Genomic DNA, 141609 nt, shown 5'->3' on the forward strand with positions numbered 1-141609 from the left:
TGGAAATTCACGTGAAAAAAAAGGAAAGTCACCAAAAGGTTATATAAAAATCCACCCTGTCATGGTGTTACTCAATTTTGCACAGTGACTCTTTCCCTGTTAAGGTCAAAGCTGGGATTTTGTGAAATTACGGCTGACCTACACAGCATTGGTTGAAATGTAAAGAAACTAATATAAATCTCAGTTTAAAGAATAAGAGAAAAGAGATAATTCTCCACAACAACACTGCCCATAAGAACCCTATCATATATACAGTATAGCTTTCTAAAATACGTATATCATTGTAGACACTGAATAATTCATTCAAACATAAGTACCTATTGTATTTAGAGCATTTTTTCCTGGATTTCCCTGTACAAAAATATAGCCTTACTGGTATGACTTCTTTTTTATTTTTGAACTTTTGACAAATAATAAAACTAATTAAGGCTTAAAATATTAATATATCATTCATAAGGGCAATGCTGTCTGTTTGATATAATAAACATTGATTTTATAGCTTCAGGAAAGTACAATAAAGGATATAAATCAATACATACATCAAATGGTACTATATGAATGTCCATGGCATGTATCTATTGATAAGTCAAAAGGTAAATAATTAAATAAGGTATTTGTATTGATTAGCACAAGTTGGCATAATGTGATCCAAAGACTGAACATCTCTTATATTACTAAGGCTGACTCACTTAAAATGAAAAAAACTTTTGTATTTAAACTGAATGACCTTCTGGATTAATTTGGTGGAGCGTGCAATCTGTGGAAGTCACCCTATTCAGTCTATTTGGCTAAGTTCTCAGTGATGGATTCTTTTTACTGAAGTGTGTCCAATCTATAGTACACCAGTATCTTAGAGGAGCTCATATAATCCTATTCAAATCCTAATGAAAAACTAGCAGTGGTAGAAACAGGAGTAAAACGAGAGGACCAGTACTGTAAGTTAATTTTCTTCATTTATATACCACAAATAAATTGTTTTTGCAGAACAAACATGAAATGTTAAATGTCATACAAGTGTCACTGTTTGGTTTGCGTAACCCATAAACATCGGTGACTTGTCTTGGTAAGAATGAAACAGGTAGGAGAAGTTGAATTCACTGAGCTTCAGCATGTTTCACTGGGAAAAATAAAATAAAAACAGATGCCGTGCGACAAAGGGAGAATGGTTTTTGGGCCTTAATTAAAATCTTTGTGTATGGCTGTCTCTATTAATAATGCAGGAACAGTTTGTAAATTAGCTGGCCCACCATAAACCAGCAGAGGCAATTATTGATCACCTCTGCGTCTTCATATAAGAGGTCTTTGGAAACAAATCACCAACAAATTGCTTTGAAAAGCAGTGACACCTCAGGACCAGCAAAGCTCTGGAAAGCTAGCAATGTGCATAAAAAAGCAGACAGCGTAATAATCAGGATTAGTGTTTTTTTTACTTAGTCAAACCTGGGATCTGTTTGTCTTTGGGATTAGGTCTGATACTATGTTAAAAAAAATGACAGGAACAGCCTTACGTGTATGTTTCCATTGGTTGCTCATCTTAAATTAAAATATTGTTCTTCAAATGCTTTGTTGAATGTGTTGACTTCTTTATTCTCAAAAACAGCCTATACGGATTGTTAGCACAGGCTAAAAAGATGTAACAGACAAACCTTCCTTAACAGAGCAGGAGCAGCACTGCAGACTTCCTTCATTCTTTCAGGAAAGAAAATACAGAAATACAGCATAAATATGTGAAAGATAACTCTCCTGTCTTTCCAAGATCAGTCATCAGAGCTCCTGTCTCTTTCAGTCTCTGATTCTGCAATGCAATGCAGTGCTATGTCTGGAAGAGAGGGCTTCTGGATTAATTCTAGGATATTATTTGATAGTTGCACCATATACACAAGTCACACTTCTTCTGAATATGCCAAACAGCTTTGAATGACATAGACCAATTCATCCTCATGCCCGGCTGCCTTACTTTCACACTTCGTTCCAGACACACACACGGCCACACACTCACACACAGAGCCCTGAGGTGGCGGTGACACAAGGCCTAGCTTGTCAGCTCAGGCGCTGTCTCTCTCTTTTTGTTTTGTTACACTCGACTGGAATTTTCAGCTCACTTATTCTTTTGTACTCTCAAAAAAAAACAGAAAACAAAAAGATCTGAACAATGCCGTTATCTCCCTTGCATCCTCTTTCTGAGTATCGTTCTGTCTGTCCTTGAAACCTTGTGTTTCTTGCACTCACACTCATATCCTCTCTTCCCACTGTTAGTACCCCCCTACCCCCACTCAGAAAAACCCTTTTAAACTTTGCATTCAAGAAATACTTCATCATATTATTCAGGTTTTGCTAAAGCCCTACCAGTCATGTAAAGAAGGATAAAATGCATATAATGAATGCATAACAGGTTTCCATATTAGGATGTTATGTAAAAGTTAGGAAGATATGTAAAACTCCCCCAGAAAGCAGAGGGAAAACTTTTTCACAGAAAAACAAGACTTTGTCCTGCTGCATTTTTCAATACCTTGAGAACATTTGTATCATGTAGAAAAAGGAATAAGAAAGATTATCTGCATATAACTAAACACATTCATTTTGTAACCTTTTACACTTGATAAATACAATATTCAGACATCTGTAAAAAGCTAAAGTATTTGTTAATATTTGTGTACAGTGATGATTATTATTATGAACTGCATCATTAAAATTAATGATAAAGAGAGACTTCACTCATCTCTGTCTTAATTGGGTGCTCTCTCTGATTACAGCCTCATCACTTTCTCTCATCTTCTCAATATCCCTGTTTCTGGCCATGCATTTAAATGCCAGAGACGTATTGATCTGTTGACCGTAATTGCTTTTGTGAGGCTCTGGCATGTTCTAAGCTGGTCTCCTGAAATTCAGATCACCACTCACCTCTAGAGCGTACAGTATCTGCAGCACTCCCCTGAATAAGGGACTGTTTCACGCCCAGTTACAGTGCTGCTCTGACCTCTAGGCAGACTGGGGTACTCAGGGAGAGACCCAGGATAGCAAATCTGGAAAGTATAGTTTTAATTGAAATGTATTTTCTTTGATGAAAGCAATTTGTTATATGTTGTCTGGAAAAAGCACTTAAAACTCACTCTTTCACAAGTTGCTTAAAGCTCAGTATACAGTATGCCAGAAAAAAGATTAAAAGCTGTATATGGAAGACAAGACAAAGCAAGGTAAAGTACACTAAAACACTCATATATTGATAAATGGGCAGTAGACATACTGTACAGTATAGAGGGAAAAAAAGATGTTATGTGTAAGCAAACTTCAGGAAAACACACACACGAAGCATCGAGGTGTTAAGGAGAAGGCTTTCAGGATGTGCTTGTGTTGTTTTTTTAGCTGTGGTGGGTAACCTGTGGAAAAGTAGAAAATCTAGCAGAAATTCTCTTTAAATCCTGCCTTAAGTCAAAGCAAAGAGTTAACCTTGCCTAAGGCCCTCTGGCACTGATATAAAGCTCATCACACACCCTGTGCAGTGAATCTGTCCTTTAAATTAAACTGGCTGAGAGGGAAGGAGAGCTAAGGAATAACAATGTTTGTTACTCTCAATTACAGCTTTAAATTAGAATCAATAGAGCAGGAATAACAACAACTGCTCTCTGTGCTATCTGGGGGAGGATAATGGAGTGAACATGAGGGTTAAATTAAAGCCAGGTTGTTCCTTAAGAAAAATAATAACACAGAGAAATAAACTCACAGGAACTTCAATAATAGAGTCATGAGATATTCTATTTTTTTTCCTCTTTAACAAGACCTCAAGCCAATACCTCCCCCCCACCCCCCCATCCATACTCCCCGCCCCTTACTGGTTGCTTAGATACCGCCCATGAGTTTCGCCATGGCAACATCTGGAATAAAGGTGGATGGGCACTGTGCCAGCGCTGGCCTAAACTTTAGCTGTAGCCATAAAACTAACAAAAATAAATCTTTCTCTACTGCTCTTCTCTGCACGGCTTAGTCCCCCAACTGATTCTTTAACCCTCAAGTTCTAGTTCATTTTAATTCATCTGTTCATGAGAAATTAGCTCTTTATTAAAAAGCACTACAACAAAATGAAAGCCCCTTTTATATAGTGCCTGTTCCTAATCTGTGTCCCTTTAAATATGTTCTAGTGAATTCAAGTAATTTGCCAGTAGAACGTACAGCAGATCTTAAGAGTCAGTTTATTTGTTAGCCTGTTGGCCTTTATAAATTAGATGATTGCAACTGTAAGTGGAGGCCTAAGTGCAGTCTTTTATGTTGTTTAACCTCTAGCACAGGTCTTACAGACTGAGTAAAACGCAGTTGTAATGTTACCATGATTTTATTTGATGTGATAACTTATGGTTCCCATTCCAAGACTGCCAGGGTGAAAAAATGCAAAGCACTAGTATCATCAAAACAAAACTGGATGGAAATATAGGGCAAGTGAGTAAATTAAAATGCATCCCAAGAGACTTGTTTTCTCCTTCTTTGTATTCATTCTTTGCTGGCCTGTTTAAGCATCTAAAGCATCCAAACACCCTTTCAGGATCTAAAACAAGGTGCTTGAGAGTGAATATCAGACTTTGTCAGAAACCTTCTTTGCCTTTTTTTTTTACATAGGATGTCCAGATTCAAACTCAGACCCAGGCATTCCACAAGATGGTTTTGACGCACACTGATTAGCTGTCAGAACTCCTTAGGAGTTGGAATGGAGTCTGGAATGAACTAACTGCACTTGAAAGCTTTGTGCGTCAGATAGGAAAGATGCCTTCTCCATCAGCATACTGTATATGTTCCTTGTATTTTCTCTTTCATGCACAGACTGATTTCATAATCGGCTATTAATTACGAATTTCTTTTAGCTTGATATGATCAACGCGGGTTTTCCAATTTTATCTGGCGGCCATATCCTCTCTTCACCAAGTGGGCTGAGTCAGTTTGTATTGCCGAGAAACTAATCCCAGATGTAAAAGTTTAATTTCAGGCCACATCTGGCCCCATCAGAGACGTGCTTGGTAAGGGGTACCTGGGAAGCAGCAGAGGGGAATGAACGGCAGCTAATTGTCACACTTCTCATCCACGGGGCTCAAGCCAAGATGGCTAAGTCACACTGACCTGGACTTAAAAACGTTTGATCTCCTCGCAGCAAGAATCATGGTGCACTCCATTACATTTGCTGTAAAATCCCCTGAATTTATAGCACACAATATACGTGTACATTGATGGGTGAAACGTTTAGGAAGCCCGACCGAAAAATGAGCATGGCCACTGCGAGTTGTAGGAACAGCTTGAGTGTGGCAGGTATTCCAGAAGGACTCAAAATATTTGCAGCCCAGTCTCTTCCTATTTTCTTTGAAGGATTGCCTTCATCCTGATCTGTAATAAAGGTAATGGGGTGTGGGATTTAGCTGCACGTCCCACCAACTTTAACATTAAGTAGGTAGAGACTGCGGGATCATTCTGGGAAGGGAAGGCAATGGAATTCTTCCAATGCACTTCAAGTCTGTCAGCCATTGCCTGATTTTGTTTATTACATCGGTGATCCTAATATTCTGGCCAGTGTACGAAATCTACGATTAAGTTCCTCTTTTTATATTACAGTCCTATTGGTATGGTAGCGATTGGGTGGAATTCACAAAAACAGCTCCTCTGTATGATATGAAATGGTTATGTAACAAAAAACTTGTTTTTTTTTTTCTGAGGAAGTGGTTCAGGATACTGGGAAAGCCAGCACAGAGTGCCTCTCTGAAACAAGTGACACAATGGACAGTGACTAAACTTTTAAAACTGCCTCCATGTACAAACATGTTTAAGAGAAAACAGTTTATGCATAGAAACAGGCTTTAAAAAGCAACAATATTTGTTTTTTCACTACATGAAAATTCCAAATTCGTACAAATGTGCAAAATTATATTAAAGAAGACCTTTCATGGAGATATGTTAGGGAAAAGAAATTGACTTCTCTTTGACTGTGAAATACACTCACCTCTTATCCATGTATATGGCTTTTTATGTCTGGATAAAAGAAAGAATGAGAATGTAGAGAATTGCTTTTCATTTAATATACACACTGTTCACATTTCAGATGCTACAGGCTGTATCTCAGAGCTCATGCATTCAGGGGTTTGCAAAAATACTATTTTTTTTCATGATACATGTATTCTCATTTAATTTAAATCGAATGATCTTAAGTTACAATGTTTTTTTAATGAAGTGAAAATTAGTGTATATTTCAAACCTACAGTAAGTGAAAATTCGTTTATACAATAGCTGGGACCAAGCTTTAAAAATATAGCAAATAGTGTGCTTTTTTCCTGGATTTCAGACAAAAAGGCAGGCAGTGCAGAGGCAAAGGGAGGGGATTTTCTAAGAGTGTGACTTTCAGGCACTCTGAGTCTGGCAAACAATGTTCTCTCCCTGCTTCCCTGTGTGTCTGTGCATTAGAAAGCACACAGGAATCCCCCAGAGAGAGCAGTTTTGTGTGTAATTAATTTTTAAGGTGTATGTAAAAATAAACACTGCACATCGTGGGCTAGTTCAGCTTTATTTCTCATGACAGGTATCTCAGGTTTGCTAAAGCACAGGCTTTGGGTTGGGTGTGTCCATTGCCTTCACAGAAAACTAAAACGATTATACATTCTGCACTTTTCTATGTCTCCTTGCCTGAGAATGCAGTGTGTTACAATTGAAAAAAATCGCTTTGCCCAAAATATTGATCAATGTGTATGAAGAGAAATTCTGGATTGACATTTTACAACTCAGACTGCATATTTAAACAGTATATCCACAATGAATCAATATGAAAATATTATAGGAATTACTCTCGCAAGAAATACCATCCTACAGGACCTTACAGACAATTTTGTTTCAATTACCAGAATATATGAAAATGTATAGAGGTGTGTCTTTAGCAAAATGTCGCCTGGAAAACATATTTTAGCTGTATGAAACTATGCAAAAATGTAGAGCAAAGGGTTGATTTACATCTTTTACAAGTTTGTACCTCTGTACTGAGGCTATTCATGCCAAAGGATAGACAGTCTGTCACACCTTTTCTTGACATTTAGGCAATTGGAAAGGTTATTAAGGACCTTCAGTACTGAAAAAGCTGTACTGGTTGTCTACCAGAGATCTTGCCCGTCCATTAACTTCCCCTGAGGTTACATAACCTGGCCCCAACTCTATATCCCCTCCCTGCTCTTCAGGAAAGAGTCAATTATTTATCAGGCAACTTGCATTCTTTCATCTCTACTTTAATTGCTCTGGTGGACTTCGCACTGGGACCAAAGTGCTCCCTTATAGTTTGTAGCCTATTATTAACCATCTGTAATCAGGTGATTTCTTCACCGGCAGATATCTTTAGCCATGGAGGAACTTTTGTCACACCACTTACGAAACTCGTCTGAAATAGAGTACCTGCTCTTTCGAATGTGGATTATTTCTCAGGGGGTTCCTCTTATTTGAAGAGGTAGATACATTTGAAAAACAGAGAGAATTCCAAATGATCTCAATATGAGTTTACTATCAATGCTGATTAACTCTTTTCCGAGGCAGATAAATGTTTAGCTGCAAGAAAAGGCATGTCTGCTGAAGTAGCACCGAGCATTCCCTATTTGTAGCAGTTCAGAGTTAAGGCTGTCAAGGGTTAAGTACAGTTCTGTAAAGATCACTGTCCTCTAGCTCAATGGCCTGAAACGTAACCAGACTTTGGCAAACAGAGTAGAACACCCATAAGTGACAGTACAGTCCTACAATTACAGCACACAGAGTACTGCCCTTATTTACACAACCGTGCTGTTCATGTAGTAAAGGTGTAGGTACAGTGAACATTTTAAATGTATATTAGAATTAACACATTTTAGATTTTTTATATACTATAAATAGAAAATTTGTGTTTAAGCCAAAGTAAGCTTGTTTGAAAGGATATCCATCTATGCAGTCTCTAACTGCTTTATCCAGTACAAGGCCACAGTGAACCAGAGCCTATCCCAGCAAACAACGGGTGCAAAGCAGGATACATCCTGGACGGGACACCAGTCCATCACAGGCGACACACAGACACAAACACACACACACTCACACGAGGGCCAATTTCGCATTGGCCAATTAACCTGCCAGTATGTCTTTGAACTGTGGGAGGTAACCAAAGTCCCCAGTGGAAACCCACTCGAGGGGAACTCACAAACTCCATGCAGATAGCCCCAGGTCAAGAATTCAACCCAACACCCCAGCGCTGCGAGGCAGCAATGTTACCTGCTGTGCCACCATGCACCCAGGAGAATATACTGTGTTTAGAAACATTACAAATGAGGGGGAGGGGTATGTAGCACATTATGCTCATTTGCTTGTTAGAAACCTATTGATTGAGGATCATTTGGTTGTTTCTTGAAGGATCTCAAGGGATCTGCTCAAACAATGGTTTGATTCCAGACACCCACAATCCTCCAAGTAAAGAAATGTAACCCCTTCATTTCTAGCATACAGTAAAAAATACCACAAGCACAGGAACTGCACATCAATTCATGTATCTTTGTGTATATCAAAGGTGTATATTAATACAGTAGTTCGAGTAGGTATACAGTAGTATGCAGTTTGAGTATACAGTAAATACAGGATGCTACAAATTCACCTGTCACTCTGTCACTCAAAAGTTTGTTGTTTGTTAGATCCTTGTCCATTTTTAAATCTCTGTTGTGAAATATAGGATAAAGTAAAGACATTGCATTTAAAGGGTTTTAAATGACAGATTATTCAGAATTTATTAACGGAATCTACAACATCTGGTTTTGAAGTGCTGCAAAGGAAATGTTTACTTTTGAATATTCCTAAACAGCAACCATTGTGGCATTATGGTGTTGTTTTTACACTTTGATGACATGAATGGACAGAAATCCCTTAAGTGAAAGCCAAATCCAAACAGCCACAGATGTGAAGAAATCATTCAGGCTATTGTGCTCATCTGGTTCAATTTTGCAGCAGTCCCATGGCCCAGCACTGACTGTATTGGGCAGGTCTCCCCAAGTACGAAATTCCCTAGAAAAGGAAGGGGTGAATTCATAGCAGTCAATCAAGCCTCAAATATATTTGGGAAATGTACAGTATACGGGAAGAACATGCAGACAAGCACCCCAAAATGGAATCAAACACAGGAAACTATGAGGCAAAGGTGCTGATCACCATATATCCTTCGAAAGGAAATACATTAGAATACAAAGCTGCATTTACAAGGCCCAAAAGCACCACAAAACAAATAATAAGAATATTGGCAATGAATGCAACAATATAGTTGAAGCACACAACACCTTTATTCTGTAAACTGCATGTTTCTAGTAGCAGTGGAGAACAGGAGGCACAAGGGACATTCCCAGGGTTGTCTGGGATGGAGCTGTTGCCTAGGGTGAAGTGAAGAGGGATTTACAGTACATTCCTCAAATTCTTCTGGTCTGAAAGCTGAGCCTAGGGCTCCAAAGCCATCGAGCTTGCCAAGAGATTTTAGAATGGGTAATTACCATTGCAGCAGTCCACAAAGAAACTGTCGGAACAGCCAAAATCTATCACCTGCTAGATGTCACGTGGAATCTTATCATCTGGTTCAGGACAAGAGTTAGAGTTAGTGCTTCAGAATGTTCTAGCATTTTAACAATGTCAACAATGGTTCGCACCAAGTTTTTGGCAGCACCTCAGCAGGGGTTTTGCCGTCATAACTAATATATTTGCATTGTCACGCTGAAGAAAATAACAAAGGAAACAGTGTGAGGTGTGTAACCTGGGGGAACAGTACATATCTATAGTATATATTATATATAGCATATGGATGTGTGTTTTGCATAAGGACAGTACTGCAGTATTTCTTAACCCCAATTTTTTCATTTGCCCTCCCTTATCATTACTATAACAGTTCTTATTTTGTCCCAGTGAAAACAAAATGCCCTCCTGGTTTTGTTTTGCTATAATCCCCTGGGCTTATCCCCAAGTATTTTACTGTAATGTAGAATGAGGAAGGCATATACAGTAGTAATATCTTCATTGATTCATTGAGCTCAATATTCAAATCCTGGAAAGTAAATGGTGTGAGTCTAGCAGAAGAAAGTACAGTTCTTTGCCTCTAGAACAAATCAAATGTTTATTTTCTGTGCACATGAGGATTGGTGGAAGAATTGTGATGGATCATATACAGTACGTTGTCTTAACTCTAATGCTGGGGTACCCATACCCTGTCCAGTAGAGATCTCAAAATCCTGCAGTCCTGGTGCTGGGAACCCCTGCCCTCAGGATATTGAAATTCATATGGTCAGAAATTATTTGCCAACATTATTATTCTTCTTCAAAAAGAAATTTGCTTTGTTTGGGCTGCACTATCATTCACCTTTAATGGGGCTCTGGGAGGCTTTTCATCCAGTGAGTGGCTCTCCTCTCCCATGAGGGCTTAAATCACACCGACATCACTGTGATAACCCAGAAACACAGAAGACGACAGTTTTGTCTTTTAGTTTTAATGGAGAAGAAGAGATGGACAACACAAAGATAAAAGGGAGCAATTGATAATGCGCAGGGAACAGAGAGAACGAGGGAAGGAAAGGCTAGAGAGAGACTGAGGGAACCCAGATAAAAATCTATCATGTGCTGCCTGACAACCACTTTAGCCCTGAAACAGCAGATTCTGACTGTGCCCACCGACAAATCTTTTCTATACATCATCTCGCAGGAAACAGTACATGATAAATTCTTAACACAATACATTTTGTCCAAAAGATTTAACATCTAATTCAGGCCTGACAGGTCCGTCCATCTCCTTCCTCAGCCCTGCACCATTGATCTCTCCAGCTTTGTTCGGCCTTGGACCCAACAACCAGCTGAAAACTAAAAATACGGGGAGAGAGAAAAGACATACGACAGAAATGGGTGATATATCGAACCATCATAAAGCAGACGGAAAAGGGCTGCACACTGTCAGCGGGACTCCTGGCTACTGGGACGAAACATGAGGCTTTGATAACTTCACACCTGTAGGGACAGATCTCTGAGGCCGAGATGAGCTTGAGCATCTCGCAAACAACAACAAAATGACTGTATTCTTCCTTTTCAGATAGGATACCAGGGATCACATGGCCAAAACTGAAATATTTCCTTATATATCAAAGAGTTTTATTTCTATACAGCAGATGTGATTTTCCTGTCAGCTGTTTGATTCTGAAGACAATTATACACAGCACCCATGTCAGAATTTATACAGAGTATAAACACTATCGTATTCTGTTGTTGTAATGGCGCAACCGAGACGGGATTTGGAATGCGATCCAGGAGTGCTTAAGAAGGCACTTGCTGGATGAAAAGGTGATTGGGGAGCCTGCACACAGCACATGCCCAGAGCTGAGCCTTACTGAGGGGAAAGCACACTCTGAGAACAGGGAGCAAGCTCCTTGCAGACCAGAGACAGGCAGGCATGGTGCACACACACCTAGGTAGGGGACTAGGCGTGTGGTGTGGGCAAACACATGCCAGTGTCAAAAGCCACAAGAGACAAGGGCTGTAATCAGGGAGCCACTAACAAAGCCCAAGGGGAAGTCCAGGTGATAGGTCAAGATACAGTCCGAGTTCAGAGCCAGGGTCAAACCCCGAGCGACGCACAGTTAACCAAGAAGAGGGGTGATCCAGGAGCACGGCTGGGAGACAAAGCAAAAGGATCAGAGTACAAACAAAGCTAAAAAGCCATCCTGGTCACAGCCATGAGACATATCACCCTGCAACTCACAATTGGCAGCCCACTGAAGCTCAGCAGGTTTGAGCATGGTCAGCACCTGATGGGAGACCTCCTGGGAAAATTAAGTTTGCTGCTGGAAGAGCTTAGAGGGGCCAGTAGGGGCCCTCACCCTGCAGTCTATGTGGGTCCTAATGCCCTAATATAATGATGGGGACACTATACCGTAATAAGCCGCCATCCTTCAAATGAGACCAAGGACCTGACTCCCTGTGGTCATTAAATATCCCTTTACTAATCATGGCCTCCTAATAATCCCATCCTATGAATTGGCTTCATCACTTTTCTCCTCCCCACTTACAGCTGATGTGTGGTGAGTATACTTGCAAACTATAGCAGCTGTCTTCATTGCTTTGTGGAATTTCAAAAAACTTAAAAAAAAAAGTACAATGGTATTATTCCAAATTGCATTTGATGTATATGTTATATTGCAGTCCTGTATGAAGGCATCAGCCAAAAAAGAGTGTTAATAATATTTGTAATTACCAGTTCCTAATAATGATGAAATGCGTGAGTGTCAATCAAAGTAATATTGCTCTCATAAAAGCTATATTAATGGACTATTCAGTGTTCCAGACTTTATGTATTTCTAAATACATAAATACATGCTATTTGGAGCTCCTAAATTAAAGTGTCAATGGTATTCTTACCATTTTTGTTGTTTTATGGACATAGCATAAGTAGAAGCTAAGTAATATTAACACAAAATTATTGCAAAAGATTGCAACTGTGCACACAAGCGTGAGTGCCGATTAATCTGTATGATTTTCTGATAACAGCTGAATGACATTCTTTGGTCAATAAACTGTAGCATCTCCGTGAGCAAGATGAACTCATTGATTACCTTAACCTTTCTTAACATTTTCAAAAAAACACATTGGTTTTGGCTGCCTATAACATTTCTCAAACGTAATCAAAATGTATAAAACAGGCTTACTATTTCAAAGAAAATTGGCAAAGCTAGCATACTGAATTTAATGCTTGATAATCAAGTTGATTAGAGGAAATTTCCTAGTATTTTTTTTAACAAAAGAAAAGTTTGGCTACAGCATTGACCAATGGCTTCTCACCTCTTCACTCTTTTTATGCAGAGGTCACACTTAATGTTTGGTTTCTATGGTGATGAGGGATTTGAGTAGCGTCACTGGTAGCAAAGGGCAGGAGACTGGCACAGTTCCAGGACCACGGGGGTGAGAGTAGATCCACAAGGAGAGGCAGTGGAAGTTGAAAGGCTAGATTAAAGGACTTGGGGGACAAGGATCGAATGGGAGGAGAGCAGAGGCCTCCAAGTCTACCTATCCAGTGTGGTCTTAACAGTGAAAGGGTAAGAGGGGAAAAGTAGATTAGTACTACTTACACTACACAGAAACCCAAACACAGTATTTAACAACAATGACTGGTAACATCATTGCAATGCGTCACATCACTTACAAGATGATGAAGCCCGACTCCAAGCATGATGAAATAGTTAGGATCACCAAATCAAGCACAAGAACCAGATGTTGATCAGAACAGTTTAATGTGTCCAAATGGAGCTATTTCTGCTAGAGATCATGTACTGTACAGACGGCAATCTTATCATTAGACTCTTCACTTTTAATGGTAAGGTGTTATTCCAGAGTGGATTGTTTCAATATATGTCCCTTTTCAGGTCTGTGGTTGATAAGATGCATCTAATTTATTCAACAAATGCTTTTAGAAAAGCAGTTCCAAAGTTAAAAAAATAAATAAAGGGGAATCAAGTACTGAACAGATTTAGTCTGAAACTCTGCAAAAGCTGCAAGAAGGAGCTGCTCAAAAACATGAAATCATTAGAAAGGAAAGGGTTAGCCTTTTCTGCACAGCACTGTGCTTCTTCAAGCTAATGGATTGCAATTCCTTAGATTATATCTTGGCCGTGTTCCCAACATACAAGCAAATTGAAAGAATTACTAGGAGGACACAAGTCTCAACATTTGGAACTGTTAGATGAGGATTCAGATCCCCCTGCCAAGCATTATTTGGCACAGAAGAGCATGTAAAAATCACTGGAATAATTAACTGTTAACTACACTTTAGAAAAAGGCAGTGATTTTTGTGCTTTCACTGGGGATTTGAATAAGTTCTCTGTGAGTAATGTAACAATGCTCAGTCATGTTTAGAGTGTGGTCTGCTTTATGTCCTGTGTTTGTGCTTTTTCTACACACTTCATTTCACATCAAATTCAAAAAGGGGAACCTGACAGAAGCAGCTAGGAACAGTACCTTGTAAAAGACATTTTACTTCATTATTTCCATTTTCACCCATTTTTTTTTCTTTCAGTATATTTAAATATGTCAAGGTTCAGGAGTGTGTGGTAGGTTTTAACCAGCTTAGTTGGTGCAGCTATAAAGCCTCAAGGAAAAAGGAAACAATAAAAGTACACAAAACATTCACATACTGTATATATACAATGTTTACATACTGTATATGCAGGATGTTACAGTATATTGTATGTACATACACTGAATTATGAGTATAAATACAAATTAGTTCTTCATTCAATCACAATAAGATTAACTTTATAATTGTCCTTTAAGTTATCATTCCACTTTATGTGCATATAAAATCAAAGTGTCAAAGTTAGCAGCTAATCAGTGTGACTTTGACTAGTAGCACAGATGTATTTATTCTTAGAATTAATGCCCTTCAAGGTTAAGGTGAGATAAAAGAGTAACAATTATGGGTGGGAATATTAATTAGCTCTTCATTCAATCACAACACGTATATACATTTCCTATACATTCTGTCTTATGTAAATACACCACTGTGTTATTGATCAGTTTTTGATCAATGTGAACTAAGGACTGTTAAATGAAAAACAATTGGTTTCTTCTCACTCAGACAGCTGGATCCCACTTTAGGGATACACTAGGTAAACCTTCACTTTTCAAGAGAAATGCGTATGGTATTAAACTTTCAATTCATGCCAAAAATTGTACAACAATGTATTTCTATCAAGCAATATTCTGTAAACATGCTAAAATTTCAAGAATATAAAGAGTTCACACTATGCCCATAATACGTTTTTTCTTGTGAAAGTCTATAGACTATTTTCTTTTGTCCCTTTCAAAGTCAGGACATCTTGGTTCATTTGGGAGAAGTTGAAGAAAATGTGCAGTGTACACTGCTTTCAAGAAGCCACTCTTTCTCTTTAACTTTTAGCAGTTTATGAGTACTTGTTAGTTTATGCTGAAGCTGATTATATTTGGATACTATTGATTACTGGAACTGATGACACATCTATAGATACAATGCATGTATTATCTCTTAATTATATGCAGAGAGATTGTCTTCCTAAGTAAGATAAATTCAGTATTCTCCATACAACTGACCTACAGAAGTATTTTACTTTTTCCTTTTAATGCAGAAGTGTAGTGTTCAAAGAAAGTGCATCTTAACTTTAAATTCTTTTTTTAATGAAATTTAAAAAGGAGAAAAAATTAAAAGGACACGTACTGTATAGTATATGCCCCCTATTCATCCTGCCACGGTGAGGTCAGTGCCAGATGAAATGGTGCCCAAGGCAAATGCTTGTACTTAAAAAGAAGGAAAATAAATCACCATCACTGACTTAAAGCAAAACAAAAACACAGAAAAAGTTGTTAGGGTGTAAGTATGTACACTGTATACAATTCTAAGAGACGGGAAGAGGGCAGATTGACTACTATTGTTACTACCACTGTTACTGTATATTATTAGTCAGAAACTGTTCTTGCCTCCCCTCAGAAATGATCTTCAATGAGGCATGAAGAAACACAGGACAGTGTTAAGATGTCTGGCAAGGGTTAACCCTACCTCCCGCCCAACCCAGAAACAGCTATTAGCATGAAAACAGAAACACATGGTAGAGGCAGATAGGCTATCATTACCCTGCGCAAGATGTTCCAAGCATTTCAATTATCCAAAGTTTGCAAATCCGTTCTGTTGAAATTGAGAGCGGCAGTGTGCAGTAATGCAATCCAAAACGATTAAAGTGGTTCTGAATGAAAAGAAAATGGCTCTATCTTTGGTGCTAATTAATTTAATGACTTGCTGCCTTAGGCTCAGCCCAAGTGCTGAAATTTGTTTGTGAGAATGCATCCTTTTTCTCGGGACACCAAATGTGTTAGGAGTAATACCACCATGGAGTTTTCTGACACAACAGCTGTGGGAAGGATGACTTTTTATATGGCCTTCTGATAGGGGAGGATACATTTAGAGCTTTTTTATTTATCAAGCCATATTCATGCCAGATTCTTACTAAGACACCACATTAAAAAGAGCCTTGCAATTCCTTGCCATTGTGCCAAGACTCCAGTGTGTGTTTCTGTGCATTCCCTCATCGTGTTAATATTAAATGTTACGTGTTAATAGTAAAAGCATGGGCTCACATTAAAGAGTAGGGTAAAAGCCAAATCTGATGTCTCCAGTTTAATCCATATCAGATATCTTTAAAACACGGAGGATTTATTGTTCCTGAACAGTTTAAATGTACAATCCTATTATTCAAACAGACGTGCATTTGGCGAAGTTCATGGGATTCTGAAAAGATTTTTAAAATGTTACTGTACTATAATTTTAATTAAAAATATTTTATACTTTGCAGGAGATGGATATACAGTAACGGCATCTACATCTTTTTGAAAGACCACAACAGGCACTTTTAAACTAAAGAATTTGTGAAAATCTGTTCTTACGTCAGGTGCAGCATGCATACAGAATAGCAAACCCCAGGGTCTATCCCTGATTGTGCACAAAAATGCACCTGTGCAGGTGGCAATAAGACTAAAAGCTGCTTTATATTGAAAGCTGAGAAGGAGAGCAATGTTGAACACAGTGATGTATGCTTTTTGAAACATGACCGGAGAGGTAATAAACCAAAGCAGTGGATAAAATGCTGAATTATGCAATGCTGGCAAAAAAAATCTTCTGGGAGAATTTTGCTTATCTTCCTCAAGGAACATAAACAACTTATGCATCAAGCACACTTACAAATCATGCCACTGGGATAATGTGAAATTCTTATAAAAGGTAATCAAATACAGATGCTTAGGTGTAATTATTAGAACACAAAAACCTTAGGATTTGTAATGGGTTCCATTAAAAACGTGTCTGTCAAAGTAAAATACAGTATAGACACGAAGGCATTCTGTAGTGTTAACAAGTTAAACTATTAAGCATGCTTGTCATCATTAATTTGAAGTATGTGTTTTTGATACTGTTTAAAAATACCTAGACACCAATCATTGTAAGAAATACAACCCATTCCATTGCAGAATATTACGAAACAAAAGTACCATCCTGTTCTTCAGGTTTAGTCCAATTGCTTCTTTGTCTGTCACGAATAGATGAGTCTGCCTGTCTGTGTACAATCTGGAGAAACTGAACCAGTGTAACAATAAGGCTCTTTGATCTAAAGAGTAGGCCAAAGCAAAGCTATCAACCTCAGATAATGTACTCATTACTGAGGTGGGTGCAGCACCACTGGTGAATGAAGTGGGTCTCCTTCTATTTAGAAGAAGAAAAATGCAACACAGATCTAAAAAGATAAATTCGGGGCAGTTTGCCTTCTAGGTATGTCCCTTCTGATAAAACAATAATTGGGTGTATTCATCTTTTTAGGTTTCTCCAAGTACTCCAAGTTTTTTACAGAATTCTGATGCAATTACATTAAATATTCGTTTTGAGGTCATAATAAAGAGAAAATGATTACTGGTGGCTCAAGGGAAAAAGGACACAAGTCAGTGTAAATATTGGGCCTTGTAGGCCAGAGATTATTGGTTCCAGTATACTGTAGGGTGCTGTTACTTATCTGTGTGATAATGCGGAATTGATAGAGCACCATTGGTTGCTAAGCGGCTAAAAAGTCAACCTCCCTGCTACCAGGTACATGTGGCTTGCAATATTAGGTACATTTACAAGAGCCAAATTGACCAAGAACTGACCACTGCAACATGGGTGACATTTTAACATGTTTTTAAAAATGCATGTGTCAGTGAGGCATTGTATCATTTCAGAAGGATCTCATTGCTGGGGGTGATCGTGGGATTGCTACATTTTGGGAATTCTTTGTACCATTTTGCTCCTCCCTTTATCTGCACTGTCATCACCATGTTCTCCAATGAAACACGTCCCCCCCCCTCCCCCAGCCTAGTGAAGTACTGTACCTCCTCGCCCCTCCCTCTGGCTCAGGCAGCTCCTGTGTTGGGGGCACACAGGGCCTGCTACACATGTGGAAGCATTTTGGAGGTGATACATGCCTATAAATCTGCACGCAGACTCTGGGGACGTTTAGGATTATTATTCTTTACACCTCAAATTTAATTCAACCAGATCAACCCTCCCTCCCCAAGAAAAACACAACAGATGTTTAACAATTTCCATTCCAAGTGTGTGATCCGTTTATGTGGCTCGAGCTATACAGTATACAGTATTTACCTGTAACACTGACCTGCCCCTACCCTCACCTCAACCCTTCTGCCCCAGAATAAATGCAAAGACCGTCCCATCCAGCTACCAGAGATGCTTTGTTAGCTTTGTAAGTTTCTGCAGCTGATTAAACCTATTAAGCAAGGGGTCAAATCCAGGCAGCTCCTTTTGGCAGATGCAGCTTAATTCATGTGTTATTAAAAAAGAACAAGTAGTCACAGTCTGTGGGTTACAAGGGAATGAGATGGTGGCACACTGTATAAACCCTCCCCCAATTTTTCCCTCTTTCTCACTGAAGTTCCCTACAAGTTTTTTCATGTGGAAAAGACAACTGGAATTACTCTGTACTACCAGCGTCATCCAATGTGCTCAACGATGCTCCAATAAAGCGTGGTAAAGCTTCCTCCACATGTATCACATACTCAGAGTAACTGTAAAGCTGCTGTAGAAAAAGGTTATAAACCTCGAGTCTCTGTCTCTGTAAAATGCGGCAGTCAATTAACTCGCAGCCAGAGAATTTTTTATCATTCCCAATCCTGTGACGTTTAGCAATGACAGAAAAACATGCACACACCCTGCAAGAGCTACAAAGGCACTCAAATGCATCACAGTTGCAATACATCGCTTGTTCTATATTTTAAAACAGATGGTACTGACAGTTGATAGCTAAGCAGCAGAACCTGATATCAGCAAACAATGTTCTTGTTGTTTTATAGAACACCTTTTGAGAAAGAATCATGCAGATCTTTTTTTCGAATTCAAGGATATGCTAGTTAAGGGATTTAGGCTTTGTCCACAAACAACAACAAAAAATGCTTGTATTCTCTTCATGAAGACTGGAGTCAAAATATTTTCCCCCTCTGCTTGCCTGTGTAGACCGTCAGACTGGCCAGAGTGTTGTAGTGTGTACTGTCACAGAATTTCTGCTACTGTACTAGTGCTAGTAACAACAATAATCATACACATGAATTTATTTATCACATCACTCTTTTAAACAATGCAAACAATATTTTTCAAAAGAGACATATTAAGACGCACTGCTTCCATGTATTGTTCTCAAAGACATCCCTTCAAAATTTCATTCCTAAAGTGTAGTCTGCAAAGAGTGCAAGATCCAATCACAGAAATATATCACAGTCTAAACACTATTGAAATCCATTAATATGATATTAAATCACAAGAAGCATGCCAGATGTGAATTGAACAGAAGTGGAAGAACTAATGAAAAAACAAAGATATACTGCAAAGATACAAAAAAGCAAAGTTTACTAACTATTTTAATGTTTAACTTAAAACTGATTTGCCACTTGTCATAACAAATGTATTTTCCACACTGCATTTACAAAGCTACACGATGCTACCAGTTACAGTCTACTCTTAAAGCATGTCTGGGCTTCGCTCCAGTCCAGGATGACAGGTCTAAACATATTAGATTTAGGCTTGGACTTCAACAAGCTCCACAAAGTCAGCCCAATTTGTCTCTCTAATAGAGACCAGGTTATTCCAATATGCCCTTGAGCTGAATTCAAGATACAAAAAAAAAACAGGGTGTGTGGACATGCCATTAAAACAGAGGTTACCTTGAGGTCTAAACATGTTGCTGTTTTTTTACAACCTGTCAGTGGTCTTAAAATATACCTTCATAAAATGAACATAGTCTGCCTGTTTTGCTTTAAAGAAGATTCTTGTTTCAAGACATGGTCAATATTGCCATCAGAGACAACAAACAACAGTCCTCAGACATCTGACAACAATAGCTTGCACCCAAGAAGCTGTTGTGACCTATGTTCATTGCTCTTTGGAAGCCACTATTGACCAGGTCAATGCAAATATGACTCTTTCTTAGCTCTGTTAGGAATGAAAGTCTGCTTAGGAGAGACAGAGGTCCACAGCAACTTAATAAACGCATATAAAGTGAAAACTAGTTGTTTAAAATTCAAACAAGGACACCCTCTCCCTTTTCCTTCCCTGTGGGCAGGTAAGTTTAAAGAAAAGCTGTCGTATTTGAAGAGGATCTTTGTGGCTGCAAGCAAGAGCTACATCTGTTGTGAACCAGAGAGGTAGTACAAACAAATGTGAGTTTTGTCTTTAATCAGGGTTTGTAAAAAGGCAGATTGCTCCCTGTCATTTCTGAATGTTGGCTGAAGTTATCGATCCAGTCCTGTTAATATTCATAAAGGCTATTTCAGCAGCTTTAGACTTTAACACTGCAGCCCACCATTCTAAATCAATTCCCATCGATCCAGATCGGCTTTTCCTCCACACATTGATCTCTTGTAAACTCACGCTCAAGGTCTTTTCAAACATATTTACTTTAAAATGAAGTCGAGGGTGGCTGTGATTGTTTTTTTTTTAGTTATTGCACTTCTGTATTATTCAAATGTACAATAATAAAAGTGAATGTTGAAAACCTGTCCAGAACTCAGGATATACAGTATATAGAACCAACTTCTGGTTGACAGCCATACTAAGCTTTTAAAACCAGGTACAGTAAGTTTATATTTTTCCATACAGTTCTCTCCTGATTTATTCATACCCCCAACATAATTATTAACAACAAAAAGATCATTTAACAGAAATAATTACAGATTGCATAAATGTGCCTCTCTTAGCCCAAAATAAAAAATTCTCATAATGCTACAGAATACTGTCATTATTATATCATAATGCTATACTGTCATCATCAAAGACACTATTCTCAAAAATATTTAATTAAATGGCAAGAAAACAAGGGGGGATATGTTGATTCAAATATTTCCTGACAGCTCTAAGTGTTCATTTAAATAAAATTTAACATAAACAAATTTACACGAACAGTTCTGGCTCTTGGGAAGTATAGTGGAAACCTCAGGAAGTTTGGTTTCCATTGAGGCCAATGGAGCAACAAAGAGAAGACATTCAGTTGAAGCACGGACCATGAAGGTCGAGGTCAGAGGGCTCTTTGAAGTCTGAAGGCAAATAGTTATTGACCTCCACGATTTGGGAGATGGCTACAAACAGATCTGTAGTGTAAAAACTGTATCTACCATGTTCCACTATAGCATCCATCATTAAGATATTTAAGGCTAGGAAGCCAGGAAGAGGATGCAAGTACTATATATCTTTCCAACAAAAACCTGTAATCCAAGTGGTTTGGGAGGCTACGTTAGGAGATAATAGATAATAAACACCCAAGCTGCGTTTGGTCAGATGAAGAGAAAATTGGGCTGTTTGCAAATGATCATCAGCACAATGCTTGCTATAAAAAATATGAAGTTTATGTTGAGAAAATACCAGGGCTCGCTGTAAATTACTGCGGGGGGTCTCATTTCTTTAGGTGTTGTGTATCTGCAGGCCTTGGAACGTGATTGTCGAGAGGAAATCAAGAATCCCAACGAGGACCAGGACATTTCGGCCAAACACCTGGTTCTTTCTCCCTAGAATCTCAAGCTTGGCTGAAAATGGACATTCTAACATGACAATGAACCAAAGCATACAACCATACCAACAAAGAAATGGTTAACTGCACACAGCATACAGTCAATGTACTGTAATCAACTGACCATCTTAATCTCCAGACCCCAGGTCACAAACAGAAACTGTAGGGTCTGAAGGACCCTGGCTTCTTTCAAGAAACAGCTGGATGAGATTTCCAAATCAATTAGCTATGATCATACATGGGCCGTTCTCATTAGATTATTCTCAGTTGTAATCATGTTTCTTTTGTTCTCAGAGTGTAAGGCCGTATATTTAAAAAAACAATTCCCCCTCCAACTGCCCCCATAACCATTTGCTGCATTGAAATGGTGCTTTATTTTAGTGCTTTTATTGTCTGAGGCAAAAGATCACACAAAAAACCAGGAGCTCGAAGTGTTTTCTAATGGCACAGAATTTTTTACAAGAAATTCAAAAGAATAAAAAGATGGCAAAGAAGAGAAAGAAACTGCACCTTCAAGTAGAAGACAACATCATACACTAAAATTTAAAAAAGGAAAAATAAAAATAGAACAAAATAATTTTGGAACTCCTTCTGGCTTTATAGGGGCTAGCAGTAACATTCTCAGACACAGGAAATACCGTAAAAAAGGCATTTTTTATAGGGTTTGTTAGCTGCCTACAGGTTGTGTTCAGGATAGTTAACTGCCCTCTTGTGCTAATTACCTATCCCAACTCTTGAATTTAGTTGCCTAAGTGAAAATATGTTTTTAACAGTCTGCTGTGTTGCTAGTGGGTATTGTTTGCCAAAGATTTCTTTTAATTTCAAACAATTAATATTCCTCTATTTAGGCTGATTGCCATTATTCAATTTGTAGCTTGCAGGCATTTTATCTGTGTGAAAAGTCCCTTCTCTGGTTCTCCAGCTTCGTTCCCAGCCCCTCTAAGACTCCCATACTTCATATTCAAGCTACGTTGTCTGAATATTAATGTTCCCTTCTGTCAAATCTCTGGGCCTTTTGTCCTACAACCAAAACAATGAAAGTCTCCGTTCTCAGCTTTCCAGCACTAAAATCTCACAAATGAATAGCACAGCCAGTATATTGCTACCTTATTTATAAACAATGAAAGACTGATTTCAGTTCTCGGCCACCAGCAGCCTGCTTAATCAGTAGTAAAACTCTATTCTATCTGTACATGTAGCCTGGCACTTTAGTAATGGGCAAAGAAAACCTTCCTTTATTAAAGCATTGTAGCTGTGGACCACTATAATGAATCTTGATTCATTCCATTCCTGACACTCCAGTTCTTTATCCTAAAAATAAGCAGCAAAATCTGTCTGTTTCTACTCCAGCATTGTAACAGGCACCATAACTAGAAAATCTAAAGCACTATTTTGTCCACTATATGTCTTCCACGACAGTATTCCAATTTGATTAGAATTAAAGCCTCAAATGTTGAACCCCAGTGCATCAGCACATGCAGTCACTAAACCACTGTCCTGCTAAATAAAACCCGCTATCCCCCAAATCTAGGCTTTGATTTCAGGAGACAAACAAACTTAACTAAATGATTTATTGAAAAAAATGCACCTATAATCAACAAGGACAAATTCTTCAGAAACCTCTAAAGTGCAGGAAATATGAAAAATTTAATAATTCCAGAGAATAAAAATTCATAAGAAAATGTACAAAATCAATATTTTATGCTACTTACTGTACCTATTCTTTATTACAAACCTATTCAGAAACAAGCATTAAAAATTAAAGGGCTAGTGAGGGGAGGGGAAGATAGAGTGGGGGATGTCTGTGGAGCAGCGCTGCAAGTTCAAAAGCAGAACTATTTCATTCATGTTTAAAGGGCCTTTTTTGTGTCTCTAAGAGCCACTAAAGCAGTTTTTAAAACAAAAAGAAGTCTTTGATAGATTGAGCGTTCCAAGGTGCCAAGTAGCTGTCAACATAAATAGCAATAAAAAGTCGAGAAAATGTTTTAAACCTGAGTTTTCAAGGTTATGGCCCACAGCGATGATTTGAAGGAGCTGCTTTTCTGAAGCTAGTTACGCAAGTGTGTGTATGTCTTCTATATGGGTGTATATCTGTGTGCAGGGGAGAGTGTGTGTGACTACAGCTTTTAGCATATGGAATGAGAATCTAGAATTAGTCCAGGAATTCAAGATTACTCAAAATAGAGCTCCATTATTTACCTGACCCCCCTTCACACTCCTTTTATCTTTCCTCCTGTGCTAGCCAGGCTAAAAAAGCCAGGCTATTCTTAAGCACGTAGGAAGACTTGCACAACTCTTTTTTTTTCTGGTGTCTGTGGGAGTGCATGTTAGGATTTTACTCTATTCCCGCAGATTCTTATTAGATTTCATCGAGCCAAGCTCTGCTTTCCTTTGCCATTGAAATGCTTTAGGTTCACTATTTATTGCAATATACTATATGTTAGCATTTCATAAGTGAAGTGAGAAGAGACACATTAATAATTATTGTCAAGACATGCCTGAATGGTAAGGTGATGCATATTCAAAAATGAACATGGTAGGACAGATAGTGCAGTATAAGATAAACAAAAAACTTTTAGAATTTATTTTTTTCCATAATGTTTTTCTTCTATTGCAAGTGTGACATCTGTGATTGCTTAAAACCTACGTTATAATTAGCATTTTCACCCATTTAGGACTACTCCCCAAGAGGTATTTCTTTGTATAGCACATAAGCTGAAACAAGTTTAGATTTCTTTTCTTTTTCATTTCACAGTGCTGTAACTAAAATGATTGCCAATTAATGCTGTTCTTAATTGTTTTTAGTCTTAATCTATTGTATGTGGTGATGTATTGTATGAAAGCAGTGCTCCACAGTATCATGTTTAAGGAGTGATTTGCAGATGAGGTTGAAGGGGTATACTGTTTTGATGATAAAAGAGGCTGGTCTATAGCACTATCTCATGCACAAGCTGTTCTGATCATGATGAGCTGATGTGTACCCAAGAGGAATAGAAATATCATAAATTCAATAAAAATAAAGTTAAAGTTTGGTACGTTTAACCAAATGAGTCTGATCCCATCACATTACTAGCAGGTATTAACAACAGCAGGAGTCAGTATAACCAACAGCAATGTGTCACACAGAGAATGGATCACCATCCATCCATCCATTTTCAGTCTGTGTATTCTGGTGAGGGTCACAGCAGCTATCATACAGTCATGATTATAACTGGTGTATTATTCAGCCTGTCATAAGTCCTTATGCCTGTACTGATCTAAGGGTTCCAGAGACATGCACAGTGCCTGACTAACTTTGAGGTTGAAATAATTGTGATGAATCTGGTTTACATCTCCACCACCAACTGGTGAGATAAGAGAAGCCTTACTTTTTTTCACAGAAGTTAAGAGCTATTTTCTTGTGTGCCTGTAAAAAAGCCCAAGACAAATGTAAAGACAGCAGTTCTGGTCTTCTTTGGGATTTTCAACCATAAACAAGAAGGAGCTGTGAAGCTTACTCATATCAATGCTCATAAAGGGAAGCTGCCGTGATGAGTGCTGGGGTCAGTCTAGGTTCTTCCTTAATGGCACCTTCTTCTTCACCTTGTAGGCTCACTCAAAAGAACACACATAGCGTGACTCAGGCCATGGATCAGATTAGTAGATTAACCTAGGCCTGTTCAGGTTGTACTTGGGCCATTTCAGCAAGCTCTGATTTCAGGGAGTTATTCTCAATACCCACAGAGAAGCAAAATCACCGATACAAACCAGAGATCCTAAGGTTTAAGGGGCTTCCATGAATTCCAGGAGAGTCACAGTAGGAGGCCTCTGGATGCTTTACATCAATGCTATGCCACTTAATCATTTTAAACTGGCATTCTTGCAATTGTTCAGAAACTGTTATGGATCATAAAGTACACTGCACTAACTGGCCATGACGACACTAAAATCGCTGAGGTAGCATCTCCTTTGCTGTATTTTACAGAGGCAATGCAAAATCAGTGTCTCTTTCCTTGTGGTTGTATGTCCTCTGAGACTAATAGTTTAAGTGCAAGTGAGTGACATTTGTTAAGTCACTTTGGCTTTTGCACATAAAAAAGCAATTTGAACAGATACGCTATTAAACACCACCACTATCTGATTTCAGACAAGTGCCGCAAGGAAACCTGGCTTTTACCACTATTTCCTTGTCAAACCACTACTCTGACACACTCCCTACCTCCCAGCATGGGGAGACTCATGTCCAGCTACAGAATGAGTGCTATTTGTCTGCCGGTGCTTGCTACAGCATGATAGTTTTACAAGTATGAGTGTTGCTAGAACAAGAGCACTGCTAGACAGATATCTGCCCTCAATGGGCATGGTAATGGAAGAAAGATGTTTGAATTCACCAGAGCTCTCTGTGACTGATAGGTCCCATTCTGCTTTCACGTGCAGCTCATTTTTTTGTTTTTATTCAAACAGGCTTACACATCAGTTACTTGAATTGAAACTTTAATTCTAAATAGCCTACTGACTTTGAAGTGAAGCCAAGAGATAAAAACTATGGGATGTCTTACTCATCTTCTCCATTTGCCTCGTGCCTCATTAATGCCATGAGAGACAGGTTAGTTGGTTTTACCTTATGGGTCTTGCTTTCCTAAACTGGTAGCAGCTTGCCTTGTGTCATGAGTAAGGACATCAAAGTTAAAGTGAAAGTCTAAAGTGTCAAGTCAGTCAGGACTTAGAAGCCTTGAAAGGAATGAAATGCTTACTTATGGTTTGCCTTTAAAGAAAGGTGGGATTGTATACAGATGATCTTAATCTGAAAAACTGGTGTTACTCATTACTGAAACTTTTACCAGCTTTTGAAAAACGGGAATTTATATGATACAATCCCAATCTATAGTATTTCCTAGCACAACTCGACAAACATGTCATCCTCACAAACGCATGTACTGTATCTGACTGTATGGATTCACTGGAAGGCACAAATGCAGCCTGAAAGACAAACCAAGCAACCTCTCTCTGTATCGCACAAAGATTTAACAAATTTACTTTTGCTGCTCACGGTTGTAGAATAAATAAGCTCCTCCCCTCTCCTTTGTCTGTAATTCCTCATGGAAGTGTTTAATATCGGCCTGAACTTTAATTGCTTGTGAATTGAGTGTTTTCATGGGGTGTTAGTCAGGCCCTCCCTTGGATTAGCATGCTTGCTCGGGGGGAGAAGAAGCTGATTTGAGCTGACAGCCGCCGTGATGGAGAAAGGCAGGCTAACCTGCCGGATTCACGCCCCACCAGAGCTGCCTCTTACTTACGCCGAGTGGAGACATATGGTGGGAATCATGCGCTCTCTCTGCCTTGTAATTAAAACATCTGGGAAGAGGCCCGGAGCTCATTGAATTAAACAGGAGCTGCCAGGCCAGGAAAGGAATGTTTCAAAACAGCCACCGTCTGCCTGGGCTCAGGTACCCCGGGATGCCCCAGAAACAACTCACAGGTCCTGTTGTTCTGGTCTTTTTTTTCCCCAAAGTTTCATATGTATTTGGCTACTAGCTCTATGGTCAGTGCAATAAGATTATCATCACTCTTAGCAAATGAAAATAAAGATCCGTAACCCTCAGGTTCACCCCATATTCACAAAGTGAATACCTGTGAAGTATTTATGATTGAGTTTGTATTATTGTTTTGGAAGCTAGGAGTGAGGCCTCCTCAAATTCTACTACAGTATGTAAAAGCGCCTTATTTCTAGCAATCTTCAAGTAAATGGCAGAAAGTCAACGAAGATGTCCTAAATTAGATTGGTAGACCGTATTGTCATGAGGTAGTGCTACAGGAATAAAATGTTTGTTGTACCCCCAGTCCCACTGCACAGGAGTCCAATTAACATCTGTCTGGCTTTAAGAAGTTGTTGACACACTGTAGGATCTTAGGAGAACCGTCCCAGATGTCATGAATTATGCCAGGGTTCCTTGACAATTGCTGTCACAAGAGCTCCAGGGATCATGGCTAAAAGGTGGACATTTTTAACACCATATGGTTTCCCGAGTCCGTGGGGTCTGTCGTTAAAAAACTGTGGGGTACAGGACAGAAACACCAGAGTGCTCACACCACGCACAAGCAGAAATACCAGCATTATATCATTCTCATGCCTCCATCCATGGCCCTAACTCATCATCTTAATCTACATTTAAGCTTAATGTTTTAACTCCCCATTGTCAAATGCATGTCTTTAAACCAGTAAATCAGCTCCCAAAACCAAGATGTCTCACACACAACCTCCTTTCTTACCTCATAAGTAGTTTTATGCTAATTATCCAATTATTTGACCAAAATCTAGGTAAGAGCATGAGAAAAGCCATAAGGCTTCAATGGAAAATTATTTTTTGACAGCATTTCTTTCAGTATGTTCCCTGGCAGGATAAGAAACAAACATCATGCTAGCATTTTTACACATAATCAAGTATCTAGTCACATGCAGCCATTAAGACATCCATGTCTGAACACTAAGTTCTTAAAAATAAAGGACAGTTTGCTGTACACGTATAGCTCTGGAATTTCAGACGGAACAAACCATTGTCACGGCAAGTGACAGGACACCTCTGACCTTTGACCCTCCAGCATGTGGGTCTTAACTGCTCCACAATCTGCCCCTTTCCCATAGCGATACCTGTACTGATTTCTCCATGGTAAATCTGGTTCAATCTTGTAAATTTTCCCTGGGAACAAAAAAATGATGATGCAGTGTGTAAAACCACTGTTTTTTTTTTCTCAGGGAAATATGATGGCAAATTACGTTTGAAATCTGCCTTTTATGGTCCTTTTTTGAGAAGTCCCGCATGGAATCAAAGCATTATCAGAACCATCGGGCTGAGAGTGCGAAAATGTGAGTGACACCTGAAACTCAGTAGTTTCGTTAAGCACCTGAAAAACAGAACAGTGAATCAGAGTTGGAAAATAAGCATGGACAGTAGCTTTCGTCATCTTCAAAGAATCCACTCTAACGGGATGTAAGATCTGACACTGAAAGGGAATTCTAGCTTTTGGTAAGTGAAGAGTGTAGAGTGTTTTAAAGCAATCAATGTTTCTAAACAGCTCTGCACTGCTTTTAGTATAGAATTCTCTATTTTACTCTTAAGTAAAAAAGATTTCAGTTTCTGGACAAAAGAACATTTTTTAACCATTTTAAAATCCCAGATGTACAACACAAGCACATACTAATTGAAACAAAATGCAGCCACGCATTCTGAAGCTACAGGATGTTGTCCTGTTACTCGTGTGCCAGCAGCACTGGTCGAGAGAGAAAGGGAAAGGAAAGGATTTAGTCTCTTTACTGCCACACCGCGGCACCCAGCACTGTCAGATTTCATTACAGGAAGAGAAGTGGCTGGAGATAAGGCTGTGAGATTCTTTGGAGCTGAAGTGTGGCGTGTTGCCAGGAACTTTATTGTACATGCTAACCCTACAGCTACACACTCCGAGACCAAAGGCTGCCAACAATTATTTGGGAACGTGGAATTTTAGGTTTGTCCTCCACTCTCCCTGTATTTCCTTATTTGTTTTCAGAAAGCAATTGTCAAAACCAAAAGGAGCCTGTGCAGTGTTGTCAGTATTGGTTTTGTCTGATTTCAATTTGCCATGCAGATGCTGATATCTAGCATTACAGAATTTGGATGGGTCATGCACTAGGAAGCTAGACATAACAGATTTAAGCAATTGGAGTAAAACCTTTTCATTTTGGATCTATTTAATTTAGGTGTTTTTTATTTCAAAGTTGTATACCTTTACTAAGCCTGCAAATAGGTTGTTTGAAAACATTGATTGATTGATTGATTATCATCATGTGATTGGACTGACAATGCATGTGCTGTTCGCTTCGTGCAACTACTACCAATTGTTTTTTATTGTTGTTAAGCTTCAGCAAGTGTAATGATCTAGGACAGACTTTCAACGCCTGTTAGAAAAAGCAATGCCAAGAACCTGCTTCTTTTTGTCTCACTAGCCTGTAACATGCGTACCACTTCAGACAATACATCTTTAAGAAAGTACAGAGCGCACACAGAGACACTAAACAGTTACCGGAAGAGCAGCCAACAGGCTCTCGGCAGAGAGGGGAAAGCCAACAGTTTAAAGATTTCAATTGGAGGACTTGGCCAGGGCTGGCCTCAACGTGCTGTACAACATGTTTCTCTGAGCCAAGAGACGCTTGCTGCCTTGAGTGGGGTTGGAAGGGAACGAGGAGACGTATAATTTCTAGCAATGGGAGCACTGCTGTGCCAGCAACCACAGGGCTTGAGCAGGCTTAGCGATCCTGCATCCTATCCACCCTGTACGGCTTTTCATAAGCCAGAGTCAAGCAGGGAGGGGGGTTGTAGATGTGGGGAGGAGCGTGAAGCTGAAGTACCCAAGGATTCTTGTTGGCTCCAGAAAATAACCAGATCCCCGTCGTCACTGCTGTAATTACAGGCTGCTCTACAAACTTCTTCAGTCTTTTCCATTTCTTTGTTTTGATTCCATCTTTCCAATTTTTTTTCTCTGTTACCTTTCTCAAGCCCCCTAATCTGCCCCTCCCCGTCTCAGTTATTATGCTGAATTAGCCAGCGTTGAAAGGCCCTTCTGATGGAAAGCTCTCATGGAGAAAACATGCATGTGACTTCATAAGGCTTTTTCTGGTTTTTCCTAAAATGTTTTCACTCATAGCATCGAGCTGTTGCGTTAGGAAAATGGCTGCAATTCGTTTATTGCAGAGCTTCTGTGTTCCGTGTACTTATGTGTAGGGCGAGACTAAGCATCACATTGAGGATTAGAATCTACTGAAATCCCAGTCTTTAGAATGTGCATGAAACTGAAGCCAGACTCTCAAGTGCTACATTGGCATTTGACATTATTGATGAGCATAGAGCTCACATAATTTAGGGACATGTATTAATCTAGATGATTAGTTAATATCCTAGAATTCCTTAATATATGGCTAAGTCAATTGAATATTTAATTCATTTGAAGGCACTTGATGGCACCCTCATAAACATAAATTGATTCAAATGGGACACTACTCGACCTCTTTGGTTTTACTGGCAAAGATCAAGGTCAGAGTTCAGCTCCTCTACCAGTCAAAGGTCACATGGTCATGGAAATCTCCAAACCTAAATCCACTTTGCTCTAAAGCAATCTTCCAATTCAGTATTGTTTAGAGATGTACAGTACTGTGTTTTAGATAATTTTCTTTGATCCTAATTACAGTTATGAAATTGACTGAAGAACACTCATTTTCAACACCTCTGCTCTCCTTCCATTTCTTTCTGTCACACTCCTAGAAGTACACATTCTCTCATTCTGCATGTCTCTTCTCCATAAACATTTAGTTATATTGAATCCATTTCCACCGTGTGCTTCAATGGCCTTTCATGACAATTCATTCTGTGTGTTTCTACCCAGGTGAAATATTGATGGATTTTTTATGAATAGCTATGAAAAATTTATTCACATTCAGACATGAAAGAACGTAAACATGCAGCAATCTGCCTATTTTCATTTATTGTTTTCCAGGAAAATAAAGTTTGCTAGTGCTTTCCAGCTGTAAGTCTAAGCACTTAATTTGTCCTGCTTTCTCATCAATTAAAAATCTGTCAGAGACACGCAAATGGGTAGATAGATAGATCAAGCAATCAATAAAGTAATAAATCAATTACTGAATGGAACTGTTGATATAGAAAAAGAAAAGGATTCAAGCCAAATGTGGATTCTGTAAATTGGATTCTACCAGCAGAGATGCTTCTTGAAGTGTATACAGTATATTCTAGATGGGAATTATAAACATTGTATGCTATAGTGAATGATCTCCTTATTACACAGTTGTGAAAGTCTTAATCTTTTGTTTGAGTCTTTGACTGAATATTTTTTCCTTTTGTATGCAGAAACAATTCTGGGGACCATCTTCTGACATTTAAGCCATTTTCAAACTAACGGTTAATCCTGATAGCTCTGCATTTCATAGAACCAAAAGTATCCTTTTAGCTTTATAACTGCGCAGAGGAGAACAAATGATGTTAATGACGAAGAAAACCTGACAATGAGTCAATGAGCTATGATTATAAATGTGATAGATGTACTAACACAACACATATTGGCTGCTCAAGTATTGTATATCTTGAATTGTTAATCAGGTTGTTAATTGTGAATGGTGCTGAGGTTTTTTTTAAAGATTCTTTCATTTCAAGATTGTTTTCTTTTCACCCAAACTAAGTTTTGTAAACAGTCATTTATGTGTTGATTATCTATATTATGCAGAATACATTTACTGTACATACATGTACTGTGCGTTATAAGCACAAATAATAAGAGTAAATAGTTGGTGCTCATACAGTAACATATATTGTAACTTCTGATTGTGTCTAATATGTGTAAGGCTTCTCCACTTTTTCAGAAGCAACAATTTAAGGCAATTGTTAACTGTACGCTCTTCAAGCATCTTATACTACCTTCTTCTTCTTCTTCTTCTTTTTCACAGCCTTAGTCCCAGACTGTCCTGGGGGCGGCTGCTTTGGTTGCTCTTCTCCACTTGTCTCTGTCGAGAACATCTTCCTCACTCACTTCACATACCTCCATATCTTTTCTCACACAATCTATCCATCTCTTTTTAGGCCTACCTCTTCCTCTGTTACCTTCCACCTCAAATTCCATTACCCTCTTTGTTACTTCCTCAACGTCCCTCCTCATGATATGTCCATAACACCGTAATCTCGCCTCTTGCATCTTCTCAACCACATCCACCACCCTACATCGTCTACGGATCTTATACTACCATGAAGAAATAATATAAGATTTGTGATTTTTTACCAAGGGTGGCACTGTGGTGCAGTGGTTAGCACTGCTGCCTCAGGATGCTATCCATGTAGAGTTTGTATGTTCTCCCCGTGTTTGTGTGCGTTTCTGGACATGCTGATAGGTTAATTGGCTTCTCCAAAAGCAGGCTCTGGTGTGAGTGTGTGTCTGTGGGTCTGCTCTAAAATTTAGCATCCCAAATACGGCATACCATGTCTCGTGCCCATTGCTTGCAGGGATATGCTCTGGATCCCCTGTGACCCTGTATTGGATAAAGCTTTTAAGAGCTGAATTAATATTTACCAACCACACTTTGTGCACTATTAAACTAAAAAAGACAGACAGCATTCTCTCATGTTGTTGAGTTCAATGTTTCAGTATTTAATATTCAACATTTCAATATTCAATATCTCTTCTAAGAGCACCCAAAATTCATACATTATGAATCACAAACTCCACTTATTATATATAACTCCACTTATTTATATTTGAGGTTTAACATGAGATTTCTAGAGAACAGTTAAGAATTGCACTGGAAGGCAGTCAGCCTATAGTTACTGTGTCAGATCCAAAGAGAAAATATAAGATATCACATCTTGTTATGATCAGTTATCACATTTTGGCATACTGCTTACTGTACATTACTATGTGCACTAACAGGAATGAGAGCTACACCTGAACTAAGCAGAAATGCAACTTCAGTTATAATCCCAACTATTTTCTTTATGCTTTTGAGAGCGCTGTTTGATTTGTTCTTAATCAAACTGACGACATGCACCTGGCAATCTGATTTCAAACCAGGCTGCTCTGTGAAAAGCAGACGCCAATGATTTTCTGATGTCACAACAGACCATCTGAAGTCTTAGATCTGATACAAATTCAAGCTCCTAAAATACCACTCACAAAAAAAATTAAAAAACATTGCACCAGGGTATTACTTTATAATTGACAAATGGAGAAATCATAACTTCCCAATATGACCTCATCAAAGCATTTCTGCTCAAAGTGGTAAATCAATGACAATTTCTTGCCTTATTGGAAAATATTGAGAGACTATGCGGACTCATGCAACCTCACTCTTCATATTAACCCTGGCATTTGAACTTAGAGAAAGGCTCATTGGCTCTGGTATGTAAGAAAGATAAGCACTTATGGTACAAAACCACATATTTCTTTCCTAAACTCTAAAACCAAAATTCTCCCATTTCTAGGAAAGACAAAAGTATTTGTAAAAATCTACATTTAAAAATCAAAGATATTTTTGGGACTTCATTTTGAGCTTTCCTTTCAAGGATCTCTTCATTGACAAAATACAGTGGATCAAAAATGCAACTAAAAACACCAACATCTATCAATCAACAAATCAATTTTATTCTTATATAGTGCCTTTTGATCCAGAGCACTAACAGTTCTTTCCAAAAAGTGAACCAAAAAGACTAAGCAAATGAAATGATCCTGTTATTAAATGCCATGAAAAATTTAGGCTAAACTGTAAACATATTCTTCTTGTTGTTATTCTTGTTATGCCTTTTGTTTGCAAATCAATGAGGCTGGAGGGATTGTTTCAGGAAAACAGGGTCTCTCCTGAAAGCCGTGACATGACATGGCCTGTCAGCAGAAGGCAGGCAAACTGGCAAAGTGCAGAGAAGCAGGAGGAGCAGGAGGAGGAACAATATAAACTGACTTCTCTCAGACTTCATTAGTCTAATCCATCCACCGATACTAACAAGGTTATGGGAAGAAGTGTGCATTGATAAATGAGATAAACAGTTATTAGATCATCAGATACCCCCTTCAGTAGGGCCGCTTTCTCACAGCCAAATTAGCCCCGGCAGTCACTTAAAGACACCTGGGAAAAGGGAACTGTGTGTGCCGCGTCGTTCCTAATCTGGTTTTTAGTGCCGTAATCATGTCAACGTCACTTTCAATCAGCACAGAGCAAAGAGGAGCAAATAACTCCAAAAGCTCAAGGGGAGGTGGGTTCCATAGAGAGTGGGGCACAGTGAGTCTTTAAAATCACCTGCAGCTTGAGAACATAAAGACTACCTCCAGTACCCTGCATTAAACTCCTACACACAGCTTTTAATACAAAGTGAGGCTTTCTTCTTAAATTGCAAGAGTTAAAATGTATGACAAAAAGAAGTATATAAGTAACACCAATTGTGGACAAGCAAATATTCTCAGGTTAATTTGACCTTTTTATGTCTGAGCATTGGATTCCTTTCTCCTTGTTCAGGATGTTTGTGTGCATTTATGCTTTGAGGGATGTGTTGTCAGCATTGTCTCTCTCAGGTGCTGTGATTATCCTCTGCCTACATTCTTCTCTTGGGCACGTTCATACAGACTATGCTGCTCCCTATGGAGGAGCAGAATTTACACAACTGATGTAAACAAGAGTTTAAAAGAAGCTGAATTTGAAAGAAGACTCTTTGCAAACCCAATAAATAAGTAGCAATAATAGGAGTTTAAGAAAGCATGAAGTTTCGAATCTCTTGGATCTGCCACCTCTCACCAGCTCAGAAAATCAGAAACAGAAAGCAACAGAGCAGACTAAAATAATCATCTCAGAAGGGATGGCTGCTATTAAAAGCTCTTCCGTGGTTTTGGCGGCAGCTCGATTGCACCAGATGAGGCAGCACTAGTCTGGGAAAGCAGGTGGCCTTGAGGACTGATGGTTACTCAGACAGGGTTCTCGAACTTCTTGGGAGGAAAACTATACTTATTGGAGAATGGCATGACTAATTTATTTAATGTCTGGTTAACTGTGATCAATTGACTGAGAACATGGAGGTCTTAGCATATACTGTCCTACTAAAAAAATTAGTAAGCACATCTAACAGTGTGTTGGTTCCCCATCAGCAGTGATTAGAGCTGCAAAATGACTCTACATCAATTCCACTTAATGGTCACAGATGTCTGTGAAGATATGTGACCGCTTAGCCAAAAACAGTTTATGCAGGTATGCATGAGATATGAGTAGCAGTGTGTGTTTGAAGTGGCATTACAGCATAAACCCACATGTTCTTTGCCTGCATTAGCACTTGTAGCCCCTTGAGGATGTCTGAATTGACACATGAGCCCAGTCTGCTGTTGTCTTCCCTGATGCACCACAGGCAAGTGCGCCAACAACGATACTTCCTGTGAAGTCATTTACACCAGCCGTCTTAGAGGAAAAAGCCTGTTTTGCTACAGCACTTCTTTATGGTTCCCAGAAATCATGATACAGTACAGTTTGGGCCTTTCCCATGGTTTTTGGACAAGGTAAGTCCCTCCAGTGGAACATACTGTGCATTTTATAATATTTGGGTAGGGAAGCATCTGTAATACATTTTAAAAAATGTATTATCTTAAATTAGGAAGTGCTTTTCCAAGGGTTGTCACCTCTTTAGACTTTTTTGTAAACATGTTTTGTTAATGTTAAGTAATCAGCTACAGAAGAAAAATGGGAATGAAGGAACATTCCTGCCATCCACAGGATCTCTCTCCTCCCCTGATCTGTAGTTGGCTCTGCGTGTCGGTAATTGATAGAGATGTTCCAGTGATCATGACGAATACCCCTGTCTACTCACGTGGATCTGGCCATGCAGGGAACAGACTGTGTATTAAGAGTGAAGCTGTATTAAGAACAGCTGTCAGTGCTGCAATCGGACCGAATGACGGGGAGCTACAAAGAAAAGCCCCAGGCCAGCCTCATCTGCTTTGTACCTAAGCATCGAATTTCACCAATAATAGGTCCAACAGCAATCATGACTTATTATTCCTCAAAATGACATCTTCACGGGGCTCCTTCCAAGATCCTTAGTGGTTCAGAACTTACAAGTCGCAGTCTGAAATTACTGCAGTATCACCAGGGCAGTGGCTTTCTATTGCCCACACACTTATGGAAAGACCCAGATGAGTCATCCAGCGCAGGCAATGGTGTTATGCAGAATAACTTTGCAGAGTGGCGGCAGAAGGATGCATGCATGGAACGCTGCCTTTAAAGCAGCTATTTTAAAAAGCAAAGATATTGCTCGTCAGGGTGTACACAAGCATGCAGCCGTCAATTCAAGCAAATCACTCTGAATTTCTACAATCTGTTCGTGTGTTGCACGGACGAAAGTGTTCTGCTAATCAAATGATGGGTTTTCATCAAATATACATAAACCCACTGTAAGATCTTAAAAAGGGAGTCTTTAGAAGTTATAAAGTTGGGCTCCGTAAGATTTTAAAGCTCCAAGACAAACATTTATATGTAAATACAATTGTAAATATACTGTATACATACAGTAATATACAGCAAACTGTTTGCAGTATTTTTGCAGTATTGCAACAGATGCATTCAAAGTACAGTTTTACAGATTTTTTTTTAGATGACTGCTACACTGTCAGGTGTATAAACACCGCAGTCTCCCAATAGCAGAAGTCCTGACGATTTTCATATGAGGCAAAAACAAGAAAATCAATGTAAAGAAAGCCACAGGCCACAGACCAAGCTTCGCGAGTGTGTTTGTGGGGGATTTCTCAAACGCCAATACTAACTCTCTCAGCATCTTTTTTCACCACAACAATCCGGTAAATTTAGGTGGCTTTTGCCGACTTGCTTGAATCGGCAGATTCAGTTCCGCAAAGTTCCGTGTCCCCTGGAGTTACTTAAAAGCAAGATGGGAGACTTCACTGCCTCACATCCATGCACTGACCCACATGATAAACTGAAGGCCATGCATATTGCCAAACTATTAAACCTGTCAGAAATAATAGCAAAATAATCATTTAAAAAAAATGAGAAGTTCCAAATTAAACAAAAATCTGTTTTTGCTGTATGGTGATTTGGAGGTATTAACAGTTGTGAGACAATTTTATTTCCTAGTAAAATTCTACTTTATCAGTGCCAGGCATACACAAATACTGTTGAATTTCCTGTAAAGATTTGGATCACAAGCCCATGACGCATACAGCACGTACCAAAAATTTAGTTAGTACTTGAAATATGAGTATCCACACAATCTTATTATTACAGGCATAATGCAATAGTAAAACACTGTATGTAATACATGAGGGTATATACTACAGTATACTTCGTTATTGTATGTACTTCTATCTAAAACAAATTCTGTGACTGTTTAATTATTTTAATTGAATTTTAAGGGTCTATGTAAATGCTCGCTTTAATTCATCACCATTTTTAATTGAATCAAATTCAGGAATACTTAATGCAGCTCTATCACATATTTCAGACATAAGTAAACTGCCTATGCTTGAAAGTCTACCCATTTTATTCCTGATGCTTTGTGTCACTAAATGCATGAAAAGCAATCATTCTGCAGTGAGTCAAAATGAAAAAAAATATATTTCATCTCTGTTCATGGTCCCTAACTCTCTCATAGCATTGTGTTTAAGTACAGTATATGATAATCTGACTGTCATGATATTAAAGCACAAGTTGTCTTTGATCTCCTTCCAGACATTTCATTTCACCTAGTGGCCTTCTTATTACCTATGCACTTTTCACTTTACTATTTCCGTCTGTTCTGTTAGGATAGCTCTTCTGTGGAAGGCCACTTAATGGAGCATTCGTCTGCCTTTTTTCTTTTCATAGTTATTTTTTAAGGCTTAGTGCACAGTTCTAACTCCTTCCACCAGAAGCAGCAGCAATATAGGAACCACTAAAAATGTAATAGTTCCTCAACACATGCTAGAAGAGACCTAAAGAAATACAGAAGTTTAGAAGCTAAATGTGTATAGAGGTCTTTATGCAAAAACACGTCTCGGGGAGACTATTTAATTCTCACTTAACCTTTTCTGCTTTCTTTTATTACTTTTAATATATGGAAAATGGATGGCATCTAAAAACAAAATATTAACAAAAGCTGATCAAGACCACAAGTGAAAATATCCCTAAATGTATTGGGTTAGGATTTGCCCATTACACTGGGCAGTGTAGTGGCTTTCTGCTGTGTAATTACTGAAATATGCACATCTAACTACAGAGTAGAAGCAGAAAGCACTGTTTGTATACCAGATACAAATATCTTAGTCCTTGGACATGTGGAAGTTGCCCCATCAACCCCACAATGTGAACAATAAAAGAAAACCCCCCATCATTTCTGATAAATGTTGTAGATCTGGGATTTTCAACAATGAGACTGGGGAACCCCTGGGGTTCCCTCAAGAAATTCCAGGAAGTCCCAAGTGACAAACGTAACATTTTGACCCCAATAGCGATCTTACTCCACTCGGGGTCTACTAAATCTGTAGTTCTGTTTTTAAAACATAAAAGCTTTTTTATAATAATTATAGACTTCAGTTCAATGGCGGGCCCTTATTGAGAGGATTTTTTGCAAAGTGGGCCTCCATCCAGAACAGGTGAACACCACTGTAGTAGAATAAACACTTGCAATTAATCTTGATATTTTTTAGAAAAATGCATTATGCCTGCTTTTGGCTTAATAGCCCACAATATTAATTATGTTTGGCTTTCTTACAAGCTTGGTCGGTCCATTGAACCTTACAGAGCACACATTTAAATTCATACACTCATTTAATGTACAAAGGACCTCACAGAGCTATAAATCAGGACAAAGCAAGACGCTTATGGATCTGAGAGCTGTAGGAAAGATTTTCAGGAATCTCCATTTTGTGCACAAATGCTATGAGGAAGGTGAAATCTTATGCCATCAGAAACATTTTCTGGGTTCTACAGCTCAAAGGATGTGCAGATAAAGACTTTCTAAACAAGTCAAAGAATGAGCTCACCTGATTTTTTTAGATTAATCACCCTGCTCCTCCTTAATCAGTCTGATCTGGTCTAACTGCCACCTCCTGTGGTGAGGCCCAGGCAGGAGAGATGGGAGGGACAAGAGACTGACAGGCAGAGAGAGAGGTGTGCTGCAGGAAACAGGTACACTGTAGATAAAGAGAGTTAAGCATCTCATCGACTCCTAACGGCTGTCTCCGCACAGCCCCGCAAAGCTGTGGTGACTGCTGTTTCATCCAGGCATTCTACATTTCATATGCTGCTTTGTGAGACTCTGTGCATTTCTATTCAACTTTAAAGAAATCGTTACAAAAAATTGAAAAATCCTTCAGAGAGCTTTAACAGAAAATAAAACATTTCCCTATGCCAAAATCTTGTTTGCCATCATTCTGAGTTGCTGCTCTTCCAAAAAATTCAGTTAGCCTTTAATTTACAGTTCTATTTTTTAATATAATTATGTATAAATGCTCAATGCTTCACAGTTAGTACAAAACAAGAAACCATGATTTGACTTGCATCTCTGGAGTCTTTGCAAGACTGTACTGTCAGTTGCTTAAAGGGATGAAGAGGGGATTAAAATGAAAAATGAGAGAATAACAGTTGAAATTGGTCATGTATTCATGTCCAATGTCTCCCCAGGATTTGGACTGCGTTTGTCTGAGCAAAACACAATGAAGGCTTAATACATTCTAATTAATTTAAGCAACTATGGTCCAGATCTATTTTTACAGGGTACAGTTATGTGTTTCTGTAACAGTGAAACCCTAGGTTGTGGCTCTGATATACAATATTTAGTTGGAGGCAACCAAGCCTGATGTCCATTCAAGCACACTTAAACCATCATGCAGCCCCAGACACTTGTCTCATTTGCTCTGCACAGCACTAAGCAGCAGCTGCTTTCAAAAAGAGCCCACAAATGCAAATGTGTTTAGCAATATTCCCACCTGATAGTGGAAGTCTGCAACAGAAGCCACACTGACCATAAGCTTCTAGCCACTGCTTTTTTTAACTCGTTCATAGGAAAGGTGCAGAGGAACAGCTTATGGTTTTGTTATTCACAAGCACTCTATACCCTCTCCTGTCGGCTTGTTCCTCTGTCGTGTTAGCGTCTCAGCCAGTATTCCACAACAAACATTTTCAAGCATGCAATGTGAAAAGGTGACAATTCTGGAGGAGAGAAAATACACCAAAAGAATTGAGAGATTGTGCTTGAGTGAGGTATCGGTGAGTGCAAGCAGCAAATGAAAAATGAGAGTTTAATTCCACACTGAAAAGTAGAAAAAGAAAGAAAAACATCTGAATTAACCTGTACCTGTTCTTTAATATTTATGTATACAGCTAGAATCATGCACACCTTTAAAAAAACAGCCCCAAAGCTAACAATGCAGTGCAGATTAAAGCTCACATAATGTCCACTTTGCACAACTAAATATTTAATGCTTCAGACTGACATATGCTCAGTTAAAGAGTGAGATTCGCAAATACGAAAAACGTGTACGTGTGTTGTATTTAATTTGTTTAGGTTTTATCCAAGAATTAGGAAGACTGGAATACTTGGAGTGCTTGTCTCAGCTAGAATGTTTCCGCTCCACAAACAATGTCTCAAAATGCACCATCTCTGCAGGTGGGATTTCTGGGATGTACTGTATATCTCCACTGGCCTATACCAAAAACAAAACATGGTCTTCCAGTCGATATGCAAATCAGCCTGAGTCAAAGTACGTCTTCAAAGTGGGGATGTAAACTGATTCTTATTTACAGACCGTACTGAGGGAGCTTCTCATTTTCATCTCCCATGGGAGTGCACACAGTCATAACATCAAACACCCCACCACAATAGACAATAATACAAAAAATAACACAACAAATGAATAAAACATAGTTCCAGTAAATCAGCTTACAAATATAGCCCTTTAATTTGAAAAATGCCAGCGGGATTCCTTGAAGTAACCAAGCAACTGCTTCTTTTTTTTTTTACGAATTAAAGAGAAAAATGGTATTCCTTCCATTTGGAGTAAAGCAGACAAAAGAAAGTCTAATTTCAATCATTGTAATACGCCAAACAAATCAAACAGAGAGAAAGCATCCTTCTAAGAGCTACATCTTCCAGAGCAACTGTTATTCCTAATGGGTTGTACTAGGTAGAGTACATTTTACCGTGATGAAAATGCAGGAAATCCAGAGGTCACTCCAAATATCTGTTTTGTAATACGACCTGTGTACAGTTAGTGTAATGGCTCTACAAGATAGCTGGTGTTTTCATAATTGTTTCATAAGAACTGCATTTTTACTGTGGTATCTGCTTCCTGGGGCTACCCAGCAATTGAACTTTCTTCTTTTTCATTTCAAACCTCCCTTCATGTCCCGACTGTAAATCAAATGCTGCCCCAGCTAATGCATGGATCCATACAGCCCTGAGTGAATTAACGTTAGTAATAAGATATCATGCACCTGATTGATTCCCACCAGCAACACTATAAACTGGCTCAATCCAAGACCCGACAAGGCCATTATTTTCAAACATTGATCCCAGTGTACACCAAGGGTGGGGGTCTATGAGCTTGAAAGACCCTTTTCTGGTGCTTCACTGGTAACTAGTAATAGAGAGACACTGCTCAATGGTCCTTTTTTGCTGAATTTAATAACAATGGTTCTGTTGCCATCCACATTTAAATTGTCTGACTTTTCCTGTTTGGTGTTTAACAAAATATGGGAGGGAACAAAGTGAGCTCTGTTTTGAAAAAAATGTGCTTTAATGTCTTTATTAAAAAAGTTATGTTTCTTACTCCTGTTACAGATATAATAGACATGTGAAACAGTGTTTAAATAGCCAGACAATATTATTTGAAGGAAACAATTGCACCCTTTAAGTATCTATCTCTTCTCACCTTGCGTGGTCATAATATGCTCTGAAAGCTGAGTGTATAAGAGAACAGCATCATCCAAAATGACTGAATGATGAGCCACAACAACAAGAACAATGACCACTTTTCTTATATTTTCCACTTTTCTTGTTGTCTCGATAAGAACTTGTTTACAATTATCTACGCATTAAGTAAGACTTTCTCATTTATGTCACTGTTGTTTGTATACTAAAGTTTGTGCCTTTACAGTTCAAATGTAGCTAAGAATTATTAGTCAATCTAATCTTCTACTAGTTACTATAACATAGTTATGGTACTGAATCTGGCCAGAAATATTTATAGTCACACATACTGTAGGAGAGGAAACCATGAGTTGACATTTGAGACAGATGATCTGTTATTTTGTCGTCCTTTATGCTTATCTGTAAAGGGTCAAGCTAAGTCTGTCGGTGAACTTTTACTATGAATTCAATCTTCTGTACCTTTATGCTTAGTAATAAAGAAAATATGTCTGTTAGTCTTTAAATAGTGCTAACAACACGCAGATCTTCAACAACATGTAACTCAATCATAGGAACCATCTGTTAATAAAAACCAATTTGGTTCACATTACATACATTCACTCAATGAACTTTATTCCTGGAAGATCAAATGAGAATTATTACACTCACTCTTATTTAGAAAAGGGGGAGGAATCCCCAAAGGATTCTCTCAAGCCAACTTATTTTTGTGAATGCTATTGATTTTTCTCCTAATTGATATTCACAATGCTAATCTCAAGTCACAAATCTAGGCAGCTATTGATCAGGAAGAATGTAATAAACTTTTTCAATGAACAAAATAAGCGTTATTGCAATGTTAGGAAAACATCATTTAATACCAATATTGTACTCGTAATTATATTAACGCAATCGAACCGCAGGCAACGTGACGCATAATCAAAGTTATAACTACAGCTGATAGCATTACAGCATCCCCAGAGAGCCACTGACAGAGAGCTCTGGAAATGAAATGGCTCTGCGCCCAAGAGAAATGGCACTTACGAGGGCAGGGATCTCAGCTCTAAAACCCTGACTTTTAAAGCATAGGCCAGAGACATCAAAAGCCACTTAACATGAGCTGATATTGCAGTGTAGAATGGCGGTAACAGATTTATATTGGAGGTACTGTGTTGCTACATCAGAAGAATAATGTCCTCTTTAAGGTATTTTTTCCAAGCTTTGTTTGAGGAATCCCATGTCCATACTATAGGTACACTGATACTGGATAAACCAGAAGCCCAATTTGTTGTGTTTGTTCTAAATTTACTGCTTTTATACAAAAAAGAGAGCACTCAAGGTGACTGTTATACAGTGCTGTCTGTAATTATTGGGACAGTGAAAGTGCTTTTTTTCTTGCTCAAGCAAATTGGATTTGAGATAAAAAGATCTGAGGTGAAAGTTTGCAAAAGTACTGAATGTCAAATTTTTTCTGGGTATTCTGGTTCTAATATGTTGTATGGTTTTACAATAATAGCCCTTTTTGTGTTCAATCCCCCCAGTGAGCATTAGTATTGAGACAGTTGGCTGTCAGGTATTTCTTATTGGTCAGGTGTTTCCTGATTGTGCACACATAAAAGAGCTTAGAATGTACAGTGTTGAATTTAGCCTTTGCTCTTTCGTTTGGTGTTAGCAGTTCCAAACCCACATGAAGACTAGAGAACTGTCTGTGAAAAAAAGCAAGAAATTTGGAAGGTGAAAAGAAAAGAAAATTCTATTAGAACCATAGCACAGAAATGGGGCTACCAAAATCAACAATTTGGAATACCTTGAAAATGAAAGAAACCACTGGTGTACTTCAAATTTGACAACAACCATGTCAGCCAAGGAAAACAACTGCAGTTGATGATAGAAAAATCTATATTGCTATGAAGAAAAACTGTAAAACACCTGAAATCGCCAACAACCTCCACAGTGCAGGAGTGAAGGTACTGTATCTACTGTTCACAGAAGACATCAATAGTGGATTATAAAAACTACAGTACATTGCAAGATGCAAACCTATCATCAACACCAAAAATAGAAGGGCCAGATTACAATCTGCTAAAAAGTACAGAGATGAGCCAGTAGACTTCTGGAACAAAATGTTATGGACAGATAAGACAAAGATAAACATCTATCAAAGTAATGGCAAGGTGAAAGTATGGAGAAAGAAATAATCTGCTGACAATCCAAAGCATATCAGTTCATCTGTGAAACATGGTGGAGGTAGAATCACGGTATGGGCACACATGGCCACCTCTGGAACTGGCTCACTCATCTTTATTGATGATATAACTAATGACTGTAAAAGCAGAATGATTCTAGACGTAAACAGAAACATCTTTTCTGGTTGTGTACAAGAATGTGCCTCCAGACTCATTGGCCAGCATTCATTGTGCAGCAAGACGATGACCCAAATCACACTGCCAAAGCAACCAAGGAGGTCATCAGGGGAAAAAAGTGGAAAGTCTTAGATGAGCCGAGTCAATCTCCTGATCTAAATCCAGTCGAGCATGCATTTCACTTGCTGAAAAGGAGACTGAAGCCTGAAATGCCCCCAAAACAAACAGCAACTGAAAATGGCTGCAACAAAGGCTTGAAAGCCTCGCATCTCAAAAGAGCAAACTAAGAGTCTGGATCTCAGGATTGATGCAGTTATTGGATGCAAAGAATTTGCAAACAAATAATAAATTATATTCTATTTTAATTCACTTAATTTGTCCCAATATGTATCCGCACCTAAAATGGGGGAATGGAGTGGCATTATTCTTAAAAGTTCAAGCATACATGTACAGAAATACATGAAATGAAAATGCCTCACATTCATCATTTTTTCTAAAATCCAGATTGTTTGAGTTTACAGCAAAATAGCAAATTGACTTCACTGTCTCAATGCATATGGAGGGCAATCTATGCTGTACTGTACATCAAAATGTACAGTAACAGCATTATGCATATACAATATCCACCAGAGCAGGATAACCGAAAGCAATAATAATAGGAGAATGTCCTCTATAGAGATGGGATGGAGAATAAGATGCTATATTGAACCTGCACCCTTTTGCTTCCATTGGCTTGACATCGAGGGGGCAGAGAAATCGAATCATTGTCAGGATTGTTTCAGTACATTGGGGATCCCAACAGAGATTGGGGTGGAGAAATGAGGTGGAACAAACTGCTTCATCCTGGCCCAAGGAAGGCATGAATATTTAATTCAACTGTGGATTAGGAGACTTGAATCCCTCCCTCCAGGTGGAGAGGGGAGGGAGAGAAAGATTTCTCCAAGAATTCAAATTAAGTGTCTAGATTTACTTAGTGCTGGAACAACAATTTTGACCTGTCCACAAGCCAATTATGAGAGATTATTAGTGGCCATTACAAAGTAGGCAATAAAACACCTTAGAATAATATTACTTAGGAAAAGAAATAATGCAGACACAGCGTCTTATTGTACTTCCCACATTGCTATGCAATAAGAATTCTACAGCAACAGAAAAAATAAATCAGCAATTTACCTTTGTTTTCTGTTGTTTTTTGCCAAAGTCAGTGATCCAGAAATAACTTTAGATATTGTAGAATCTTCAGAAACACGATTTTTCAGATGTTCAAGATGTAGAAGTGGCAAAGGTTGAGTTAAGAGTCATGAAGGCCTGGTGGTGTTCATAAAAGTCGCAGTCTGTGGAAATGGACACGCTAGTCATGACAATGAGTTCAATGTAGCCATAAAAGGTTTTACAAATGCCACTTGCTCTATGGGAAACATGTCATAACAGGCCTCCGAAATACATCTTTTTAGAACATATGGCATAAACACTCAACCCAGGTCATTAAGCCTGGAACTGAAATAATATATATATACTGTATGTATGTTGTGGAGACTTTCAGTCTCTTACTGACAAAAGAACAGGCTACACTGGGACTTGAACAGACCTCAGGAAAAGCCATAAATATAAGCAAAAGGTTGGAAAGGTGTTCCAAAAAGCTACAGGGAGCTCCTGTAAACACAACTCTGTCCTTAAAAAATGGTTTGGTTAAATGAATCATAAGACAGCAGAGCAAAAGAAAAAAAAAACAGACTCAAATTAAAATAATGGAGAAGAAAAAAATTGTTTTTTCTAAGCCTCAAAACGAATGTAGAAATGAAGAAGGCGATGAAGAATGCGAGTGGTGGCTGTAGTTCAGGTAGAGCAGAACCTCATTACCCAGAGAATATGAAAGGGGGCTTGGTTCCCAGTTGTAGGCATGTATTTTCCATGAGCAGTGTTTGCAGAGGGGGGTCGAGGTTGCAGCTGTGATGTGGGCTAATGTGACTAATAGAGCAGACAGACATAAACTAACTGGGAGCCATTAGCCATTTAATAAGAACCAGACAGGGGTGAGGAAAACAGAAAACAGTATGTATCCTGTGTAGAGTATGGAGGCTTACTTTTAACATTCACCAGTTTCGTCTTTTCTGAGAGGTGCTAATTTGAAGAATGCGATACTTTCTCCCATGCTACAGGTGCCTGCACTTCAGCTCCCCATGCAACTGAATCCCTGCTTTTTTTCTGCCGTTCACGAAACACCCTGAAGGAATTTGGTGTTGACTTGAAAGCAGAAGTGCCCCCTTATTCATTTCTCTAGTGAAGTAATATTCCTCTGTGCGTGCTTTTCTGCGTGCTGCACTGTGACAGCCTCCTGTGAGGTCTTCTCAGAGGACAACATCTGAATAAAACGTTCATTTCAAGACCAGACATTCCCCTAAGAAACCTTCTGCTCTCAGGCTATGTACCTTATCTTACACAAACAGTGCCCCCTACACCTTGCACATGTTGTATAAAAATGTTTTGCATGAGCATTGATAACTTATACTGAATTTGAAATAACACTTAAATGTATTTCCATAAATGAATATCCATAAAGTATATATATATGCACACACAGGTATAAAAACAAAATTATACATCTCCATTTGCAGCTTCATGCAGTCACATTTATGCACCAGAGAGAGCGGGCTGAACCCTACCCATTGCAGTATCCTATTCATGTTCTTGTCAGTACCATCTTTCTTTAGTGTGCACCTTCGCCAGCTCCATGAATCGTGCTGCTCTTTTATTTGGTGTCGTTTGCCCCTGTGCTTTCTTTTCTTTCATCCTCCTTTCACAGATGATTTGAAAAACAACCTTCTTTGCCCCTAAAGCTGAGCCGCCCAGCTGCTCTCATCCCTGCTGTTCTATACAGCAACCACAAGAAAGCTCTCTGGGCAGCTGTGTGTGAAGGAACGCTCAGATAAATAATTAGAGTGGAATCTGGACTAGCACGATGTGCCGACTGAGCTGAAAGAAGTGGTGGACTCTTGGCTCTCTCCCTGCTATCCTCCGAGCCACTGTAAGACTCCGAAGAGGAGGTCTGCAAAAAAAAATTAAACAGCTGCCTGACTGTACCATGCCAGGATCTCTTTGAACGAGGTGGAGGGAGGAGGCCTCCTGGAGCCAAGAGATCTCCTCTAAGGCGGGACTGTTAAAAACAAAAACAGAAAAAATCCCCACCGATTACTGAAGCAATGCAGTCCTGGGCTGCTTCCGCTATGCTGAACAATTAACTCATGAGAGCGAAACAAAGCTGGCGAGTTACAGGCAAGCTGGGACACAGGGACAGGGGTGAGGGCTGTCGTCTCCTGACCAGAAAGCCATGGGGTCATTTTCATTTCCTGACCAGAAAGTTGTGTATCCCATGAGCAAGGTGCCCTACCCAGAATGCTCCAGGAAAGCAAACCCTGTCAGATGGTACCAAAACCTATTTGTAATTTATCCCCCTGTAAGTCACTTTGGATAAAAACCAAAGAAAGAAAGCAAAGAGCAATCTGTTCTTTTTCTGATGTTTATTTAATAAATTCAAAAACTGAAACGCTTGGCACTTTCCATCTGACCGTACTTCAAGTTGGTTCAATACAGTATACCATGGCGTTGAATTGCCATGCGTGTGAATTGCTTAATACATTAAAATCAATTAAATACTTTAGAAAAATGTTATAATAATAATTAAGCATTATAATGTTTTAAACAAAGTATTAGGACGCAGACATATTTACTTTCTAATGGAGGATGAAAATAAGTGTTATTGCCAAAATCGAGAGTCTACAAAACAAAAACACCCTGAGTCATGCAGTCACTTGAATTCATGGTGGGGCGGTGGGGGGGAGGACTGAAAATTGTCAGTCTTCTCCAAGTAGAAAATGAAAGGAGGAACTCCTATCAAAGACCGTTCACATCTGTCTTTTCCTGGTACTGTATTTTGTTTTGGTATCAGGCACACCTTCAAAAACAACTTCTGTGTCAATTTTCAAATTGGCATAACTCTGCCTTCCTTGTAAACCTCCTGGCAACTAGCTTTGAAAAGCTTTCCCCCCCCCCTTTTTTTTTTTTGCTCAAGACTACTTCATTAGCATTGGACAAACAACAACCTACACAGAATGAATAATAGAATTTTGGTGAAGAATACAAACTAAAGATGAGTCAGAAACTAAGTTACAGGAATATCCACTTGAGCCATCTTGGCCATGATTGTAGCTGTTTCTGGAGGAGGGAAGAAAAAATGGCCAATTCTTCATGTGGATTGCAGCTCTGCCACGATGTACGCACCCATGAAAGGGTTAGATGACTGGGCTCTTTGTTAAAGTGATTTCTTCAGCTGTGCACACAAGTGCCAGCACACAATGCCTTTACACCACACGGACACTTACTGTAATCGGGTCCCGCTCGTGAGACACGAGGAGAAACAAAGTCAAAGGAAACTAAAAATAGCCAGCACATTTTCTGTGACTTTGTAATGCGGACCATGCGCTTCTTTGAAGTGGCTTGAAAGACAATAACCCCCAGAATGGTGCGTCACCACTATGTGCTGGAAGAGGGGTGACTAGGAGTGTGGGAGTTAGAAACAATCCATGCCACACTGCGATCTCTGCGCAATAACCCAGGCAAAACAAGAACAAAGATAAACGCTTAGGATAAATATTTTTCCTTCTAAAATCATCACTTTTTTACCGTAAGTGATTTTTTTCTCTCTCTCTCTCTAATAGGGAGGACTAGTGCATTAAAAAGTAAGTAAACAACTTCAGATGAGCCAACTGGATCAGCAGCATACTTTGAGATCTAGCAATCTGTGATTTCCAGGTCATGGGTTGCCAGCCCTGGTACTGAAGGGCCACACATTTGCGAGCCAAGTAGTTGGTTACACAATGGAACCCTTAACGGACTTAATTAAAGGACAAATTTAACTATTTTTCAAACTGCTTGACTGTGTTTGTCTCGTAAATGTGTTGGAGATCATCTTTTAAGTTTTGCGTTTCATAAGTAAATTAAAATCCCAAGCCTTTGAGAAGAAAAAAAATAACTTGTAAGTTCAATTAATGTTTTAATAATGTATGTAAGCTTGGCTGGAATGAAAACCAGCAGGTGTCTGGGCCTCCAGGATCAGGATTATGACCCTCTATATAGTAGCAATACAGAACTGACAACCTGCACCTTTTTTAAAACTGGAACAATTTGACCTTAAAATTGATTCCCATGGATGAAGTGGGTCATTTGCAACAAAAGCATAAGGACACTTGTGACCTCAGATCGCACTTCATATCTCTTTAAACTGTTCTGCCTGAAATCCAAAACTCTGATAACATTGTTCGCTGTGAAACAGAAGAAAGTCACTTCGCAAGGAATAAACCCTGCTGGGTTTTAGCCGTTTTTCTGTCCTTGAGTGGTAACCGAAATCTGCTGTTCCCGAAAAGTAAATAAAACCACAATTTTGACAAGCTCTGCAATTCCCAGACAGGGGGAGTCTGTTCCAATTAGTTAAGGAGGGGGACACTCCAAAAAAGTGGCACCACCTCTTAAATTCCTACCTCAGAACCTGGAATAAAAACAATGTATAGGCCTAATTTGTTTTCACTAACAACAAAGGCGAGGACTGTCGACATGCTGACTCATCACCTATCCATTGTTCATCTCTCTTTCTGGCATGATACGTACCAGCTGGTAAGTCATAAGAAATATGTATAGAAGACAGGAATCCTAATAATAATCTATAAGCCAGAAGTCATAATTAGCAGCCAAAAGTAATGTTACTGTACTTAGACTTAGAATACTGCATTATGACAACACAATACAGTCAACATCTTGCCCCAAACTACAGTCATTCCTATTAAAAATCATTTCAGAAAAATACAGTACCTCTCTCCTGGGGAAGCGGCATGTTTGCCTGTCAGGAAGGGGTTAAATAAACAGGACCCCCTCCTCATTTGAATTTTCTTAACAGACAATGGAAAACATCTTCAGTGGGAGAACGCAATGGATCGTACGGTGACTAAGACAGACCACAATAAAAGAAACCCATTCTAAGCAGCCTCAAATATATATATTTTTTAAAATCCTCAAAAAAAGTTCATAACTTTTTACCCCCAGGGAAAAAATGCACAGTGACTGTCAGGCGAAAAAAAATTCTGATTAGAATAATATGGGAAAAGATTGAGGGCACCCCCCCCCCCCTTTAATATAGAAAGTTTTCCCCCTTTCTCTCAGTATAGATGTCAGGTTTGCTTCATTTTCTAATAAATCCGTGCCCTAGAGTTATTTGTGCACGCTGACTGGACAGAGAGAATGCGGTTTGAGGTTATCACTGGCGGAAATTGTCAAGTCTCCAGCAAAACAGAAATGGTGCATCTTTAATCTGACTTCATAAGTATGCTGAAATGATTCAGTCCTAGTACACAGACATAACAGTGAGCTTTTGTTTTCTGAAGAACAACTGCTACTCCAGTAGGAACTGAAACCCATAGCAAACGTGAAGAAAAAACACTGATCCTATCCGAAGAAAAAACAAATCCTGGGTGCTTTATACAATAACACTACGAAAGAAATCTTCCTGGGAAGTGTAGTGTGATTAGCAGTCTTTGTTGAGCTTAAAATGGCAACTAACTGCTCTTTGGATCCAATTTGTAAACGGTATAGTTCAAATTCCCATTTCAGTTGTTTGTAAGTAGAGAACCTTCAAACTCTTCACATAATACATTCAGCTACTAGTAAATAAGTAATGTTATCTATATTTAAACATTTCTGTTTTAGTTGCGCAAGTAGGCCTTATCAAGAGTTCTGTGCATTGCATTTTGCGCAAGTTAAAAAAATGAGCACGTGTTATACAGCAACTGCTAATTAGATAATGCATTAAATAAAATGATTTCTTATTCATATTTAAGGAAGAATGCTAAATGATTTTGTTAATATAAAGTAGAGGAACTTAGACTGTACTAAACTTACAATACGTCTGTTTGTGTGCTTAAAATGCTGGTCAGGCTACTCCTAAATCTGTGCATTTAAAAAGAACAGAATAACAACTGACGGCCTCTTTAAATGAAACATTAAACAACTGCTAGGCCTATCAGATGCTCCTGCAACCACAAGTCATGAACCACAACAAACTAAACACAGACCTTGTGATCTTAACAAATAAAACATTTCATTTGGGGGCATTACAAGATCTGGCTGCCTTATACAAAGGCACCAACTTATGTTACTATCCCTGAATCTCCTGCCCTTTTTATGTGTACAGTTGAAAATATTCTAACTGAGCACAAAGAAAAACCTTCACAAAAAATGTGAACACACTAGATGGTTATTTTATTTGTTTGTTTTTTTCATGCAGGTCAGACAAGGACGGAAAAGGCAAAAAACAAAGACGCAGACAGATCAGATATCGCTTATGTTCAAACCAAACCTCATATGTCAACATGTGGTCCAAATACATGCTTCACATTTTTAGGATCATTAACTTGTTTTGAATTTAATCTAAAGAACTTGTTGCTAGGCAACCAAGACTTTTTTTCTGCCATAGAACTGGGGTTTCCTGTATAATTTCTATTTAAAAGTACAAAAAGAACTTAGACCTTATTGTGAACATTGGAGCAAAAACAAAACTGCATGGGAATAAAAACTAATAATTCTATTTAAATATGTTTTATGCCTGGAAATGTTCAATGTTGCATGCCATATTTAATGTGATTGAAAACAATTTAACCTGTAATCTGAGATGCAAACAATTTGCTCTCTTGGTGCTTGTGACAATGTTTATATTTAATCTTTTTGGGGTTTGTTCTATATTTTGAGGGTTGCAGAAGACTTATCCAAGCACACAATCACAAATTACCCCAAATTAAGATATTTAGATTAAGTTTCACCATTTCAGTATTTTACTCAGCGCTTTTTATTGCTATGTTACATTTTTGGTTATTTTTTTAAAAAGGTGCTTGTTACAAAAAATGTCTCTCACAGCAGAGGAACGTGGCACACTCTGGTCATGATCTAGTAGTCATTTCACTTAAAACATCCTCCTTTACCAAAGAGAAAGAGCGTGACTGACTCTTTTTACCATTACGTAAACAGGTTTTCAAAAATTATCCCTTTAACAAAGAAACCAGTTTTCGCTTTCAGCTCCTCACCTGAAAGGACCCTTGCTGCTGTACCCACCTGCCCTTTTATTGTTTTTCAATGTTTCAAACTAGTCCTCTAATTTTGGTCAAATGTTTCTGAGCTGGTAGCCCACTGTATCTCGTGTCTTGAGACTCCCGCAGAAGTGCCCTCACACACCTGTGTGAGTAGAGAGAACTAAAACGTCTGGATCTCGTTCTGCTTGTAAAAAGAGAGCATGGGCTTCCAGGGCTGCTGTCTCATGATCTTGTGGTTGACTCACAGCAAAGGTATTAGGATCCAGGCCTGGGAGGCCAAGGTAGCACTGTGGCAGGCTGTGGGCTGACTCAAGGCCTCTTTTCATTTCCCCTGCCCCTGCTTGATGTGGTCAGGGGGGGCTCCAATGAGTTAGTCTGCAACTGAGAAAATGAACACCGAAAATCAGGAGGAACAGCACTGCATGTTTAACAAACACGCCAGCTCTTGTATTAACCCCCCATCTTACAGGAACACCGAGTACAGGTATGACCATATACAGCAGCTGCTGAACGCATAGATAACAAGCACAGATAATAAGAGGAAACAATTATATAACCTGGAGCCATTTCATTTTCACACATCTCAGAGTTGAGGTCATTGTATTTGAATTGGTATGGTAGGATAGCCTTTCAAAAAAAAAAAAAAGAGACTTTTTCAGTCAGTTCCATTGGTCTGCCATCTCAGCATTTGCTCGGGGGTTATTCTGGCCTCTATTTTCTTCGGCAGGTACTTCAAGTTGTTCAAACTATCCTTCATTTAGTTTAAAAAACAACTTGCCAAGCGGGGCCAGTCATGACCAAATTACAAATTACTAAGAACGGCCTGTTATCAGTAACCTTGGACAAAAGAAGATACAAACGTCTGTTTACATGAATCAGCCACGTTTATTTCAGGCCCAGATTTTAATGTTGTCTGCTTCTTTATAAGTGAAGTGTAAGTACTTGTTACCTGTTACTGAAGGTTTTTACCGTCCTTACAACATCTGTTTCATTAAGCCTCACAGTAGACTGGAGTGACTGATCATGGAAACATTTCCCTTTAGCACCCTTTACACATGCTCATGAAAAACAGCAGATTTTTTTAACAAATCACAAAGGCCCATCCTATATTTTACAAAGTTCATCAATATCTCTCCAGGGCTCAATGTGTTTCTAATTAAAATGAAACAACAAGCAAAAAGCCGAACCCAGCTCATTATTAACTACATAAGCTTGAACTTCTGCACCACCCCTGCCTACTTTTCAAAAGCCTCTCCTTGGCAGACACAACTCTGACCTCACTGGAGAGCCCCTCCACCCCCCCTCTCTCCAACCTCACCTCCCCCTTCCATTAAACAAACTATTTTCTTTTCTTTAGCCCACATCCCTGTCTCAAGCCAGGCTTATTATTGCATTTTTGGACACTGGTGACAACATTCTGATGTCTGGGGGTCTGAACCCTGTTCAGACAAAGTTCACTACTGGGTCAGACAGAACAATAAAATGACAAAATGTATGTTCCTATGAATTACAAATACAAAATAATTTAAAAAAATAACAACCCTGTCTGTTTTATTCAGCATATCTCAAATAGCACATTTTGCCTGCCAATATTTGGAAAGTGAATAAAGTTTTCATGAAGAAGAAGATTTGGTCAGACAAGATTCAATACATTCCTACACACAGATGCAATAAACCCATTCATCTATCTCACTTCAGGATGGCCATTGGGGACCTTTTCCACAATGACAAGACATAATCAAGGGTCAGGGTGGCCCCTGGCTCTCTTGAGGCTTCAATTAAAACAAAAGATTTCTTAGATGACAATCGCACCGTAAATGTTTATGTGTACTGCTACTGATACTATACCCCCCAAAAAGACACCACACCTTATATACAGACAAACCCCAAGTGCACATTCACATTCCAGACAATTATATTAAATATCCTATTACACACAACATTGGAACTATTTAAACTATTTGTGGATAATGGATTGGCTAAAAATGACAATTACAGCATAACTGTTAAGACACACTGTTAATAAAAGAAAACCGCACTCCACACAATGCGATTCCTTTATCTTTTCCAGTACAGTTACAAATAAACAAAGTTAACTCCCCAATCAGCAGAGCACGGTGTTGTCATGTCCCGAACTTACTGTGGCTCTTGTTTTGTCCCACACTTCGATTGGCTGTCCCAGTCAGTGCTGAGAACAATAACAATAACGCCACATACAGATACAAAGCGGTAACCAGCCGTGCTTCTCTTCGTTTGCAGTGAACAATTTACAATTGACTAATTATATTACCAGTATGAGAACTGAACACAGTGCGATACAGTGCAAGGCGGATGTTGTCGGGAGCTGAAAGATTACAAGGGCTGAGCAGACCCCTGGAGACAGCCTGGGTTCCTGTGGATAGTTCAGTCAGCAGTGAGGACAGAGCATGAGAAGGCTCTTCGAGTGGGTGAATGGAGCAGCCCAGTGAAATGGGGTGTGGCAAGGGACAAGGGAACAAAGACAGGCAGGAACAGAGTGGTTGGGTAGCATTAGGTGTGATGGTTTGGAATTGGTGGGGAGTTAAAACGGTCAATGTCGGTTCATATTATTCCAACAATAATAAACTTTGTTTTATATAGTGCCTTTTCAAAGCACTTGGCAGAACAGGAAAGGGGGTAGGGAGGTGGAGTCATGAGAAAAAGAAAGAGGTCCTCAGAGGGGGAAGAAAAGGAGGTCAACTTCAAGTGCTTAAACATAACGAGAGTAAATGACAGCCAGAGAAACTTTTCTCATATTCTTTATTCCCTTATATTTGTTTGTCAAAGGGATCACACAGTCACTTTGTGTTGTGTTTATTTCCTTATTGAGACACATTTTAAAAAAAGGTTGTCATTAATTTCATAATTAGAGCCTGTTAAACTATACTTGTCAGTGTTACAGTACCTTAATTCACCAGAGCATCCAATTCCTAGGATGGATGAGAATTCAATAAACTTTAGAAGGTATGTTTGGCAAATATGTGTAGCTTAAGGTTTAACATACATTTAAAAGTCATATACATGTATTAATGCAATACAAAAGGAGAGAATGAGGTTCTGTCAAATACATAATTACTGTATTATGTCTGCAACTGTATACATAAACACATAAATGTAAATACATGTCACAAAATCTATATAGCCCAATTTATTCACATACCGCACAAGTCACCACTGCTCAATATATTCCACCCAACAATTTCCACCAACCACAATCCTATAGCAGAAGCAAAGACATTGACATATGAACATCCATCACTGTATCCAAATACCAATACTGCAAGCATACTGATAATTTACCTGTCTTTAAGAATCTGCGCCATCCCACTGAATGCATTGTTGGGAGGGTTTCAAAGTGTGTGATCCCACTTCAACTGAAAGCCTGAATCAATTTGCTTACATTAAAATCCACAGCATTGTGGTATATGTCCTTTATTCAATTAGTTTTACTATAGGATTTTAAAGCAGCAGTGCTGAGAATATCTAGGCCCTAGAGGCAGAAAACTATTTTCGTAGTCATTTTACAGTAACTCCACCTTAAAGTCATAAATGACATCCTGAGATGTTGAAATGCTCTGTACAGTACATCAAACCTGAACTGACCAGAGCGAAGACAGCTGATAGTGACCCAGTTGTCAAGAACACCACCACTTTCTCTCCAATTCCTTCTTTGTTTCTGTGGCCTATGGCTCCTGCATCGCATCTTAGACACCTATCCTATGTGGCAGCTTGAAGAGCCACCTGTCTTTCAACATACCATGGTAATGACCTTGCAGTTATGATCCCCTAATAGTCCACTATCACCGCTAATCAGTGCGCCGCACACATACAGTACACCCTGGCTTGATCCGTCTTCATAAGACATAAAGAAATAATTACAGAAGTCTTATATTTCAACAGTCATATTTTCTATCACATATGAGCATTTAAAACAGATTGTGGTAGGGGAGAAGAGAAAGAGCAAAGGAAAGATGCAGTGTGAAAGGAAGACTTTCAGACATGAAAAAAACATCAAGGCAGGACACATAAAACAGTTTGTGTGCAGGGGAAGCAGCCCTGGCTTCTCCTTCGCAACAACAAAACAGCTCCGTTAGGAAGAAAGCAGTGCCGGCAGCCAGAGAGCAGAGAGAGTAAGAGAAGGAGAGAGAGATGTATTTGGGAACACCTTTGATGCAAAGTGGTGGTGTCTTCATTCTGGCCTGCTCCATACAACCTGTCAATTACACTGAGAACTCTTTACATACCCTCCTCACTTCAGAGGAGGCAAAGCGAGACTCAGCTCCCTCTATTCTCTTTAGTGTTCTGCTGTGCAGCTCAAGGAAGCAATCAATCAACAGTGGCCATATTTGATGGAGCCATTTCTCCATGTAACTCTCTCATGAAAGAATGAAGCAGCAGTATACACTGGGTTTTTTGTTGTTGATGTTTTTGCTGCTTTGGAAGACCTACTTTAGTAGGGCAAACCATAGAGCATACATTAGAAAAGTGGCACAGAAAGTGTTTTGTTTCAATCACCCCTGAGGCTACATATGTAATGTCTGACCCGGGATTCATCTCTCTCTGAAGCTCATTGAGAAACAGTCTTCATGTGTTTCCAGCATACCATCTGTAAAATGTCTTGACATGAAACAGCCAGACTTAACCTCAAGCTACCCAATACTTCATATTTTAAAAAGGTAGACTTGGTTCTTACTACCCCACACATTTCCCTTCAAACCTTTTCCACTGTCTATATTCATGTATATTCCATCCAGATCAGATCTTTCACTCTGCATTTCTTAATGATTTTAAGAATGGAAAATAAATTGCATGGGACGTACTTAATCTGGTATCATTTCTATATGATAGCCCACTGGAGAGAAGAATCCCACCCAAGAACGTTAATCGTATGGCTCTTTAAAGATTTATTCATAGAACAGTGAGACAAATTGTATAAATTGTTCTCAGTCTTTCTTATGACCTTATATTATGCTATATTTATATATTCTTGCTTCTCAAACTCATACCTGCACCTGCACCTGAATATAGGACACTGTCTCCTGATTAGGCTGAGGAGTCAGATGTTTTTTTTTTTAACTCAAGGAATCAGCTACTGCTACAGATCATCTTGTATCCAACACTACTCAGCTTAACCTTAGACATTTTCACTTAGCCTTACAGGATCTGCTGAAATGGGATCTCTGTGGGTCTAAGGGATGATGATAAACTCTTCATCATTACAGAATTGCCACTGAACAACCATATGATTGCATTTCAGATCTCAGTAGTTTAATGGAGCTCATTTGGTCCTTGAGTCCAATACAGTGACATATTCCCCAGGAACCTCTGAATTCTCCTGTGTCAAGCAGACCAGCGTTTTGACTCTGCAGAGTTCATTGATGTTTAGGGAAGAGCTGTGAGGCTCAGAGGTGTCTGAGAGACCCTGTTTGAATCCAGGCAGGGAACATGTTGTGCACACCACAGGAGCAAACAGCCTACTTAAGCAGACATCTACCTATGCTACCACCTCTGCTATATCATAACTCCCTAATAAATAAATAGAAACTTCTCCTTCCTTTGTCCCTTGCAACCATCTGACACGGAGAAACCACAGACTTTTCAAAGCACTACTGTACTTTTCCACTGTAGAACAACATGCTGATACTGAAGCACACTGTGAGCGCATGTTCTCTATACGAGTTGGTACGATATGTGACTGAGCGTTGATTGGGGGGGGGTGTTAGCAAGTATTTTTCATAACTGCACGGCATCTCCTTACAAGCTGAAGATAAAAGCCCCCCTCCTGCAGTCCCCCCTCCTCATTTTTTTTTCTCTTGTCCTCCTACACATCCAGACCCTTTCATGTGCAAAGCAGATGCAGTCAATTGACATGCTAATGAGACACGGGCTGGTTCTGTGCAGGCCTGTAACCAGAGGCACCCCCCTCGCCGCCCGCCTCGCACTCTTTAAGTGGAAACGATTGGAAATGAGTTCAGCCTGCTCCCATGGGACCACTCGCAGTCTAACCTGGGCCGTTCCACACAAGCAGGCACAATGCTGCCATCAAGCCCCACTGTGTGAATGTGCCAAGGCTCCCTCAGCTCGGTGTACCATTTAAACACTCCAGCTTCTCTCCAAAGGCAAATCCCAAGCTTTAATTATCAGGTCTGTGATAACAATGATAATGGCAATGCTTTACAGCAAGAGATGGGAATTGAAAGGTAATTATACATGTACTAAAATATCATTTCCTATTGAATTCTAATGAAGTTATTACTAATTCATGGCCTTTTCACAGCAGGTCAACACTCGAACTCCAGCCGTGAGTCTTGTGCAGTAAATAGCCCGATACAACATGTCCATCGTAACACAGAGACAAAGATGCTCATTTGAACAGTAAAAGTCTCAGACTAGTACTTCTGGAGCAGAGTGAATATTTTCAAATTCACAATCTAGTCATTCTGGCCTTCACCATCTGGGACTCCACAGAATGTGAACAAAACTGTTACCACTGATTAACACTTTGGTGTCCCGGTTACAATGAAATTGTTTTCACAACGCAATACCTTCAACACAAATTGGTTATTATTATTACATCTTATTATTATGAAGAAAGAAGAAACCATGAAAATGAAAACAAAAATAAAATAAAAATAGTGCTGAAAACCAGCCCAAACCCCTCAAAAAAGTAATAATGTTTTTCCAATGTCAACATGCCAGTAATTTCATTTTAATAGTTGCAACATTTCCAAGGCTCACTGCACTAATCTGGGACAATTCAATGACATTCCCTTCTTCTGGTATCTCTCTTTCTTTCTCCCCTTATTGTCAGTTTCTTTTCCAGAGCTTGCAGATTTTTTGAGACAGTGTGTGTCATAGGACTGCTAGTAAGCGACTCCCCAGCCGAGCAGCTGAGGCACGGAGATGCAAGCAGAGCTCAAGAGTGTGCACGCAGCTCTCGGACTAGTAGAGGCAGTGGATTCCCCTAACTTCAAAACCTCATGTTCAAATCTGGCTCATATTACAGTGAGGGAATGGCTTTTTTTTTCCAGCAAAGAGTTAATGTATGAAATAGAACAGATTATCAGAAAAATCACTTATTCACAGCTATTATCCCAACACTTTTAAAAGCAGTGTCTGTCATTACCTTGGGTTGCCCCTGTAATAGTACATAGATAGAGCTGATTAGGACAAAGATTTTTTATGCACAGAATATATAAAGGTAATTATGTGTAACTAGACTGCATTGTATAATAAAATGCCATTTTGCACGGCAGGGCCGTTACTATGGGTGGCCTGCATGAGAGTCGGCTGTGATTTGGAATCCTGCTTGAAAGTAGTGGACAGGATAACTTTCCCCACGCTCGGGAGCTGGGTCCTGCTGTTTTTGCCCTGGTTGCAGGAAGCTGGACCGTAACTCCATCAGATCCCTCGCTATCGACTCCCACAGAAAGATCAATACAGGAATGATGGCCCTCCTATGTCTTCCCCATCCATCTACAGGGCCATTGAGCGCATGTTAACGTTATGAATTATTGAGAGAGCAGTTACTATTGATTGGGAGGGGATTACAGGCAAGGTGAATTGAAGAGGGGGGGGGGCGTGTTGATGAAGGGGGGTTGGAGGGAGGCATGGTTAGGTTAAAAGTATCCCCTTATCCCCACAATGCTACACAGACAAATGGCTCCTGAATGGCTAGGAGTCAGAGGTCACACAAGGGGCAAGACGGCAGTTGTACTACATACATTTTTTCCATGTGTGATAAAATGGTGTTTTTTGAATTTTTGAGTCCTTCCAGATGATTCTTTATCTTTAAGTCCCTGTTTATTTCATTACGCATGGAATGGGTTTATCTGTCCAGAGCTCAGAAAAAGCACAATATTAGAGCAGTCTCCATCTCACATATACATGCGAATAAGGAATAACAATAAGCTGAGAGATGTTGTTGTTCTGAATATAAGTGATAGAGAGAAATAATAAACATTTTTTAAACAGACTCAAAAGAAAGAGGAAATGGTTCTTTCCCCTTTGAAATGGACAACCTGGCACTATTTTACGAAAGTGAAAAGCTATCCCTTTACAACCAGAAGTCAATAGTAAATGGTAGCTCGTTTTTGGTTTGTATGCTTGTTTCAAAACTATGTAAATTTAGCATCACTTTAAAAAACTAGATGATTTTTACACCTTTGTTTCTGCTTTTGATATCCACAGAAATACAATAACACTGAAAGAATATTGTGGCTGTACACAGAAAAAGTCTTATTTAATAGGAACCCTGTTCTGTTCTGTCTGTTGGGTGGTATTTATAAAAATATTCAGCTGGGTGTTCTTTGTTTTTTTCTTAAAACAATTATTCTTAAAACATTTTCTCACTCAGAATGTTTTGTCAAAACACTGTTGCCTTATGGACTAAAATGGTGACTACTTCAATTCTGCAGACATTATCACTTATTGATTCCTTTCTTTAAGTGTTATCATAAATTCCCTCCTTGCTACCAAACAGCATAGTATCTTTAGTTTCACAGAGGTATCTTTCTGGAGAGATCTCACAGAAATGGACATTTATACCTTGATAATGCCTATAGTAATTCATTCACTGAAGGAAAGATTCCCCATCACAGGAACTCAAAGCAATGCATGACCTGAGTTTACAACGGAGAAAAAAACAACAACATTTAAATAAGTCTTTATTAATAATATTTTTAAAATTTACATTAGTATATAGAATTTGAGCACATAGCATACCACCACTATAGTGTATTTGTCATTATTTATTTGTCATAGTTGTATATAAATTAACATGAGGGGTTTGTACTGTGGGTATTGCATAAAGAAAACTGAACAAATTGCAATTACACAAAATTAAAAACGAAGTAATGTGATATTGGCAGTCACATTCAACACTAATTTAACTGTGAATGCATCAATGGCTCCACAAGAGGTTCATTATTAGTAAAGTGATGTAAGATTGCAAATCTATAATCAAGACATTCTGCAATCTGAGACCACCTGTTTCAGGAATAGGCTTAGGACTTCGCCATAGCTATTTAATATTTTAAGATGTTTATCCTTTATAAAGTTTTACTGTAGCATAAGATTGTACTGATTGTCTTATGATAGATAGCTAAAGCAGGCAAGGATCTCCCAAGACCAATGTGGTTTAATTCATCCTAGTAACCTCCTGTAAACTGTATTAAAAATGCTGACTGGGCAGATGGGTAAAAACAAAGTGATTAGTTAAATTCAACTTGCAAAAGATTTTACACAATCTGACATGACCCTTATTAGTAGCACATATTGAGGTAATAAAATGTAACTAACCTTTGAATAATACTAAATTAATCCCTTTAATATGTTCATAAATTCTGAAAAAAGAAAAGGTTTCAACAAAGAGCTCCTAAATAAAAGTTATATGTAACACAGCATAAATCAAATGACAGCTATTAAACATGCCCTTTGGTATTGTGCAATGGGAGTAGTTGACTTCTGTCACATTGATAGTCTGCCTATATCACTCAGTCCTTTCCCTGCCAATCTGCTACTTACTCACATGCACTCATAAATGTCAGCGATAAATCTCTTCAAGTGCTTCTGATTTCAGATCTAGAGTCTGGAGAGACAGCCCCAGACATGGATTTCCCGTGGAAAGGATGCCCATCGCAATTGGATTGTGAATCCAATCCACATTTGCGATATTTCTTTTTAAGAGAAGTGGGAAGGAACACGATCGCAGTGACATTACAGGTTCCAAACCTAATGAAATGTCTTTAAGAGTCGGATATCAACTTCTTCCAAAATGTCAGAGTAAAACTCATCTTTATTAGTAGGTGAAAATCTCAGCCATCAGTGAACAATTGAGAAGTGACACATGCAGTTCAGGCCTAAGTACTAGATGTCCACGAAATTTAAAGCACACATTTTTAATGAAGAACTGTACCACTGCAGTTTTTCTTCCCAGAACTCCTAAAAAAATAAAACACATGAACATTTTGAGGGGGTCTGCTCTGCAACTTCAAATCCCATGAGTCTTTGCAGGGGAGAAATATAGACCTCCTTAATAGCCCACTAAATTAACTCCTTGTAACCTAGTTAAAAATCGCAATAATTAGCATATAATAGGTCTATGGAGGACTGAAGCTGAAGGGACAAGTCTGCCCTCAGGGTAGCACAATAGTTCAGCTGTCTGGCTGCTAATAGTACTGCAAAGTTCACCCTTATAAACATGTCAGCCTGAGTATAATTAAGCGAGTGGTCATTAGATAATGTATATGGTACCAGTGGGCTGCCCATCACTCTGTTGCCTGATGGATGCAGTTCCAATAATTGCACACTGGCTTTCTCATCCAAGTGCCTTTTACTTATTTAAACTGTTTGCTTTAAGCAGCATGGAAGCCAATTAAGGTTTGCATAATTCAAGGAGAAGATCACAGGGATGACTGCATTGCTTTTGCCTTTTCGTTTCTCATTTTAATATTATGAAAAGGTTTCTTGTTGATCCCCCCCTCTCCAATCTATTCTTGTGCCAAAGTGGATGCGCTAGCTTGTAAACACTACATTGCTGTAAAAAAGTAACAGGAAAAAAACATTTTCTCACCTTTGAGTTCTTGTTTTTTGTAGATGCAGTAGGCTTTGTAGATTTAATGCACTGTGTATAACAGGTGAAAGCAATTTCTTAACTACATAGCTAAATGTTGAACACCAATACCTTACTGAATTGGAAAAATACGTTTTGGTTCAGTATAACGCAGATGTGTGGCAGAACTGGGTTCACAATTAACAAACTCCATGATTAAACAAACTGTCATATTTTGTTCACCTGTAAAAAGGCAGCATTATTTTCATCTAGCTAATCTTTATATGGATCAGAACTTTTTTAAAATTAATAAAACTATAGTGAAAATGAAATCCCACAGCACCTTCAGTCATTTTAACAGCCCCTAATAAATGTGATTGAAAATAGAACATGTCACTTGCGCTACAAAACGGTGACCGGTCAATATTTCAGCTGCCAGGTGCTGGGGGTCACATATAAGTCAGGCTGTGATGGATATGTATCCAATAATTGATGTAGGGCGGCCGTTATTGTCAGTTTCGCTCCAGCCTCTATTGCTTATTAAAAGCTGTTTGCCTTAAGTACTATGCAGCCAATTACAGCAAGCACTTAATCTAAAACAGCCCCAGTCAGAGCCTCTGCAGACTGCTGAAAAGATAGCTCAACACACCGACTGCTGATGATCACCCGTGGCCAGTTTGTGAGGGGAAAATTGTGTGATCTGAGTTCTACTTCTTTTGCTTTCCTAACTGATACAGCTAATTTCCCATTTTCTTATTTGGTGACCAAAGTGTGAAAAGAAAGCTGAACTGGATTTTTATATAATGGGAAGAGAGAATCATGATCGTGGTCATAGAGCAAAAAATGCATCTCCATCCACTGTCCGTTTCAAAAGTGACACATGCTTTACTTGCGTTGCATAAAAACTATAACCAGTATTTGCTGTTACTTTTGCATGTCCTTCTCCTGAGAAATGAATACACTCTCAAAGACATCACAACACCTTTGTTTTGCTTAGTGAATATTAACACTTCTCAGTGAATTTCTACTGCAAGTTGGAAGTTGCACCTGCTAAAACAAATACTTTTTGGCATCAGAAAGGAGGCTCATTTAGTTTTTCATGTCTGGGAGGAAGTAAAAAATCTTAATAGATTTGATCAAGTGTTTTAGATTAAGGATATTTAATTTGCACCAATCAGATGTTGTACAGATTCTCTGTAGGATGTAGACTCTGTCTGACCTGACAGGCTATGTCAGCTTGCTTAACATTTGGCCATTAAAGGCAAATTGTGAGAATTTGAGCAGATGTTCCTTAACTGAGGGATGACACTAACTCATTAAATAACTCTGCGTCATTTCATTCTTTCCAAGAGGGCTCAGTTTGTTTTGCTGCATGTTCACCTCATAATCCACAACTTTCTACAGTCCATTTAATAACTGGTACATAAAACGTTGAAACTACCCCACCATAGAACACTGGAACTGCCTTGAATGCATTTAGAACAATTAATATTATACAGGGAAAATATTTTACAATAATTGAAGAGAGGCAGGAGAAACAAAAGTAAAGAATAACCATAATTCCCATTATTGAAGGGTCTAACCCTAATACAAGAGAGAAAAAAAAAACTTTAGTTTTGACCCTACTATGTTGTAATTGTTGTAAAACTCTGAAAAAGCTGCTTTTGCACAATTCTGACATTACAGCAGCTTTTCATTCCTGATCAAAGGCCCTAGTTGTGCAGCTCCTGATAACAGAATCAATTTTGGTGCCTTTTGTTTTTCGCTGAATGATGCACGTTTAGCAGTAACCTTCGGGGAAGAATGAGCAAAAAAAAGAAAGAGGTGGAGGAAAGAATTGTGCCTTCAAATTCTAGGAAACGTCAAAATTCAATAATCTTACCAGAATTTTCTTGAGTTTGATGGGGATTTCATCTGCAATGGAAAACCATTACCTTGTAGGAGAAATGGGAAATGATTAGAATATGAAATGTGTTAGCAAAGAATAGAGGGAGAGAGTGATGAGATGGCAGGGAGATTAAAAGATTACCTGTCTTCTTAGCTCGCCCTCAATGTTTTTATTGTTGTTTTCCAGACTGGTGCTCCAGTTCCATCCCAGACACGGTTAATAAAAGCTGCAAAAAAATTAATTCATCATTACAATTTGAGTTTCACACATTACAAGATGTAAAGATTGCATCTATTATTATGCAATTACTGCAAGAAAAAAAAAAGATGAAAACATCAGCACTAGAAAAGGACCAGCTCTTAGACTAATTAACCTTCTTGTAATCATGTCACATTGGGTGCGATGCCCCACATTCTCACATGCTAGGGGACTCTGGTGTGAAGCTATTGAGCTCAGCAAAAAGCAGAGAAGTTAAATTAAAATCATGAATGACAAGGTGAGACATAACACAGGCATTCACATCAGCTTTTAAGATAAGTGCATGGAACTGGTTTAACGTTATGGCTGAACTACAAATTAGGATAATGCACCTGTATTTTGAAACGCTTCCAAAACCTTCAGGTGTGTTTGACTCACAATAACCGTTTTGGGGGAAAAAAATGTAGCTTTAGCCTTCAGCCAATCTGCTGTTGGCATGGTTAGGACATTGTTATCTGTCGCACACTAACCCCACTGCAACGTTTTCCCACTGAACATTTATGGAGGGGAAGAAGGGAAAAAAAAGTGAAAAAAGAATAATTTCAAAAAGAGGAGAAAAAGAACCTGGGGAGTGCGGTCTATCCATTATTAACGAGAGCGTGGCGCTGGCCAGCACTGAGTGATGGGGATTAAAAGACGCTAATGTAAAAAGGCCGGCCCGTGACCTTCCAGAAAGATTGACTTTACTAGAATGGAAATGATATCCAGTAAATCACAGGCTGTTGAGGTGCTCATTGAGTCGAATCATTTCCTCTGATCCTGTCAGCAAAGACAGGCTCTTATAAATCAGTGTGGTTCCACGGTGCGAGCTCTGTGTCGTACCCATTTAACCATTTAACAGCCCCCCAACAACCTGCAGCCCCCAAAACGACAAAACATTGACATAACAAGCAGCTGTAACATAATAGCGTCCTCACAAACGGTCACATTGGTCAAATTCTTCTAAGGTCTGTGTGGTTTGAAAGATACAAATATATTTTAATCTGCACACTTCATTCTCTAAAAACAAGAATAAACCATTTTCCAAATATATTATTTTAACAAGCTATGTCCGAGTAGATTATAATGTGCTTAAACACAAACTTTGTTTTACAGTATTCTGCACATAATCTGTTCTATAGCATGTTAATAACAATTATTGAATTCATATTGTTTAAAAGGGAATTATGTTTCACAGTGGGATAGCTTGTTCTTTGTACTAATACTAAAACTCTCTGGTCAAATGAATTCACAACCAAAGATAAAATCTCAGAAAGTGGAAATAAAAATAGAAACCAAAGTATCATAATAAATCTTCAGTATGAAACATGCCACATGCTGAGCATTAACACAATCCTGGCAGAATTGCTGCATAGACCTAATCAGCCTCCAAACAGACTGATGTTAGATGTTCGATCACTCTTCCTGTACACCTACTGTACATCCAGTCATTGACGTCTCCTGTTGATAGTAGTAGCAATTTGACCATGCATGATGTCAACATTGTTTTCCTGAAGTCATGTCATTGTAAGCATAGGACAGTTGGGTTTTGCATTGCCCTCTTGGAAAAGTATGACTTCTAGATTATCTTGTAGGATAGGAAAAACTGTTGGCTCCAGACCTTCATCAATATATTGGAGGAGCTATAAGGTTGTCTTCTATCTGCACAATAGCTATTCTTAGCTATTCAATAGCTAGAGATTGTTCACCTTATCACCATACTCCCACCATCCAAGTTCATGACTCAAGTTCCAAACTGACTGGAACTTAAACAACACAACAGCCAGCATAATTCCCTCCATATGTCACCCTCTGTCATGAGCATGATGGCATTTGTTATTGAAAATACTCCAGCAACTCAAATGTTGGCTAAGACAGGGAAGATGGTGATCTCATTTTTAAGCTACTGTATCAACTTGCTACAGTATCTATGATGGCAAGCTACATGCGCAGCCTATTTCTTCTGGAATTCCTCCTACTGCAGCCACTGTTGTATGAAATCACATTATTTGAACTCTGTATCTTGTTGTCCCAAGGAACAATGCTACTCAAACAATTATGAAATGTATCTGCTCATTATTTGAAATGTAAATAACACTATGTATGTTCCCATGAGATTTTGGTCTTAAACACAGACTATAGCATTTCTAGTTTGAGGTATTTATGGAAATTTAAAATGTAACTATAATCAAAATTACAAAAAACGTAATATCTGAATCTTTATGCTTCCTTAAGAGATAAATTGCATAAGACATGAGCAATATTTACTTTATTCCTACTGAAAAAGACATATAGTGAAAGGAGTTTTCTGTAAGACCTACGCAAGGATTTTCATTTCTCAATTGCATAAAAAGCACTTTGAATACCATAATGTGCCTAAATGTAATTCATGTCTCTCAGGGTTAATTAGGGGTGGCAATTTGCAAAAGATGCTCAGCTGCCTATAGCATGGGCTTTCATCTGCCTCATGACCATGGAAGTCTAACACCAGTTTTGCCAGGTGTGAAAGGCAGCTTTTGTGCGGTGCATTTAAGTGGTGCACAGAGCTTTACTTCCAGAGTAAAAGGTCAGCAAAGGAGCCCTAGTCTAATAAAGAGGTCGCCAAGCCAGTACCTGCCGGTCAGTTCCTGACTACTAGTTTTTCATATGAACTGCAAACTGCAATGGATCCTTTCTCAGGTAATATGAATGAAATAGCAGCTTGTTTTACCATTGCGAGCTGTCAATTACTATGTATCAGCACCGACAGGAGTACTAAAATGCTTCGAATTCTGCTTTCTCTCTGGCCTGCTCTCAGGGCTTGCAACACAGGTTAGTGCTCTGGTCCTTTAAGATTGCCGGGATGCAGGCCTGTGAATTTGTCTGCAAGTGGAACAACCTAATTCTGTGTCTCCAGCAGAACAGAACGCCAAGGAGGGGGCTTTGTTTAGAGTTTCTGGCAGTCAGGCTCAACCTGTTTTTATTACCAGAACAGAACATCTGTAATAAATTTCACGTTTGACCAAATGAGTTTTGGCAGAGCAGCGGCCTGATGACAAAACACGCCACTTGTGTTAATGCAGAGAGAGATTTAACCCCCGTCAATCACACACTCAGGGATACAGACACACACACAGTGAAGACTCTAACACACTCAGACCTTGGCACACACTGTGTGTGCTAATGCTATCAAAACTAGAACTTGCTGTTCTTAGAAACATCCAGTTAGTGTGTCTTTCCTTCTTGACACATGGTGTACATTTTGAGTGAATACAAATAAGCTTGGTAAAAAAATACACTGTTTTAATTCCTTGCTGGCACAGACAGTGTTGTTACAAAGTTATTTTGTATTGTACAAAATGAATTCTAGATGTTGCTCTTTGTTTACATAAACTCTGTGCTGTAAGGACAATAATCATTTTAAACTAAGAGAATTCTTTGCGTATGTAAAAAGGAATTAAGAGTTAATATCTTTAATTCCATGTAATTTAATACAGTACACCTAGAAAGTACTGCATGTCACACCAAAACACTCCACAGAATTCAGTCATGGAAAAAATGTTTCCATCTTTGCAAAAAACAAAAAGGACAGAATCTAATTTTATATTTTTTAAATGGAATGCCAAAAATCTGGGGAAGAATCATGGCTTTTGTAATCTAGGTTTATTCTCTTTATATACAAATATTGACTGAAGGGGAGAGAATCCAGTGGGAATCCAGGCACCCAACCTTTTAATACACTAAGTGACCTTCAGTCCATTATAATGTCTGATGATGCAAAATGAAAAAAATATTGCGAACTCAAGGTCAATTTTGTCATCCAAGGGATGATTCTTTTTCTCTGTCTCCTGGAAATTTCACTTAATATCCATTTAATTGCAGTGAAATGGCTTAGAAGCTATTGATTAATATATCTTATTTACAGTATATCTTATTTATCTAACACCTCTTATAATGAGCATAATGTGTTTTTTATGTTGCCACATTTTGCATTTGCAATCCAGCACCCAAGTATAACCGTGTTAGAATTGCAGTAGAGACATTTATTGTGTTCTTTTCAAATGTTTTGCTGCTTACAACTGTAAGACTGTTCAGTAAGACGGTCAGAATAGGGTGTCTAGTAATTACAGACAATATAATTTTTACAAATCTTACCCTTACAAATCAAAGCATTTAAATATCTCAATCAGCTTTCATAATTCAAAATTAAATAAAATTTTGCAAAGCAGAGCTACAGTCCTCAAGTCTCTTTTCCAGTATAAAAATTATAATTATGTTCTTTCTGTAGAAATCGCAACCCCTTTGTTTTACCCAATCATTCATAATTAATTGATTTCTCATAAAAAGGGGACAGCAATGTGTGACATTTATTTCTTGTAAGGTGTGAAAGGATATTGGTGACTTGTATTATGAAGTTGGCCTCATTTCCATTAACTTATACTGAATTCTCAACTCTAGCTCAGCTTGCCTCGGAGCCATAATAAAAGCTTTTCCTTATACTGAGATTTTCAGATTATTCTTGCAGGAATAAGTAATCAGAGCCTGAGTGGGAGAACTCAGCAGGAATGGAGTGGTTCTCTGGCAGGAGGCTTTTGGACAACCCACAGCTTCTATTACCAGTTTTAGACTCCCCAGGCCCATTGACAGCCCTTTCCTGTCAGCTTAGCAATCGTGTTTGGTCCCGACACCTCTGAATGGACACAGTCTGGACACCTCAGGGACAAGAGGTAGAAGACAGTTTTTTGGCCGAATCACAGAGGCTGGCATTTGACAGGCAGGAAATTGCTCTTTCTCAGTGCTGCTAAGGTGGGTGACTGAGCTAAACCCTTCCCAAACCACATCCTTCTCTCCTCTCTCCCCCAGCAAACACCAGTATGTCCAGACCACCCAGAGTGCCCTGGCACACGGTAAAGATGAACCCGATCAGAGTTCAGAGGAAGCACTTAGTGAGCACTGCTGTCCAACCAGCAGGGGGCATAAAGCCAAACAGTGCAGTTTGGCAACAGTTCTTTGGCCAAATGCATTGATTTCAATGCTTCTGGGCAAAGAAGGGCAAACATCACTACCAGACGTCTTCTGTAAAAAAATCAAACAGAAACCTCATAAATACCTATCCTGTCCCTTTGTGCATTACTCTGCAGCACAATGATGCTGGTGTTTGGATAACTCCAATACACATAAGACCAAATCGCACACAGGATGGTTCAAAAAGGAATTCACCCCAATATAGAATGAATCACAATTAATCATTGCTGGTGCAAGTACACCTTGTCTATATTGTCTATATAGCCAATTCATAGATGGGGATTATTAGGAGGCCATGATTGGTAAGGGCCAATGGGAAATTTGGCCAGGATGCCCCTACTCTTTTCGAGAAACGCCCTGGGATTTTTAACGACCACAGAGAGTCAGGACCTCGGTTTTACATCTCATCTGAAGGACGGCGCCTGTTTACAGTATAGTGTCCCCGTCACTACACTGGGGCATTAGGACCCACATGAGCCGCAGGGTGAGCGTCCCCTGCTGGCCCCACTAACACCTCTTCCAGCACCAACCTTAGTTTTTCCCAGGAGGTCTCCCCTCCAGGTACTGACCAGGCTCACACCTGCTGAGCTTCAGTGGGCTGCCAGTTGTGAGTTGCAGAGTGATATGGCTGCTGGCATTTTAACTGTACATATCGCATTATCTTAAATACAGGATAGTGCTTAAAAAAGTTATTTAGCCAATTTTGGAAGTGTTTTTGTGGAACCACAAAACTATGATTGTTGGATTTGTATACAATACATACAGTAGAGTATGTGATTGATCATTGTGAACATATACCAGTAATAAAAAAGGTATTTTCCAAGGATTTTTCCAATGTTTGAACAGTGGTTTTTGTGAAATCGCATCAGTCTTTCCAGTTTAATTGAATCCACAACTGTGTTTGTCCTAGTTCAGATGTAATTCAGTAACAGTATCTCAGCACTGTGACAAAACCTGAAATAAGCAGTATCAGCTCTCACTTGGGGTTATAAGAGTGTGCAGAGAGCTTTTCATTAAGGTATGATAAAGTTTTTGATTGCAATCCATATAAATGTATAACCTATATTTCGTAAACAGATATATACTTATGAGGGTTTGTGATGTGCAATCCTAATTATTAAGACAAAATGATATTGTACTAGGATATCTGTGACAAACGGCATCTTTTTGCTGTGCTTTACAAATTCATTGAGCAAACCAATTGTCACATTTATTCAGGACAACAAATAACGATTGAAATTCATACAGAGAAAACACAGAACCATTAATTTATAATGGATTTTATTGAAATGCGGAGTAAATTGAGAATAATGTTGTTTTTTGTTAGCAGTGCACTTCCATGAAATACTCTTTACCTTCAGGAATTAAATGGAAATAATGGTTAGATAAATGCTGTATGTGCACGGCAGATAATGTGAAAACAATTACTTTACCTAGCTACAGCATGTAATTTCAGACTTCTGGAAAGCTGAACAGAAATAATGTTTTCTTCATGACTTTAACAAAAGCTGTGATTATTTTAACACACCACATCACAGACCTTTAGTACAGTCTCTTAACAAAACATGCTTCACTTTCCTCACTCCAAGAAACTATTAGTTCTCTGTCTGTTAGCATCTTCATTCCTCAGTTTCAGCAGAGCCCTACATTTATTTCAGACACTTTTCAACCTGAGCATTTTGCACAGTGTCTGGACATCAGTGCAAACAGACCCTGGATTCAGACTGCAGTGTCAAAAAGCCTTTGAGCAGTGTTCGCCTCCTGTCACTGTCTCGTGTACGTCTCTCAGCACATGGATATAAATGTTGGCTTCACCAGAAAGCCAACTCATTGGGGCAAGATACATCCGTGTCTGGGAAAATCCTGGGATGTGACATCACTCCAACCATCATTTATGAAATGCTGTTACAGCATTAAGACAACCCTTTGAGAGAAAAGGCCAGCTCCTCACTGTGGGAAGCGTGAACTCTCTTGAGAGTCCTAAGGAGTGACTTCATAGTAACCATCTCATCTTACGTTATGAGACATACTTCACGAGCAGACACGCTTACATACTTATTCCAATCCCAAGAATATCTCAAGGACTGGTATACAATGAAGTATGGAGATGCTTAACTGGGAGATAAATGTAAAGTACTGTACATTTGATTTGAGTTGACCTGCAGAACTGAACACACTTATAAAATGAACTGAAACTGGACCTTATTACGAGCTGTGTGTGTGTTTTGTTGTAGTGAGATTAAAAGAAGTGGACTAAGGTCAATATGAAAAACTTCTGGGACTTAGAAGATGCAGCCAGTAATACAGAGAAAATGCATAAGGAGTGGCTTCACAAGTCCACAAGAATAATATTTAATTACTTTCTGAATCAGTATAATGTACAACAACCCTTATAGAACTTTTTTAGGCAATTTTTTCCAAACACTGGAACTGGGCAATGGGAGATCACTGCACAGATCTCACAGGATTATCTGTATGTGGATGTTAACAGCGGAAAGAAAATCACTTAAAGTGTATCATAAACACTTCCAAAGTAGCCAAAAAAAATCTGGATGGAATTATTGGAACAGCACCGACGTCGTCTATCCAGAAATGTGGAAGATTGTTCCTGCAATTCAGAGAAATTCAGACAGCTTCCCGTTTTCTTAAAAATCCAGGAAAATGTCTAGCACTTCACTAAACAAACACCTCTGTTTGCTTTGCATTAAGTTACTTAACTAACTTGTATGACCCAGAAAGTTGTTTTGTGCTAAGAGATCTATCAGAAAGGCTTTGCTTTATTTAAAAAGCAAAAAGAAGAAATGGAAAATGTGAATGTTAATGTTAATCAAGGGAAACAAGAATTAGGATATGACTTGAGTGCTGCTACAGAATGATCATTTTCTTTGCTTTAAGAGGATTTTGAGTCGGTTCGCACTGCCACTAGTGGCTGAGCAGCACATCTGTCCTTCCGCTGCAAGCCTGATGGAACCACAGCTGTAACCAATATTATGAAGGACTGTATGTGAGCTAACTTCGGCTACCTGACAGAGGACGAGCACCACCAGCAGTACAGTCCTATGGCTTCTCAGCAGGCTAAGTTCTGTAGGGTGCTTTTATTAAAATAATAATATATCAAATTAAAACATTTTGCTCTGTCTGTTGCTCAGTGAGGAGAACTACGCCAGACCTGGAAGACATGCAGCCCTCAGTGGCTCTATCGCCGTGGTAACACTAAATGTAACCAAATGTCAGACAATAATTGGGGCCTCTCATGTTGTAGATTGAAAAGGCTGGGTCCTAATTATATAATTAGGTCCCTACTGGGAGCTCACTATGTACTTAAACATAGCCACACGGCACGGTTTCAATTACAGACTAATTCCCCCGTTTATTTTCGCCATCTCTTCGAGTATCGGAGATACACACAAGGCACGAAAATGTCTGTGTTCCCAAGAAGGATGACCTTGTCGTCCTTAATTGCTGCAAACCACCATGCACTGGTTCGCTGAAGCACAATTCCATTGGTTTCTCCTGCCTGCTGCAAGTTTACATATAGTATAATCCAGTACGCACAAGAATTTACTGCGTGTGGTGGGAGTGAAACTACAAATCACAAAACAACTAATCGTTGTCAGATGTCTGGTAATACACCCAATCCATTCGTATTTGGATGTCAGCAACACATCCACCAACATAACACACATTATTCTTATGCACCTGAAACGCTTGCAACGATTTTTAAAAATAATGAGTTTGTATTGTGCCATAAGAATAAACTATATTCATTTTGCATATTGTGTTTCTTTTTGTCCAGACATGATTGGATGTTCCTGCGTGTCTTTGTCATGTGGAAAGTGCAGCACTCTTTATTAGATTTTTGAATTAAAAAGACATCATCCAATCCTTTTAGTAAAAAAAATACTTAAGACTGAAGTCAACAGACTATCATGGCAGGCAATTCACCTTTGAAGAAACCATTGAAATCATTCAAGAACAGATGAACAGTTAGAAACCAAATCCTATAACTAAGGATTCATGCAAAGTTGTTAAAATTGTCAGAAAATTGGAAAAATATGAGATGTTCCATTAAACTAGCATAAAATACACTTTAAAACTTCTCTCTGATTACCAACAAAACTGTTGATTTTCCTACATAAAAATGATGTTACTTTACTGCAGTGTGTAGAATATCAATAGAATAGAATATCACACTGACTACAGAAGTCATCATCAAACCATTTGTCCACTCAAAAGGCTGAGCAGGAAAAAAACAAATTTGACATGCTCAGAATTGTATGAACCAGTACCCTTCATGAACCTTACATGCAGATTAATTTTAAATTGGTTTGTTCACCATGCAATGGGACTTTTTTGAGGGATGTTCATACCTATCAAACCAACCACTTGCGTTTTCTGCGTTTTGACTCTGAACTACTGAAAGAAAATCCTTGGTAGGCACAAAGATCTTGACAAGAACGCTGTGTCTTTAAAGGTAACAGAGGATGGGGGGCTCTTTCCACTGATCACCAAATTTCTGGATGCAAAATTAGCAGTATCGACAGATGGATGAATCCTCAAACTACAAAGACAGAAAAGGTCATCTGCAGCTGCTGGTACATTTTGCAGGCTGTCATTTAATAAAAACAGACCAGTTTATTAAAGTAATGACAAAGTTGTAATACTAGGCTTCTTGTGCTATTCTTCATATATTCTGCTAAGCTGTATACAGTATATAGTGAATCAAGATCTGGGGAATTTTCCTATTTCTTCTGTGACCAGCCTGTGACACATGTTCAAATCTCTGCACAATTTAAGTAGATCTCTACTTACAGTATAAAGTGTTATTGTTGGTTACCCAATGATGTATTCACAGACAACTACAATTGATCATCATTTCATTTTTTAAATAAGAATGTGAGCCTGAAAAAAGTGTAGAAGGATATGCAATGAAGAAAAGGATATGAAGAAAAACTGCACTACAGCCTATCCTTCAAGTTACAGCACCTTGAGAACCCTAGAACAGCTTTAGGCAGTCTGATCTAACCTGCCTCATTGCCAGTCTGCCTGAATGATAACTACTGTTACTTTTCCATCTCTGTGTATCCTGCCTGGAAATAAACACTGACAAAATTGTACTGGGCCAAACAAAACTGTTCAGTTTGTCAGGGATTTTGTCATTTACAGTATATGGCTAATCCTTACAAGTTTGGCAGAGATGCAGAATAACAGTAGGGACAGCTTAGTCCTCATTCTGATCTTTAACCACCTTTCAACCATTTGGCCACCTTTCCACAGCCTCAGCTTCAATTCCCATATTTACTGGAATTTCCATACTGTAATAAGAACTGTGTATGGTTATCCAGGCTAATTTGCCGTTGACAATAACCCAATTACCAGGAGTTCCTGCAGTGAGCTCTAAGCGCTGCTAATGCACTCTGGAGCAACGCAAACAAGAGCCTGCTGAGGGAGAGACAGCAGTGAACAGTGGGGAGTCTCATTAGGCCCAGCAGGAGAGTGTCTGATCTCCATCCATCCTGCCTACTACACTGCCTGCAACTACTGCTGTGACACATCTACATGGCCAGGAGGCACTGTTGTTTCCTCTTTTCTCAAGACCCAGCTCCAGGCGCAGCAAGCAGAGTGCACCCAAAAAGCTCCTCAGCCCTTGTAGGACTAGATTATTTCTACACACTTGCTGGGGTCTTGCCAAAACCAATGTGAAACAATTACAGCACATTACATTTCCTGCCTCCAGAATGTCTTTCGACAACGTGTCTTCCTAATTTGGTTGGCTCTGTTGAATGCATGACAACAGCAGGAGGCAGAAAATAAATGAAGCTCGGGTAAGACTTTCTTCAACTTAAATGAATTGGTGAAAAGGGTCCAACATAGTTACAGAACATGCTGCGACACTGACAATCAATGAACCTCTCATTATTGTCCACACTGTTTCCCTGTACAGGGTGCATCTAAAAACCTCACAGCAGCCGAGGTTCCAGCTATGTAAACCTGGAAACTTCCTCATCAGTCCACAACCTTAAAAAAAGCTTAGAAATCGAAAATTTTACACCTAGATTTGCTTTTCCCAGTCCTTTTTCAAACAAACACACACAAGTGAGCAAAGCCATTCAACAGCACAGAGAAATAAATTGTAAGAGACTGCAAGAGGGAAGGGGACAGAGTGGAGGGAAATGGAGGGATAGAAAGAATTAAATAAAATGCAATAAAGCAGCCACTGTGAAATCAATCTGCTTATAGTTTTGTTTAATAAAAATTCATGAAGGGCTGGTGGCCGAAAGCTCATAAAAATATTGGGGGGGGCAGTGTGGATGTTTGTGCTGGGGGTGGGGGGGGCTAGGTAGGGAGTGAGCAGCACACAAGCTTGTTGTGTAAAGACTGCTGGCCAGTCAGTGAAGCCAAAGCAACACATCTATCACTTTAAATTACAGAGAAGCCAAGAACTCACCATCTAATATGACCTTGAGTGTAAGCCAGGCCATTAGAGAGTGGCTTGGTGCCTGTGCAAGAGAGTGTGTAGGAATGCACTTACAGTCCTATGCTTGCACATGCACTCTATAGTAAGACTGCATGGCTCCTTTTATATAAAAGCTAAAATGGTACTGTATGTGTGTTTGGGTTCTTTTAGCTCTCGGTGTATCTAATTGTGGGTATCGTCTGTGAGAAAGTACCCTATGTGTGATTTTCTGAGGCATCAGCATGCGTGACTCTGATATGGAAACAAAGGGCACAAAAGACTTCAAAATCTGCAGTTTGACATATTTGAGGGTTGCCAAATCTTTGGCAGTGACCAATTTGACTGAGACGGGCGAGCGCAGTTTGTTTTGTGGGCTTGGAACAGACTGTCGTTTTTTGCCTTCTGCATTGTTGTTGTGCATCTCCTCTCCAGCAAAAGTATCCTTTTTAAACTGGATTGATGATTATATACGCACAGTCTCAATGTCTGTCATCACCTTGAGGTTGAGTGTAAAACAATACTCTCCTACAGAGTTACATGAGCTTGGGCAATCACATGACAATGCACTTTCACGTAGCACCAAAGGTGAGTAAAATTTCCCCTTCAAGCAGGAAATGAAAGGCAGCCTCACCCATTTGTTCAAGGTGAGTATCCCTAAATAAACCATCTACCCCCAACTCCACCCTTTGCGATGCTTTCTTCACCTCAATTAGCATACAATCGAGGTCTCGTAATCTCTCACAGATCGCAAACTTTCAGAAACTAAGATATTACTCATGGAGCAGTGGTCCTGTGTGTTCCACTCATAGAGGGCATATTTATTTCAATCTGCATACTTTTTTAGGTATTTAAGTAATTACTTCAAAAATTCCAGGCCTGCCTACAACAATACACTGAAGCTTGAAAGAAAAGTTGTTAAATTCTACAAGAAATAAGACTAAAAAAAGGACATTCTAGTTTTTCATTATGATGGAGGGGTTGGGGATGCATGTATTTTACATTAATGATGAATTCATTCACAATGAACTCTCGACTAGATTAATTATCTTCCCAAGAACACAAGCAGCAGACAGAGCTCTAAAACAATGTTTTTATTATGCTCCTAAACCATGACACCCAGCACAGAGCTTTGAAAACATTAAACCAGTTTGCACATCTTACCTTCTACAGTCTAGATGTATTAAGCTATGAGAAGGAATAACAATGTCAAAATACATCTATTGGACACTTTAATGTTCACTATCTATTTATGTACATGACAATATAAATACGACTATGTACAAAGTAGAAGAGCCTTCACCAGAATCTGCTAAACAATAGCAATTAGAACCATACCACTTCTAATGTGTGTGATTTGTAATGACAAGTACTAGAAACATAATCACAGCTGTCAGAAGATTCAGCCCTATAGAAGAAGACAGAAAGCCAGCACAATCATTTTCAGGTGTGCTTTCCTTTAGTGGATATCGTATTTCTCCCTCTTGCAATTGAAGAGAGCCGGGTGTTCATAGGGAACAGAAAATAAATATATAAAAGAAACACAATCTTTTGAAACAGCCCAGCAGACAGAGGCAGGCATATCGAACAAAGGAGGAATGTCTTGAGTTCCAGGCCATTTATTCTGAGGACAATAACCCCTATCTTGTTTAACAACTTGCACAGCAGGGACAATTACACACGCTTTAATTGGCTTTCGCTTTAATTGCCCTATGGGATGCCTGCTCTTGCTGCTGCCATTAACTCAACCAGTGCTGGAGAAAGATAAAATTCTCGCTTTGGCCCATGAAAAGGAAGATGGTTCAGAACCCTGTCATGGATCCAGTGTTTGTGCAGGAGAGTGAGAGTATTTCCTATCAAGAGAGCAGAATCTTCTGTTGGTGGAACCACTGTCCAAACCGTAAGATGAAATAATTGAAATTATGCCTACTACTATCACTGCTTTCAGCCTCAATGGAGCGGAAAACATTCAGTGCAATCAAACCGAATCCTAACATGATATTCAGAGCAAACAAGTTCTTCAGTACTGAAGTAGAGATCTAAACCTCCAGGTTATCAATAAATAGGCCCAATGTTACATGAGTTAATTAACCTTTTTTGTTTTAGGTATTGGAGGGGAAATGCAGCCTATCCCTTACTTACTAAATCTCACTAAATTAAAAAAGGCTGTCAGTCCGGAGGCCAGCCAGAGCTGCTCCCAGACACTCCCATCTTGTACTTTTTTGTCATTGCTGCGTTCCGTTCCAGCTCCTTCTTTGATTTTCCATCAAGGGATTTAAGACGGGGAAGAGGCTGGCAGCGAAAACAGCGCTGCACAGCCCGTTCTAAACCAGTGTCCACACAAACTGCAGCGCATGGGACTTCACGAGGGGTCAGCCAAATGCACAGCAGCTACTGAGCATACAGACGAAGCAGCAGGCAGAGGATCAGAAAAACAGCTCCGTTTCAACACGGACAGAGGTGTGCCCCTGAATAGGAGGTGCATCTCGCTCTGTAAAATATTCCATTTCAAAATGTTGAGCAGAAAAATCCCTTTCCAACAAAACATAAATTAAACCGTGTCTTAAGACTCCAGGTGAAATCTGCTTCTGATGTGAAATTTTAATAGGACTTAAAATTTAGATTGGGCATTGAGTGGCTGTGGCACTGAATTGACCCACTGTTTTATCTGCTCATATTATTTCCACACCATTCGCCAGTTAATTCAGTCTCTTTTTGTAGACATCCAAAACTCAGCTTGAATAGAAATTAGGACTTAAGGCATTTTTCCATCCGAGAGAGATTCCATTGGCAGAGACTCTCCTCTTTGTCATATTTAGCTACAAAAGTTTGCCGAAATAAATAAATAAAAAAGGACAATCAGAATTTGACTGATAGTACTGATGCTCATTTTCTTCCAAGACTGCAGCTAGTGTACTATAAGAACTAAGTCACTAAACCTTTGGTGTATTACATTTACCTGTGTGTACCTCATCCCAGATTTCACAAAAAAAAAACTTCACCTGGGTTCCCAATAATTGCTATTACTTTTTAAGTAACCAAAGCAACTGAGCTAGTCATAACCGGTACTAAATAATCTTGTTTCTTCACATGTAATACGTTTCTGACTAAGTGCCATATGAAATTTTATTAAATTGTACCACGCATATGTGACAACAGCATGATTGAGAGAGATTGAAGTGATAGACTGTCCGTCCTTGAATCTCTATATCAAGAGCCATTCGTTGTATTACAGCCAGGCTGCCACAAACTGTACATGAGCATAAGATGGAATTGTTCCATAAGGAATGTCTAAAATAGAAACAAAAGGATTAAACATATAGAAACCCGTCAAACTCATATTACTGTGGTGGGCCAGATTGGATTTGAATGTGGACCATACATGTAATAAATTATTGAATTACCAGGCACATTTATTTTTCAATAGCATACCTCCCTTTAAAATGCAATAAAGGGTCGTTGCGTAGTTGCTAAATGCCAGTTTAACAAAATATACTCATTACCCACTGGGTATGGGATGTTTTTATGCATTATTAACCATATTTCTTTACAATATCAGTTTTGATTATTGTGCACAAAATACATCTCTGCTTGTTCTACAGCTGGAGAAAATAATTGATCAACTACTGTATAATCACACACTCCAAACGATACAAATTTTCACGTTTTAAAAAAAATCTTTGCTACAACAAAGCATATCACTTTATTAAGCTACTTTCAAACATGCTTCCCTTCTCAGCTGCGTGCCTTGTAATCATGCGTGGTGATTTGTATCATTGAACATCCTCCTTATTTTTAGCATCATGTGCTGCTAGTGCTTCATGTGTTACAAAAGCGCATAAAATAGGGATTTTCCTCTGGCATTAGAAACTGAAATGATAGGAAGTGATTGAAAACAATGAGCAACTGAAACATTGCCTTGAACCCAGCTTCACAGTGCCGATGTAAAACGGGCTGTAAGTTTCACACATTTTAGTTTGTTAACTTATATACTATGTTAAGTGGGCTAATTATCATGAACACACAATAATGTACTTGTTGTGAGAATGCAGTGGTGTTTAGGTAACAGCGATGAATCCTTTTAGAGACAGTGGGAATAAGTAATAAGCTTTTATGTGTACAATAATGGACATTTCATTTTAGTTAAAAGAAATTTAGCATTACAGACAGTTTTTGAGGAGCAAATTTCCTTAATAAAACAAAGGAATTGGTGTATATGTGTATCATTTGGGAAACTGCAGGACTGAAATATGAGTTATACAGTCTGGGATTAGTGATCAGTATCACCTCTTAACTCTGTTCTAGGGACTGATAAAACTGTGTGTTCAGTGAGAATCAATTTATCTTGTTTTTTGATGAGTGATTTTAAGTGTTTTGAAATTGAAATCGGAACTGGCAAATGGCCATGTTAAAGGGATGATGCATGACAAAAAATAAACACAGAAAATCTGGAACATTATTTACTCGATATCGGTGATATGCAAACTGCACCAAATCATACAACTATTGCTATTGCTCTTTGGGAACAGCTACCTGTAACACAATCATCCATGTCAGCTTTTCAAGAATTAGAAATTTCTCCACTTCTTTTGAGGAGCACATCCTTTGTGTTTCTTCTCTTGTCTCTTTTTTGCACACGTCTCACGGTGTCCGATGTTTCTCCTCAGCTTTCGTGAAAAGAGCTGTGACATCAAACAAGGGCACAGAGGTAGAGAACCACAGGGAGCGCTGTACATGGAAGAAAGTTATGGTAACATCATGATGGGTGACTGCCTCGTGTGCGTGCGTGCTAAGGAGGCTCTCAAATGCTCAAATTCAATCCAAGCCAATGGCTCGGACCACACATGTCACTTGGGCCAAACAAATAGGCTTGCCAGACCAGGATCTGGTCCATGGGCCATATGTGTGACACTCCCATTGGAGACTTTATGTAAAATATATACCTTTTGTAATTGGTTGGTTCACCAGATGGTACATGTCCTGAATATTACTAGATGAGTGCAATGCATATTGAAAATTATCAAAAGCTTCTATACTCTGTCAGAAAGTTAAAAAAATCACATTTATGTGGTCAAGCTCCTAAGTATTTCATTTTTTTTTATGGATCCTCAAATCCTTTAGTTTTTTTGTTTCTCTTCTACTCTGGATGGAGCTGACAAGAGAATTTCAAATTTATGAAAGTGAAAGGCTGTATCTCAGTCTAGTGTCCCTATCTCTTCTGACGGTAAACTCTGACCACTGAGTGGAAGAGAAAGGCCCTTCTGCCTATTAAAAAATACAACTTAGGGTCACCTATCAGAAGTGTAATGAACTACAACTATTGTGCAAGGCTTACAGTGAATAGTCGTAGCTATCACACCAACTACATGCAGATAAAAACAAATTAATAAGAAGTAACTCAACACTGCTGCTGGTGATATATAACTGCAGCTGCTGGTGATTTCCAGCCAGGCAATAATATGTCTAAAGTCCTGAGAGAAGCGATGAAGGCTCTTTTCTGCGCTCTTCAAATGCCTTCCAATTTGCAGGTTATTAAAAGAGATAAGAGCACGTTGTGCAGCAGGCAGCATTGGCTGTAGAGTGCATCTCGCAGCAGAAGGGTGATTAAGATGCCGGCACTCAAGTGAGACAGACGTATTGAGCAGGCAAGGGAAAGCAAGGGGATGGCAACCTACATTTCCGCTCCAATTTCATTTAGCAGTTCTAGTGATTTAGTTAAATGAACAACGATTGTTCCAATTAATAGTATTGAGTGTTATTCATCACAGCTGTCTAGACCACCCTTCTGGCATTATTAGGAACTGATTCCACTGGCATTGCAACATCTTTCTCTAAGCTTAAAAATGCAGATGCTCCATGTATACCCCAATATGGTATCACAGCTTGCCAAGGTGCCAACAAAAGTATGGAGTTATTTTTGGAGCTTGTTTCAAGTGAAATCCAAAGGGAAAATAACAAAAATCCATGATGATCCAACTTATTTGCAAAGGAGATGTTGCTCTGTCACAGCCTGTGTTGACAATCTTTGTGCATTCTGTAACAATAATTATATTCCTTCTTAAAGTGTAGCATCATGCAGTAATTCGCTGGCATACTGTTTCAATATCATCAGAATTCTGGCACAGTACTGGAACCGAGAGCAGTCTATCTCTGCACACAGCAGAGGCAACTACAGTATGAGGAGCTGGCAGCAAGCTGGAAGCTCATGGAGAAAGGTATGTTCACTGTCTCCAGAGTGAAAAGAGAATGATGACCTGTCCTTCACCGGACAAAGAGGCTTCCTGAGTAATTAGAAGGCCGAGTAGGGGAAGAGGACATGGGCGATTCTGCTGTCAGAGCAGAGGGATTCCCTGCACCGAGAGCCACAATGGAGCAGGAAGGAAGAGCCATACAGGCTGATGGGCCCAGGCCTCTCATTAAACAAGGCAAGAAAGGAACCAGAGTGCAAACGAGAGAGGGTGAAAAGATCATGGCTCACAGCCCAGCAGCTCCCTGTGCCAAGCTTAGTTTCCTTCCAACGAAGACACTTTTATGTCCTTCTTACTAGGTCTCTTTATTGTGCATCTCTTTTGATTTCACCATTTCTTGTTATTCAAGGGATATAACTAGTACGCCTCTACTTACCCATGAACCGGTCAAGGCCATAAAGCTTCACCGCACCTGCCACAACAACATCAGGTTTAACAGCAGTGAAAGGTTCTACCGGCAAGATTGCAAAGGTCATTTAGCTTAACGTGCACACCATACTCTTTGTCAAACACATAATGACGTCATTCTTAGATATTTAATGAAAACACGTGAAAGTTTTCCATGTACCAGCAATTCACCTGACAGAAATTTCAAGTTTGGACTACTTGACAAAACTTTCAATATTTTGTGATAACATTTTCATGATTCAAGATTCAACTTCACTGCCCGGAAAATCTAAAATGGTATCATAATGTACAGAAGTGAATGAGTGACTGAAAGGCACAAACCGACAGTCACAATGTTGCAAGGAGGATTAAGATTGGAAGTGGAAGTTGCCCTAGGATAGTGAAAGAGGCAGGGCATGTGTGCAGCTTGTCTCATGTACCTGACCTGTGACCGTCCAGTTACACAACCAGGAAACCGTGCTAGACAAAAAGGCTAGAGTCGTTCTGTACCCTAACCTTATCGTTTCCATCCCTGAGACCTGAACAGACACAGGTTATGGGAGAGCTCAGCTGGCAGCTTCTCTTTATTATCCTGCTTGGAGCAGAACAGGTCATGCCACAGCGTGAGCCTGGGGCAGCCACTGAGCACTGGGACTATGTGGGAAGAACTGGAACAGGATGCAGGGGCACTGCAGGCTTCCCTGCAGCTGGATCCTGTGAGGACAGCCACACTCCAGGCCCCCAGCCTTGTCTCATCGCCACTGAATATGTGTCTGGAAGAGCGTGTGGAGAGTGAATAGTTCGCGCTTGTCTGTGAGCATGTATTCGGAAAGCCAACCATATGCCAGAGCGTATAGAAAGAAGTCTGAATTTCTCTCCATGACAGGGATTTGTAAATCTTTGTAATGAGCAGCACCATTGAGATCTATTTTTTCTATAGAGACAAAAAATACCAACTTATAATAAGCACTATAAGTCTCATTACGTGTCCTTTGATTAAGTTTTCATTCGTACAAAATTTACATTATTGCCTCCTGAAAAATAAACAAAGAAACCTTTAAACTGCAAATTCTGGGTATGGTACTGTACACACGCACCATAAAATATTAAAAACATGCACAAAACTAAAGTGTTAGAAAAATGTGATCATGAACAAAGCAGAAAAGTTTATTATGGATCAGGCTGTAGTGCCACATTATGTCAGTCAATCTACTGAATTGCTTGCACCTGTTTAAGATAGGCTTAGAAATAAGAATGTGCTCGCAGACAATTGTGAAGACTGTAAGATATCTTGTTTTATATCTTCAGTTCAGACTCTCCAAATTTCCTTTAAAAGTAATGAAATCACCCTGGTCTTTACAATGCTGTTAGCACATTCTTTTGGATATACTGGCAGATGTTCATGGTCAAATTGAAAGACAACCTCAAGGACACGATAACCAAATAACAGTTGGTGTATCGGTAAATTATTGTGATTATTTTTACTTGCAGAACAATGTGGACCATTTATGAGTTCTTCTGTGTGTTTTATCACAAAAAGTAAACGTAACGCTTGTCAACACTGTAGTCCAGCCAGTTCTGCCCCTCCTGCAACAGCACAGGAAAACACTGCCCTAATTTCCTGAGCTGTAATGTGCCTGAAAAGAAAAGGTAGACCAGGATTGCACTGCTTTCTTAAAGCATGTAACTTTATACGACACATTCTTCATCTCAGATTTATATTTATGTAAGAAGTTCCTAGAGGCAATCTGCCCTCATTTATATTTCATTGGGTTCACTTGTCAGGTGATGCAAATAATAAATAACAAACCATGTTTGACAAACGTAACCTTCCACACACTATTTTGTAAACAAAGCCCCCTTTTTGCTATAATTATAAAATCCAATGTTTTAATTTCAGATTTAACTTTTGACTTTAAATTATCTGAATTTTTGACTTGGAGACTTTTCAGATTGGAAAAGTGCGTTTGGAACTGGGTTTGCGGTGCTGGTTCCATACACACTAAATGAATATTAAATGGTGGTGCAATTGTACCTCATTAAAGATACCAAAAATAAATACTCAAATAGTCAGGAAAGGTCATCTTTTACATGTAGTGTAACTGTGTAAGCCATTAAACCACAGGGCATGTTTTAATGCATCTACCCCTTCTGCTTCATTCATAAATTCTTATAAGGACCTCCTCCCTCTATCTCCCACCCCCAGCTCCACTTCTGCACCAGAATGCAGTTTGTCTTATATTACTCTTTACTACTTTAATGTCTCAATCTCCCTAGATTAAACGGCTAATCAAAATCTTGTCTTGCTTAATGGGATAAAATTGAAAGATAGATATTACATTTTATACAGTTGATTAAACACCAGGATGGTGTGAAAATCTTTCACTCCTCTCATTAGATTAACTGGGTTTGTCATCTGCTAACAACCCAGCAATGGGAGCCAGCCAAGGGTATCCGTGCCTGGGTTTGCCAGTGGGACCAAGGCAGCAGAGGGCCGGATAAGGGGCATTAACGGATGGCACAGGGGATGGCAGTGAGGAAGATGTGTGGGATTTAGAGCAAGCCAGGAAATAAGTCATTTATAGTTCAAACCATGCCACCAGTCCCCAGAGTAAAAGGACTTTTTATACCATATCTGCCAAAGAGCTTGAACACTCCACCCATGTAATGTACTGATACACATGATTACAATCGGGGAGAGTTGTTCTGTGTGTTTGAGCATCCCTCGAAATCCCAAAAGAGTAAGAAAAAAAACTCAGCCAAAGCACCTTCACAAATGTCAGCATTGCTCAAACGCTTGACATGCAGGAGCATTTCTAAGACTTGTAGAGTGTCAAAAAAATCCAAATTAATGTGATTCCACTCTTATGGAGCATCAGACAGTTGAACGGATAGGTAAGTTCTTCACCTGGCTTTCCCAGCCAGACTATGTTTAAGTGAGGAGGAGAGTATGATGGTTTGTATGTGTGTGTGTGGGGCGGGGAGGAGCAGTTACAAGCAGAACAGGCAGAAAGGGAACAGAAGCCTATTCAGTGTGGTGGAACTTTTCACATCTCAGCGCATTTCGTTTTGTCACATTCTTCATTAACTTCATTAACAGATGAGCAGAGGCGATTAAGCACTGAATCCCGCTGATTCAGCATTGGAGCTCTCCCCCACCTTCTCCCTCTGAGCACCACTGGGGTGCTGTTGGTGCACACCACCAGCTGATACCCAGTGCAGGCACTGGAAACACAGAGCACCTAGAAACCCCGTGATTAGCTCAGATACTCTTCAAGGACCGCTACCTAAATAGGCTCTAACCCTGTGATGACATAAACAGACTGCTGATAGACCCACAAGCTTTCCTGACTGGCTTTTTCTATGTATGCTGACACTTGAACAACCCTTAATGTACTTTCTGCCTGAGCACAGCAGTCCTGCAACGTCCAGGTCTCTGGGTCTTAAGGGTTTTGTTCCGTTTTGCCCTACCAGTTGTGTAACTGAAGCAGTCGTTTGTTCTGAGGGGTATATTTTCATCGGTGGCAGGCCCATGCTAGTACATCACAAATGTACACTTAATTAACAGTTTAATACTTCTTCAGAACAGGAAAGAAATGTGTGTCCAATTAGTCAGATAATTAGACCAATTATGTAACTGAGAGCTAGGATTGGAAAAAAAGCCAATCCTTTCGTTCCAAAGAGGAGACTACAGCCCTTAAGGTACTACGTTTGATACTCATGCGCTAATGCAACATACTGTACATACTTTTAATTAAGTGCACTTAGATCAAGTATGCTACATTTCCTTGGTATATGACAATAGAATTATCTTTTGGAGGTTGTTTTTTAAAGAAATTACAAATCGGTCAATGGGCACAGACTGTACTGTTTGTTATCCTTCCAGTACCAAACATTTTTCTTTATACCTTTCTCATTACCACACAAGCATATCTGCCATCCCCACAACAGGATATAAACGTTTGCACATTTGGTTTCTCACGACTAGCCAGGACACTCAATTCTCACGGTCAGCCATGGTCTTAGTTCTAAATGTTCAAAATCTTTTTTCAAGCCAACATAGTGGGCTGTGAGAGCTGTTCTGCTAACACAGAGGACTGACATTGACAGAGTTTAGTCATAAGAAGCAAAAAAAAAAGAGTATAATCAAAACTATAATTATACTGGATTTAATGGTCAACTGAAATGTTGCACAATTTAACCATGTTGTAAATCCCAGTCTTCCTAGGATTATTTATTTACTGGTATTGGCAGTACCAGCAAAGATGCTCATTTAGAGAATAGGCACAAGCGTTGTTGGTCATCTGGGCTATTTTAACATTCAGAAGCTGCAGTACATAATTACCTTTGTGCAACTAGAAATGGGTGACTTTGACTTATTGTAACTATAAACCTTTCCCCCTCCACATTCATGAGTGGAAGTTGTTCCAGAGCACTAGAGTGGTCTCAGACTTGGAGTATTATAATTAATGGAGTACCACAGGGATCTGTACAACAACCACTATTCTTCTGAATTTCTATAAGTTATCTAAATTCAGGTGTAGACAGTAGTAAAAAGTTTGCGAATGTTACCCAACGATACCTAAATGAATCAATACTAAACACTGTAGAAGCAGCAAACAAAGATTCAAAAATATTTTATACAGAATTCACAATTGGGCAAGTACCTGGCAACCGACAGTTTGACAAAGACGAGAGAAAAATACTACAGACAGATACAAATAAGAAATGGGAAATACTGAGTTTGAAGAGGTTACTTATGAAAAAGACTTAGGTGTTTACGTTGAAACATTGTTTATATTTTCTAAACATTGTAAGGAAACAATAAAAAGCAAATGAAACATTAGGACAAGTAGTGAAAATCCTGGGATTTGAGTAAAGTTATGTTATGTAAAATTTTACAGTGCACTGATAAAACCTCATTGAGAATACTGTGTGCATGTTTGCTCAGCACTTTCTAAAGAAAGATATTGCTATGTAATACAGAGACTGGGGGAATGTCCTACACTGAGAGGCTGAAGGAACTAAACCTTTATCTGGCTGAACAGAGAAAACTGCAGGGGACCCTGATCAAAATAGTGGACCTCAGAATCGACAGTTAAACTCAAATAAAAAGTGGACACAAGTGAAAATCACATTGATTTGCATTTAAAACTGCAAAGGAGCAGGAGCTTCTCTTATCCGAAGGGTGGTGGGAGGTTGGAACAAGCTGCCAGCCATGTTGTCAAAACCGATGCACTGGCTTCTTTCAAGAAGCAGCTGAATGAGATCCTCAGATCAATTAGCTATTAACTACCAAACAGGCCTGATGAGCAGAATGGCTCTTCTCGCTTGTAACCTTTCTTCTGTTCTCAGGTTTGGAGGCTGTAGAAGTCAGCTCAGCAGGAACTGACACGAGGTGTTAAACATGAATTATTAAAGATCACCCAAATCATCTTTCAACTTCTTTTTTCAGCCTGCGCTTCCCCAGTCTTTGAGAAGGGGGCTTGGGAATGATTGACGTGTTACACAGCCTCTGTCTTGTTACTTGTGCGCACAATCTCGCTGACTCAAACTCCAGCATATGCAGATTTCACACTGTTCAAATTAATTTTACCTCTCTCTTTTTTTCTCCGTCTCTCCCTCTCTCTCTCCCTCTCCCTCTCGATCACTCTTCACGCTGAAGACGAGCAATGCCTTGCCATCTGGCTCCATGTCAAAATAATATCATTTAATTTGTTGCATGATTAAATGGCTGCTTTTACCAAGCAACTAAAAAAAAAAGACAGTAGCAGGAATGCTGTCACTTAAACCTCCTCCCCTCCCCCTGCTTTAATTCTATTAATTTGCGCTTTTTTTCATTATCGAAGAAGTGAAACTGACACCAGGCTCTTCTCCTCAGAAAGCGATAAGTTTGCTGGCAAGTGGAATGCAAGCTAAAACAAAATTAATTAGCACAGAGGCTATTTATTCCAAGATTTCAAATGTAGGGCAAATTGATTTTTGTATGCCTCATCCTTTAAAGTTACTGTCCTCATATTTCTGCTCTTGCTCTCGTTGTTAACTGAAGTCCAGGTTAGCAGGTCAAAATGTTCTCACGGTGCGACTTTTTATTTTGCTTAAGATCTTTATTTGCTGTTTCCGACAGAAATTAAGCAAGGTGAACGTCTGTGAACATCAAGAAGCTAAAAGGGTGGGTTTTTTTTAAAATGTGAAAAAGGAAAACATCTGCTTTCATAAAGTCATAAAACAGGTCTCTCCCGTGAAGAACTGACAGAAACGAGTACTGCGCTCTTCTGTGTATTCACAGCAAAAGCTGTGATCAAGTTTATCTTCACTTTCTGTAGCAAAGTCTGGTAATATTAAGAAAAAAAGGAATCATCCCTGGATTGTGGGTATGCTTTCATTTGCACATTCAATATTTCATGCATAAAAGGTGTTGCTAAACACAGCACATAATTTGTACTTTTAATGGCCCCCAACTTCTATTTTTCTGACACAACTTAATCAATAACTCAGCCTCACGTTGGCAGCCAGCACAGGCATTTTATTAATTTTGAACAAGCACACTAACTAGGCACCTTGTATCGAGATGCATTTCACAAGAGATAATGGGCAGCATGGATTGATAGGTTCATCCTTAACTCTCCCCCTCTCCTTCTCGCTCTGTCTGACAGAAGAAGATTTAAGGAGGAGATGGGAACTTGTTGTCATTTTAATTTTGGTCTGGTCTGATCGCCTTTTTAAAGGAATACATTTTTTTTTTAAATATGACAGAGTCCTTGGGCCACAGTCATCAATAGACCTTCCTGGTGAACAATAACTTGTGAGATGGACTATAGTCTGTATTTCCATTGCCCTGATAACATTAGTCAATGCCACAGACCAGACACAGTTATTTCCACAATGTTTGAGTCAATGGATGTAAAGCCAGTTCTGACCAGTTTGGAATCACTGCTTAAAATGCATCCCAGTAAATATATTGTATAAATACTGTACAAATATGAAAGGAAAGCTACAGAGAGACCTGTAATTCTCCTCTTTAAAAGACACTACAGTTTTCTGGTTATTTTATTTATTTTGATGTTGTTACGTACAATAAATTTCATTATCTGAAATCCTATTAACGGTAACTAAGCACACTAAATGCATAAATTAACAGTTTAATCACAAAAGGACTTTCAAGAAGGAAATGGTAAATTCAGGGATTAATTGCAGCTACACATGACATGAGCAGTGAAGGGTTAAATGGCTTCATTGCCCTAGTAATTTCTTATGAAGTAATTAATAACCAAATTGAACTAATTAAAGCTTTTCTGGAATTTATATATTTATTCTTTTTTGGGTTCTTAAGTATTACTTGAGACAAAAGGCAACCACAAGGAAGATCTCCAATGAACAATGTGAAAGAAATTAGGTGCATTAGCTGGATAACTTCAGAAAAACACCAATCTTATTTTTAAAAGTTTGAGTTCCCCACACAGAAGCAATTTCCTGTTGTTAGTTACTAAGATAGCTCCAAGACCTCTCAACTACATTGTCTGATAAGGATTTGTGTGGGTTTTTTTTAATGACATTGAAGGCAGCACAGAAGTTGAGTAAAAAAGTAGTCCATAATCTCTGATAACTTCCCTGACTATATTTGGAACAGAAGGCAAAAATGCAGACCTTAGCAGACTTGGAAGAGATAATGCAAAACATGAAATATCAATAATAGCATGAATCAGATCTTATAACAAACTTCTGCCTTATCCTAAAAACTCATAGAACAATCCAAGTGGTGCGTTCACACAATGGGAGTAATCCTGGTATGTGTTTTATAAGCAGAAAAATAGGCAACAATCAGTGATGACAGCCTTTGTTGTTGTGCTACATAGTGGTGACTAATTGTAATGATGGTTTGCAGTGAGGTATGATATTTCATCATCTCTTATTGCCAAGATTACAAAATATTTTTGAGGTATCAGAGAAGGGGTGAGTCACCAGCCGTTTCAAGTGTTAGATTAGGTCGATACGAAAAACCTTGATAATCGTGGAAGGTCCCGAATGAAAATCATTTATCCGATCGTGTTTCGCTGCGCGCCAATTTGTGAGCCCACGGTGAGTAATTGACAAAGACTAAAACCACCCACCCCTTGATAGTAGAGCTCAGTTTCCCTCCAAACCCTTGACACCTCCTACACCTGTGAATCTTGAATCCCTAGGTGGGTTGGGCCCGAGCGTCTAAGGCAGAGGGGTCTGAACAATCCCAATTGGTTAAATTTCCGAAAAAGTCATCCCAAGGCTTTTAACTAAAAATTACATCAGTACACCTTAATTTGATCACAGCACAGTGTTGAAGTGACTAACCAGGCCCATTTGAAATGAGACCAGGCAGTCAATCAATAGTGGGGCCATGCAGATAGTACCTGTCAACGGCCACAGGAAAATGGATGCCTGAGAAAGCCATAACTATGATAAATTTACTCCCTGGATCCATGGAGTACAGACCCCTCCCCCACCCAGAGCAGTCTCTCTTTGACTAATGTATGCGGTAAAGCTCTCCGGTACTACTCCTCTCACAAGCGTGCCATACTCTTGATCGGCCAATCAATCTCCACATCGGCGCGGAAAGCACATTAAAATAAATTTGTCACTGTAAGTTTATGAAATATTGATGGTCGGAAGGGGGTGTGGGGGTGGGACGGCAGTGTGAAAAATAAAAATAGAGGGGGGGGTGGTGATGCTGTAATGAATTATCTTCAGACTGTGAATAATAATAAATTTTAAAAAAATATAGAACGAGTGAGTTGTTTACAGCCGTTCTGGAGGAAAATAAAAGGTTGCGTGTTTGTCTTGCCTTTTTCTTGAGATATCTATCCGTTCGGGCTGGGTTTTCATTTTCTCTCATCATCCAGAGGCTTGAATAAGGTATAACAAGAAATACTGGACTCGATTTTTCACTGACTTACAATGATAACGGCTCACAGCTAACAGACGTTCCCAAGATTTATGAAAGTCGAATGACAATTTCCTTGACAAAAAAATCCCCGTTTGGTGCTGGTGGTGCGCTGTCATTTCTGTTTTTAAGGAAATTTTAATTTTAAAAAAAAATAATCTAGGTCCACTAATTCTTATGGCACCAATGTCATTTAATATTTACGGAGATTGGTGGAAACAGCACTGAAAAAAACATGATTTTAGGAACATCCATCCAGCTATAGGATAACTAGCTCCTCAAATTATTACCAATTACAGCAAATAATTAGGAAGCAGGTAGTGACCAAGAACTGCACTGGATTATGTCAGGAGCACTGTTCCCACAGAATTTATGTCTCTGAAGTCTCATGAGTCATAAATACTACATAGCTAGATTGCAGTATTGGTCTTAAAAACTGAGACGTAACAGTGAATAACTGTCAGAGTGAAGCCCATGATTCTTCATCCAACCTATTAGGCCTTCAAATTTAAAATATTTCATTGTAACTTGAAATTTCTCACTTCTAATGCCCAGACTCAATAAATGCTAGTCTAAATTGCTTAATTGGGGGTCTGAACTACTGCCATGGCAATCTCTTCTATTGGTATCGCAAATCTAGGTTTCAAGCCAGCTTTCTTTGTGGCCTCGCTGGTGGCCATGCTTCTTTTTTCCTTGAGAAATAATTAGTGTTGTAGCATACTGAGGGCTCTGGGACAATAACGAGGCTTTCGTCTGAGATGTAGACCAGCAAAGACCAGCCCAACGTTCATTACATGACTTCAATGAAACAAACAATAAACAAATTACGGGGCAGCAGTAATAAAGAGCAGTGGGAGAGACTATGGTCACCGTGAAAACTAAGAAATGTGAACTTTTGAAAAAGACATCTTAACAACGAAACAGTTTGCATGGAAAAAGCCACAAGTCGCCTAACTCTGGGCCCTAAATACCCAAGTGTTAGTAGCAACATCTTCGAGTGGCAGTGTCAGACACCCACAAGCTCAGCTGGGAAAAATTACAATCTTCTTACTGGATTCAACTCCATGATGTGACTTTCCTCATCCTAATCATGTTAAAGAACACAGGCTCACAGCACAGCTGGTCTAGTTCATTACATTCATGATAAAGGATTGTGGTGGGATCCCAAATGTTGGTTAGTCAATAAGTGCGTATTCTCCATAATAAATTGCAACAATTAAATCCTGTAATATGGCTTTATTGGAGTTTTTAATTTATGTGCACATTTTCAAGGGCACATTATTTTAAATTAGGTTGAGATTGAAACCATACAGTCCCCGTTTTACTTCGGTTGTTTTTAGACCTCCTGCACCATAGTGAGTCAGTAAGCGGTCAAACCTTAATTCTGGCATGTGAAAGTGGATACATCATGAGTGAAATAAGCTTATTATTATTATAATTATTATCATTACAGCAAATAAAGTAATTTGACTGCTGCCACGCGATTGCTTTCTAGCGACGAGTACCAATGTAAAAGCAGTTATTAACCTCATTTCACCGTTAGTGGAAGTGACTGCACTTATATCACTTTCTATTGTTCAGCATCTATGCTGATAGAGGTTATTTCACAACACTTCATTAAATCCCAACAGTGAAAGAGAAGAGAGCCCCCAGATTCCGAGGGGAAAAAAGGCTCTAGCCAAACTGTTTTGGCAGTAGAAGACCACTATAGAAGACTATTTCCTAAGGAGGAGTCCATTCTGATGCTATGAGGATAATTTACCCAATCTGAAACTATATGAGGCGTGTGTCAGAGAAAACCTTCCCCCTCCCGTCTTTTTGAGCACAAACCCAGGAGATCAAAGTTCCCTGTTTTAAAGAGATCAGTATGACTGTATAAGCCACCTCACTCATAATGCTTAGCTGGCCATCAGGAATGCAAAACATTAGCCTAAATTAAATTCATACCTAAATCTCAGGTAGTTCAACTATTTTCAAAGTGATGGAAAATTGAATAGTTGGGAAAAACATGTTACAATAAAGTATTATAGAATTATAGTTTTACATATGGAATATACCTTTAATATAATTTTTGTGATGTTGTATAAAACATTACCATGAAACTATCTTTTTAAGCACATATTTATTATTTTATAGTTTATGAGGGAGTTATTGTAGTTTCAACAGGACAACCTAATGAGAAGTAGATTTGAGTTTTTCTAGTTCAATTCTCTTGATAATTTTAAAAGCAATGTATTTACAGTTGTGGACATCCAAGTGTACAGACCCTCAAGTAATTATTAGGCAACCAGCTTCACACTCATATAAAGAGCTTTCTGGATTTTGGGGGCAGACAGGCTAGACTGTGAGTCTCAACTGTTAGGATAATTTCAGGGGTTTATTCTAATGTGTGGGTCCCATCACTTGACCTCAGCCCTATCTGGATCACCTGGCGATATCCACAAACTTCACACATTCCCTCACAAGAGGGGCTACACCTCTGGACAGAAAGGGACTGCTCTCACACCGAAATATCTAGTTAGGAGGAGTGATCAATTCCTCATGAAAATTTAACCAGGACAGAGCTGAAAGCTGGGAGTTTAATTAGAGTACAGACAACAGAACTGCGCCTTCAAATTAACTAAACACACAAACAAGTGAGCCCTGAACAGCTGGGGTTAGAGTGCCCTCTGCTGTTCTCAAATAATTACACTTTCCGCTTCACACTTGGCAAATTACAGCAGGCTAGGAATCTATAAAACCATTTGCAGCAAATCAGTAAGGATATGGTGGAAAGATTCAAGTCAATTCAATTTTTTTACGTACAATTCTTACAAATTATAACTTTAAAATATATATCTTGCATATATATTAATAAATGAAGCAGTGCGCACACCAAAGACACAGATAATAACACTGCAGTGTGAATTAGCAAGTATTACTTAATTTTACAGCCTCTTCGTAAAGTATTTATTGCAAATTAAATAAGCAGCACAAATATGCTACTGATCCAACCTTTTCTGAAAAAACATAGCAGAGCATAGCAATGTTAGACAGTGAAATACCTCATAAATATGTATTAATTATAAAGGATCAGAGCAATATTTTTTGTGAAATTAGGTGCAATATTTAAAAAGGTTGATCAAATTTGCACTTTTCATTGATCAAATTTGGAATTTTCCCTGATGGTTCTCTTCAGTCAAGGCTGACCTCACCTTGTCTACAGCCCAATTCAGCCGCTTGAAGCACTAAGACAGAGAGAAAGGCTACATTTGAGAAACGTATTGTTATCTGCAGAGACAGAAGGGCTCTTACACTTCTTGCTGGTCTTTTTTAAGTTTGAAATAATAAATGAGTACATTAAGAAGTCAGTGTGAAAACTGTCTGTTGAAAAAGGCTTGAACATGGAAGACAGACTGTTGTATTTTCAATACGGTTTGCAGATCTCTGTGCTCATAAGCGCAGGCAGCACAGATTGAGCGTCGAGGTGGCGTCTCACATTGGTGTCTGAGAAATCACACCCTTGACAGTGATCCCAAGCAAGAATTAGCTGAGGCTAGAAGTCGTTGACAGCAAAATATTGTATTTTGTTTGTTTTTTGCTGTTGTTTAATCCCCCATTTCCAGTGTCGTGTTGAAGACTCTCCAGCACTAAGGTTTCAAAAGCTATGTTGATCAGTAATCTAAAAGAAAGCAAACCTCTCAAATGCATTTAATTGCCTTCTGAGTAATCTCATGCTATATAATACAACCAGTCATTAAATGTTTAGTCAACTCAATTGCTGGTTCTGGAAACTCAGAACACCTGTTGTATGTGTTCAGTATTGTGGGTGGATGATCTCCTCGGGATGCTAGTACTTTGAAATTCAAGAAAAAATGTCACCCAAATCATAGATAAGGACAGCAAAGGGGTTGTCTGACTGGACGTCTGACACATTCAACACCTGAATGAGAATCTGCCTTGAATAATAGATATTTAGTCTTGAACCCCACAGCAGCAGCATGTTGTCTAGGCCTAATCACATTTGATTTTGGAATAAAAAAAGAAACAGGTGAAAAAACGATCATTACCAAAAATTATTGGGATTATTACTATTGAAACTTCAACCTGCTCTAAAACCGCTTAACTCCCTAAACTGCCAGTTTTAGCTTACACTACTGTGTATCTTATACTATTTTTACAGTGTGTAATTATACTGTAACTGTTAAGAATTGCACAACCTAAAACACTTTATTAACAGCTTTATCCTAAGAGGATCAAGAAAACAACATTTTAAGATGCCAGAATCTGGCTTCCCAAATTACTCATTTACAAATTTGCACACTTTTGAATCCACAAAAATGACTCAAGTCAGATGTAATGATTTCATATTTACAGCGTGTGGTCCACACCACATTGTTTCCTAAGGTCGAGATCTGAAGACCTTTCTCAGCCTTGAGGTGCACTGCAGGATACCAGAAAGCCACAGAAATTGGAAACTGCCTGACCTGGCTGCTGTAAAGAATGCCCAACATGTAAAAACAGCAGAGTCTTCGCAACTCACTCAAACGAGCCCAGATCCAGATTTTATCTCTTGCAATCCAGCCTTTTCCAGCTCAGCAGCTGAGAAAGTGCCAATTGCACAGTTTAAAGGCCCCACTGGCGCGAGCATGATAGATAGTTTAAAAATGAGGACGTGTGTTAAAAAAAACCCAGCAGCTGTCAGGCAGCGAGAGGCCAAGCTAGCATGACAGTGTTTCTAGCAAAGGGAAGAGACAGCCTCACAACTGGAGTGTTGCGGTCTCCGTTTCTTATACAGCTGCACTACTACAGAGACAGTGCTGCAATCTCCTCTACACAGCTCTAGTCAATGATCATGCTGTTACACAAGACCTACACTCTAGGGCCATGGCACAGATATTACTGAGACAGTGGCACAATGAAGCACAGGTCAATTTGCTGATCTTAATGCATGACATTTTCTATCTAGTCATCTATCCTAATACCCTGCTATTGTTCATCTCAGCTTTCTGGGGAAAACTATACTGTGGCATCAAGAAAGGTGACTCCTATTGTACTGGCCTTGAACATACTGTATGTCAAAATGTAAGGCATGTACTTTACTGTATACCCAATAACACTCACAGCTTTGTTCTACTGGTGTGTGGTTTCTGGAAGTGTTTGACCCATTATTTGATCAGTGTCCCAAACATTCAGTCTAGACAGGAGGGTTACCCAGAAGCAGACACGAAGAAAGCACACCGACAGATCACTATGTGTCTCTGATACACCAAAGGAAATCAATCGCTCAGTAATTAAAACTTTTATCAAGCACTCTCTGGAATCATTGAGGGCTACTGCTCCATGTTCTTGCCAGTAGAAATCTACCAGCCTAGATGATGGAGAGACTTCAAAAAGGTAGCAAGGATAAAGTGTTTAAGTGGACCATTAGACTGGAACAAGTAAAGGTTTTATTCCAAGCTGAAAAGAGAAGGAGAGAAACACAACGTTTCGGCTGCGGAGCCTTCTTCAGGTGAGATTTCTATTGGTTCCACTACAGAACGTCATCCGACAAAAGCACAAAGCAGTACAATGATTAGGTTTACCTGAACTTAAAGAAAGCGCACAGGTGTAACATTGGTGAAAAACTGAGATGCACAATGGCTCTTAAAATGAGCGCCTGGACACGAAAAGGCATTGATCATTGTAGGTATCATCTGATTATGGAAATTCATACTTTTGGATTTGTTTTTTTATTATTTTCTGTTAAAACAAGGGTCAAGGGCGCCTTGTGCATAAGAGCCTGTCGGAAAGCAAGGTGATGACTGGAGGACGGGATGGAAACTCCTCTCACAGAGGAGCAGCACTGCATGCGTTTGGGTGGCGGTGCTTGAAAGACAGCCTTATCAGACACTTAATGAGCGTTCCCTCAGCTTCCTTCATGGAACTTGTGAGGCAAACCAGGTATTAATCTTCCAACAGTCACAGGCACACCGGCACACCCACACTCCTTGGACACAAGGCCCTGGGGGACATCGGGGACTGATGAGTGAGTGTGTGTCAGTGATGAATGGAGGTGTTGTTAAAATCTTTTTAATAACCTTTTGAGAGAGTCCTCTGGAGTTAAATCACATGTACATACCTGCAAATGAGAATCTTACAGACGGAGTTATTAGAGTGCGGTTGACTACACTTTCCCAGGTATATAACCCATTTCCCACTAGAGAACCAAGGAACAGACCCAGGATTCGTAGGGCAACATTATCAGTCTGCACGTGCGGCTTATGAATGGCTTCATTTGTTCTCGGTTTTCCTAATGCTGTATTATTCAGACATAGCCCCTTTGGCTGTGTTGCAAGGGGTTACCTGTCCATCAGTTTGTTCCGAATCAACGGAGGTGATGTGTGAAGCTGACAGGGAAGCCAAATATGAGACCACAAGGCGAAACTGTTCTCTGATAACAATCACTGTCCACGGATGATTCAAATGATGGAAGTCATCATAGAAGTGCACAGAACTGGTCAAGATAACGGATTTCTCAACTGAATACGTATCCTGCAACGCTGCTTCTCAGCAAGCAGTTTCTCCCACAGTGTGATCCCCGGGTAGTTGCAGTCTGTGAGACGTTTTACAGACAGACTTCATCTGGGATTTTGGCAGATGTGACGGTAGCGAAATAAGTTTGAAAACAGTGGTGGGGCGAGGGACTTCTATGTGATGACATGATTAAAAGAAAAGTGCAATGTTTTTTTTCTTCCTCAATATCCCAACGGGGTTGTCACCAAATAGTGGAGTGCATCTCTCTCACGCTTTCCCACAGAATCTCAGCCTGGTGTTAATCTGAAGTTGCAGCCTCACTCTCTCCCAGGAGGTGTAAATTGATGAGTCGATTGGCACCTTTGCCACTTCCTTTGCTTGATGCGCTGCCTTGGCTGTTACTGGATTTCCACTTCATGACAAAGTCTTACTGAACCATAACTGCATTCTAAACAACAAGCTTATCGGAAACCCAAACACCTCTGAGCTCACTCCTTATTGCTTAATTGATTCCTTTTGCTTCATAAGAGTCTTCAGCCATACCTCTTAAGGCCGGCTTTGAAAATGTCTGCAGAATAATTTGATCGCAAAAAAGGTCTGCAGAATACTAAAACATAACCAGAAAACAAACATTTGGATCACCACTGGAGAAGGAGATGACAGGCATTTATTACCAAGCAAGCCAAAATTAGTTTGCATGAGGTTTTGCTCAGAAGCAGAACAATTGGATCAATAAGGTGTAGGAAAGGCATCAAAACTGCCAGGTCAGCAGTTCTAGCCCTGCCTTCCACACCTAACCTAACCAGTCCCAGGCATGCTGGCAATACGTTGATGTGGATCCAGGGAGCAGAGCTTGAAACAGCCACAATGCCCTCAGGACATATCACGCCGGTCCTGCCCCTGAAGCCGGGCTCTAATGAAAGCCAGCCAGGGGTGTGCGTGCTGGGTGAGAGAGCAGCTGTGCCCCCATTGTCTTCCTGCCCCTATTGTCTGCACAGCAGCGGCCCAGAGATCATTAATAAACATCCGGGGAAGGACCACGAGGGATCCCGCAGCTGCGACTGCCCACCAATTACTCCCGAACAATGCCAGTTTGGAAACAGAAAAAATCTGGTCGTGCTCTATATGGAAAAAAAAAGACAGAGACAGAAAAAGTAGTCTGAGGCTAGATTTATGTGGCAGCCAAGAAGTAATTAGCACTGCTCTGCAAGAATGCAAAAACTTAACCATTGCTGTGGGGTCTCAGCACTAGGAGCTGTGTGCCAGGAGGCACCTACTGACAAGAATTTCCCAGCGTAAAGAGGCAAGCAGGTCTGAAGATTCAAGTTAAAAGATCAATATTTTTGACTGATATTTTGTTTTTGTTGTTATTATTTTTAGAGCTAAGGGACTGGTATTCTGTGAACTGCCTGTAGTCAGATAATAGTAATAGTTACCAAAGCGGCAGTGAGGCTAAAGGGGTGAGAGATGAGTTACGTGAGATGATGGGACCTTGTGGTTAGTCGTTTATGGCTGGAGGTAGTGTCACTTAAGTGGTTAAATAACAAGAACAGGAAATCAGGACATTCGTCAATCTCACATGAATTCTGCACCATCAACTCTGGAGAGCAAAAATAATGCTGTATAGCAGCTTTTTGCCTCAGCTTCATTGTAGCTGAAAGTGCTCTGGGGTTTGATCAGTTACAAATGTTTGTAGCAGACATGACAATTCAAGCAGCAGATATAAATACACAAAGTGGCAACAAAGCAAGACCCCATAATATCTCTTCCTACTCTGTCTTAGTTCTTAGTTACAGCACAACACCTGTCTCCCAGTTCAGATGGAAAACTGAGCAAGGACCACAGATCAGGTCCTGAAAATCACTTAGGAGCGGCTAATTCTTTTATTTGAGAAAAAGCATGCCAGTGAGGTCTGTCTACTTACTGTCCCTGTAGAAACTGTTCAATCTGTACCAGCAGTGCAGATTGAAAAAGACCAGGAAGGATGGAGTGGAGTGAGGCTGTTAAAATTCTCAGCTCACTAAAGTGCGGCAATGCAGTGGATGTGTTCACAGTCCCAAGTGAAAAAGTTGTGCATTCGCTCACCACAGCACTCGCACTTTCTGAAATAACACATGGGACACCTGGTCTGCAGTGTAATGCTCACATGGGATCTGGGCAACTGAGACATCATATACTGTATGTCACATATGCGGTCAGATCTTAGGCTATAGCCACTATGTCAGGTGTAGCTAAAAGTGCACAATAAACAATTGCCTGCCAAGGGGATACTCCTACAGAGGTGCTTTGTTTAATTAGATGAGTGCAGAGGTTGGTCAAATGCCAGGCTGCAGGTCTGGCCAAAAAACCAAGAGCATCCATGCTCAGAGACCTGTCCACATCAGGGACTGAATCCCTTTAGCCAAAGGCTATGTTCACTAATCCAAAGGGACCACCCCATCTGAGGGCAACCAGGAAGAAGGGCACTCCTAGCATCAGAGTGAGTGAAAGTAACTTATCTAAGGTTGCTGTGTAGATAACAGGGAGTTGACAGAAGAGCTGTGAGTACAAAGACAATCCTGCATTCCCTTCCTTTACTTATTTTTGTATGCAGTTAGTCTGTGCAGAACAGGTAATCACCTTATTTATTTAACGCATGCAGGAAAAATGGCACTCAGCAGCCACAGCAGTGAGCAGTCCAAGTGCTAACCAGCCTTAAGCAAGAGAGTCCAAAGTCTCTTTTTCAGGACAACTCCAGTGTCCCAGATCCCAGTTAAATAAAGGATCTCCAGAGAGCCTGTAAAGTCAAAGATCTGGCCATTGTCAGCCCTGCTGAAACCTGAGTCACAGATCCGAGAAACTCCTCCGAACTATCCAGTCATAAATGTAGAAGCAAGCAACAGCTGCAGGAAAGGTTTACAGAAAGAAAGAAGAAAAGGAAAGACAAGAGTCCTTTAACCTTGGAGACAGGTGAGCCAGCTCTCCACAGGAATATTTCTGCTGTATGCCTAGTGGGATTCAAAAGCAAGATTCTAGTCAGATCAGCGCAGATGCAATAGAGGTGGTGAGCTGCCCCATCAGTCCATCGTTGTAGGAGAAGAAAGACTGTTGTGGCCATCAGACAGCTTTAGTACAAATACTCAGGGGATGGGCTGCAGCATGAGACTTCCCAATGAGGAGCCCTTAATTTGAATATTGAATACATTTTGCTACAAAATAAATATACCTGAGTGTAGCATTTGAAAGCAGTGCTCTACATTTTATAATAATATTGCAATTTTATTTATAAGAATGTTTCACAAAGCTCAAAGCATTACAATAGCACACGTATTATACACATAACAAAAGAAAACAGTGACCCAATAAAGCCAAGAGCAAAACTAAATTATATGTTAAAAGCTTTTGTGAAAAGACAGGCCTTTAAGCATGTAAGCAGTCATACAGTCTCATAATGGATTTGGGCACAGTGTTTCCCAGATGTGATGCAGCACAAAAGAATGAGTTGTGGATGTATTGTGCATATTCTGTCAAGGCTGGTCTTCCAGACACTAAGAAGGCCTGAATCAGCTGATCTCAGTATTAAGTGCTGGGCCATATTCATAATAAACCCTTAAAGTAACTTGAAATTAGACCATTCAGTGTCTCATACAAGAGCAGGAAATCTTTAAACAACCCACTGATTTATGTAGGATGGGAGTTATATGATGATGCTGAGTAGTTTTAGTTAACACATGAGCAACAGAATTTTGAAGATACTGAAGCCTGTTTACTACCTTAGTATATACTTCAGTTATTATGAAATAAAGGCTATTTCATGTAATACAGCCATTGTTTTAATTTGAGCAAAGGTTACACAGAAGAAAGATAACTTTGTGATGTTTTACATTTGTGCTTCAAATGATAATGCAAGGTCAAAAGTAACACAGAGGCTCCTTACTTCGAATCAAGAGTTTTATTTCAGATCTGTTAACAGCACTAAAGTCACCGAGTTTGTGTTGCTGATGTTGGGAACCTAATTTCAGTTCAGTTACAGTTTAGCCTGATAAAGCTCTGTGGCATTGTCATCTTAATATCACACAGGCACTTCTGAAGTGTAGGATCCACAGCAACAGTGTGTGACTTCTTTTCATATTCAACAGAGTATCTCAGTGTCATCAGTTTAGCAGTGAAGCTCAAATCCTCTATGCCAAATAATCTGGTCAAGGACAGCGTGTAAATACTACAAGGTAATAGTCCCAGTGCAGAAGACTTACAGACATGCACAGAAACAGTACAGAAAGAAGTGGTTTAAAGCAAATACCCAGAACAAATCTCCACCATTGCTCTTAAGCTAAGGCCTTGAAGAGGGCTGTACTACACAATCACAATTACTGTGGGAAAACTATGTATTTCAGTATGAATTAAATGTGTAATCCAATTAGGTTTTATGAAGTTGTTCCACTTTCACAAATCTCCACGCTTGTTTGTAAGAAAAATATTACTGCAAATCTTCTCCAAAAGGAAAGCTTTCATATCACACAGACACAAGTAATCACAAACCACCAATATCAGTGAGGCTAATTAACTTGTAAACAAAGCCAAAAGTCAGACAAATGTTTGTTCAAAAGATCCTATCATCTGCTTTGCACAAATTACATTTTATTCACAGCTGTCACAGAGTAACAGACTTTTTTTTCTCTCTACATGTCTATTACAAAGCCCACCAATAAAACAAAACATTTTCAGTAAAATATCTCACCTTGCAAAAATGTTGTCCCAGAGCAGAGCTCCAATTCATTGCAATCAATGACAAAGTGATTTTCTCCACTGGCTTGGTTCAAAGGGCAACTTTTGTGGCCTGTTACATTCAGGATAATGCCTCTATTAGTTTTGTACTTCACAGTCTGGGTGCAAACAAAAGATTTCAGGCATTCTATTGTGTGTTGAGGTCGAATAGGGTTCTAGAAACACCAAACTGAATTCCATTAGTTTCAGGTGTGTTGCATTCTGGGACCTGTAGGTCTGTAGTTGCCAATTAAAGAAGCAGTAGAGGTAGAATTCACTTGCATATGCGATTGTAAAATTAATCACTAAACGTCAGTGAACTAAGAGCAAAACATAATGAATGTCATAATGCATAATGTATGAAACTCTCAAAATTAAGGTAGTAAAATGCAGTACCTATAGACACTCACTGTGGCTTCATTTTTTTTTCCTACATCATAATACAGTTTTTTCTCAGCATTTAAATGTAATTTTCCTATTAAGTTGTCTTTCATTTTATTATTTTAAAAGCAATTCATTGCTTAACAGTACTCTTGCACACAGCTCAGAAATCATTCAGCCAGCGCTGTCAGTATCTAATATCTAAATAATATGAATGACATATACTGTACATGTTCTTCTGGTTTCTAATTGGCTAAAAAGCTGTACTTTTGACAAGGCTAACATTTCTTGCTAGATCTTTAAATTAATACAAATGTTTAATTGGCATACAGTACGCTTCAGGTTCTGAAGGGAGGTTTGTCATTAGCACACACACAGCCGCATGTATACAGTGTCAGAGATGGGCAAGGGAAAATCCTGGAAGGTCCAGTAAGGTATCCTGCGAAGAGACATTCTGTAGGAGCTGAAGTTGTCACACATAAGAAACACCCAAAGAAAACGCAATGTCAGATCGGAATAGATCCATCGAAAAACGGTTAAAAAACTTTTGACCACAAAATGCACAACTGATAGATAGAAAATAAAGGACCATTACCACTTTAAACATCATCGCGCAAACCCCAAACCACTCCAATTAAAGCAACCAAGCTTTCCTGGCAATTAAAAAACTACAAAGCTTGGCAATTTTTTTTCTTTCTCCTCATCAAATTATATGTGCTTTTTTTCCCCCTCCCTCCCTTCCCTATTTCCAGGAGGAAAACATGTTTTCCGAAGCCTTTTTTTTTTTGTAAAGGTTAAAAAAACGCCTGATTGCGTAGTTTGGCAGGTAGAAGGCTGTGAGTGCAGGCTGTCAGACGGAGCTCCTGATTACCCAGCACCATTCATCAAAGTGTCACCCCCCTGACAGCCGCTAATAAATATACTGCCACAGACCCCGCTCGCACCTGGCAGCCGCCGCACTGCGCAGCAACACAACGTAAACCTCATTTGCTAATTGCTGCTTTCCCCATCAATTCTACTCCTGTCTTGTTCGGTGTCAACAAGAACTAAAAAAAGCCCGAGAAACATGTTAAGATTGCTGTGGATCACCTTTTTGTTTCTCCTTTTTTTTTCTTCTCCCACATGCTCTCTGGTGTTTGCTGTAGTTTTACCTCACAGTGCTAACTTAATACACTGAGTAGCCTACAAGTACTCCTGAAGCCCGGCTTTACAATCAGAGGTCCAATAAGATCAATCGTGCTAAATTTTTGTATTCCAGTCTTAATGAACCCCATGTTTTATTTTTACTGCATGATCTCAATATGTTTTTGTTTCTTTAACAGACCATCGCATTTAGCTGTGGTTGCATTAGCTCTTTTAACATTACAATAGTAACTAAGGTCAAGCTCAGTATAACCTATGTGATCACAAACTAGGGCAGAGTACAAGGCAACTGACTTCTAGGTTCCTCACATGCCATTTTGTGCCCTGGACTGAAATGCTCAGAGGTTAATCTTCATGCTTCATGTCTACTGAAATGTCAGCGTGACTTGTCTCACATTAACACAACTCGTGCAGCCAGCTGTGTGGGCAAACACTGCTGCTAACTGCTGTTGAACTTTGCAATCTCCAAGTTATTCCTTTAAGATAAATACCCATGTGTTTACAGATCAACTGCTTGGTGCATGATGCACTCCATACTGCCCTTTCCATTGATGGAACATACTACAGAACTACAGGTTCACAGTCTCAGCTTCTTTTCTGCTTGCCCTTATGGTTATTACTTTGGACTTGCTGGTGAAACTTTAAGGTCTAGATAGTGTGGGTGGATAAGTCAGCTCTGTTGCTTTCTGTGATAATTATCTTGAATTGCATTATAATACACAGAAATCAACTATTTTTTGGAAGCAGCCCTCATATCACACTCTATACTATTTGCACTGCATAATGTAAAATTGATTTTCCTCTGGTTGTAGCCACTTCATGCAAAAAGTCTACCCTTTACCAAAGTCTGCCTTTTGTATTCCAGTACAGTCAGTCCCGTACAGTACACAGAAAGATGAATTGTGCCATTAACGCCTCAGCCTCAGCCCTAGGACATTTCCAGTAGTGAGCATGTTGAGCCCAGGCTCGGCTTGTCCTGCTCCAGTCTGTTTGTTGCTGGCTGCACTGGTGCCAGGCCAGGACTTGCTGTGCCAGCAGATGGTGTGGTGCAGGCTCCCCTAGTCGAGTCAGCACAGCCGGCCGCCCAGGCGGAGGGGGACGGGCGCTCGGGATGGCATCCAGCATCTGCTCTCACAGTCGGCCAGTGCCACCCACTGCCACCCACAGATTCGGACACAGGCCTCCCCGCCAATCCTCCATTTGAGGAAACTGCTCCCTTGAAACAGCTTGCTCTCAGCAAAAAAAAAAGAAAAAGAAAAAAGCTTGCGGGATAAATTAACTATCGCTTCCCTTCATAACTATCTTATGAAGCTGTCCTGAATTACAAACTTTTCAAAAAGTGCTGAGTAAATAGAGTATAAAATAATGAACACATTTAGAATAGATATGTTCTGTAAAGAACTTTTACCTCATAAGCAACAACAATTATGTATTGTTTCAAAGGATTCCGTAGAGCTTCCCACTTCCTCCATTGCTGAGGTACAGCATCTACTTGAGTGATGGACATCCTTCAGTCTGTCCCAGCAGTCCCATTGCACTGCAGATCAGATGGCAAAACGAGAAATCAGTTAAATTAAGGGGGACACTCAGGCAGGCCAGACTGAAGAAATCTGACGTGGAATTAAGCCAGAAAACCATGGTTAGCGTTCCTGCTTTTACAGTGTTATGGGATTTTTCAATGACCAAGGACCTTGGCTTAACATCTGAATGACAGCACCTCCCATCTTACAGCATCCCCTGTCATCACACTGTGACATAGGACTGCAAATTGTTGTCCAAAGGGAAGACTTCTACTACCAACACCATATAGAGAGGCGACCAAGTTTTCCTTTGCAATCCCAGTACTGATCACGTGAACTCCTGAGATCCTGAGATCAAATAAGATCATCTTACAAGGTGGTGAAGTTAGCATTCTACTCCATAACTACTTACATTGCCAGAAATACCCTGCAGCACATCTGCAACATAATGGTTCTGTCTTTTTCAGTTCTGTTTCATTGGGTTTTACATACTGTATTTATTCCAAGCAGCTCTGTATTTCTGACTTGCCTTCAGTGTAAAAAAGGACCCGCATTTCTAACTTCTCTTTTTTTCCTCTTAAACCTCTGCACTTTTCTGTCACTACTTCCACTACTATATTACAGTCTACTGGTAGACCATTACAAAGTTTTAGTTTATTTTCTTGTCAGCATACTTTACTGGGAATTTGGACTAGCTTTGAATACCAGATCCAGCCACTGTCTGATATTCGTGGACACAGAGACTTCAAAGGGCTGCTGTGCTGTTCAACCTCTCATCTTCGATGTGTCAAATGTAAAGCTGTTAATTAGGGCCAGGTGATTAATGGAGAAGAGGCTGAGAAGCGCTGTGTTTTTGAGGGCGTCCCCTCCCTTGCCTGATTCTCGGGCTTGCTCCTAGACAGCCAAGCCGGGCCTGATGAGCGGAGTTTGAAATATTACATCAAGGCAGGACATGGCAGCATTGCGGGCCTCAGCTTTTGCGAGGTGTCAAGTGGAGGGGAGGGAGAGCGTTATAAATCATCCATTGCCATTCAGACTATCAGTCTCAGATCCTGGGTGTTGGAGACACCTTACCAGTGATATAATTAAGAGATTAGCATCAGCTCCAGCGAGCTAACATAACTCCCGCACAGATGATCATGGATGACTGTAAGTCCCATAATCCAAGTCACTTTGTTTTCATGTGTGACATCTACAAATTTGCACACAGGCTTATAAATCTGTAGCTTTATTGCATGTCTTTGTTTTCATAAAGCGCCTGACTTTTGGAATGTAGTGCCTTTACCAGGGATGCGCACTGTAATAGTGCTTTCATGAACACCAACATCATTTAAAAAAATAGCAGAGATACAGTATGTACTATATAAGTAATACAAAACTCCCCAGCTAGTACAGCTGAGCTCAAGTCTTATCTTAAAGTTAAGGGCAAAGGTCGTGCTCGAAGGATTCATTAATTCCTTGACATCACTTATGGTGCACATTATCGGCCACATTAGGTTAAAAGTTTATTCTGGTTTACATATTAAACAGACCTCCAATAAATATCTGACCACATTTCGTTCACCTAGCCAGTTCTCGGAAATATCCAGAACTCCAGAGAAATAAAAAATAATAAATACGACTAAATAAAACTAAAATGGAATTAAATCCAAACTTCTTTTAAACATGATTCTTTCATATAGTTGCAGCTTTCAATACAAATCTCAAAGACAGGGTATCAAGCGCTGATCTAGTCTCATATTTTTGCATAACCCAGGAGCAGACGGCAGCAATAAATGTTATTTAGCGATCCATATTAATTTCAGCACCAGGACGTCCTGTGTGTCTTATGACAAAGCAGTTACACAAAATCATTGTGACCTCATTACAGAAAGGGTGGCTTGGGAGCTCCTGTAACGATTAGACTTCACTGTCTGCTCGTGCTGCTGAGACCTGTCCTCTTGTGGAACCAGCGTCCTGAACTGGAACAGCCTGTGCAGGAACAGCCAGGCATCAGGGGAAAAACAAATTCCTTAGGTTCTCGTTCTGCCAAAGAGCAAAAAATACAGTACAAGGAAAAAACTCTCCCGTTTTGTTCTCAATAAGGCCTCTACTAGCTGAATGAACAGATTATTCTTACTATTTGGTATATGAGGCAGAATTTAGTCATGTTTCATGGACAAGATAAACTACGAGGTGTACAGTTCCTCTACGAAATGCTTAGTCTATCCCAATAAATGTACATATTCCCACTGGCAGAAATACAGTTCCAATTGAGCAAAATCTCCATTATCCAAAGCCATGGATACGTTTTTTGTGCTCAGTAACGTACAGTGCTTTGGTACGTTAGCAGCACAGTAACGTACAGTGCTTTGGTAGTGTATGATCTAAGGGTTACATGTTTAAAGAAGCCGGGCAGAAGAAAGCCAAGGTTTGGTACAGCCCTGTACTTAAGAGACTGGGTGGTTTTAAGGCCTTGTTCCAGCAAAGGTCCTGAAAGGCTATGCAAATGAAGCTGTTGGGTAAAAGACAAGCAAGGTTTCATGCCTCTTAGAGGGCAGCAGTGGGAGGTGGGGTGGTTTGTGTGGTGGACTGAAAGGCCTCTCTCAGCTACGGTGCTTGGGCACAGGCCGGATGCTGAGCTTTCAGCCGGCTTGGAAAGACGAACGGCTGTCCTCGATGCCTGCGTGTTATTGAAATGTAAGAAGTCGCATTGTGACAAATGTCCCTCCAGGGATACAGCGTGTAAACACGAATCATTTGGCAGATGCATGCAGAGTAAATTGGCAGCGTATTCCCCCCGGTGAAGCGACGTACGCCATTATCAGGATTGAGACTAATCGCATGTCGTGTCCCATATGATGAGCAATTAATTTATACAGAATCAAACAGCAATGCAGGGAGAGTGATGTGGGAGTGCCAAATCAGAGGTTAATTTTTTATTTATTTAATTCTGTTACCTTTAATTTCACCTTGTTTTCAGAGAGGGGGTAGAGGGCACCTTTGCCTTTAGAAACTCTCTACTGCAGCTCAGTCAAGCCTGCCTGGAAAAGGGATTAAAAGAGACAAGTGAAAATGCAGACTTTGGAGGAGAGTGGCGTGGAAGGATATACAGTAGTTGAGCTGTGGCTTACATGATGTGATATTATAATGGCTGCAGTATCAGTTTTATATCAAGACATCCTTTTCCACATTCAGCACCATCTGCCTCAGAAACAGGTTTTGAGAATTGTAGAAACGAAGGTGTGTATTTAAGTCTCCACTAGATTTTTATGTGGTTGAAATGATACATAAAGACTTGCGTCTTTAGTATGTCATGTCATATTTACAAAGAAAGTATTAATGCCCAGGATCAGGCATGGGGTTGTCCCTGACATTACACTATTCTAAATATTTGTTGAAGTATTTCTTGTTTCTGAATGATACATCTTCTAACTTTTTTGCACATTCATATATCTTAGCAAGTGGGAAATAAAAGGCCCAGTTTTCCCATTTGGGAAAACAGTTAACCCTCTCGTTCATTAATTGTGGAATGTGGGGTAGTTTCCCCACAGTTTTTGAAGACAGAACTTAAAAACAAAGATGTTCTAAGGTATTAACTAATTTAGGATAAAGGGTGCTAACAATTGTCTACAAAAGTATGTTAAATATAATTGTAGTAACTAGTAATTTCCCATTTTCAATATAATTACAATTTAAATACCTTATAATTAACGACACTGTTAAAAAAATTGTTTTATACTGACATTAAAAAATGAGGCCTATCCTAATCTCTTTATGATGGTACTCTGAAAGAAAGGGTGAGTGTAAAAGGAAACAAGGATTTCCAGGTATTCACTGCACAAATTAATTGCATGCTTTCATGACATTTTAGATAAGAAGCATTATAAATGAATACGTAACACAGTCTAAAATATGAAACATCAGAGACCTCAAAACTTACTCAAGCTTCTTTCTGTTCTAGAGGAAAAACACAATTTTTTACCCTTCTTTAAATGTATTAATTGAAATTAATTTTCTTGGGAATTCCTCAGAGACTAAAGCTTGTACTTTCAGGCAGATCGAGGAAAAGAGTGGCTGAGCAGGATGCCATCAATCATTGTGTCAAAGCACAATAAAACAGAGTGCACAGTTACGAATAATCACAGGAAAATCTATCACACAGACCAGATAGGAAAATCTAAGTGAAGTTAGCAACATACTGTAGTAGCCAATGTTGTAAACCTCAGTACTGCTAAGCAGAATAAGGTGTAACTTATTGAATCTACAGCTAAAAGAGCCATTTCATATTTGCATAACACTTATAATCAGCATCTCTATGGAAATAATTTGGTACCTAAGTAAGGAGTCTCCAGCAGTGAATTCCTTGAAGGGGTTTTCATACACTCACCGAGAACAGGAGTAGCCAACAACAGCTTTTCTATCTTTCCAAAACATAAATTACTTAATGGATTGATTGCTTTATTGGCACAGATGGTGAACAACACTTCAGTTCTTAAGACTTGCAATGAAATTGAACCAAAAAAGGCAAACATCCTCACATTGTCCTAGACTAGACTTTCCCAGTCTGGGTCTCCTGGTTTTCTTTCCAGCTCAAGACCATCTTTATTTGGACTCTTATTTTGGTTGGTTTTTACTCATCATTTCAAGCTAAAAAATGTGTTGGTTTCAACTTCATTAAACGATTTAATAGTTATCTTCAGAGCCCTAACAATTTAAGCTGGAAACAATTGACCATTCATAATAATCACATACATACACCTTATTCATTCAAAGAGTGTGGCTGAGTAGCGAGGAGCTCTGCCGGATCAAAAAGACAGAGGCACCCAGATCACAAGGAACAGGAGTAGAGATTGCCCAACCTAGACAGTATGAGAAAACTGCTGGCGTTTTTAGAGGAACTAAGATTTTCCAGATTATCACTGAGAGGTACAATTCAAGGATGGGAGAAGTGTTGGAGAAAGTGTTAATCAAATGCAGTGATTGCTTCCTAAATATTTTATGATGGACAGTCCCAGAAGGTCCCTGCAGTAGCAACTAACTCAAAAGAACTGAGCTAATCTCTAGCCTGAAGGTACCATAATTATCATCTGTTACTCTAGCTTTTAGTGGACCCAGCATATTTATTGTGCTCGTACCATCCTTCTAGCTCTGTTTCAACTAAAATCTTCATATATTACCAATCAATCTATTCCAGCATTCCTGAAATATGCCACCCCATTCTCAGAAATGTCCATGTCACTGCATTTTCAAGCTTAAAACAGAGAATCCTCAACAGGGTGAGCTAGTTTCTGTCTTTTTTTTTTCCTCCAAGGGCAAAACATGAAATGAGAAAATGTAAAAATGTAAATCACTCCTCCTCAGAACTTAGAAAACAAATAAAATGCAAATAAACAAAAGGCGCAAAGTTCTAATAAAAGCCGTCTCCCATCCAGTAGTGTTGTCTTACTGACCGCTAGCGCCAAGTAATAAAGACACAAACCTGACATTTCCCTATGCATAATTTACAAGTCAAAAGCCGAAAAACGCAGCATTTTCATAAAATACAATAAAGTTGTCCAATTTCTACAGCTGCGGGAGAGCCCTGTTCTCTGTCTGTCCTGATAAAACAATATGCATTATAAATGTGGTGGCTCACCAATTTAACTGCCTGAATTTCATGTGTAAATGAAAAGAGCCCAGATGCATTCATTTACCAAGCACAGAACAGAGAATGGCTCTAACGCGATTTGCAGAAAAAAATTCCCCTTTGCTGTATACAGTGTATTATAAACAAAACTATTTTGCAAAAACCTTTAAAGATTTTGCAAGTTTTAACTTGTCCATCTCTGTTGCACCATTCAAAACAGTTGCTGTTTTTAGGTTGTTCATTTCCTAAAATTTCATTTATCAGGACGCGAAAAAATTAATGCTATTAAAAAATTAAAGCCATATGAACCAGACAAAGAAATGAAAACCCACCCAAAAACAGGGGGAACATGCAAACTCCACACAAGCAGATGCTCAGGGCCAGGATTGAACCAAAAACCCTGAAGCTGTGTGGCAACAGGGCTAGCCACTCGCCACTGTGCTGCCTTAATTAAGGCTTTAATTAATATATTATAATTATAATGTTTCACATTAGTGGGCACATTGTCACTTTGTGTCCTGAGGAGTTAAACATCCTGAATGCTCTCATTAATGACTCATTCCAAATTATCACATTACCATAATACATGAAATGGAAGTCAATAAATGTAGCTTTATAATCTTACTAATTATTCATTTTAGACCAATATATCATTTTCTTTTATTTTTCCTATGGTTGTAAGAGAACACTTATGTAATATGCAATATGAACCAATAAAGTATGCAAAGAAAACATCCTTTTCTGTTGTTTTTTTTTTTTTTATTTGGGGTTCATGAATAGGTACCAATGCTGTTAATATTACTGATTAAGAAGAATTACTTGTGATGCTTCATTATTTGAATAACTATTGGAAACTATTGTATTCCTTTCCTTGGATATTGGACATTTTAAAAAGTACTTCCTGCATGTAATTGTAAATGTAACTAGAGAAGTGTAGCAGTTTTGAAGTCTGTTTGCTGGCCAAACAGGTTTTGTAGAAGACCAGTTAGCAGCAGAAGGTGTTTTCCTCCAATTGAGTGATGAACCGTTATGGGCAAATTTACCATCATTGTAACATATGAGGTATAGGTATATAGAAATATACCTAATGTCTAATGTCTGTCAATTTTCAAGTTAATGGATGCAACTGTACTTAAGGCAAGAAGTAGTTTGAGAGCAAATTGTGAATCAGGCATCAATCTTGGTTTGGAGCCCCATTTTAACATACTGTATGGTAATCATACTGCAACTAGATGGACGCCTTCCGAGGCTGGAGTTAATTGGCTAAACAATATTTGCACAGGCATGGCTTGTAGTTTGGGATGCACATTGACAGGAGAACAAAATGGTGGTCAGGAGGCAATCTTGTGTTTTTCGCATGCCCTGTTGTTGTACTGAGTCATCACTAGAATTAAGCAGGGCACGTTTCACCAAGTAGTTGATAACCCGGCATGGGCGTATAAAGTATTAGTGTAGCCTTTGAGGTAAAGCAGATCTGGGTGTGATGAAACCTGTCAGGTTTCAAGACAAATGGTGAAGAAGTTCCCAAGACGTTCATATTTTGAAATTAGTGAGAAGTATGGTGATCAAGCAGCCACCCTGGTTTAACCAGGATACCCGTTAACTGTATTGTCACAGGAACGATACCTATGGTACCAAGTTTGGAACTCATTAACCACACAGACTGTGAACAGGAGAAGTTTGCTTAAGGAGCTGCATTTCACAGAGCAGTTAATGACCTGGTGGGAGCTTGAAAATAATCACAAGAACCTGTGAGGAACAAAATCTGAAGCACCTTTGGCTGGTTCTGAAATTTGGTTAGATTAAATGATTTGTTCTCACGGAACAAATAATATAACACCATTTTAAAACAATATGACGCCAACATGTACGTGGGTTTGCTTTAAAGTTTTCGCCAAATACACAAGACATCTATGAGCGGAGGATTTAGATTTGCCTTTCCAAAACAATGGGGGAGGGGGCTCTGAGTTTCAGAAAAACTGCTAATTGCTACACCTGGGCTTTAGTCGTGAAGTGCCTCAGCAGTCAATGGCCGCTAATATCATTAGTTAATCTGCTGCGCATTTGCCCCCTTGAAAAACTGCCCTCGAGATATCTCTCTTCAGGTTTCCACCTCTTCTCTGCTTAGATCACGTTTGTTGCTGTGAGGACTCTACATCTGGACTCCTCTGACAGGAAAGATTAATACCTCAGCCCCCCCTCCCCCCACCCCCGCAGCACCCTCTTCTACTGTATGGCCAAACCAAAAATAAGAGCCAGCCCATGTACTCCCCCCTGTCCACATACACACACACAAACACACACTCCCTCCTCCCTCCCCCCACTTTAAATAGAATCTCCAGCCACAGAAAAACAACTTTCTGCTGATGCTAGTTTTCTCCCCCCACCTTCTCTCTTCCTTTTTTATCTCCTACTTTATCACAAACCTTTGGTTACAGGAAGCTCGGATGAATCCAGTTTGAGAGCGTTTCTTCGGCACTCATAAATATCTGGGTGAAATATCTAAACCAGGGGCATCCATTCCCGATCCTGGAGAGCCCCAGTCCAGTAGGTATCAAAGGTCACCTCAAGATCGTTATTTGTAAAGGCTGGAAACACTTGTAAGTTATTGATCACCTAACCAGGTAATTACCATGTAATTTGCCTAATTATGACAACTGGTTGATGAGGAATGATACCTTTTTTGCATAATCTCTAGATTTGTTAATAAAACCAATTGCTTGCTTGATTCCTCATAATTAAATTGCTTTAATTTTTAAAAATAGATCTAGAAATCCATCTATAAAACCTGCTGAACTGTGGCTTTCCACAACGAGAGGTTAACACCCCTTATTTAAGCATTATAATTCTTTCTACAGTACATCTATCCATCATCAGAATTCTGCTTATTTCTAGTACGGGTTGCGGTAACCCAGAGCCTCTCCTGAAAGCATATTGCCCAAGGCAGGGCTATTCGATGTATGGGACAATTTTAAAACATCAGTGAACCCAACCAGCATGTCTATAGGAGATATGAGGAAACTGGAGAACCCCGAGAAAAATCAGATGAACACAGGGAAAACAAGTACAATCGCCACACCAATCCAGATCCCCAAGTGATGTAAGCAGCAGTGATCTCTGCCACACCACCATACCACACCTGTCATGACTATGACATATTGGCGATAGGGGAAGAAAATCATGAGACAATCTTAACAACACCACTGGCTAATGATGGCTTGTATTGCTTAGCAGATATAAGTGATTTTATTTCACTTAGAGATAAGAACATAAGAAATGTTATAAACAAGAGGCCATTCAGCCAATTGTTATAATTAAATATAGTTCTATATCCAAATATTTTGTTTGTTTCCAAATGTGCTGTGTCAACATAAACACTCAATTACAGTTTCCAATTTTGTATTTATGGTTTGCATTTTTACTACCCACATGTGAAATTCTGAACTGCTCTACATTAAATGACATCTGCCAAGTGTTAGACCATTTTGGAATTTTATCTTTTCAATTTCCATCTGCTGCTTCTACAGTGTTTACTAATCCTCTTTATCTGGTATCATGGGCAGAGCTTTCTGAACTGCTGCAGTATCTAGATCATTGATATAAATTAAGAAGAGCAGTGGGCCCAGTACAGATCTCTGAGGTACTCCACCACAATTTTAGCATTCACTCAATATCAGTAGTCTCTGTTTTCTATTATTCTTTATTAACGAATTCTTAATTTAAATGCACGTGTTTCCCTGAAAACACATATAGGAAGAGATGCTAAGAAGACAAAAGTATTTTAAAAATGTTAATAACGATAGCATTTCAGAGTTTAGACTTTCTATCTATGGGACTGACAATAATCCTTAGGTTTCCTGAAGACACAGACAGAGTTTAAGAGCTTTCCTAGGCCTGAAAAGCCATAAATTGCAGTGCTGGTAAGGGGGTTGTCTTCCTCACAGCTCATGAGATTACCGGGGAAAGACAAATAATTAATTAAAAAATTACTAAACATTACTCAAAAATGACTAATATCATTACACATTCCACACAACAAAAATGAGCAAGGCAAGCAAACTACACTTATGCACTAGAACTGCACGATGAAATATCAGAAATGATAGCAATGATCACGGCTATCGTAATAATATTGGTAAGAAGAGCTATAAATTATTCAGTTGATGCTTTCATCCAAATGGAATGAGGTATACCTTAACAGGTACTGCTTCAGAGCCCTTTACAGGAGACCCTTTGTCAATCTCAGAAGAGAAGAGAACACAGCAAGGTTCAATAACTGGAGTCAGCTGCAGAGCCAGGGGCCAGAGATGAACCGTTTCCTTAACCTCTGCCTCAATGAGTGAGGACCTCACTGCACAAAGCACTGGAAAATGAGAACGAAAACAGTCTGCACTTTGGAAAATGGCAATGTGGGCAAAGAGAAGGAAAGAGAAATGAGACCTCCCAGTGACCAAGAGCCAAGAGCAGCAGTTGAAATGACACACTACTCAGAATTATTATCCCAGCAGACTAAAAAAGACATCAAAAAAGAAGCACTCCAAAAGAAGCATGACTTTCAGAAAATAAGACACTGATGCTCAGCTCTTATTCCATATGGTTTGATCGTTTGAGTTTAGATTTTGTAAAACTCAGGATCATTTCTCTCTCCAAGTCCCCATATGTTCTGTTAGTAAGGATGCCAAAGTACACAGTCTGCCAGATATTGTTTTGAATAACTATTCACAGGGAAAAGGTGACATATGCGTGGTTTTTAATATTTTGAAAACTGAAAGCAGGCAAACAGTACCTGCCAGTAGTACTGGGGGCACACCATCCTCTTTATATTATTGTCATGGCTTAAGGTCATGTTTTGATGATGTTGCTCTGTAGTATCTTTCTGATAACACTATGGTGACATTTGCAGTTAACACGAATTTTGTAAATTTATCTGTAAAAAACGTTAAGATAAGACTCCTCTGAGACTAAATGTTTCTAGTCTGTTTGCTCTTCATTGGACACAAAAAGGTGGCTTAAGTGGACACACAAAAATGTTACAAACACAAAGAATGCCATAGGTGAATTTAAAGTTAGAAAACAATTAAAAATAATTAGCACTGCAATTTTGTAACACCAATAAATAGAAAGAAATAGAAAAGCATAATTATTGTATAAATCAGTTACTGTAAATGATGTCAGAGGACATCAAGCTAAACGATTTTATCAAAGAGATTTTATCAAAGAGTTGATAAATTTATCATCTAAAATGACAGTCTGTAGAGTGTTTAAAGAAGTCATCATATGAAATCATGCCAGAACATTTTATATGTACACTTTAGATAAAGTGGGTGGTAATAAATTAGATGATGGTATGTCTCTTAGGTCTGCTTATTGATATTCACATAATTATACATATTGAAGAATATAATGACTGTGTATAGTAGCATCTCAAAGCACTTTACAGTAGATGTAAAAAGCTGTTATAAGGATTACAAATAACAAAATAAGCATACAAGGAACACACAAGCCGTTTGAAATGTAGTAAAGACACAGACATTAAATAAAAGCTGAAAAGAAAGGTTTGAGTCTAGATTTAAGTGCACTCAGAGTAGGTGAGTTTCTGGTATATATGATTTGTATTAAAATTCCAGTACAATGCCATGCACAGATGTATGTGTAGGTAATGGGAGGTGCTGAGCAGCATGATTTCAGTCTTGTCACAGTTTAAGTGAAGGAAAAATTGAGTCGTCCAGGTTTTTATATCAGAGACGCAAATAGAAAATGCAGAAGCAGCTACTGTGCTTCAGTGTCAGGTTTAGTATGGATATAGATTTTGTGTATCATCAGCACAGCAATGACCATTCAGACCATGTGCTGGTTTTGCGAATGTGAATTTCAGGCAATTTTGGGGGAAAGACTGAAAGAAATCAGTAGAGGTCTTGAATATATAATACAAGGTGATGTATTCTAATCAAGATTTCCCCCATTCACAATTCAGTATCCCATTCTGGTCACTTTGCTTCTTTATTTCTGCTCTGCAAAGAGTGTCCAGAATAGAGAACCTAATCATCCCAACAGTGCGCCCATATAGACCAGACTGAAGGATTCTGTCTCCTTAATATGGACCAGAAAGAATCGAGCACCAAAGGCTCAAAAGCAAATTTAGTTCTTCTCAGTTCAGGGCTTAAAACGGGGTATTTCAAAGTGCCAGGTATTGTAGGGGTACGAAACTAACTTGCACATCAAACAACAGGGGCTGATTCATCACTTTCCTTGCAGACTCTTAAGAAACCAGTTTGATGAGGCACCGGGATGACTAAGCTATTTAGGTCGATGGGGCAGACGACCTCCTTTCATGTTTCATATTTGTGTTTCATTTCTGTTTTAATTCCATATTCTACAAAGAGAGTGATCAGCAGCCAGAATGCTCCATTTTTTGCCTGTTTTTGTTTAAAGGGCCACTCACCAGAAGGAATGGTCTGCACCTGCTTTTGTCAAGTTGTTTACTTCAATTCGAAAAAGTCAGACAACAGTATTAAATTTCCTTCAGCATCATGCGTGTTGGCTCACATCCGCACAAATTAACAGCATCAGCACTTTAAAATGTAAATAACGTTGCAGTCCAATAATACAAATCTCTTTTTTCCCCTTTTAAAAATATTTAACTAACACGCAGACAAAATGCAAAGACAGAAAACAAGGAGCACAACCCAATTTTGTGTCCTGTTTATATTTTCAGCTCATGGTGACAACTTTGTAAACAGCCCGTCCATTTTCTAATAAAATCGCAGATCATGACGGCGACATCCTTTTTTCGAAAATCTTTAAATAACACCTGAGGTTTAACACCCACTCCTCAACACCAGAAGATGCTAAAGAAGTCGGGATGGAATGAGGAACACTGAACATAATACAAGCCTGTTTAGGGATTCACTACTAAACAACATCAAAGAACACGAGTCCGCGTATTATAGTAGTGGTCTAAAAGGACTAGCCACAGGGTGTCCATAAGGGAGAAACATGTTTGCCTGTGTATGGGCAAATATCCAAAGATAATGTCTTCCCCCCAACAGGTTATGGTCCATTCAGATTCAGGTTATTTTATTCATTTTAGGCAGAAACACAGACATACTGTATGCTTCTTTCCTAAAAGCATTGCCTCATTTTTTATTGTTTATTTTTCACCTGGAATGACAGAAGAGTTGGACAAACAGCCCACAGTGCACAACAGAAAGAATCATTTTCTGTTATTCCCTCTCGAATTTTAAAATAGTTTTCTTGCGCCACCCTCGGAAAGCCCCTGGTTAACATACAGCTTGCATGTTTACAATGGTTCATAAAGCTGGGAAAGACCAGCTGATTTCTTAAATTAAAGCCCACACACAAAACACCTTTTTATTTGCTGGGTTTAATTCTAATTTACATTTTTGTGATACAGTTAATCTTATACTTGGAATTCACAGCCGCTTACAAAACTAGTAATCCAGTCTTTTTTTTTTATTTATGCGTGGAAACTTGTGTTTACACAGAATTTTAAAAACTATGATCACACAGAACAAAGCCCTTTCGTTTGGCAAAGGAACCACCTGATGAAGCCAGTCAGTCCAGTTCAACAAGAGCTGTACCTGCAGAAAGACACTTTTCCATCCCTGTTCAATGGAGAACTAGCTGTGAATATGTCCATTGCTGTGGCTCACAATTCTTAATGCCAGAAAATATGTGCATCCAAGGTGGGTTAAAATACCAAATAATATATTTTCAGCAAAGTGATGTAAAATGAAAAGCACTGCTATGTGATTAATGACCTGGGTGTTCTTCTCAGAGACAGTGGGAAGATGTACATGCAACAGATTTATGAAATAAGAAACGAATACTACCTAATAACAAGGACAAGCTTCAACCTTTCAAAATTTTAGGAAACACACTCATGGATTCCATTAAAAAAATTTAGCGTCCATTAAATCTGCTACACTAGTGCAGCATTCTTCTTTGTATCTCAGATCTCAAAAAAGTATTCACGCAAACAGTCAAGAACAACTACAATAAAAAATAACTGCTTTTGTTTTATAGAGTACTTGGTAGGTATCTTGAAGTACTATGAAAATAAAATTAAATGGTAAAAAAAACGTTAGGTAGTAATTATTGATTAAAAGCAGTGGTTAATAAGCAGATTTTTATTCAAACTGTGAAACCGGTCACTTTCACTGAATCAGCTCCAAATGTGTTTAGACAAAGCCTTCCCTCATCTCAGTGCACATGAAGAGGAGAGCTGTCTGCCACAGCTTGCAGTCTGAGCCAGGGGACATACCCACACAACCGGTAATTTGGTCAAGCTCATCTCGTCTGAAAAACAAAGCACTGCACTGACAGACCTGATCATACTATGCCGATTCATGGCGTGTGAGAACACTGCATTCTGACTCTATCGGTATAATTATTTAAGAGACTGACATCGTGAAAATAACTGAAGACAAAATTACACCATGTTCACATTCTCTGGCCAATACCAATGAACATCTTCCACTTGAAATATTTCTAACTTCAAATATTCCATAGTTCATTCTTAAAGATGACTCTGAAACAGAAAAGAACATAGACTATTCTTCATCTCTGATTTTTCGTAAAAACACCCAAAATACTTTTGGTAGCCTCACACCAATAAAGGACCTCTTTCCTAGTTTTAATACTGCACTCCTCACAAAGCTGTTGTCCCTGATCTGGTAAAGTCATCTGGTAAAAGCTTATCTTAGGCTACATCCCCTGCTTTGAGCCCTGTTTGATGTATATCAAAAAACTGACATTTGAGAAACAGAATGCTGCTCCAAAAAATACATTGAAAATCTGCAACACAGCTATCAGCTTTTTATAAAGCAAGACTGCATCCTATGTATTAAATATTCCTGTGCAGGAAAAAGAGAGCCAGTAGCCGGTTCCTTGTGTGCTCGAAGAAAGGGTGACAATTAACAAACAGGGTAATGCAAACAACCAGAGAGATATTGCACATCTGATCAAACAGAGCTCAGTTAGGCAGCATTCTCCTACAGTAACTCTCCTTCTCAAACGGCACCTTGTGTCAGCACATTGCCTGTTGTGGTGCTGTGGTCCATTGGCATCCTGCGATAGCTATAAAACCAAGTACCAGAAGAGAAGCATCAACATTTTCAAACGCTGCGTCTTCTGCAGTCCTGAGAAGGTGTTGGAGAGGAGAGAACAGCTGTTTATAAGTTCAGCTTTGTCTTGTGCACTAGGGTTTCATTACTCCTAATTTCCTGCAGGTTACAGTTCATGTAATTTAGCACTCCAAAACAGCACACGTCAATAAACTCTGTCACTTTTATTTCTTTCACTTTGTAGACCCTGTAATTGCACACACACTACAAATGAATTATTAAACTGGAGCACACAGCACTCACACTTCAGTCTGCTGATGGTTTCTGTTGTCTTTACAATGTGTAGGTATGAGCGAGGGATGTGCCAGTATTGGGAGCAGTGATGAAATGCAGAATGAACTGATTTCAGACATCGCTGGTGCCTAGAGTAATACATATAGAAATCAAGTACAAGATTGCAAATGATGCAAAGAATAGTAAAGGGAATTTTGCTGTGAGACCTGATCAAAAACATGTGTAGCCTGACTGTCACATGAAATCTCCTTAACATGTAAACTGAACATTGCTAATACATAATACCTTCAGATCCATTATAAGCTATTTTACATAACAGAAACACATGTGTGAATAACTTCTTCTTATTTGAATAACTGAAATACTAAAATCATTACCTACATATGTTCTCACAAAACAAGTATACAGTATGTCTGTCCACAAAGACGAGCAATTTTTTATTCATTTTATTTCCAACATTAAATCAGTTTTTTTGTAAGAGGAAAGCTAAATTTCATTCCCGATTATTTCACTGTCTGTGCACAAGAGTTTGTGCACGGACATGGAATTCAAAGTAGAATGTCTTATTCTGTATGTGATGAAATATTAAATTCTACCAATTAATATGTTTTCATGTTTGTGCAATACTTTAAGTTGTGCATAATTTAAAAAAATAAATCTAGAGCTCTTCAGGCACAGAAACTAAGCTTAGGAATTACAAAGATTTAGGGTTAATTCAGTTCACTTTATCTGTGCAGTGCTTTCTATTAAACCTAAGGAATTACAAGGAATTAGGGTTAATTTGGTTCATTTTAACTGTGCTGTGCTTTCACCACATTAAGAAATTTATTTAACAATGTACTAATTTTGTATGGCACAATTATTATTCTGTCAAATGTGAATGTCATTAGTTCTCCACAGAAAGCTATAGTATTCCTATTCGAAGGGTTTAATAGGGTGTTTAAAATATAAAAGCTTCTTTTACAGCTTTCCTCTGGAAGCTCTAAGAAAAAAAAACACTTTCTTTTCATTTTCAGCATGCAAATCTGTAATGTCAAGTAACCTAAATGGTGCTGTTTTCCAGACGTGAACATTATTAAATACGTGTCTGAAACGTAAGAAAAAATCTCTTAAATTATACTGCAAATCAAATCTGTTAAATTTATATTTTTCAATATATTTTTTAACTTTTATTTTGAATTCTCAACAAATAGTAAGGGTTTGGATTTTGAAATGTGCATATCTATTGCTTGTTATTTAAAAATCAGAAACGTGGAATTATTTTGCTAAAAGCCAGTAATAGTCTGAATTTCGCTTTCAAGAAAAAGAGCCAATCTTGAATCTGTGTTTTACTGTCCATTTAATACAGCCCTGAATGCATAATTAAAATACTGGTTGGGGAAAAGTACTTCAATTTTATTGGCATAACAGAAATAAAATATCTATCAAAAAACAATTGGACAAATTGTACAATAGATTCAAATTTTGAAGATTACAATTCTTTCCCTTGCTGCCCAGACAACCAATTATATTAAAAATGGAAATATACTGTATTTCTGGTTTAATAATGATATTAGGATTAAACATTGAAGTAGCAGAGGTTCTTAAAATACCAATAACAGACATTCATTTTGTTTTGAATTATGTAGTTTTATCTCTTCTTCCTGCAGTAGTTCATCACCATAATAAATTTCACTAATTCAGCCATAACAACTACATGTTTGCTTTTAACTGTATTGCTATGAAGCACTCATCTCCTTACAATGCAATGTACTAATCCACTCAGCTGAATTGTTGGCACTTGAGTCCATATATCATGTCTTTCACATTTGTGATCAATCAAAATCAGTGGCTAATATTTTACAGGTTTACTACTAACTTTAGTAACAAAGGACTTGTAGGACTTGTTACATGACTTGTAGTTAAATTCATTATTTATTCCAAATCCTTTATTTCATTTCATCCGTCCAAAAATAATTTCTGAGAAAAAACATTAAAACATTATTAATAATCTTGATCTATTATTTTATGTTGTTTTACAGCACCTGGAAAAAAGTGTTGAGATTTAAAAGAAAGTGCAAAATTTGATACCAGCTGCTCTAGGTCTATCTGGGCTTGTCCTAAAACAAAATAAGAAGAAAGGAATTAAACAAGAGATTTCAGATAGCCTGGGCTCAGTATTAGTGAAACAAAATGGAACTGTATATATGTTTTAGCTTTTCTGGGATTAAAAATTATTTCATTGCAAGGAGTGGGACTTGAACTTCATAGTTGTCTGCATTTTCATGAATAACACTTGTGAGGGGTGATGTTGGCCTATAGTTTTTGGTGCTAACAGCATTATGACTATGCTTTTGTCAATTTAATAAATCACTGCTGGAACTAAATGAAAAAAATAACCATTTTAACACCATTTCAATTAACTTTTTAATTTGGTGTTTAAAAAAAATAGGTTTTCAATTCTTCAAAGTATAGCTCTGGACTAAAGTACTAAGAGGGTGTCTGTTGAAAGGAAATGGCATCCCTTAATATCATCTATGGGCATTACATTTAGAACGTATTGAACCGCTGAATAGTACATTAGCCTGAAAAGACACAATCTGTTTTTTATTGCATTTTAAGGCCTTTCGTGTTGCATAAATGAGGTGCCTCTGTAGGACATATATTTTATTACTTTTATTGCAAAAGTCAGAAATTAGCAAGGAGCAGTGAAAAATTAAATATATGTAAAATCTACAGAGAAAAACAGTTATGGTGTTTGAAAAAGGACCAATTTATCTTCACCAAAAGAACAAACCTTCATTTTCTCCTCAAAAGCTATTTGTCTGAGAGGACTACATGTCATAAAAATTCTGCAAATGCCTAGCTGCAAATGTTAGCATCTGCAATTTGAAATTTGACCCAAATATTAAAAGAAATGTTAAAAACTAGAAATGTCTTTAAAACCGAAATTATTCTGTTTGCTCCTGGCATTCCTTTTTGGTTTCAGCTAGGATTTCTTCAATGCCTATTGAAGAAAACTGTTTACAGAACAATGTTTCCTTTTTATACAACCACAGTACAACTTACAATCTACCAGCTTTCACAATGTTTTACATCAATAATTCTTAATTTAATTTACAGTAAGGCAAATCAGATTTTTCAATATACAAATGACCAGTATAAAGCATTAGCAAAACTCCTAGCAATTTACCAACCTAATACAGCATCATAAAAACCATACCATTACACAGTAACAGCACTGCTAATTGAATGACAGTCAGTAACATAAGCTCCATAATCAAACCACAATTATTGACATGAAACTGCAATCTGTTTGAAAGTGGGGAAAAGTTTTGGCTTTGAAAATAACAGCTTGTGAAGGGAACAAATGAGTCAATTTTTTATATAATAAGCTTGTGCTCCTCTGTAAGTCAAACTTCTGAAAAGGACCCAAACCAGATGTTTCCGAAATAAAATAAGTAAATAAACTGCAAGAGTATTGCATTTCAGTTTTCTAAAGAAGAAAAAAAAAGGCAGGTTTTTTTTCTTGTCAGTAAATGGCAAAAAGTCACTTCAGAAGTGTTGGGAGATACTTCTAGAAACACCTATAAACACAGCTCAATGTACAAAAACATACTGTACATACTTTACTGGTGTGCTGATTTGTACTTCAAGCTCGATGTTTCTTTGCTGTCTCCAGAAAATATCCTGCCTCATGGACTTTGTGATTGCAGCAGCATCTAATTTCAAAAACTTCACAAACACCCTAAAATGGAGACTGAATATCTCTGCCACCAGCTACGCATACTGGGATAGCTACAAAATACAATCCGATTGATACTCTCTCCATGTTTAATCACGTATACTAACATGACCAAATTCCTTCTACTCTAATTTAAAAGGGTGTGATAGATATAGTACAGTCAATTTAACAAGCCATTCGAGAAGAAATTAGCATGAAAAAAGAGTTAACCTAAACAGGATACATTTTAATTAGATATTGATAGAATAGTATCGGCAGTCACCGACTGCCTCTTATACCATTGTGCACAATCTAATGTTGGCCAGCTATTTTTTCTATTGTCATTGTTTTTAAAGTTTGTGTTGCTGTTTGAATCCCATGGAGAAATTCAATTCCTTAAACAACCCCATCCCAGGTGCTAGTCGCAGACTCAACACAATTAGCAGAGCTATCTAACGTAGCATCAACATTGTTAAAGATGTAACCATGGAAAACGCTGTGTGCCTTCAGACAGAAGGAAAGAAATATGTGCACAGCACCAGGCGAATTCCCTGCAGCTTTACTGCGAAATTACCACTGTCCCCAACAATACTTTCTCTACAAAAGTGCAAAGAAAATCAAGCATTCGATTCAATGCAATAATATCTCAATACAGAAAGTATTATCAGGGAGAGCAAGATCTCTTTACCCGGAGAAATTGTGCGTTTTTCATTTTCAGTTACACAATACTAAATGTTGACTTAAGTCTAAGTGTGTGTAAAACCAAAGAAAATATATTTATAGAGATAAATAATGACAGGGACACCAAAAATGACGATAAGTGTACTTCCAACATTTCGTCATGGGGCCTTATAAATGAGAAATAAAGGATGCTGCATGCGATGTTACGCGGTGCTGAGAGAGGAGTCTAGCACAAGGCACAGCTAACGAACCGAAGACAGAGCGCTACATAGCACACCAGCGCCCCCTTGTGTTCGAAGCAGAACAAAAGCCGATGAAGGAGAGAAAAGTCAGGAAGAACAGAGAAGAACCCTCAGCTTCGTGAGATAAAATGCAGGTCATACACAGACAGGGGGAATGACTGAAAGTTGGGTGTTGGTGGCAGCAACTTTCCCTGATGCTCTCACACATTACTTAATTTATCATTGGAACCAAGTGTTCTTTTGGAAGACTTAACAGTCTTTTTTGTAAACTCTTGAAAAATGATGAATATCCTCGGGTTACTAATAACAAAAATAGTTATTCGAAGTCAGGCACTAATCAAAAGAGTTATGCGAAGTCAGGCACTAATCAAGGCTCAGTATACCCGTTTGATATACTTATTTCTAACTAAGCTGACCATTCCCACTTCAGAACTTCCGCTTGGGAGCTGAAGTACACTATAAAATCTGATCTGGGAAATACAAACTCACATATCTGACAATAGAATCGGAAGGCCTTTTTCTTTTAGATTTCCATAATTCAGATTTACTTTCTTTATGTACGAACATAAAGAGGGCGGATCATTCGCACAGAAATCGCACTGGAAAATCCACAAAACAAACAGAAGCTACTGAGAAAACAAGCACAAGACCTGCACTTCACAAAGTGAAAAGAGCACAGCAATTCAGAGAGGGCTCCCAGTCCTGTGGTGGTGGTGGTGCTGTTTTCTGTTGGGTTTTCGTTTTCAACATAAAAAGAAAGAACTGACATGAAACAAAATATAATAATGTGCCTGCCTTTTTCTTATATAAAAATGTGGGGGTTTTTTGCAATCTTGCACAAACTAATTTGGTACTTAGGGAGTTAACACACCTGCCACATTCCTGCTGACAAGCGAGATTTTTTTTTGTTGTTGTCGATGTTTGTTGTTGTGGTTAAAACAGGAAAAAACCCAGACCTGAACGAAAGCGCTCCAGAGATCCCAAGCTGCTGCCAATAACCGGCAAGGCCTAACGTGAAAATGTTGACTGCAGTGTGATTGATGGTAGTTATTTGTGGCTTTGTAACCCCCCCTCCCACCAACACCACCACCACCTCTCCCCCCCCCCTTATTTTTTTCTCCTGAACTTCACACGTTTCCAACTTCAGATGTTGGAAGATGATTAATTTTGTGTAATATTGCATAAGCCGCTTTGTGTCTCAGAAATTCCTCTGGCATTTGGAAATACCTGACATGGAAATGTAGACTCTGCTGTCACTGGAGCATTCTTGCCTTGGTGGGTTATGTATTAATTAGGAGTCTTATAAGCAGCTGCATCTTCTGTCCCCTCCAGTTGGAGCTGCAGTGTCCAACAATCAGGCACACTTTGCGTCTAGTGAATATTCCTAACTTCCCTAAACCTGGCTCCCGCAAAACAGGCAGCTTTCGGGTGTGAAACAAACCTAACTTCATTGTCAAATTAAAAAAAAATGTTTTTTTTCCCCACATTTGCGACCCCTTCTGATACGGTTTCCAGATATGTGCCTTTTTTGCTTCTTTCATTTAACCTGCACCTGCTTTTAGGTGCACCGGTGTTTTACCTTGCTACTGTGGGATGAGTTAGGGTGGGGCTTTTTGCATTTAAAAGTATATTTGAGGAGGGCGTTTTTATGGAGATTGTTGATCTAGATTTGCTAGAAATAAAAAAACACTTCCTTTAGATAAAAAGGCCCAGACTCGCCCGGGAATTTTAGCATCCCTTATAAGAATGTGAGAACTGAATAAAGATTACATAGAGAGCAGGTCATTGCACAAAACATTGCAGAAGAATTGCCTCCTGTTTTCAGTTTTAAATGTACATCGCTGCGGTTTCTGCTAAATACCCTTTGGATCATGTTTCACTGTTGATCTTGAAAGTGGCCACTGAGTTTTCTTTGGCAATACCTTACAAGACTTAAATGACCTGACTCAGAACCCATCACAGTTCACATGTTCAAAGCTTAGATTCACTTTTTTATAGTCAGTCAGAGGAGGACGTCAATTTTAAGTTCTAGAATGATCTTATTGCTCTTTTCTAGACAGATTCGAAATATCCTTTTTGTAATGTGTTGACCAAAATGTATATATTGTTAGCGGGGTCTTGCTAATGCATTGTACATGTTTGACATATCATGATTTAAATTGTACACTTTAAACACCATATTCTAACATTGTCCTTTTAATGGTTTCAACATTTTGTACCATAGAAAGAAATGATGTGTCAGCATTGATACCAATGTATTTTCATACTATGAATACTGTGGAAAATATTATATTAAAAGTAACAAATGATGTAGGCTGCTCTTTATGTAAATAACCAAATTCAGTCTTGAAAGTCTTAAAGGCACTTTAAACTTTAAAGCTGTTGTTTCAACTCTACAATAGTCCACACAGTACTAAATACAGACTCAATACCTTCCAGCAGGTATCGTGAAGCTGATGTCACCTCACTGGGGATTGTGTTAAAGTCACTTGTGTGAAACACACCTGTGATACATGTATATAAATCCATATATGAATACAGTATGTGCAGACACAGACAAAAGCACTGTGACCTTTAACTGAGACAAATTCATTTAATTCAATAAATATTGTTATACTTTTCCATAAATTATATTTTTTTAACATTTATTGGTGGCCAATGCATCCTCAGACGTGGGATTAAAATTTGAATGTGTAGAACTAGATGATTTCAGTCAAAGAGTGCCAATGTTCATGATGGAAATCATTCATTGTAAAGGAATAATGTTAATCAGAATAACGCCACCGATAAAAATCTTTTGAACTTTACAGAACCTAAACTGTCCTTTTGTACTTCATATTATCAAACTAAAAGCCAGAAAAAAAAACAGTTATTCTTTTTGTGGTCCTCTTGTTGACTTTGACAGAAGGTTAAGGTTGAGGGATCAATCATCTTTAAAAAGATTCAAAGAGGAGAAATCCGAAGTGGGCACCATTAACATACACATTATAAAATACAAAAACACTACATAATAGTAATGTAACAGCATCTATACCTGGCATGTATATATATGTATGCATGTAGTAAGAACTCTAGCCAAACTCATGAAATGTGCATCTGTGGTTATAGATGTCTGCTATTACTGTCACATTGACAGGACGTCATCAATCACTGTGTCACCCACTATCTGAGAATGCGGACTGTTTAGGGGGGATGAACACTCTGTAGAGTTTTAGCACGGAATAATGCATTCACCTCCATTTCTCAACAGCTCCACCCCCAACAGATATAGTTCTTCCATTGAATACAAAGCTGTAGACAGCGTGATCTGAAACCTGTCATGGAATTATACCTTTCCTAAATCAGCACTTTACTAAGCATGTGTTCATATTATCACAGGATATTTTGTTCTGTGCTGGGAGAAAAATAATCACTCCTTTTTTTCAGTGACTGGAAGCTGTATCTATTTTTTGGTTCCTTACTCCATGCTACTAAAACCAAAATTGATTAAAAATAAAGGAAGGGAACTATTGCACAATCCCAGTGACACACATGACCTAAAGACACTGTGTTACGTTACGGAGAAGATGTGGGTCCATTTGTAGTTTTAGTCCTATGGAATACTACTTTGACCTCCACTTTCATATAGTCTAGGGAATAAAAAACATCACTTTGCCTGACAGTGCAATGATCCCACTGATGCAAGGGTTAACTCATTAGATTATAAGGTTTCTGTACTGTAGGAGCTATGCAATGCTTTGGGGGTTTGTGAGTCTAGGTCTTTAAAATAGAGATAGTTCCTTTTAAATAATTTATTGGGAAACCACAAAGGGCATTTGTAGCTAGTGTGAAGAGTGATTTTTTTTTCCTTTGAGCACTTAACTATGAAAAACAGGCAATAGAGAGAGGGAAATAAAGATCTACATATGTTTTGGAGGGTTTTGTATGTCTTTTTTTACACTCTACACTTTTCTGGGAACATGCTGATGTGATGTCAAAGGATGATCACTCTTTCTTCAGTCTGACTTGAGATCTGCGCTGTGCATGAACCAGAGTTTTATTCACATTGCAATGTTCCAGATAGAAAAATACAATAATCGAACTCTGGGTTCAGAGTTTCTACAGAAACATAACTTGAAAAAGGAGGGGAAATGAAATTAAGATGAGAATTAAAGACTTTCATACACATCTGACGTGCATTTCATAAAATGGTCAATATATCTTGCATTTTCTGGATCATTTACGCCACATTACAGCACGGCTGCCATTTTAATTTCTAAAGTGCCTTTCACGAGAGCAGCATCTCAAGGCACTGTTTAAAAAAAACAGCTGAAGCCCAGCACAGTGAAAGACAGGCCAAGCACTCAGCCAACATCTCAGCCCCATGCTGTAAACCCATCATCATAATCACGTACATCATACACCAGATCGAATAGGACAAAGACGAGGAGTTACTGCCATATGAAAAGATTTTTTTAAAGATGCCTAAATGCATTAGCATGCAGATTTTTCTGTATTGTATATATCTGGAAATACATTTATATACATATGAGCATGCCCACAAAAGATGTGCACTTAGCCTCATCTCTCATCAAAATATCAGTGAAGGCCAGAATAATCTGTTCTGACCCACTGAATATTTCTCAGGTGAGGTCTCCTCATTTTGAAAAGGCTTTCACAATGAAGGTGAATACCGTGAAAGGCAACTCTTACAACATCTTGAATTTGTCAGCTTTTCAAACGTTGTCAAAGGGATAAAGATTTATTCTTTTTTTTTTCTTTTAGGTGGAGATGGGGGGAGGCGGGGATCGAGGCGTTGAGATAAAATTGTGTAGCGTCGCTGTTTCAGTTTCAAAGATTTTTTTTTTTAAGAAATTGTTCCGAAGTTGTAAAGCCAGCTTCTGAGCCCGCACTAATGGTGTGACAGGCGTACTTGGCCGGGGTTTGAACTTCGACTGCAACAGCCAAGGTCAGTAGGAGAAGTGTCATAGATGTCAGAGATGTTTTGAGCAATTACGCCGGAGCAGGGTTTCAGCAGCGGCCGTCGGCCTGCGCAGCGGAGGGGGGAGGTGCGGCTGTAGGAACAGCATTAGGAGAAGCGCCGCACGTGGAAGTGTAGGTGGGTGCTGAGCACGCCAAAGGCAGGCGGCTTGGGGGGGTGTAGTCTGACGACAAATGCTCCTAAATTTAATTCACTCTTCCCGCTTCCTGCTTTTCCGCTTTATTCGTGGAGCTAAAACGCTGAGCTCCGAAACCCGATACACCACTAGCTTTCTCCAGACCCGCAAAAAAAAAAAGAAAAGGAAAATCGTCTAACAGATCACACAAGGTTTGCTTTCTTAATGACAGATACTTGTCCGATTTAATCAAACCTTTTTTTCCTTTTCCTAGTAAAAAAGCATGCAGAGTTTCTTAAATGCGTTAATACACAGATTAATTCCCATTTTGAATTTCAAATGATGGACTAATTGATATCTGCATGATTGTTAAGTATCAATTCGCTTATTAACAGCGTAAGTATTGTATACAAATACATCTATGAAAATTCATATATTTTCAGTTTACTATTCCATTTTGTAATTGCACATTTTCAATTGCTATTATGTGATTATTGGTCTTAATTAACCAAATTCAGATTGTCATTGATTCACTTTTGTTTTCAAGATCTGTGAATTTAAACTCGTGTGTATTAATTTGAAAACGAGCTGTGTCCAAGGTCCACCAGCACACAAGTAGCGGTACATATATACCCATTACAGTCATAAAAAAAAGGGCCGGGAGCATTCAAACTGTTATCAAGGAACCAAAAAGTAATATTTGCATTGCCCCACTAGGTCTCTGGATATGTAAAGAAAAATATAAATGTTAAAAATGTGCTTTTTTATTAGACGAACTGCATCATTAAATAACATTATAAAAACTAAAAATGCACCATTAATTTTCCCAAAACAGCAGTAAATACATTTCTCACTCCATCCCTGGCTTCAATTTAATTTCTGCCCCGGGGGGCGACATTTCCAAACCCATGGTATCCCATTATGCAAATGGAACAATTGAGAAAGATAGATCTATAAATATGTGTTTGGGCCTCGTCGAGTTGTAATGCGAAAATAAATGAGTTTCTAATTGTCTGTTGCACACAAGAATAGAACAAAAACAGGGTGGAAGAAATCACCCAAGCAAGAACTTGCAGTGTCCTGCAAATGGTACATTTGTTATCTTGTGTTCTTTGTTTTTCTGTACTTCAAAATGTGCAGAGGCAAAAATAGGAAGTGTTGGAGGGCTGATCAGATGGCATCAGAAAAAAGCCAGTCATTTTTATTTAATTAGACTGACCCTCACAGACTTTGTCACGCGTTTCATTCATTTCCACGGCCTCTGGGGCTGATTTTGCAACAGCTTTTACATTTGCAATATGGAAGATTTCTCTAAAATTGCAAGTGTCCAGTACATGTCACTGTTATGCCTGCCAGTTCCCTAAACTGAAGAAACGCTGTGATCTTGAGGTGAATGACACCACTCTTGGGTTTAGAAAAGCAGTGTAGCAACTCTATTTACTGCACGTGTCCTTAAAAACAGAACCGTCATCATTCTTTAAATAGAAATCTGTTTCTATGCTAAAAAGGCCATGATGAGGAGAGTCTGTTAGAAAGGAGTTTCAGCTTCCATAACAGTTTTATTACAAATAGTAATGATTTTTTTTTTGCACACTAAAAGAACAATTCAGGTCTTTTTATTTGCTATATGCTGTTTGTGCTCCCGATGTACAACCTTGCAAACGCCGCTTCAAACTTCCAAACAAGGTTTTTGACAAACCCATCTAGCACTTCAACCACTGATCTGCTGAGTCCTGCCTCTTTTTATCTACAGCCAACTTTTTTGACCGCTGAATAACTCCAGCCCAGTACTGTGGGTAGTTCAGTCTCGCACTCTTGCCACCAAGCAACTGACCTTCCTCGCGTAGAGCATTTCAAACCCGCAAACTTTCGCATGGCAGCCGTGCTCTGTGATTACTGAGCTTCCCGAACCCGTGACCTTCAGCAGTGCTTAGTGCTTCTCTCACAGCTGGGGCGATCTCAGATTTCCCTGCGTCTCTGTAAACTTTACCTCACCGCTTTCTCCTCCCTGGGCAAAGCTAGAACATAACAAATGAATGCAAAGGGGGCATCCATTTATCACAGAAAAGCTAATTATAAAAAATGTAGAATTATGTTTTTTTCAAAAAAATACAACACAGTACAAAAAAAAAACAGCTCATATGGTATACATACGCATACAAGTGGTATGATTAATTAAAAAAGAAATTTTGACCCAAACAGAAAAGTCTTCTTGAAATTCTGATTTATTTTTGGAACACAGTCTTGGTATTAATTATCTGAGTGCAGGTGCAGGGCCCAATTTGTCTTCCCAGCTGCACCCTTCACAGCTCCAGTCAGTGACAGTGTTACAGCACTGCGGTGAGTCTGGGTGGCTCCGTGAAACAGGCCTTGCAAAGTGAAGGATAACAGCTCCATATTTAGCAAAACAGTGCGTACCTGTGTCCTGTGCCAATTTCTCTTTAGCATAACTATGGGCTTCACATACCTCAGTGCTGTGCGGAAGTATAAAGACCTCAACTCCCAAGGACAGCCAGCCAACATAAAAGAATGGACAACAACATGTGTTCTGGGAAAATGCGTTGTTCCAAAGATTCTTTTTTTTTTCAGGTTGCCCTTATGAAAGTTAACCATGGTGTTTTTATCCTAGATTTTTAGTGGTTTTATATATATTTTTTTTTGCTATGTTGTTCCAAAGGATTGACTGTGCTTTACTGTGCAGGACTATGACTAAAACAAGGTCAAGAGCAGTAAGTGTTCCTTACTCCTGTTATCCATAATCCTGTTATGGTATTCCTATAGGGTAAAGCAGTAATCATAGGAAAGTAGAGCAAAAGTTATGTAAAAACTTTACCATAATATAATAAGGGTTTAAAGTTAGATAATCCTGTTGATACATATTATATATTATGTGTACAGTATAACACATTCTGTAGAGTAAAATCTGGATAAAACACTATCATTTCAATTGCAATAACAGATGTCAAATCTAAAACCATGCTAGAACATTTTTCCTTGATTGGATTAATATTAGGCTGCATTATAATACATAATACAAACTGTGCCTTATGTTTACCAAGTTGTTATTTGAAACCAAATTTAGACAGATTTTCTGCAGGGTCTTTAAGGTGAGATTTAAATCTGTCAAGGCAGGGTGTGTAACGAGAGAATTGTGTCAAACGCAACACCTTCCTGGACAGAGGAGGAAAAGAAGTAGACTAAATCACAGCAGAGGTCAGAGGCACTTCTGTCTGACATCTAGCCAACACCAACTGACTGGAAGAGAGAGTCCGATAAGACAATGAGACTGCAGGGCCTGTCTTGGGCTGCTTTATTTGCCTAAGTGGAGTGTTGAGAAAACCTCTAGGTGGACTGTAGTCCAGTTTTGGACAACAAAGAAAAAAGTAGGGCAAACTGAATAACACAAATGCTTTAATTGTTCTGATAACAACAGAACACCAGAGTCATGTAAGTTTTATGACTGCTGTGTTTTTCATTTTGGGGGATGGAGAGGGGGTTCATTTTCATTTTTAAGAAAGTGTGTCTGTTAATTTTGTTAGAAAAAAAACTGAGAAAGGCACCATGGACTGAGCAGGCTGTGAAAATGAATGCTAATGTAGGTGCCCTCACTGCAGTAATTGCTCTGGGAATTTAAAGAGGCAGGCTTGTTTACTGGCGGCAGGGGAAGCGCGGGTAATAAATTATCGCCATTATTGCCCTAAGTAAGTGTCTGACAGTGACAGACTGGGTGCACAGTTCATGGGTTCTCCTGTTTGTGATTCTTCACAGGCAAGGCACAGCTCACGTTAAACTGGATCCTTCTTTAAATGGGCCTATTGATGCTTCTCCTGTTGCAGTTCAAAAAAATAATGTATTATTGATTTATGTTTAGTTAAAAATGTTACGTTCTAAGTTATTGTACATTTTTCATTAACTCCCCTCCCTGCTATATGGGCAGAGGTGAAAGCTTCTTACTGTACAATAGATGAACAGGCTCCATCAGCTGCTCCAGATTCTGGGAATCTATTCCTCGTCTCTGTTGACTACATCCAAATCAATTTCTCGCAGTGCTCTGGTGTAAATGCAACATATCCTGAGATGTTCAGCTACAATTAAAATATAATTGAAACACATTTCATATATTTTTCGCTGATATCGGACATTATTATTAGATTTATAATTTACTTTTAATGAAAGTATAGGGTACATTACATTTTTCAGACTCAGGTGCCTGAGAGATTCAAAACCTATTGTGTCTGTTATAACAACATTCATGGTGTTTAGGGTTGATTTCACACCCTCCTATACTATGATGAAATTATGCTAATGATGAAAGGAGAGGAGAAGTGACAAAGATCCTGGATTTCATACAAGCTACAGATTTAACACTTACAAAGGCAGTCACTATATTTACAGATTTCAAAGATCCCAAACAAAAGGAGAGATCTCAAACAAGAGCAAATGGCTTCCTTAATGAGAAAACTTTGTGGTTTGACCTGTGGGTTACTCTAAAACCTAAAGTTTTTAGCACGGCTTATTAAAATTACAAACACTATGGGGAAAACAGTGAACATTGATCTTCTCTCTTAAAGCATATATTGACCATGCTTGAACTGGTCCAAGTGATTTGACCTCTTTTAGAAGAACAAGAAGGGATAGGAACAAGAGGTGAGCATTCGGTTCATTTGGCTTGTTCACTAGTATCTGACTGATCTGAGGATCTTGTTCTGCCACTTCATGAAAGAACCAGGCTGTCATCAACAATGTGATTGGATGTCTTGTTTCAGACTCCCACTACCTAAACCTTATTAAAGACATGAATATTTGGACCCCTTTGTATAACATTTATTTTTAAGGAAAGCTCCCACAAAAACGGGTAAAATCCGCATAGATAGGCTGTTCCTGCGTCAATGACTACTAACGTTTTTTCAAACTACACAGTGTTTAGCCTAACCATACCAAACCTTGAAATGGTGAACACCTTCTTATCACCAAGAGTGAATGTCTTGAGAATAACAAAATAAATGGACATGAAGGAGCTTCTTTCCAAATGCAGGAAAAGAACAAGAGCACTGCAGTTAAATCTAAAGTTTAGAAAGCGGATGTTCACCCCGTCTCACACTAGTTTGGGTACAGCATTCACAGACCGAAACCTCTGTAGTTTCACATCAAGAAATGTGGTGCAAAACAAATTAGTTTTGGAATAACAACCCCTTGGTTAGGATCATGAATACACGCCTGTGTCTGAGGCTCTTTGATTAACCCTGTAAGGTGTGCCACAGTGCGGTGTGAACTATGCCATTCTTGCTGCGAAATATTGTCTCTTCATTTCTCTGACAGCTCCCTTATTTCTCCATTACAGATTGCTGGCGGCTCCACTCGGCATGCATCATGGTGCGAGGGGCAGGCCTCATCGCCGCCGCTCTGTCGCTCTCATTTATTACCCAGTTTGTTTGCACTCTTATCCGCGGCCTTGCTCGGCCGCCCCATCCATCACCGGCACATCCGCTGCCTGAGCCATCTCCCCGCTCGGGCCCAGGCTGTCTTCGCGGGACCCCTGCCTCTGCCACAACAGCGCCCTCTGCTGTCAGGCCCCCCGGCGGCTTGTTTTTGCCGCATTCTCTGGGAAGTGCAGTACATGTCTCGCGGAATTCGTCTTTTATAAAATAACCTCCCCAAAGTGTCCTTTTGGCACATCCCTGTAGGTTTATGTCAATAAATCCGAATTGCTTCACAGTTCTTCCTCGGATTTACCGTGGTTATACTGTGAATTGACTTCATTTTGCCATGCATTCCCACACCACACTCTGCTTTGCTAGAATTTAACCGTTTTTTAATTCGCTTTGCTATTTCTAGCTAATGTTATTCCATGTTAAACACCTGTGAGCATTGTCTTCTGCAATAAACACATACAGAAGGTGACTCTCAGCATCAGAAAATCTGAATTTTGATTCTGTATTGTTTCATAGCTCTCTTATGTTTTCAACACATATCCTAACACCACTGAAACCGCAGTTCCTAAAAGCACTTCACTCCTGTGAAAGGAAAATTGACTGTTTTCCCATTCTGGAAGACACTGAGATTACACGTGGCTTGGAATTGTTTTGCCCTCGTAATTTTGAATCCTTATATGTTCTTACAATTCACACTGTCCTATACAGAGCTTTATAGCTGCCAGCACGCACAAGCCTATATATTCCGGTTCCGGTTTTGTCACTGTATTTAGTATTATAAATGTTGAATGGGATATACCAAGGTAAAGACATAGTAATATGCAGTAAAAAAAACTAAAACCAAAGAAACTGGGAAGAGGAGTCGTAAACCATTCATGGAAAAAATGGCAGAGCACGGTGATATAAGCCAGACAAAACCATGGAAAAAACTACAAGAAGAGCAGTGTCATTCTTAAGTGGTCTTTTTCCAGCAAGAACTGATTGCTGTCCTACAGCATAAGTAAGACATTTAAGAAAGGTCTTATGCCAATCTTAAAACAGATACATACATTAGTTTCAAGAGCAACCACCTGTAACAGCCTGCAAAGAACAGCACAGCACAAAACACAGCCAGTATGGACGCAAGCAAGAAGCAGACAATGACAATTACGCATTCTTGAAACATCTGAGGCACATTCTGCAATACAAAACAGTTGTTATCCCCTTTGTGAAGAATAAATATTTGTAACCTACTGTAAAGAAAGATTTGTTGCAAATTTGTTAAAGATTGGGTACAGACTGTTTGCGTGTATATCCACAATAAAAACACTCGCTAAACATTTTCAATTCCTCTGTATTGTGCTAGACTTGAATACACTGCATTTGGGTTGGATGCCAAGCAGTGAAGAATCTTCCTCCCAATTCACTTGTTATGGTGCTGTCCGAGTGACAAGTATACGTATAGAGTGAGTATTTATTTCCAGAATGCTTTGTTCCGTTTTCCTGTGATGATGTATGTTTCTTTTAGAAAACCATTGTGGGATTTTAAACCATAAACAATATTTCTCTCTCCGAAGACTCCTTGTGCAGCAGTCTTGAGAAACCTTGAAATTTCCTTTCCTTGATTTAATGGCTCGTAATTCTTGAAAGGCAATCCTTCTTCAGGCCTGGCCAGCACATCCTTCAAGATCCTGAAGAGCCTCGAATTTGAGTTGCAACTCACAAGGTGTAAACCTTACCTATACCCAAGAATCTCCCTTAGACAAGCTCAAAGTATGGCATGATGGTGCACATTTCCTGACCAGAAAAATAATGTAGCAATTAGGAATACTGTAAAGAATGCTTTATTTTTAATGTACTAAAATCAGTCAGACTTAAATATCAATGCCTAGACTAGACACTTCTTGTGTGTTCTGAAAATGCACATTAGGAGATCCTCTTCCTTCTCAGATCTTTGATTAGAAAAATACTTGGTCCTGTATCCATTTTTGTCTTCTTTCCTAACAATAAAGAAATTGTAAAAGATCTCTTGTACATGAATTCCTAAGTCAGCGTGTCAAGGATATGTAATTGTTTACTCATTCTCATGTTTATCCACAAGTGTCTTTCCATTTTCCATTTTGTGTCTACTAATTATGGGCTGATTTTCGCTTCTGACAAAAGGAAGTTTAGGTTTGATTTTTTTTTGGAGGGGGGGGTGATACTTCTTGAGAAACATGTGCATAACAAAAATGATGATGGAAAAGAAAAAAAGAATTGCAATTTCATTTTTAAATTCCTTTTTAATGATTCATAAATGGAAACAGTTGACACACAACAGATCACACTGCATCTAGCAAAAGCACATTTACAACTACATACAGTCACAAATGTAATCACTTAAACACCTAACAGATGTACTGCAACAACTAAACATGGTCTTGGGACTTTACCTATTTTCTCTAAGCATATTTCATCAGCACAACAACCTTTGTTCCACTTGGATTACTGTTTTTAACTCAGTTTGGGAGGGAGGTCAGATCCCAACCTCTTCCATGTCTGCTCTCCTATATATATATATCTCCCCTCCTGAAAGTCCCTTTGCAAATCTTTCTCACACCCCTCCTGTCACTTCATGTACACCCTTGCAGCAGCTCCCTGGCTCATTCCTAGAGAAAGTGAGAAAAGGTACGGTCACCCTCATCCTTATGGCAAGTTACTGCACACAATCTCTAATGCATTTCGTCTCCATATCACATTTATTATGACCTGACAGAAGTACTGAAATGCAACTTGTAGTGCAGGATGTGGTTAGAAGGAACTGCCGGCAGATTTAATGATACCTTACAAAATAGATCTAGCAAAAGTGAAAAAAAAACCATTTCAGATTTGGAGCCAAACACCTGCAAGGACTTCAAACCCCACCACACCCATTGGCCTGCCACTAGCAGAATACAGGGGGTGTTTTTACTTCATTCCTAATGAACAATGTTGAGTTCACCAAAAAAAAAAGATTTCCATGAACCTGAAAGCTTTGAGCCCGATGTCCTCTGAAAAATTCTCAATGGAAAACGGGTACAATTTGTATTGAAGTTCCTCCAATAATTTCAAATCTTTGTCACAGGGTCATCTCAATTGGAAGACATTATTGGTGAAAAGTAATTGCAAAAGGTGGGCTTGAGCTTTCCTGCAAAATCAATTTTGGAGGATAAGCAGAAAGCAGAAACTGGTTTGCGCTGCTATAAAGTTTCTGCACCACTGATCTGGGGCCTGTTGACTTGGGGAATGAACATTGCGCTTTTGCTCATTTTTAAATTGGCAATAAATATACCCAGTGACCAAAGAAAAAATCATTAGCTCTCTATCTCTAATTGTTTTTTTCTTCTTTCCCCATGCATAATCCAAAGTTCCTTACACTAGCTCTCATTAACAATGCATGAATTAATTAGTGCCTCCATAGGATTTCTGCACACTGAATCCATGAGATAAAAAGCATCCCATTTCTTTCTCGTTCCTGCTTCCTTTCTGTTCTGTTTTTAATTGTATAGTTTTCATGTCATGTCGATAGGACAGAAGGATTAATTTCACAATACATCAGGCTTATTGACCCTGCAGTCAATGTATTTTATTTCTTTAAAGTGCTAATTACATGAAACAAGAAAAGTAAATTGCAATTTAACCTGCTCAGTAGTTTTTCCAATAAAATAAGACAAATGTTTTCTTTTTTTTTTCTAGCTTTTTAAAAGCTGGAATTCCAGTTCTCTCGTTCGAAGCTTCTTCTGGGTGAGACCCTTTTGTGCAGCAGTTGATGTACACTCTGGTCTTCACTGCTTTGGATAAGGAGTCTGTTAACTAATTAATAATATTACCTACAGTACGTCTGTGAGATCTAAAATAACTCCCTGTCAAAGAATCCATACCCCTTGAATTAAGGTAACATAATTTGAGCTTCACTTGGCCCATGGTCTTTATCCTTTCTTATTCACTAATCTGCTATGTGTGGTTAAGGATAAATAGTAAATAATTCATTTTGATTACAATTACTAAGGTTTGGCACACAATTTTAAACTCAATTGAAGCGAAAATGTCACTAGGAGCTGGGATAACATGATAGAAAAAGAAGGCAAACTGAATACAGAATGACAAAGGCAGAATCAATGAAGTGAAAAGAGTTAAGCACAAGTTAAGCACACCGAAGACGAGAATGAACTGTGATAATCCATTGCATTGCATTACTCCAAAAAGTAAACCGCAAACACCTCCTAGCACAACAGCAACAACTGAATCAGAGGTTAGAGATTTTCTTTTCTAATCTGCGCTATCAGTCCATGTCGATCACACTCCCAGCCTGGTGTGCAGTGATGTGCTGTACAGCGTATGTTCGCCCGGCTGATGCCCCCCCTCTCAATCCACCTCCCTAATGAACTGAAAGGTCAAACTGCTAATAAAACTATTAGCAGAAACGAATCTCTCCGATGTGTTAATGCACTTTTAATTCCTGTTAGCAAATTTCATCCCCCAGCAGTTTGCTGCTGCTAATGAGAAATAAAACTGTGTGCGTTCAGCGGGGGCACACCAGGAGGCTGTCAGCTCCCCCCTCTCTCTCCCAGCCACTTGTGATGTTATTCACGGGCGGAATTTAATTTCCAGCCGCGTGGTTCTGACGGGTTAATTAGGGAGTGAACTCCCATCTGTTCTCCTGGGCCACAGCGCAAAAACGGTATTTGAACTGCTCTTTTTCCTTTACTTATTTCTTCCTGAAGTTCTAGCGCAAGAAAATGGATAAGGTTGCTTTACAGAAAAAATCTCGCCATTATGCAGGGGAGATGAATAGAACTGAGCACTATGGTTCACAAGCTCCATATTCTCATTGGTATGACTTAATAAAGTAATTATAATACACAAATTAGGAGATGTGAAGCACATTACAGCACAAGATGTAAAATGTCATGTTCTGTGTAATGTATTTGGATACCTTCATACATTTTCAGGCATAAGGATGCTGCACAAACTGTATTAATCTCCAGAAAGGCTCTTACGCTCACCTTAGATTCCAATA

The 141609-nt window shown here is 39.0% G+C and overlaps 1 long non-coding RNA gene across 1 annotated transcript; it reads right to left on the reverse strand.

Moving 5' to 3' along the window:
- Positions 1-52190: 52190 nt before the first annotated feature.
- On the reverse strand, positions 52191-103607 carry LOC107079567 (uncharacterized). The gene is made up of 4 exons (XR_001480511.2): positions 103381-103607; positions 65063-65147; positions 64916-64967; positions 52191-52844 (listed from the first exon to the last, which is right to left on the reverse strand). It is a non-coding gene; the product is annotated as an uncharacterized lncRNA (long non-coding RNA).
- Between the last annotated feature and the right edge of the window lie 38002 nt (positions 103608-141609).

This window comes from Lepisosteus oculatus, chromosome 16, assembly GCF_040954835.1.
Source record: "Lepisosteus oculatus isolate fLepOcu1 chromosome 16, fLepOcu1.hap2, whole genome shotgun sequence".
Lineage (NCBI taxonomy): Eukaryota > Metazoa > Chordata > Actinopteri > Semionotiformes > Lepisosteidae > Lepisosteus > Lepisosteus oculatus.